At 41.8% G+C, this 144,179-nt stretch overlaps 1 protein-coding gene across 1 annotated transcript; it reads left to right on the forward strand.

The window, feature by feature from the left end:
* Nucleotides 1–14,413: 14,413 nt before the first annotated feature.
* On the forward strand, nucleotides 14,414–95,221 carry LOC136884177 (major centromere autoantigen B-like). Its single transcript, XM_068229872.1, has 3 exons — nucleotides 14,414–14,551; nucleotides 55,047–55,272; nucleotides 95,136–95,221. The coding sequence occupies exons 2-3, from the start codon at nucleotides 55,082–55,084 to the stop codon at nucleotides 95,200–95,202; spliced, it is 258 nt and encodes an 85-aa protein (XP_068085973.1). The 5' UTR covers nucleotides 14,414–14,551; nucleotides 55,047–55,081; the 3' UTR covers nucleotides 95,203–95,221.
* The last annotated feature ends 48,958 nt before the right edge of the window (nucleotides 95,222–144,179 follow it).

Consider the following 144,179-nt stretch of genomic DNA (forward strand, 5'->3'; position numbering starts at 1 on the left):
CCCGTGGTCGCCGAACCCACGCTCCAAAGTTTGGAGCCCCTGGGGCGACCCAGGGAGGTCGGATAGGATAGATGAAAGTGAGGAGCCTGACACAAGTAAGTGGAAGCCATGTCAGGACTCAGCTAAGGGCCCCGTGGTCGCCAACCCACGCTCCAAAGTTCAGAGCCCATGGGGCCCCTTTTAGTCGCCTCTTACGACAGGCAGGGGATACCGTGGGTGTTATTCTACCGCCCCCACCCACAGGGGGAAGGCGAAGCAGGAGCGCGAGCAGGAGCAGGAGTAGGAGGATGGTAAGAAAGGTACTGTGTGTAGTAAATAGCACTCTTGTACACGGCTGTAGGCCAAGCTTGTGGAACTCGTCCGCTCCCACGACTGGTGGTGGTGGTGATTATTGTTTTCAGAGGTGGTGGTGGTGATTATTGTTTTAAGAGGAAGTACGGTGGTGGTGGTGGTGATTATTGTTTTAAGAGGAAGTACAACTAGGCAACCATCCTCTATATAACACTAATCAGAGAGAAAATATGGAAGGGACCGACCCTTCGAAAAATGAAGATATCGGCCAAAGGAAGACAAGGGCCACGAAGGGCGTGAAAATGAAAGACTCCCTAGCCCTCGCAAACCTAATAGCGTCGGGGTCGGAAAAGAACAAGAGTTGATCAAGGAAGATCTGATAGGATAGATGAAAGTGAAGAGCCTGGCACAAGTAAGTGGAAGCAACGCCAGGACTCAGCTAAGGGCCCCGTGGTAGCCAACCCACGCTCCAAATTTCGGAGCCCCTAAGGCCCCTTTTTAGTCGCCTCTTACGACAGGCAGGGGTTACCGTGGGTGTTATTCTACCGCCCCCACCCACAGGGGGATATTGTTTTAAGAGGAAGTACAACTAGGCAACCATCCTCTATATAACACTAATCAGAGGGAAAATATGGAAGGGGTCCGACAGGTGGTGGTGGTGGTGATTATTGTTTTAAGAGGAAGTACAACTAGGCAACCATCCTCTATATAACACTAATCAGAGGGAAAATATGGAAGGGGTCCGACACTTCGAAAAATGAAGATATCGGCCAAAGGAAGACAAGGGCCACGAAGGGCGTGAAAATGAAAGACTCCCTAGCCCTCGCAAACCTAATAGCGTCGGGGTCGGAAAAGAACAAGAGTTGACCAAGAGAGGTCGGATAGGATAGATGAAAGTGAGGAGCCTGGCACAAGTAAGTGGAAGCAATGCCAGGACTCAGCTGAGGGCCCCGTGGTCGCTAACCCACGCTCCAAAGTTCAGAGCCCTTGGGGCCCCTTTTAGTCGCCTCTTACGACAGGCAGGGGATACCGTGGGTGTTATTCTACCGCCCCCACCCACAGGGGGAAGGGGTCAGACACTTCGAAAAATGAAGATATCGGCCAAAGGAAGACAAGGGCCACGAAGGGCGTGAAAATGAAAGACTCCCTAGCCCTCGCAAACCTAATAGCGTCGGGGTCGGAAAAGAACAAAAGTTGACCAAGGGAGGTCGGATAGGATAGATGAAAGTGAGGAGCCTGGCACAAGTAAGTGGAAGCAATGCCAGGACTCAGCTGAGGGCCCCGTGGTCGCCAACCCACGCTCCAAAGTTCAGAGCCCCTGGGTCGCAGTGAGCTGTGGGTCCCGGGAGGGGAGTGGAGTACGAGAGTGTGGAGTGTTGGATGGTCGCCGTGAAGTGGGCCGACAATGATTGGTATAGAACAGTACAGAGTGACGATAGGAAGATGGCAGAGGAAAATGAAGAAAGAAGAAAAGAAGCCAGGTGGGTGTAAAATAGATATGGAGAGGAAAGGAGAACTATTGTTACCGGCAGCAGTGATTATAATTTTACTATGTGTTGGGGGGGGTCGAGTTGAACCCAGGCCCGTCATCTAGTAGAAATGAGGAAAGGGAAAATATGGACGCTATTAAAAGAGCTGTAAGAGAGGTGTTGACAGAAGTTTGCCCTTTAGGGCAAATAAAAGAGATGATTGAAGAACAAACCAGTAAGATTGAAAAAATGGAAGTATGGATAAGAGAAAAAACGGACGACATGGATGCACGGGCGAGAAATAACACCGAGGAAGTGGTAGCATTAAGGGAAAAAGTAGGACGACTTGAAGAGGAGAATTGCAGGCTGAAAGCAGAAGTGGAAGCAAATACTTTATACTGAAGGAAGAAGTGCTTGTTTATTTATGGAGTGCCTGAGGAGTCGAGAGAAAACAAAGTACTTACTACGTATAAAGTAGTGGATCTAATACAGGGAAAAATGAAAATAAACTTTAGTGAAGTAGATATTGATGATGTGCAGAGAGTGGGTAGAACTAGAGGTGACAGGCCTATAAAGCTACAATTGTTTTCAACGTTGATGGCGGATGTTGTGTTAACAAATGCGGGAAATGTACAGAGGGAGAAAATATGGATAAGGAGAGACGTGGGAAGTGTCGCGATCAAAAACGAGAGGATACTCAGAAAACACAGGATACTGGCTGTAAAACAGGGGCTGAAGGCAACTATTAGAGGTCAAAATCTAGTGGTGTCAGACAGAAGCTGGAAGAGGATCTGGTCTGTGGATAGATTGATGGATCTAGAATTGAAGTTAAAACAAGATGAGGAAATAATAATAATAATAATCGTATGGCCTCAGCTACCGTGTGCAGACATTTCAATTTGACGCCATCTGGCTGTCTGCTCGTCAATTTCGACGTTCCGTTTTACTCTAGGTCCCCACTAGATAGCAGACCGAGTAAACCGAAACTCTCTTGGGCGTCTGTGGCTGAGATTTAATGAATTTTGTCGGGTAAACACCAAATGTGTCACCAGAGATCTTTTACATGCCGACATCGTACGACATGGAGTGTCGAATGGACTTTTTTCCGCCCTTCAAAAATCCGACTACCTCTGCCGGGTTTGAACCCGCTATCTTGGGATCCGGAGGCCGACACTCTACCGCTGATCCACAGAGGCAGCTAAGATGAGGAAAAGGAGAGTAGTACAATAAACTGTAGGCAAATGAGGAGAAATACAAATAACAGTGAGCTGAGGATGGACGTAGGGATGAAGTCAAAGCAGGCCGAAGAAAATGAGAGTAGTGCAGTGACTAGTGGAGATGAAGTATCAGTGTACCGTGTGAAGAGAGGCAGGGAGAAGTGACCAATAACAAGGTGCGGAGTGAAGAAGTGTTGGTAGAGAGGCAAAGTGAGAATATGGCTATTTGTGAGCAACAAGAAGCTGAGAGAGCGGAGTGTAGTGGTGTAGTAAGGCAAGATCAGGGTAAAAAAGTAACCCGTGAGAGCTTCGAGCAGAATCAGAGTAGGAGCAGAGGTGGTGGTGGTGATTTTTGTTTTAAGAGGAAGTACAACGAGGTAATCATCCTCTCTGAACAAATAAGTGGAAATGAAATTTAAAATATGAAACAAAATTATTTATTCAACAAAGGAATTTGGAAACGCAGTACAAAATAAAACAAAAAAATAATGATAAAACTAGGCCTAAGGATTACTAACGTATCAAAAGGGAACGTACGTTCCCTGAGTAACAGTACACTTGTAATTTACATAACCTTGATAAGTCCACTGTCGCACATAAAGCGGATGACGAGATCAGCAGTAGTCGCGTCATCGGCTAGTATGCGTTCGAGTGTTTCCTGCAGGCCGAGGCTCCGTCTTAGGCCAGAGAGATCGGCGCACTCTGTGAGGATGTGGGCCACGGTGAAGTCGGCACCACAAGAACACACTGGGGGGTCTTCCCTCTTTAGGAGATAAGAGTGCGTGGATCGTAAATGACCTATCCTCAGCCTGCACAGTACTATGGCCTCTCTCCGTGAAGGTCGGAAAGAGGACCGCCACACGGTAGTTGTCTTCTTAATTGCTCTCAGCTTGTTGGGAGTTCGGATATCTAGCCACTCCGATTCCCAGAACGCCAAGATGGTTCGACGTAGCTGAGAACAAATATCCTTAGCAGGTACATTGACGGGTCTTGGAGGTAAAAGTGCAGCTTCCTTTGCTGCTTCATCCGCAAGTTCGTTTCCCGCAATCCCAACGTGGCTTGGAAGCCACGCGAAAGTAATTCTGGTGCTAGCATCGCTTAACCTGGCTAGAAGGTCATGTATCTGCTGCACCAGTGGGTGTTGCGAGAAACAGGTTTCAATAGACTGCAGAGAGCTTAACGAATCGGTACACAACAGAAAGTGGCTTCTTTCGTCACGCAGTGCAAACTGCAGAGCCTCTAAGATGGCGTAAAGCCCTGCAGTATACACGCTACATACTTTAGGGAGCGAGATCTTCATACTCATATCATCAATGACAAAAGAGCAACCAACATTATCTCCGATTTTAGAACCATCCGTGAAGATATGTCTCGCGGCCGGATATTGGTGAACAAAGTCCTGGAAATACCTCCGATGAACGGAGGAATCCGTGTTCACCTTGGGTCCACGGAGCAGATCTAGACGTATATCCGGTCGCGGGACAAACCACGGAGGTACCTCGCTAAGAGTTCGTTCAAGACAACCACCGATATCAATATTCAAATCATGACACAAGCTATCAATCCGAAACCCAACCGGCCGTGTGGCATTCGGCCGGTCTTGGCACCGCTGGTGGTATTGGGTGCGATAGATGCATTGATAGCTTCGATGTAGCGGCATTTCACGAATTTTGGCAGCGTACGTTAGGAGTAACTGCTGCCTCCTTATCCGTAAAGGTGGAACTCCCGCTTCAGCGAGCAGGCTGGGAATGGGGCTAGTACGGAAAGCACCCGTTGCCAGCCTTACTCCACTATGGTGAATACTGTCTAAAAGGCTCAGCGTAGATTTTGATGCTGAGCCATAAGCCGCACTTCCATAGTCAATTCGGGAGAGGACCGTCGCCGTGTAAAATCGTAGCAGTACCGCACGGTCAGCCCCCCACGAAGTGCCGCTGAGAAACTTAAGCATGTTAAGTCTCTTCATGCAGGCAACCTTTAACTGACGGATGTGGGGCTGCCACGTAAGTCTCTTATCAAAATGGAGACCCAGGAATTTGCAGGTGTCAACCACTGGTAAGACACTGTTTAGCAAGCGGAGCTCTGGTTCGGGATGCACAGGCCGACGTCGACAGAAGTGTACAACTGAGGTTTTCGCTGCTGAAAATCGAAAACCATGTTGCAGGGCCCATCTGTCGACTCGGTTAATAGCTTGCTGTAGTTGTCTCTCTGCAAACGCCACCCTTCCGGAGCTGTAATGTAGAGCTAAGTCGTCTACATACAGCGATGGAACGACTGCGGGCCCAGCAGCGGCAACTATGCCGTTGATGGCGATTGAGAACAGCGTGACACTCAGTACCGATCCCTGAGGTACTCCATTTTCCTGAACGTAATATTGAGAAAATGCATCCCCTACTCGGACTCGAAAGAGACGGAGGGACATGAAGTTCTCAATAAACGTTGGCAAATTTCCCCGAAATCCCCACTGGTGTAGAGTGGAGAGAATCCCATATCGCCAGGTAGTATCGTAAGCTTTCTCCAGGTCAAAAAATACGGCGACTAGGTGTTCCTTCCGGAGAAAGGCCTCCTGAATGGCGCTCTCCAGTCTGACCAGATGATCAGTGGCAGACCGATGAGAGCGAAAACCACACTGGTAGTTAGACAGGAGGCCCTCTCTTTCCATGGCCCACACAAGACGCCGGTTAACCATCCTTTCAAATATCTTACAGAGGCCATTTGTAAGGCATATTGGCCTATAACTATCCAGAAGTTTTGGATCTTTACCTGGCTTGGGAATTGGTATTACAATTCCCTCACGCCATTGAGATGGAAACACTCCCTCACTCCATATTCTGTTGAATAGGGTGAGGATATCCTTGAGACATCTGTCACTAAAATGCTTAAGCATTTGATTATGGATTTTGTCCGGTCCAGGAGACGTATCTCTGCATAGCGCAAGTGCACTTCGCAACTCCCACTCCGTGAAGGCCACGTTGTAGGGATGCGAAGCACTAGAGGCAAAAGAGAGATGGTGGGCCTCTGCTTCGCGCTTAATTGGAAGAAATGCAGGGTCGTATCTCCTAGAGCTGGACGTATCTGCGAAATGTGACGCGATGTGGTCTGCAATGACTGAAGGAATCGTAACTATATCTCCATTCATGGAGATTCCGGGTACTGAGGGCACATTCTGTATTCCGACAATACGGCGGAGTTTTGTCCACACTTGTGATGACGGAGTATGTGCCGTGATGGATGACACATACTTTTCCCACGTAGCTTTCTTACTTTCTCGAATCAAAAAACGGGCCTTCCCGCGCAGACGCTTAAATGCGATATGATTGGCCATTGTAGGATTCCGACGATAATGCTTAAAAGCCCGTCGGCGATCACGTATGGCTGCTGCAATTTCGTCCGTCCACCATGGGACCTGTTTCCGGCGACGAATACCGGACGAGGAAGGAATTGTTTCCTCTGCAGCAGCCAAAATTCCAGTAGTAATGGAAGAGACGTGGTCGTCAACAGACTCCAGCATATCATCAGCCATCACTGCGCGTTTTGTAAATTCTGGCCAATTTGCCCGCCGAAGTAACCAGCGCTTGGGTACTTCAGACTGTCTTTGATTCAAGAGAGACAGAATTATCGGGAAGTGGTCACTATCACAGAGGTCGTCGTGTACTTGCCACCGTAGCAGGGGAACTAGCGCACGGCTACACAAAGTGACATCCAGGTGTGAGAATGTGCCATGCGCGCTACTGAAATGTGTCGGTTCCCCTGTATTGAGCACACAAAGATCAAATAGGTTGATCATCCGCTCGAGCTTCCTCCCCCTAGAACAGGAACACGGAGAACCCCACAGTGTGTTACGGGCGTTCACATCCCACAGTATGAGGAAAGGAGGAGGCAACTGAGCGATCAAATCTTGTAGTGCATGCATATCAAGGTTATAATCCGGTGGAAAGTACACGTTGCAAACCGTTGTCATTACTGGCAACGGAGTGCGAACTGCAACTGCATCTAGCTGAGTACGGAGCGGTACTTCTTCGCTGAAGATGTCGGAGCGAACTAGGGTACAAACGCCCCCAGTTGCCGCGCCATCCACAGCTAATCTGTCTTTGGAATAAAGACGATATCCTCTCATAGTCGTGTCGTGTCCAGGTCTCAAACGAGATTCCTGTAGACAGACTATGGAGGCCGCATAGACGGATATCAGTTGACGTAACTCAGCCAGGCGACAGTGGTAACTACTGCAGTTCCACTGCAATAGTGCCATTGGTGGTGGTGGTGATTATTGTTTTAAGAGGAAGTACAACTAGGCAACCATCCTCTATATATCACTAATCAGAGGGAAAAAATGGAAGGGATCCGACACTTCGAAAAATGAAGATATCGGCCAGAGGAAGACAAGGGCCACGAAGGGCGTGAAAATGAAAGACTCCCTAGCCCTCGCAAACCTAATAGCGTCGGGGTCGGAAAAGATCAAGAGTTGACCAAGGAAGGTCCTATAGGATAGATGAAAGTGAGGAGCCTGGCACAAGTAAGTGGAAGCAATACCAGGACTCAGCTGAGGGCCCCGTGGTCGCCAATCCACGCTCCAAAGTTCAGAGCCCCTGGGGCCCCTTTTAGTCGCCTCTTACGACAGGCAGGGGATACCGTGGGTGTTATTCTACCGCCCCCACCCACAGGGGGGTCGGAAAAGGACAAGAGTTGACTAAGGGAGGTCGGACAGGATAGATGAAAGTGAGGAGCCTGGCACAAGTACGTGGAAGCAATGCCAGGACTCAGCTGATGGTGGTGGTGGTGATTATTGTTTTAAGAGGAAGTACAACTAGGCAACCATCCTCTATATAACACTAATCAGAGGGAAAAAATGGAAGGGATCCGACACTTCGAAAAATGAAGATATCGGCCAAATAAAGAGAAGGGCCACGAAGGGCATGAAAATGAAAGACTCCCTAGCCCTCGCAAACCTAATAGCGTCGGGGTCGGAAAAGAACAAGAGTTGACCAAGAGAGGTGGTGGTGGTGGTGGTGGTGATTATTGTTTTAAGAGGAAGTACAACTGGGCAACCATCCTCTATATAACACTAATCAGAGAGAAAATATGGAAGGGGTCCGACACTTCGAAAAATGAAGATGTCGGCCAAAGGAAGACAAGGGCCACGAAGGGCGTGAAAATGAAAGACTCCCTAGCCCTCGCAAACCTAATAGCGTCGGGGTCGGAAAAAAACAAGCGTTGACCAAGGGAGGTCGGATAGGATAGATGAAGGTGAGGAGCCTGGCACAAGTAAGTGGAAGTAATGCCAGGACTCGGCTAAGGGCCCCGTGGTCGCCAACCCACGCTCCAAAGTTCAGAGCCCCTGAGGCCCCTTTTAGTCGCCTCTTACGACAGGCAGGGGATACCGTGGGTGTTATTCTACCGCCCCCACCCACAGGGGGATGACCAAGAGAGGTCGGATAAGATAGATGATAGTGAGGAGTTGGCACAAGTAATTGGAAGCAATGCCAGGACTCAGCTAAGGGCCCCGTGGTAGCCAACCCACGCTCCAATTTCTACCACCACCACTCATAAAACAATAATCACCACCACCTGATGACCGAAACAACAATAGGCTACAACAAGCCGCAGAACTCGCAACAATGGACATAAACAGAGAGAGTAACCAAGGATACTTGTCAATGAATATTGATTTTACAAAGTGCGCATATGGTGAGTGCTCCACGAATGATTGTACAATAAAGGAGTATAATAGCACAGTTTATATTTGTGAGCATTGTGTGGGGAGCAGTTAATGCAGAAAGAATGATGATGCTTGTTGTTTTAAGGGGCCTAACATCGAAGGTCATCGGCCCAAAGAAAGAATAGGGATCTCTAACAAAGGTCTCTCAGCTTCTAGTATTTGGTGGGTGAATGCGGGTTGTTTAGCTGATTCTCGCGTTGTTTCCTCGTATCCTACGTCCCTTGGTCAACTTGTGTTTTCTTCCTACCCTGATGGTACTATGTTTGCGAGGTGCAGGGAGCCTTTTAATGTAACACGCTTCGTACCCCTTGTCTTTAGAATGGTTCAGACTTGTCATTATTCCTCTGATTAGTGGTAGGTGAGGATGCACTCTCCCTTAAAATAGTCACGTTATAAGTAGTTCGTGTCTGGTACAGAACCTATTAGAGGTGCACTATGCTCTATCAGTACAGATCCTTCAAAACAAGGTCTTCGCCGGGTGGTGGTGGTGATTAATGTTTTAAGAGGAAGTACAACTAGGCAACCATCCTCTATATAACACTAATTAGAGGAAAAAAAAGGAAGGGATCCGACACTTCGAAAAATGAAGATATCGGTGAAAGAAAGACAAGGGCCACGAAGGGCGTGAAAATGAGACTCCCTAGCCCTCGCAAACCTAATAGCGTCGGGGTCGGAAAAGAACAAGAGTTGACCAAGAGAGGTCAGACAGGATAGATGAAAGTGAGGAGCCTGGCACAGGTAAGTGGAAGCAATGCCAGGACTTAGCTGAGGGCCCCGTGGTCGCCAATCCACGCTCCAAAGTTCAGAGCCCCTGGGGCCCCTTTTAGTCGCCTCTTACGACAGGCAGGGGATACCGTGGGTGTTATTCTACTGCCGCCACCCACAGGGGGACGTGTTACAGGATCAAGGAAGACGACGCCGGACCGTCATGCAGACGTGATGAAGGTTCAGAGTTTCTCTCTTCACAAGTAGAATATATTCTTAAATCTCTAAACTTTTCATACAACATATTTATATACGATTATTAATGTGTAGGGATTGTGGTGGATCAAGCTAGAACTACGAACATATCTCCTAAGGATATTTTATCTCACCCCTTCTGGGAACATCGGTGTGGGGCTTGTGTCAGGGTTACTCATGCTCAATTGGTCTCGGTGTGGGGACAGACTAACAAGGTGTCCCTATTCCCCTTCATTCCTGTTTCTTCGTTTTCTACCCTAACCTCCTGTCTAGCCAGTCTCTTCGTGGTTTTCCTCTTTTTGTGCATTGATTTTTCGAAGGCTTTCAGTACAAATCAGTGGTGTTGGGAAAAGTTGATCACAAGGTTCTGAAATTTGATATTTGAACATGTAAAGTACTGTACAAATCTGTGTTTACTTAAATAAAAGATCAGCTGACAGCGAGATGTGGCAGCCGTGTGGTGCTGACACTAGTTCTTCTCCTTGTTCTGGTTAAGGTGAATTGCCAACAGAGCGATGCGCCATTGCGAATTTACCCGGAATGACCTGTCCCTACGTACAATCCTAAATTATCAATGTTTGATATGTTTTTCTCAAACATTGTCCACGACAGACTTATAAAATGTTTATGTGCTCAGGATATGTATCTTCAATAGCCCCTGAAGCGAATATACTTGAAATTGTGCCTCAATTTTAAAAAATACTTGTTTTTAAAGGGTCAAAAAGAAAAAACACATAACATAATTTTCATTAGTGGCTAGAAATGTCATATCATGCAATTAAAAAACTTTGGTACATATAGAACACTGGAATAAACAAAACAACAAGTGGATGCAATGCCAGGAGTGGTGGTGGTGATTATTGTTTTAAGATGAAATACAACTGGGCAACCATTCTCTATATAACTCTAATGAGAGAGATGGGATCCGACACTTCGAAAAATGAAGGTATCGGCCAAAGGCAGACAAGAGCCACGAAGGGCTTGAAAATGAACGACTCCCTAGGCCTCCATACGTAATACCGTCGGGGTCGGAAAAGAACAAGAGATGACAAAGAGAGGTCGGATAGGATAGATAAAAGTGAGAAGCCTGGTACATGTATGTGGAAGCAATGCCAGGACTCAGTTGAATGGTGGTGGTGGTGATTATTGTTTTAAAAGGAAGTACAACTAGGCAACCATCCTCTATTTAACACTAATCAGAGGGAAAATATGGAAGGGGCCCAACACTTCGAAAAATGAAGGTATCGGCCAAAGAAAGCAAGGTGGTGGTGGTGGTGATTATTGTTTTAAGAGGAAGTACAACTAGGCAACCATCCTCTATATAACATTAATCAGAGAGAAAAAAATTGAAGGGATCCGACACTTCGAAAAATGAAGGTATCGGCCAAAGGAAGACGAAGGGCCACGAAGGGCGTGAAAATGAAAGACTCCCTAGCCCTCGCAAACCTAATAGCGTTGGGGTCGGAAAAGAACAAGAGTTGACCAAGGGAGGTCGGATAGGATAGATGAAAGTGAGGAGCCTGGCACAAGTAAGTGGAAGCAATGCCAGGACTCAGCTGATGGTGGTGGTGGTGATTATTGTTTTAAGAGGAAATACAACTAGGCAACCATCCTCTATATAACACTAATCAGAGGAAAAAAATGGAAGGGGTCCGACACTTCGAAAAATGAACGTATCGGCCAAAGGAAGACAAGGGCCGCGAAGGGCATGAAAATGAAAGACTCCCTAGCCCTCGCAAACCTAATAGCGTCGGGGTCGGAAAAGAACAAGAGTTGACCAAGAGAGGTCGGATAGGATAGATGAAAGTGAGGAGCGTGGCACAAGTAAGTGGAAGCAATGCCAGGACTCAGCTGAGGGCCCCGTGGTCGCCAAAACACCCTCGAAAGTTCTGAGCCCCTGGGGCCCCTTTTAGTCGCCTCTTACGACAGGCAGGGGATACCGTGGGTGTTATTCTACTGCCGCCACCCACAGGGGGACGTGTTACAGGATCAAGGAAGACGTCGCCGGACCGTCATGCAGACGTGATGAAGGTTCAGAGTTTCTCTCATCACAAGCAGAATATATTCTTATATCTCTAAACTTTTCCGACAACATATTTATATACGATTATTAATGTGTAGGGATTGTGGTGGATCAAGCTAGAACTACGAACGAATCTCCTAAGGATATTTTATCTCACCCCTTCTGGGAACATCGGTGTGGGGCTTGTGTCAGGGTTACTCATGCTCAATTGGTCTCGGTGTGGGGACAGACTAACAAGTTGTCCCTATTCCCCTTCATTCCTGTTTCTTCGTTTTCTACCCTAACCTCCTGTCTAGCCAGTCTCTTCGTGGTTTTCCTCTTTTTGTGCATTGATTTTTCGAAGGCTTTCAGTACAAATCAGTGGTGTTGGGAAAAGTTGATCACAAGGTTCTGAAATTTGATATTTGAACATGTAAAGTACTGTACAAATCTGTGTTTACTTAAATAAAAGATCAGCTGACAGCGAGATGTGGCAGCCGTGTGGTGCTGACACTAGTTCTTCTCCTTGTTCTGGTTAAGGTGAATTGCCAACAGAGCGATGCGCCATTGCGAATTTACCCGGAATGACCTGTCCCTACGTACAATCCTATATTATCAATGTTTGATATGTTTTTCTCAAACATTGTCCACGACAGACTTATAAAATGTTTATGTGCTCAGGATATGTATCTTCAATAGCTCCTGAAGCGAATATACTTGAAATTGTGCCTCAATTTTAAAAAAATACTTGTTTTTAAAGGGTCAAAAAGAAAAAACACATTACATAACATAATTTTCATTAGTGGCTAGAAATGTAATATCATGCAATTAAAAAACTTTGGTACATATAGAACACTGGAATAAACAAAACAACAAGTGGATGCAATGCCAGGAGTGGTGGTGGTGATTATTGTTTTAAGATGAAATACAACTGGGCAACCATTCTCTATATAACTCTAATGAGAGAGATGGGATCCGACACTTCGAAAAATGAAGGTATCGGCCAAAGGCAGACAAGAGCCACGAAGGGCTTGAAAATGAACGACTCCCTAGGCCTCCATACGTAATACCGTCGGGGTCGGAAAAGAACAAGAGATGACAAAGAGAGGTCGGATAGGATAGATGAAAGTGAGAAGCCTGGTACAAGTATGTGGAAGCAATGCCAGGACTCAGTTGAGGGCCCCGTTGCCGCCAACCCACGCTCCCATTCTACCACCCCCACGCACAGGGGGAGAGACCCTGGGGCCCCTTTTAGTCGCCTCTTAGGACAGGCAGGGGATACCGTGGGTGTTATTCCACCACCCGATCCCGCAGGGGGACTCTGTGCTGTCAGGTTGTGGTGGTGGTGGTGGTTATTGTTTTAAGAGGAAGTACAACTAGGCAACCATCCTCGGTAAAAGTTCAGCATTACTCACGCAAGTTTGTAACATAGTAATCATGGCTGACGGTTGGCGAATGGACACTGCCCTTGGTTGAAATATAGTCCAATGAAATGTCGTTCTCATAATTCAATACAGGCCAGAAGTTATGACCAACTTACGCGATGAAAAGACCTAAGAGTGAGGCAATGTAAAAGAATAACCATATGAAACAAATAAGAGTAACAATATCTGGCTATCTTGAAGTATGGCAGTGACATTTCATAGAGCAAATCTTCAGGCGATGGCAGAGTCCATTCGTGCCACCGCCAGCCACGATTATATAAGAACATGTTGAAATAGTTGAGACGTTTCAATGCAGTAATTACGATTCTAAACACTACAAACCATACAAAGAAAGTATTTTTTCTAGCACTGGCATACCAACCACATTCCCGATCCCCTTGTACTCGGCGACGACATGAAAAAACAACACGATTGAACTTCTCATTCACTAACAATTTAACGTCACGGCCACACCTTTCACATACTCTGCTATTTGAAATCAAATTGTGGAGTACATACAATTGAACTAAATAATTAAAGTTGTTCTTGTAATTAGATGAAAAACTTGTAACATTAATAACGCATCCATCGCACGATGCCATGTCAATAGAATTAGATGTGTTTTCTGTATCAACAATGGACAGATGCACTGCTGCCTAGATGTGGAGGCGCTATTTACTACGAAGAAAGACATAGTAGGCTTTGCTGCTATCAATCGTATCATTTCCTGACCAGTAACCCACATAAAATGCCGTGGTGTAGTAATGTGAAAAGGAAGGTAATTGTGGTCCAGTGCAAAGTACCGTAACATGTGAAAAGAAAGGTTATTGTGGTCCAGGGCAAAGTGCCGTAACATGTGAAAAGGAAGGTAATTGTGGTCCAGGGCAAAGTGCCGTAACATGTGAAAAGAAAGGTAATTGTGGTCCAGGGCTAAGTGCCGTAACATGTGAAAAGAAAGGTGATTGTGGTCCAGGGCTAAGTGCCGTAACATGTGAAAAGAAAGGTGATTGTGGTCCAGGGCTAAGTGCCGTAACATGTGAAAAGAAAGGTAATTGTGGTCCAGGGCTAAGTGCCGTAACATGTGAAAAGAAAGGTAATTATAGTCCGGCGCTCAGTACCATAACCAATCCAGACAAATGGTCTTATCCATGCCCTACCCTAACCAGTACAGACCAGGGGGCTTACGGTCCCAGACCCCCTTTGCTAACAGATGGACTAGTTCATGGCCGGACTTTACTAAGGCCGTGACATTGGAGATCCGACAACGTCGCTTGGAGTCAAGCATGTGACTTCTGTGTTCGTAATTTGTAAACAAGTATAACGTGGTGTATCATTGTATTTTGTGTTGTGTGTGAATTAACTTCATGACATTGTTTAAAATTCAGAGTATACTGAAGATATTTTATGTGTTATAGTTTAAAACATCAACCTACACGCTATTTGGTTTCCTGGAACGGCATTCATTTACGGCAAAGGTGAGCTTTCTCATTTTACAATATGTATAAGAGTGACCATCGTCCGACTCGTTGGCTGAACGGTCAGCGTACTGGCCTTCGGTTCAGAAGGTCCCGAGTTCGATTCCCGGCCGGGTCGGGGATTTTAACCTTACTTGGTTAATTCCAGTGGCACGGGGGCTGGGTGCATGTGTTGTCTTCATCATCATTTCATCCTCATCACGACGCGCAGGTCGCCTACAAGCGTCAAATAGAAAGACCTGCACCTGGCGAGCCGAACCCGTCCTGGGATATCCCGGCACTAAAAGCCATACAACATTTCATTTTAGAGTGACAATCCACATCGTTTTTAAAGCCATTCTGTGTTTGTATTTGTAAAATCGAGTAGTTTAAAAGAGCGGCATGATTGTGTTATTTTATTTTACGTTGCACAAGTATGACAACCACAACTAAAGCTAGGCTTAATTTCAGATGCCAAGGCATTGCTGTGTTCCTTCGTGCTCCAGCAACTATGATTCTAATCAAGAAGGATACATTTCAGTGTTCAGATTTCCTAAGGATGATGCAGTGAAAGCTTCTTGGTTGAAATGTATCCCCAGAGACAACTGGAACCCTACTTCATCTAGTGTAGTATGTGCGAAACACTTTGCTCCTGAAGATGTGGAAATATATGAGACTTACATTGATCACAATGGTGAAAGGAAAACAAGGAAAAAAGATAGGCCCACATTAAAGCCTGGTGCTCTCCCTAGGATTTTCCCAAACCTTCCTTATTATGTAACCAAACCCAGTCCACCAACAAGAAAAACTCCAGATGATAGGCGTAAAGAAATTCAGAAAAGAGAGGAGGAGGAATTTCAAAACTTGTTGAACAAGACAAAAATGTAGATTTTGTAGCCTTAAGAGATTGTAAAACCCTCCTTGATGACTGTTTAGGAAACAGATAGTTGACAGAAAGTAGTGAAAATGAATTTGTATTTTACACTATATCAATCAATGAGGTACCAAAAGTTGAGGTAGCAGTAAAAGTGGCAGTGTTGTTGGAGCTATCAGTGTTTGTGAAATGGAAAAATGTAGGTAAGGATGATCCCTTATTAAAGGGAAAGTTACCGAAGTGGTCACAACTCAGGGACATTCTGAACAATTATTGTGAATGCCATGCAAATAATGAGTTGGAACCTCAGGTGCATTACAAGAAAATGGTTAACCATATCAAAGGCCAGCTGTCAGATCTTGAGACTTTCATTGAATCTCACTCAGATGAAGAATTTTCAGACTCGAAACAAGCAGTGTTTTTAAGCCATCAGTTTCAGCTCCAGTGTGTGTCCAAGAAGTGATATTCCTGCCTTCTTTTTCAGTTTTCATTTCTAATTTACTATATACCTTCTTCTTGTTATGCTGCTATTCGCAGTCAAAATATTATGTTCCTTCCTCATTCTAGACATCCCAAACGTATAGCAAATGCATTACATGTGTCACCTGATAAAGAAAATGACAGTTTTCTGAAGAGTATAGCACGTGGTCTTTCTGTAAGACAGCGACATGTAAATCTCCTTTTGGATGAAATGTATGTTAACTCATATTGCCAGTATAAGTCAGGTGTTGTGCATGGCCATGCTCAGAATCAAACAGGAAAGTTAGCTAGAACCATTCAGGCCTTTATGATAAGTTCTGTTTTTGGGAGTGTTCCTGCTGTAGTTGTACTGGTGCCAGTAAAAAATTTAACAGGTGATGAATTAGCTATCTTGACAAAAAACCTATAAGTACTGTCCAAAATTGCGGTTTTACTGTGCTTAGCATTATTTCTGGTAATAATCGGATAAATCGCAACATGTTTTCTGTTCTAGGTGGAAGTTTAAATTATAAGATGCCCAACCCAAAGTGTGATTCTTATATTTACTTTTTATTTGATACTGTTCATCTCCTTAAATCTGTCAGAAATAATTGGTTAAATCTGTGTGATGAAGCTAAAACCTTCTTTTATCCCAAATTTGATCCAGTTGTTGGTCATGGTTGTTCAGTTTTCAAAGCCCAGTTTTCAGCGTTGAGAGAACTGTACAAGTTATTGAAGTGTGACTCTAGACTTAATTACAAGTCAGTGTTTCCATCAGTCATGGAGAGGCAGACGTAATATTTTTTGTAACGAGACAATTACAGCAGTGTCTACAAGGGGCTATTCTGGAGTAGAACATTTTCTTAACTTGATTAATAGATGGTGGACAGTTATGAACATTAAGAGCAAGTCAGTTGGAAGCAGAAAGAGAGAAGTGGATGTTTCTCCATTCACATCAAGAGACGATATCAGATTACAGTTTCTTGAAGAATTTGTGAATTGTTTAGGACATGTTTTAATATGACCTTGCAGTACGGTCGCCTTTCAGTAGACACTTTCAGGGCACTCATACAAACAACAAGTGCCATGAGCGAATTGATAAGCTTTTGTTTAGATCTACCTGAAGTCGAGTATGTGTTTCCAGGAAAGTTTCAAACCGATAAACTTGAGAAGAGATTTAATTCTTATAGACAGTTGTGTGGTGCCAATTATAATGTATCTGTTTTACAAGTTTTTGAAGCTAAGAAGAAGATAAGAGTGCAGTGTTTGCTAGGATTAAGGTCTGCAAAATATAAAGAAATATACTTAAGCAAGGATATGTTTGAATTAGATTCCGATTCATTGAACATAACTGACGAAACAGATGTATGCAGTGAATTTTCCAGTGTGCTAGTTAAAGTAAATGAAATAGAAGTAGACTTTGATAACATGTTTCCTGTCATTTACATTTCAGGTTATGTAGCTTTTAAGTTATCCAGTAAACTTAATTGCAGGTACTGTATCTCGAACATATCAAATGAAACAGTGGAAAATGACATGTTTAATAGCTTAAACAGAGGTGGATTATCGGTCCCATTAGAATTACTCTTAAATGTGTGTACAAATGTGTATAAGATCATGCAGATTTTAATCTCTGAGGAATATAAACTAGCATTCCTTCAGAGTAAGAATCAGAAATGTGTATTGATTCAGCTTGCTAGGCAAAGTGTAAGTGATACAAGGGAGTGCTGCTCATATTGTGAAAACCTCTACATGAACTTCTCTGCCTGCATTTGCCCTATTTTGCAAATATTTTGATCAACAACTACACGAAACATGTTAATGATGCTGATGCCATGGTTGAGAGTTCTGGCAAGAAAAGAAAAATGATGAACCTGGAGTGATTATGTTGTAAGTTGATTCCCAATGTTAGAAATGTATTTTGATGGACATAAGATTGTATTGTTTTTTCTAGTTGTAGCCATATGTTTGTTTATTCTCATATTTACATTGACGTATTCATTTCAATTTTCACCTTGTTTTATATGTATCCAATGAAAACTGCTCTTCCAGCAACGTTTTATTTGAGAAAACATCATTGAAGGTTAACTTCCCATATGTTACAAGTAAGACTCCAAAGAGTAGCAGTACAGTGTTGCCAAGTTTTAGTGTCACGGCCTTGAGTGTACTCTGGCCATGACTAGTTCCTAAGTACAGTGGTTGGCAGCTTTGTGCTTCGTCATCGGCGAGTCGTCTGCGAGAAGTAAACATAGGACAGTCATATCGCGCGTAGATATTGCCGATGCAAACGGTAACCATGGTACTAATGTTGTGTGAGATGTACTGAACTTTTAATAAAACATCTTTGATGCATCACATCTTATTTCGGAAACTTTATTAACAATGTCGTAATTTCCTTACAGCACTATTGTACACAACGGTATTCGCAATTAGCATCAGTAAACGAATTATGGCCACACTCATTGCTTTCTGATAACTGAGAAGTGCTGACGTCACATTACATTTCCGGACTTTATATCTAGGGGGCGTTGTTTTACACCACAAATTATGTGGAGTCCGTTCTAGATACAAACAGATAGAGAGAGCGCCCCCTATGTTTCTACCGGCCAAGCATGGCGCCAACATCGAGCCAGCTGATGTTCGGCAAAACAAGGTGGTCTTCCTTAAGAAGAGCATTACGGAGTGTTTTTAAATCCCGACTTCAACGTGTTCCTTATGATTAATTGATTTAAACTATTTCCTTTTAGCATGAAGAAATGTTAAGTGTCATTATACCATGTATGTGTGATATTTGGATGTGTTTACATATCAGTTAAAGATACGGAGGCATGGTTATGCCTTACGTAGTAAACCTATTCTAGATACTTGTCTTCTAATTTTATAAGTACCGGGCGAGTTGGCTGTGCGCGTAGAGGCGCGCGGCTGTGAGCTTGCATCCGGGAGATAGTAGGTTCGAATCCCACTATCGGCAGCCCTGAAAATGGTTTTCCGTGGTTTCCCATTTTCACACCAGGCAAATGCTGGGGCTGTACCTTAATTAAGGCCACGGCCGCTTCCTTCCAACTCCTAGGCCTTTCCTATCCCATCGTCGCCATAAGACCTATCTGTGTCGGTGCGACGTAAAGCCCCTAGCAAAAAAAAAAAAAATTATAAGTTGAATTTTCTCCGTAATATTTGCCTGAAATAGTTCTTTTTAAAATATTTTTACAGTTCTGGAAATAATGAACTCGACAAAACGTATCAATAACCTGCATTTCTAAAAATGCCGCTATTTAGTTGGTTATACATCGAGAAGCGTGGCCGATAATTACGCAATCGACCCCATTACACCTAGAATAATTTTGGTAAAATAATTGATAGTACTAGTAATGCAGCTGATAACCTCAAGGTTCTCCCATAAGAACAGCTATCACCACCACTATCACACTTATTCACGGACTTTCGCAATACAGTTACTAGGGATGGCAGTTTTTAAAAAATGCCGATATATCGATATTTCGATATATTGAAAACTTATTTTCGATAATCGATATTTATTGCACATAATATATCGGTATATTCAAACGATATCGATATATCGTTAATGATAACCTAAGAGTCCAAGACCAACAACAATGTCATCAGACCTCAATGCATATATATCAATATTGGTATTCTTCCTGTGCACGCGACTGGTTGGTTGAGTTTAGTGGAATTCGCGGTTTAATTATCCATGGGATATATCCATCAACGGCTGCTATAACACGGTGCTAGTGTTATACTTCCGAAACACAAATTTTCATTGACCCTCAGCCACAAGATATACTTATGTCAATAGGCGCCAGCAGTCGAGGCAGAGACCCTGAATTACGGAAGCTTTTGCAAGAACTAAGTACACCTGTGAAAGAGAGTGAAAATATTGTGTCAGTAATGCTTGATGAAGTCCGTATAAACCTCGTAGATTAGTAGGAATGGCCGAAAATAGTTAAGAATATATGCAGAATCTACCGTGCAAGTATTTATGGCTTTATCATTGCATTCTGGGAATAAAGGTATCATTGGTGTCTTTTCTGGTGAATAACAATAACTCAGACACTTAAAGTGTTAGAATTCATGGTTGAATTAGGTTTTGATGTTTTGTATTTTACTGCTGATACCATTTTCCACAAAATATTTTGGTCATTATATTTGATTCCCTTAATTATCTTGTTTTTCTTGGAACTGCCGTGGTCCCTCTTTTATAGAACTTCAATATAATTTCAAATCCTTGTATTATGAAAAAAAAATGATATCGAGAATATCGATATTTTGTTTTGATAGTAGGATAATATCTGCATGTCGATATCGAAGGACATATCGATATTTTAGTACGGTATTGAACCCGACAGGGGCATGATCCAAGGACCTTAGGTTGATATCGATCTCCGTAATTACGCACGCAATGCTATTAAAGGGAAAGAACGCTGAAAATGATTAATATTCATATCATTAATAGAGGTCATACCGAAACTAATTAATATTCATACCATTGAGATAGATAAATTGTGTATCTTAAAATTATTCTACGAGATTTCTTTGTCTGCGACTTATTGCGCAGTATTATCCTTTGTGTAGCGGGGGCCCCGGAGATGAAGCCAAGCCAACTTAGACCCGGGAGGGGTTATGAATGGGGATTCCCTGTGACATCACTCGAGAGAAGACATCCCTCCTCAAGACTCACAGAATGAGGGGGAACTGACTTTTTCGAAACGGAATATAGGAGCCATCTTGGAATCGGACTGGCCAACTTAATTACCTACGACCTAGAAAATTAATAAAACTCGAATTAGGGGCTCATCTCCCGATTTAAAAGGGATAAATGTTACTGGGACATTTATTTAGAGTGTTTAATGTCCTCTTCCGTGATAACTTTCAGCCGAAGAGAGAATACTGTGTTGTTTCTGCGTGGAACAGTACTGAGGCCATCTGGTTAGTCTCATGACACGTCCTCGACGGAGGGACTTCTCCCCGTGTGGTAGGGGAAGCAGAACATATTTTAATTAATTTAAAGAGATTCACCGAAGGATAATTGAGTGGTTATATCTCAATCGCACCAACTAGATATTGGTCACCGGTCACCCGTACTATTTTACCTCGAGTACGCCGGGAATAGGCGCTACGCAAATTAGTGGAAGGGGTATCGCTCCCTAGTAAAAACTACTGCAGGAAGGGACAAGAGTCAGTCGGGATTTGTGGCTTACAGACGGCGAAGCTATGTGCAGTCGAGCTTCCAGCGATCTTTTGTTTGAGTGAATTTAAATTTAATTTACAAGTGAAATCGCGTACTGTGCGTAAATATTGCAGAGATTGGATAGACGCGATGCTAGTGTCTAAACTTTAAAGATCAGGGACGTGTCGCGAACATTTAATATAATTTGTAATAATATTATTATTATTACTACGGCGCTACTGTGTCGAGTAGTAACAAAGGTACGCGGAATCCGATACTGAACCGCGGATTGCGGAGTGAGGGCCGATATCGCGGCTGGACGTTCACATTGAATGTAACTACACAAATCTTGGAATAAATAGTGACGTATTGTGTGCCTCAGGAATACTGCCAGCGGTTTCGTCAACCTAGAACAATGGACTCCCGGTTGGAAAGAAGAATGGTGCCTCCAGTAACTGCTTTGGTGCCTATGGGTCAGCACTAAAGCAGCAATGGACTTCCTGAGCTGACAACGGGTCATCCAGTGATGGAGATGAGTATTAATCATATTTAATATGACGTGATCAGATTGGGCGGGGAACAGTTATCATTACCTGACGCTATAATGTTAGAGATTGTAACTTCAGTAATGTAGATGTGCTACCATGATACACGTAGCTTCTATTTACTTTATTTAATTAGTAACACGTCTGAGCAATCAATTGTAAATAAAGGTGTAACACGATAAGTTTGCATGCAGTAGTAGATTGACTTAATCATTTTATTTGGGGAAACTTGTAATTATTGATGCGTCAGGAAACCAAATTTTAGTAATTCAGAGTAATTCAAGTTAGGCTGTAGTTAGTCCAGCGTTGATAATGCATGGCTGGTAAATAGTGTAATTTTATTTCGTGAGCACCCAGAACTACGAGATATGACTTCGGAACTGACACCACAGGCCTCCACTGACATATATTTAGATAGGAATTGTACAATTTTTTATTGGCAGGCTTATCATAATTTAAGTGCAAATTGAGGAATATTTAATTCATAATTGCATTACCGTGTGACGATTTTATCAGAAATCACAATTTAGATACGGATTAATTACACCGTTATTACGAGGAAGTTAATTATGACGCACGCAGTATGGTCTAATTTCCAGGTAAGTCATGTAGGGAGATAGTGTAATGATGAACCCAATAATAATAATAATAATAATAATAATAATAATAATAATAATAAATTGTAATTAAGGTAATCATGCAAGTATTGGTATCATAGAAACCGATGTCGCGTCGCGGGATCATGATATTGTAAACGAATGTGTGTGTTGAATTGAAGTGAGGTATTGAGAGCCGATGTAATTTTGCTTAATGAACAATGAAGCTCAGTTTATTAGTGAACGATCCCCGAGATGGGGTGTTTTGTTAAGAAAGGGCGTTATGCCTGTGAAGGCCGAGGCCATTGACCACCCGCCGTGCAAGGGTTGGGGCAGTTGACCTAGTGAGGAGAAGTGTTTTTTTTTTGTATGCTCGTCCGCTCGTATAAGGGGGAGCCTTGAGTTAAAGAGAACGTGGCCCGGAAGAATCGCCTAATAATGGAAGTATTCAACACGCCAGAATGATGTAGTCGCTAATAAATGACACGGCGATTGTTACCAGTACTTGTTAGTTTACTGTCATTACTCAGTTGAGGATAATGTAGCTTAGGGTTTTCAGAGTCCCACTTCCATCCCAAGGGGTGTCAGTTCAGTTCCCGACAGCGGCATTGGTACCCCAATGCTCAACCGAAGGCTGGATGTCTCACGTGTTTACTGTATATAATTTGTGTTCTCTAAGTGTTTATGTATCTTGTTGTGATTATAATTGAGTTGCCGATGGTGCTGACCATCGGGGTGGTGAATTGTATACAAGTGAGGGTCGGTTCAAACCCGGGCGTTTGTTCCACATTTTTATGAGTTCCTTCTTGGTACTTCGTTGGGGAATAGTTGTGTGTTTAGTATAGGGATTGCTCAGACTCGTTGCATGCATGTTAATCCTATTGGTCAATGATATCACATAGCCTCAGTGTCTATGATAAGTGTTTTTCCGTTCGAATCTCGTCATAATGGATCGCTCTGCGATAGATAATACTCGGATCCATCACATACGACTAAAAGTCGATAACAAACCACAACAATTGATAATAATCCATGTAATTCATTTGTATATAAATGCGTCATTACCATCATCATCATTAAGGCCTAATAAACCACTTGTATTAATCTAAACTTTAACCCGAATGTGTTCTCATTGTAATTAGGTATGATCCGTCTCCTACCCTGTATGCCTTTAAGCTAAGTCTAGTTAAGCGCCTATTTGTTTTATTCCAACCCGTTAACGCCCTGTAGATATCATGCCGGAGCCATTATGTGTAGGAACGGGTGCAGTATATCGGAACGTCCCTAGACAAGACCAACTACAATATATCAGACCAAGACCGACCAAGACCAACTACAATTCCATCAGACCGTAATGCAGAAAAAACATGGCGGACATCGGCGTGCGATATGAGAGGTTGAGGGAAAGGTTATGCATGTTTATTCCGAGTCACCTAAAGAAAATATCACAAGTCGAACCTCATGAAATGCAACTCACTAACTCAAAATATGAATAATTAAACACCATAAGTAGCTTTATCGCGCATTGTAAGTCTAAATGAAATTTCAGAGGGGAAAAAATGAAGGGAGAATTATTGTATAAACATCAGATTGAAACAGAGTATAAAAATATTTCACATATGAATCTCCGGTCAGCAAATACGATCTATAGATGTCAACTTCTTTTCTTTCTTTCTTTCTTTTTTTTCTACCGCTTATCCCACACCTGTGGGGTCGCGGGTGCGAACTGTGTCGCACATGTGGATGTGGCCCTGTTTTACGGCCGGATGTGTTGTGTGAATATGAAGAGGAAAGTGTTGGGACAAACACAAACACCCAGTCCCCGGGCTAGAAGAATTAATCAGAGACGATTAAAATCCCCGACCCGGCCGGGAATCGAACCCGGGACCCTCTGAACCGAAGGCCAGTACGCTGACCGTTCAGCCAACGAGTCGGACGATCTATAGATGTCAACAAAGTACATTATTAACCTTACATGAAATACAATGTAACACCACCATTAAACACACCCCATTATGTAAAACACGCAAACAAATTTCCCCAACAAAATTTCAACCCTCCAAAATCCACCTGTATTGTTGAGTAGGTACAAGCGATATTTGTATGATAAACTTGACCATCTAAAGCACTCGTCACCTTAAAACTCGTCAGAATTGATGGCATAATTGTATTTTATATAAAAAAAGAATATAGGCCTAATTCTCACGTTAACTCACGGGAAATGGGGTTAGGTTTAGTTTACGCATGTTCACTGTAAAACGCTGAAAATTAATTAAGTTACATCATTCTTGCACCACCGTTTAAGATTAATTTAGTCTCTAAATCATAAATCTTGGTCATGATTTTCCGGATCTTTCTGCGACTGATTTAATTTTCTTTGTAGTAAGGTACGTTGGCTGATAGGGTAAATGCTAGGATAGGCATCATTAGTTTTAACTTCGGAAGTTTGCGCGGCACTGGAATTAGATCACCACCTTCTATAGGTATATGTCTTCCCTCAGAATACATTTGATTTCAAAAATGATAAAATCATTAATGCACAGAACATTATTAGTCTTATGATTCGTTTCGAAGTTTTCCTTACGAATGCTCTTAACCCAATTTTGCCTTAATACTAGGTCTATTGGAAACGGGAACACTGAGCTCTTACTTACATCCAGGCACACAGCACATTGAACTATAAACATATTGCATAGGTAAATAAAAATAAAGAAAGTACTTTCGGAGAAGAACATGAGAATCAAAATTAACCTAATCACCACCGACATTGTTGGAATAAATAAGCTCTTTGAGAACAAACAGCTTCTTACGGCACTGGAAGAGGATCTATAATCTTCTTAAGACCATAAATAAATATCATGTACGATTAATAATATTCAAATTTCCATAAATATTTGGTAACAACACGGCTTACACAAATCAAAACAAACGCATGCTAGCACTCCAGCTGCCGCCATTATGAACAGTTTCGATAGGTCGGTTAAGGTCTGAGATATTGTAGTTGGTCTTGGACCGACTACAATATATCAGACCTTAATGTTACTATCGATTGGGAGGAAAATGGCGACTTCGTGGGCGAGCTTTTGAGACATGTTGTTGGTTCATATCTGTGTTTACATTCTGTTAAAGAGTGTTATTTTGATCGAGTTATTGAAGTATAAAGTATATGTTTGGTAAAATAGTAATCTATAACGGTTTATCAGTATGGTGTTTTGTTAGAAGTTTATGTGATGGTATTTTTAATGTATAATAGTGTTTATATTGCCGTGCTGTAACATAGCACAAAATGGGTCATTCCTGCTGCGTTCGCGGTTGTAGATCTAATTATACCGTTGCTGAAGCTTTTAAATTCCCTGAAGATAGATCTCTACAGCAGAAATGGATAAGGAATATTCACCGGGAAAATTTGGAAGTCAAAGACCAAACTATCGTAGGCTATGTGTGTAACCAAAATTTGTGGTTAGGGAAGATCTCTTTCCAACCGATAATGGTGAGCCTATTCGTTTTTGTTTTCTTATTCAGTCGGAGTAATTTCATATAAGTTGACGATAGGTATTAGTTTCTATGTAGAATATAAGTGTGTGAGTGTATTTATATGGGTCAGTGGTCACTAAGATCTGTAATTATACGCAGTCATGTGAGAATATGTTTGTTTTGATCGTGTTGTGAACCGGATTTAAATCGAACTATGGCAATACCTCTCATACATCTATTCTTAAGTTCGCTAAGGAATGAAACATTAAGAGAGAACAGTAGTGTGCATATGTCATCTGACAGTAAGTCTGAGATTAGGGAAAACTATTTTTCTAATTCTAAATAGTGGACCTATTTGTATTCTTCTACAAAAAAAATCATTTAGATAGTGATAATTGATATGGTGTCTATGTGCTTCAAAGTGTCGTGTGATTTAGATGCAATTGTATTTTGAAAGAATCTGTGCTTGCCTGCGGGAACATTTGGCTAGATCTTGGTGTATAACAAAACTTATAGTGTGACAGATGGAGCAATCTGTACACTGTTACACAGAAGAAATAGTGACTTGCAGGGATGGTGGTGGTGATTATTGTTTTAAGAGGAAGTACAACTAGGCAACCATCAGTTTATATAACACTAATCACAGAGAAAGAATGGAAGGGGTCCGACACTTCGAAAAATGAAGGTATCGGCCGCAGGAAGACAAGGGGCACGAAAGGCATGAAAATGAAAGACTCCCTAGGAATCCATACGTAATACCGTTGCGGTCTGAAAGGAACACGTGTTGACCAAGGGAGGTCGGATAGGATAGATGAAAGTGAGGAGCCTGGCACAAGTGGAAGCATGCCAGGACTCAGCTGAGGGACCCGTGATCGCCAACCCACGCTCCAAAGTTCAGAGCCCCTGGGGCCCCTTTTAGTCGCCTCTTACAACAGACAGGGGATACCGTGGGCGTTATTCTACCGCCCCCACCCACAGGGGGGACTTTCAGGGATTAGCTTTGTTTGTAACTCAGGGGTTTTATTGTACCACTACCTTCCGATTCATGCTGTTATCAAGCAGTCTACACCAAATTGTAGCTCGTCCATGTTGGTTAAAGGCATCATTGTTTAAGAGTCAATAGAGTTGTTTTACTCATGTTCTTCAATGGGGAAAATCCTAATATATCTTTAGTGTCTGAACGCTTCATTTCTAAGTTTACCATCATGGTTTGAAGTGCTACTATATCATATGTCAACATATGATTTAAGAGTTTCCAGTAAGGAAGGCTTAACATCACCGGGGCTGTTCATTGGGCTGGCATAATCATTTCGGGTGTACTTCATTTTCATCGAGTGCTGAACATTAGAAATTGTACACCACTTCGAAACTAAGGCAACACGTTATGTTTCATAGTTCTTATGAGAGTGAATAAATTGAGGAATTTCGAACCTTAAATTATTTTTAAACATTCCAAATGATGTTATAAATATTATTTTAACAGTTTTATAATGTATTTCCATCTATCCAGCGAAGTGTAATCTAAGAGAAAACGTTATTTGACTAAGTGAAATTTCGAAATAATCAGCTTGTTGTTCTCTTTTGCTGTGGGGTTGTCCATCTCTTCTAGCAGAATATGTCTGATTCTAGTTGTTTATATGTGATGAGTACTTGTTCGCGAAGCGTTTTCATCGGTGCAACAGTGATTTTCCCTATGATGTTACATTTATCATGTTAAATTACCTACCACAGTTTGCAAAATATGTACGTGATCTTTTCGTAATTTCTGGCTGATTGAACCAGATATTGTGTAGCTCTTTCAGTGGTATCAACACAATAATTTAATGTGACGCTGGGCTGAGTGGCTCAGACGGTTGAAGCTCTGGCCTTCTGACCCCAACTTGGCGGGTTTGATTCCGGCTCAGTTCGGTAGTATTTGAAGGTGCTCAAATACGTCAGCCTCGTGTCGGTAAATTTACTGGCAGGTAAAACAACTCCTGCGGCACTAAATTCCGACATCTCCGAAAATCGTGAGTTGGTTTATCGTCGAAATGAAGTTATTGCGTGCTACCCTAACCTTCATCAGTAAGCAGCTACTGCGCCCACGACGTCCACCATCTTGGTTTTGATATTACGGTCTGATATATTGTAGTCGGTCTTGATCAGACCTTAATGCAGCTATCGATATTAGCTAAAATGGCGGCCCGATCGGTTTGTTCAAACGTAAACATGAGCATGTGCAAAGCATCTGTTCATTTCTTTCTGTTGGTTTGGATTGATTAGGAAACGTTAGTGTAGTCATGTTTTTTTGAAATATGGTTTCAAAACTATTTTGATATATTAGGACGTGTCGATCGTATTCTATGCCTGGATGTAATTCATATTACAGGAGATGCACTCGCATTCAGATCAAGTGTACTTAATGCATCATGGCGATTTCGTAGTTACAAGTAATTTATTACGGTGCATTAAAACATTCGAGGATAAATTTGTCAATAGAGAGGATGTGTTCCGTGTACTTGATGAGCTGTTTTTTTTTTCGGATAAGACCAAAACTCTGTGTTGGTGCCAATCCTAGTACATTCCTCAAATACTATACCTTTTGAGGATTTTAAAAGTGATGTTATAAAAAGTGATAAAGCTATTTATTTATCTGCGAATGGAGATGATATTCTCCTCGTTAAATTAGAGGACAAGTTATCAATTGATATACTGTACCTTATAGTACGTATTTACGTTACCAAGGATGTGGGTGTTAAAGTGCTTTAAACGAAAATAAATATGCTACCAGTGAATTTCAAGTTCATTCTCCTATAGATTCTCTAAAGTGAATTCTCCTATAGATTCTCTAAAGTGAATTCTCCTATAGATTCTCTAAAGTGAACAGATGTAGCAGTTTGGTGGTTCATTAGGTCCTATCAGAATCATTGTTATGAGAGAATTGAAATTCGCGACAAGGTTATGTTTCTAAAAAATTTCTTGAACGAGGTCATTCAAATAAATGTATTTCTAAAACAAGTATTGATTTGTAGGAAGAAGAATTACAGTCTGGAATAATTTACCAAGGGTGCTATTTCCTTTACCATACTAGTTCAAAGAAAATATGTACCGTATATTTTGAATTATCCACATATTTCTTAGCTAAACAGAGGCTATTTCTAGATAGTGTTGGTCTATTACCCAAAGTAGAGTTTCTGTTCGTTATTATTGACAGCTTAGCAATTCAATACGATAATCAAAAGGTTATGTTTATGTATCACAGGCGTGTTTACATGGAACCGATGCGTCGGCCATGTTGTTTTTGTATTAAGGTCTGATATTATTGTAGATGGTCTTGCCCTAGATGTTATCGTTACCTACGAGATAAGTATAATAAAGGCCTCTGCATGCACAGTCTCTTCAAGTACCAAATTGACAGAGTAGCAGCAGTTCAAATAGCGCCGCTGGATGTCAGGTTTTTCCTCTATTCCTCAGCACGATTCCAATTGGCATGACGAGAATAACTTGCAGATGAAAGCACATTACAAATATAAAACGTTGCGTTTTGAGTAGGAAAGTGATATTTCTATGACGTTTAATGAAGAAAAATAAATGTATCACCCAGTAATTCAAGATGAGGTCATACAAATCAAGTAGTATCATTGCAACCGGAATGTTCACGTCCTAATAGAAATGAAAATACTCCATAGCATATTTCAAAACACTGCAGTATTCACATAGCGTACGTCGATGAATGCAGAGTGGGTCTCGGTCCGCAAGTGGCCACGGCTGGCCCGTGGTCCCACAGCTCTGCACTCCGACCAGCTAACCGAACAGAGGAGGGGTGGCCACGGCTCTACCGTAGCTCTTCACCTCTGTATTCGGAAGACGGGACAGGGCTGGACCTCACGGCTGGTCCCCACTGTCGACTGTCCTGAGAATGGTTTTCTGTGTTTTTTCATTCTCCAGTACTAAGGCGAATGCCGGAACAATTCCTAGTATGGGTCACGGCCACCAACCTCCTCACCTTCTCCAAGCATCAGACCTCACGGCTGGTCCCCACTGTCGACTGTCCTGAGAATGGTTTTCCGTGGTTTTTCATTCTCAAGCACTAAAGAGAATGCCGGAACAATTCCTAGTATAGGCCACGGCCACTAACTCCCTCACCTTCTCCGAGCATCTCCTTCAGCGTGACAAATCTCCCGGCCTGAGAGACGGCGTCACCGTCTAAGAGGTCCGCCTCCTCCTTCAGGTGAGTCATGAGAACATTTTAGTAGTACATAGCCTAGACTTGCCATGCAAATATGATGGATACCCTGAAAAAAGTGTTGGCATTGATTGCGGCTAGTTTTAGTAGAAATGCTAAAGCATGTGCTTTCAAAATGTTCACTACATACTACGGACTTCGAGGAAGGTTGCCACATGCTATTCTTCTCGTCACCCCGACATGATATAATTTTGACCCATTTTTCTCGTAGTTCTACATTTGCTCGCGGAAAGAAATGCCGCTACCTTTCTGAAGTTTACTTTGACAGAATGGTACACAGCAATAAACCATTATTTATCACGAGCATTAAACATCCTGTGAATATAATGTTTACAAAAAAACTCTCTCGGCTCTTGCATATTTATCAATATGTACAAAGCATTTTCTTAATGTAAATCCTCAGCTTGTTTAGTCATTTGATCGGGTCAGGAATGGAACGAATAAGGCCTAATCTAGCGGCGAGGATGGGAACTGTGTCGGCTGCCGAAGCCTGCCGCACTTCTTGGGGCAATGATTAATGGCTGACAGATGAAATGAAATGATAGTGAAGAGTGTTGCTGGAATGAAAGATGACAGGGAAAACCGGGGTACCTGGAGAATAACCTGTCCTGCCTCCGCTTTGTCCAGCACACATCTCACATGGAGTGACCGGGATTTGAACCCAGCGGTGAGAGGCCGGCGCGCTGCCACCTGAGTCACGGAGGCTTCTATTTTCTTAATCTTACGTTTAAATATAAACTATATAAGTTACTCACTCCAAGCTGAATACACAAATCAACGCCTCTTATAATTAATTTTAAGGCTTATCTCACCTAAAAACTCACTGACACCTTTTTGCTTCACAGTTTCCTTATACGTCTGTGTTGTTAAACAGTGGAGGGCTAACACGAAGTCTAGCGGCGACTCTGGAACTGAAACGTATTTCGCGCTGTGTAAACTGCCATGCGGAGGCCTTATTACTAATCACGTAGGCAACGGTGTTACATATTCCACCGTTTGTATTCGAATTATAGTCCAGCCTATCAGAGGCTCAGAGCAAGGTGTTGATGAAATTGGATATTTCCAGGTTGGAATTCCACTTTCACTAGCACCGTCTCTTGAAGAATTATCGGCGTTCTCTAGTGCGGATGTATTTATGAAAATAATAATTCAAAGAAAAACGATACATTTACGGAAAAACCGATATATTATTCGGTAAACTGAATCAAAATTTCGGTATCGATATACCGATAAATCGAAAGGAAAATATAGGTATTTCGTAAAAACCGATATATCGTTGCCATCCCTAACAATTACGCATGTTGGTAATTGTTGTTTTATAGGGCCTAACATCTGGGTTATCAGCCACTTTCATATATGTAAAACCACAGACACCGCAAGTCGTTCCACACTTCAAACTACAACTGAGTTAATGAAGCCTAATGAAATGTACCATTCACAAAACGATCCTAAAAAATGTAACGTAATTTACCATATGATGAAAGACAGGAAGCCATGTAGGCTATAACTCACCAAAACAACCAGTTGATAAATATATGATACAAAGCAGGGAACAAAGTCACACACCATTCTTCACTAGAAATGTTGTGAAAACCTGAGAACTGCATGTCTTGACAATATTGTCCCACAGGAGTTCTTTCGACACGAGGCTGACGCATTTGAGCACCTTCAAATACCACCGGACTGAGCCAGGGTCGAACCTGTCAAGTTGGGGTCAAATCGAGCCAATCAGCCCGGTCATCTCACATTAAATAAATGATGTTATTAATTCATTTGAGGGCTTGGGCCATCATCTAGGTGTTTGTTGAGGTTGTCTGATAACCTAGTGTGTGTACTGCACCCTTGAAAATTGGTTATTGGTTTGCATGGGAAGAATATTTTATTTCTAGTGTGGAACCATGCATAAATTTATCATCCAGGCAGGTGATTTCAACTCTGCACTATCTGATAGCCAGCAGGGGAAACAGGTTTTTCCAGTGCCGTGTATGCGAGTCAGGTTTTTTTTTTTGTGCCTTGTTGAAGACAGCAGAAGGGTGGCACGTGGATAGGAACCCGACCTGATTAAAAGCGATCAATACTTTGAGATTTTGACGTCATGACATTTAACCAATTGGACCGCAAGGTTAGCCTGATCGCGAAGTCTTAGCCAATAAAAATTAATTAACAGACACACCTACGTCTTGAAGAAATAAATACCCATGTACTTGGGGAAATCTCTCTCTTTGCTCAGTTGCATTCGGTTCGGCGCATTCCCTTTGCTCATTTGCATTCGCTCAGTTGCGCAGTTGCTCAGTTGTCTACGGGAGGAATTGTTCGAGCGCATGTGTTACTGGAAACGACGTATTCGACGTGGAATATTACCAGTATTCATTTAAGGAAAGACGAAAAATTTTCTGCTTCTGAGGAAATTTTGGGACATAAAAATATCGGAAACGCCGCAGTTCAGATTTCCTTAGTTTTATAAATCTGAAGAGAATTTATAAAGTAGGTAAAACTGTGCCATCTTGAAGAATCGAGTGTGTGTTAGGAATTATTTCTAAGACAGATCTTTTAGTTTCAGCTTCCACCAGAAGACGCAAGATCCCCAGCAACCCGAAAATAGTTTGGAAGAATGGAACTTCAGCGTTACGACGAAGTGTGTATTTGTCCTAAGTCCTCGCCTGCTGCAGCCATGTATCTTTAAAATGTGAGGCATAATTCAGCCCGGGAGAGAATAACATCGGAGATGGAGTTTGGTTAAATATTCATTGATCATCAACCGAGTCCAGAAGCCAAGTCTACTACAGCTAAGATTTTAAATTATACTTTCCTCTTTTCTCTGTTGTAATAATTATGTAGACGTAGTCCTTGCTTGAATATTTAAAGTCATTTCTAATAGTCTTTGTAGTTAGGATTTTCACTCTTCTTTCACTGGTGTTGGTAGATTTGATGTGTGTGAGAGTGTATTTGGGACCTATAGTTTGTTCTATGTGAGTGAGTGCTTCGTGACATGTTCTCACTGTCCCATGATAAGTCTAGGGAAATGTTAAAAATATTTTGACCCACGCGATAATAATTATTAATTTATAAATTAATGATGGAATAAATTTTGAATTATTTGGGACAGAATATCGACGTGTTCTGTGAATTTAGGATTTTTTTTCCTTGATGTTTTGTGGTTTACCATAGATTCGAAATAGAATAGAGTCATCTATGATTTCATTAAACCATAGCCTGCGATGACGCGACCGCGCGCGTATAATAATAATAATAATAATAATAATAATAATAATAATAATAATAATAATAATAATAATAATAATAAGTGACATTATTACGGTCTGATAGAATGTTTAAAGGTCATGAGTGTAATTATTGCTGTACTTATAAGTGATTAATGTGTGCTATATTGAAGTAGATGTTGACCTGGAATATTGGTCGTGGCTTGAATGTCCACAAATTTTGCATTTACTGTTATTGGTATTTTTGAGACTTGTAAATGGATCTTAAGATAGGTTTTTATTTGTGCGTCCATTACATGAGTCAATTAAGGAAGAGAGTGTGTTTTTGAACATAATTTCTTCTTGTGCAGCACATGTTGATCAATAATTTGTGATAATGAGAGATTAAAAATAACGTAGTCGTGACTCATAGACCGTATGCGCGAATGTTTATTTATCTGTGACTGTAGGCAGTTCTATGGAATTTTAGTGACGATTTCTACTACAAAATTATCCTGGAACATCGTTGTGGAATTTATTTCATTGGAAAAGTGATAATCCTGTCACAATCACACGTCAGACGATTGTAATGGTAGCCCTTGTCTGATATGGTCATCGAGAGAAGTTCTCATGTTTCAAATAAAATTTAAAAATAAAAATCAAAAGATAGGATTCGATAAATTTATTTAATAATATTACCGTGGACCAAAGCTTGAATGTGAGATGGATGAATGATTGATTTTGTTTATAATTGTGATTTCCATGGTTATATTTCGTCATGTTATGTGTACGCTGAGCGCGTAAAGTTTCGATTATTTTGTTGTTTTGTGGCGAGCATATTTGGCTCAATTATGAATCTTTAAGTGATTTTATGACGAAATAAGATAGATTAGGATCTTTGCTTCGAGAGAAAATACTTAAGCAAGGATCGCGTCAATGAAATAAGCTCACAAAATGTAAAATGTGTAACGCTATAATGCGAGAATTTTAAGCCTTTATTGTGAGTTGTGCACAACACTAGGTCAATTGACGTAAAAATAAGAATCAAATGAGTTAGATATTTGATTTCAAAATAATTTTGTTATATAATTTGAAGCTTAAATAATTAATTGAAATAATATTTAATTAATAGAAGGGAGTTATTGGATTTTTCGTGTGAAGTAGAAATTTGACTCACAATTTAAATGAACCGCCGAGTATTGTCAATTTAAATTATAATTCAAGAAAAGGAGAAATAATTCAATTTTGAGTTTTTGAGATAGGATTTTCTCAAATAATAATTTGTTTAATTTCTTAGGACGATTTATTAAGGCTTAATTTCGTCTGTTTACAGAATTCAAATTAGTGGAGAACTGCGGAAGAATTCCGGCAGGGAAGAATTAAATAATTTTATTTCAAGATTTTGAAAATATTTCTAGAATCTGGAAAGTGCTGGTATTTTATTTAATAAATGTTAAAACCCATTTCTTTTTTGTGTTTTCATTTGTCGTCAGTCCTTAGATTGTCCCTGACCCCTATAATTTAGCGTCGCCCGTAAGCGAACGTTCCACCCTTGGGAACTTTTGCTTACCGGCTGAGCTGCCCGGCAAAACGGGGGCAGTACCTAGTTTTGGGGATCTAGGATTGGGGTAGGTGCTCCAGGACTTCAAACAAGGTAGCATCCCGGCATGTTCCTGGAAGGAGTGTGGGAAAATCCGGGGAAAATGGTGGTGATTATTGTTTTAAGAGGAAGTACAACTAGGCAACCATCCTCTATATAACACTAATCAGAGAGAAAAATGGAAGGGACCGACACTTCGAAAAATGAAGATATCGGCCAAAGGAAGACAAGGGCCACGAAGGGCATGAAAATGAAAGACTCCCTAGCCCTCGCAAACCTAATAGCGTCGGGGTCGGAAAAGAACAAGAGTTGACCAAGGGAGGTCGGATAGGATAGATGAAAGTGAGGAGCCTGGCACGAGTAAGTGGAAGAAATGCCAGGACTCAGCTGTGGGCCCCGTGGTTGCCAACCCACGCTCCAATGTTCAGAGCCCTTGGGGCCCTTTTTAGTCGCCTCTTACGACAGGCAAGGGATACCGTGGGTGTTATTCTACCGCCCCCACCCACAGGGGGTAATCCGGGGAAAAGTACTCTTAGGATGGCCATTGTCAGGACCGGCACTCGAACCTTCTATCCTCGGACATAGCGACTTATGGCTATGCTGTGAGGTCCAGGAATATGTTTAGGACATGTTCAAAATAAGATAAGTCCACGATACGAGTCCTGGAAGGGATTTCGCTCTTTGGTTTAAGTAAGATAAGTCAGAACTAAACTATATGTACAATATTCCATAATGTCCCAATGGTGCAAGGAAAAATGTTAATACTCATATGAGTTCTCCGGGCAGCCTAGATACGGTACGTAATCATGTCAGTGTCTTCTCAGTTACAGATGTTAATTCTTACCTGTGAAAAGATGTATTACACCCCTTTCCCAATCTCTGATTGCAGTTGTAAGCAACGCAAGCCATTTTTGGTACATTCCTTCAAATTGGCGTACCTCACTTATCACATTTACGAAAATACGTGCCTTTATATGTTTGTAATATGTTACAGTTATATAGAAAAAGCCTCGTATATTGACAATGATTACTTGAAATTTCCCGCTTACGGCGACAGCCCGAGCATATTCACCATAGATCTTGACACCGTGTTCTGCCGGCAGCGCCCTCCCTGTCTATTTGTACGCTCAAGGGCGATGTGTGTCAGCAATTGAATGTACAATTAGCACCGTAAGAAGAATCAAGGGTTTCACCGATCATCATGAAAGTTGGCCAAATACAGTAGAGACAACACGCGACACTTACGGATTTAGCCTTGCTAAAATGGGAGACAATTCGACGGTGGCGCTCCTAGTGACTTGACCTGAACAAATCGCGCTAAATTCGAATATCAATGGAAATGTATATACGGAAGTGGATAAATAAATTACGTCTAGAAAGAAAGTGGTATTGAGATATTAACTTCGAAGTTGCTAAAGCAATTCTGGATAAATGAATGAATAATTATTTAAAAGGTAATTATTCAAAGACTGAAATTAGACACAAACAAGATATGAAATGTGCTGCTGTGATATGGCTTGATCTTTCATTTATACGTTACTTTTTTAGGTTTAGCATTCCTGCCTGAACTTTTACGGTTGAATTTGTCTTTTTTCTCATTTAAAAAACATTGTATGATCACATTAAGACACTTGTCAAAACAAAATATCGGCACATTCCTTACACACATGATGCAATGATTAACATTTAAAAGCTGAACAATTTTCCTCTTAACATGAAGCCTACTAACAGAAAGAAAAAATATAAATTTCCGGCTTTAATCATAGAAGATGGATTAAAGAAAGAAAAGTAAGAAAATGTTGTCGATAGTGATGCTTTGAGTAATATTTGCGTACAATTAGAGTAAAAATGTAACATACCCTTGGCTGTATAGTCGAGTACTTTTAAAGTCGCTGGCCTGGAAATGATCTGAACAGATCTTATAATTCTTATATAAGCGTAACGTCCCTTCTTTCTTGTACACCTTATCCAAATCACTTCTGTGACATTTCAAAACCCACAGATCACACCTACAACAACACATCGGTATTACATTTTATGCCAGTTAAAATATGGGTCGAGCAGGTCAGAAGATTATGAAGTACTATAAAAATCTCTGTCACTGGAAGAATATATATGCAAACACAATATTACTTACATGTTCTTGCCACGAGGGAACCTGAAGAACGGCCGCGCATTTTTCTCTACTTCGTAATTACTGCAGCCAAACACAGCACATACCTTTCCCCTCATGTTGAGAGGAGATATCAAGGAATTACACACGCTACTATTTAATTATGTCAGCTCACTGAAAACGCATAAATAACACCAAAAACTTCACACAAAAATACACGTGCTCTTATGAGAGAATCAGTACTGTTCAGGTCTATCCGCTAGAGTGAGCTCCAATAGCTGTCCCTCGATATCTCGCTCAGTGTCGCGTATTGTCTCTACTGTATTTGAGTGGGCACATTTGTATTTTTTCATTTGTTTTTTTGTTGTAACTCGCTACGCATCTTGCGCTCCGTATTGTTCATTCACGTGAATTATTATTTAAAAATAGATGTAGTTCATCATACATATTTCTACCAGTAAAAATAATGTCTCATCAGTATGAGGTAACTTACATTTTTCGACATTGTTCTCCAAGGAATTATAGATTCTACATTATATATAGGTAATCCATTTTTATATATACAAGGCGGGACGACGTCTTCCGAGTTTTGCTAGTAATAATAATATTCCAAAGATGAAACCAAATAGATTGGAACACAGGATACTTAGTTTACAAGAAAAGAGAAAGGCACTTAAGGAGGCCTCGTGGCTTAAGGAGGTTCACAAGGACTTGGAAAAAGTGGGAATCCAGGAGAGAGATATACAGGAAGAACAACCTTTAGGAAGTAAATTGCGAGAATGAGGGATGCACAGGAGAGACTCGTTAAGTCACGCAACAAGTCGGTTGAAGAGCGACAAATGAGAAGTCCAGGACATCTGGAAACAGTGCAAAGAAAAGGAACTGAGTTTGAGAGATAGAAGATCTGGTGGATTTTGTATACGTAATCTATAGATGACCTTAACGATTTAAATAAATAAATAAATAAATAAATAAATAAATAAATACATAAATAAATAAATAAATAAATAAATAAATAATACACTTTGTCACACATGCGGATTTGGCCCTTTTTTACGGTCGGATGCCCTTCGTGACGCCAACCCTAGCTGGAGGGATGTAATCACTATTGCGTGTTTCTGTGGTGGTTGGTAGTGTAGTGTGTTGTCTGAATATGACGAGGAAAGTGTTGGGACAAACACAAACGCCTAGTCCCCGGGCCAGAAGAATTAATCAGAGGTGATTAAATTTTCCGACCCTGCCGGAAATCGAACCTGGGACCCTCTAGACCGAATGACTCAACGCTGGCCATTCAGCTAATGAGTCGGACAATAATAATAATAATAATAATAATAATAATAATAATAATAATAATAATAATAATAATAATTCAGTACACATGGATGACAACGCTACCACCAGTAAGTACTCGTCAGACTTACGTGGCTATGAGGGACAGGGATATGGGAAAGAGTGGTGGTGGTGAATATTGTTTTAAGAGGAAGCACAACTAGGCAACCATCCTCTCTATAACACTAATCAGAGGGGAAAAAATGGAAGGGATCCGACACTTCGAAAAATGAAGATATCGGCCATAGGAAGACAAGGGCCACGAAGGGCGTGAAAATGGAAGACTCCCTAGCCCTCGCAAACCTAATAGCGTCGGGGTCAGAAATGAACAAGAGTTGACCAAGAGAAGTCGGATAGGATATATGAAAGTGAGGAGCCCGGCACAAGTAAGTGAAGCAATACCAGGACTCAGCTAAGGGTCCCGTGATCGCCAACCCACGCTCCAAAGTTCAGAGCCCCTGGGGCCTCTTTTAGTCGCCTTTTACGACAGGCAGAGGATACCGCCCACCCACAGGGGAACGATGACTGAAGATAGCGTAGTCCGCGGCACTGAACCCCCTGGCGGCCAGTTCTCGCTCTACTTCTTCAGAATGTCGCCTGCCACAACAAAAGCACAAAGTTAGTGTTAACCTCCCATTTCAGTTGTCACATTTTAATGTAAAATATTGTTTAAACATAAAAGATATAAAATTATCCAGGTTAATTTCCCTATACATTGACCAAAAAATGAAAGAGTTAACAAGAAAGAACACTTTGGTGCTATGTAGAACACTGAATATGGAAATGTGGATCCAAAAGCAATAAGAATCTCGCAGATTAACGCTAGTACACACCTGCCTGTATTCTAGAACCCTTGAGCTGACGTTGCTACGGCTACAGCCGGGGCAGTGTGGTGTCAATATCTCGAAAACGGTTGGTTTTAGGGCCTTAAACGTGCCTTACCGAGTTTAAGGTCCCGTCACGAGGCTTAAATGAGCTTTTCCTTTTTCCTTGTACGAAAATTAGACAGTTCACCTATATTACCCTATGCTAATGTGCCAAAGAGCCTAAATCACAGTTCTCATTGGGAAACCTTTCATATTCAAATAGTGAAAGAAATTTCAAAATCGGTGCAGTATTTTCTGAGACAGAAACTCAGAATTTGTCTTTATACCGGTACAAGAGTGGTAAGTTCTGCTGTGTATCTAAATGCTCTGGGCAATACAAGTGATTACCTACTATTCCTCAAAGTTAAGGAACCTCAGCTGAACTACTTTATCCCTCCGCAGTTTCATTGCAACGCATTATTTTGGCAAATGCCAACTAAAGTAGTTTTTTAGGATTAATCATTTTAACCACTATTAAGATATGTAACATTCTCCATAACTCTGAATTAAGATAAATCAGCAATCAAAGTCAATATCCTTTCCACGGAGGAGTATGCATTTCTACCACAAAACCTTAGGCCGCCAGCGCCACGTGTCGAGCTATGAAACTACTCCGATTACCGTGCGTGGACCTGATTGTCACGTCGCTTCAGGATGTACGTAGTTCCACATCATGCCGACAGATATAGCTGTGTAGGCTACCTACCGGTACGTCATCTTGACAATGAAACAATAACTTTGATAAATACGCATTTTTCTTTTCAAGAAGTACAAAAATGGAGGTCGTGAGAGGTTCATTGTGTTTTTCTTGCAAATTTTTATCCTTGTACGAAAATTCGACAGTTCACCTATATTGCCATATGCTAATGTGCCAAAGAGCCTAAATCATAGTTCTCATGCCCTCTGATATTCAAATAGTGAACGGAATTTCAATTAGTACCATTTTCAGCTGTTGAAACCTGCCCGTCTTCCCAATATCGCTGTGAATGTTAGACAGAATTAGGCACTGGTTGACCGGTTCACAGTTACAGATCCAGAACAACGAGGATGACTAATCGAAATATGAACAATTACATCAAACACGCTTGAAGAAGAGACGAGAATGAACATATTAAGAAACTGTTTACAGAACTAGAGGTACATGCGACCAAAAATCACAGCGCAGAACTTAACTATAAGGTGAAATGTTTAGCACGAGAATTTATGCCTAAGACGCAGATTATTAAAGACTACCAAGGGAATATCATCACAAATGCAGCTGGCATCGCCAAAGTATGGAGAGAATACGGCATCAAGCTGTTCAATGATGACCCACAACCAATGCTAGGTCACCATAACCCAACAGGCATCGAACCAACGATCCTTAGAGAAGAAGTGGAACGTGCAATAAAAAAGCTCCGGAACCGGAAACCGCCAGGCCAAGATTTAATCACTGCTGAAATCCTAAAGATCATGGGTGACCTACGTGTCGACATCCTCCACAAGTTATGTCAGAGGATATGGTCATCTGGAAATTTGCGAGACCAGTGGCGCCACTCCATCTTCTTACACTGTTCAAGAAAGGTTCTCCACTTGACTGTGCAAACTATCGAACGATAGCCTTCATCTCCCATGCCAGTAAAATCATGGTCACGGTGCTGAACGACAGGCTGAAGACCTTCTTACCTCCACAAATATCAGAGGGAAAAAACAGGTTTGTTCCAGTAAAAAGGAACTCGTGAGCAGATTCTAAGCATCCGACAGCTCACAGAGAAGACAAGGGAGTACAATATCAAGATGTTCCTGTGCTTCGTGGACTACAGGAAAGCCTTCGACCAGGTGAAATGGTCAAAGCTCAGGGCTATACTCACTGAGATGGGGCCGCCGAGACATTCAGTCTATCTGATTCAACAATTGTACTCTTCGAGCACTGCGGCAGTGAGTTCTCAGACATCTTTTCTGCTACCTGGAGTGCGACAAGGTTGCATACTCTCTCCCCTCCTATTCAGTGTATACAGTGAGGTTCTCAAGGACTGGTGTGACGGCATCACAGTTGGTGGCATATCTCAGATATGCGGATGTCACTGTGATAATTACAACAGATGATGAAGAACTACAAACCATCATGTGGAGCTTAGGCGAGCGAAGCAGAGAATATGGTCTTGAAATCAACAATATAAAGACCAAAGTGATGTCGTTGTAATAACAACAGACCTGCCATAACAGGAATCGCTGATTATGAGGTAGTCAGTCACTTCGAGTATCTGGGATCTATTGTCACAAATACCGGAGACTGTGAACCTGAGATCTTTAAGTGCTCTGCTATTGTGAAAAATGACTGAAATTACTATTTAGTCTGCTTGATGTCGTGTTGAAAAAGATCCTGAGAATTGAGGAAAACTACGTTTCCAACATGATCCCCGAGTTAATTTTCATCAGTAGCGATGTATTAATTTTTGCACATGTTCTGTGAACTGGCGAGTGACAATACGTACACGTCTCACACAACTTTTATAATTCCACACGTTCCACAGACTCCTGAGTTTCACGTCCCGACTAAGAGCAATGGAAAGTATCACAGGAAGGAATAATGATGCGGGTGTTTGGCGACCTTGCTTCCTCCAGACCGTAGACCTTCACTTCCACGCCACGTCCAGGAATTAATTTCGAGTTTAGATACCACTAGCAAGCGTTCTTTAATCCTCGATTTGTCAAGCAGTGCTTCGGTACTATTTTTACAGATGTCATTACACTTTTCACCATTAAAAACACGTCACAAACTAGAAGAACTCGTATCACTGCCTGCCGCTATCTTGCACTTATCACACTCGTGATACCGATTCCCAAGCCAGAAAAGGATCAAAAACTTCTGGGTAGTTAAGGGCCAAAATACCTTACAAATGGCCTTTGTAAGCTATTAGAAAGGGTGGTCAACCCTCCACTGCATGAATTATTTTTCGTTTTCGTTTGGTGAAAAAAATTACAAGCTTTAATGTTCAACATACGTTCAGTGTTTTATATACACCAGCAATTCTTAATTGGGGCTAATAGCTTAATACTCGTATGTGTTGTGGATTGCCATTATACACATACATACGTACGATTTTTCACGATTTTACATTGACGGGGTGAATGGAATACCTCTGGTTGAAAGAGACTCCAGAGTTTCACGTCTTGACTAAGAGCAATGGAAAGTATCGCAAGGAGGAACGATTTTGTGGGTGTTTTGACTTATGTTATGTAAAAAAACAAAACAAGGCATCACTGGTATAGGTGTGCCGTAACACTACCTCTGTCTACAATCTGTATCCATTTGTACAGGTGAATATGTACTGTATATGATGCCTAACGGCAACAGTATGCCGACGTCTCGTGTGGGCCATGGAAGAGTCGGTATCAGTGTGGTTTCCGCTCCTTTCGGGCTGCCACCGATCATCTGGTCAGACTGGAGAGCGCCGTTCTCCGAAAAGAACAACTAGTCGCCGAGTTTTTTGACCTAGAAAAGGTTTACGACAGTACCTGGCGATATGGGATTATCTTCAACTACACCAGTATTTACCAATGTTTAATGAGAACTTCATGTCCTCACCAGGCTGTGTGAAGTTGGCACCAGAATAACCTTCGTGTGGCTCCCAAGCTACGTTGGAGTTGCGCGAATAAGGAGAAGAAGAAGATACAGAAGCAGTAAGAGACCTGTGAATGTACCTCCTGGGAATCGCAGTGGCTAACTATTAGAACTCCCAACAAGGTGTTTAATTCCTGGATTGACTCGAGGTACCTGAAATCTTCGACCACTTTAAAAATGGATGGTACAAATTACGGAGTCAACCTCTACATTAGGGAGCAGAGTGCATTTGATCTCCACCGTTGGCTGTCCTGAGAATGGTTTTCCGTGGTTTCCCATTTTCACCTCTAGAGAAATGCCAGGACAGAAGCCACATCCGATACTTTCCACTGCCTTACCGAACTTCACTCACCATAATTCGTTTCATCTTCGTTACTTTCATGATTGAGATTGGAGTCAGGAAGGGCATCCGGTCGTAAAACATTCCATAACATTTCATCTCATTTCATTCTCGACCCTGTAGCAGGCAACGCGACTAACATCGTCAGTACAAGAATAATCAGGTGTGGAGCATTTTGAGTTCTACAAAAAGCTACCTTTGAGCTGAAGGAGTAGGAGTCTCCTCAGTATACACATGTTTGTGGAGTGTACGAGAACCAAAAGGTCACAATCCTACTTCGGAATATGAATGGCTGCGAGGTGCTTCGCTATGGAATTCTAGGTCAGCTAGTCTACACGTAAGATTGTTACCCTATAAACCCGACGGGGAAGTCACCAAACTTCTTTTCTCATATGAACATTGGATTAGGGGATTTTCATTGTAATGGTATGCCCGCTTGCCTACCTTCAGTCACAATCAGGTTGTGAAGTTTTCATTATAATGGCAGACACTCACTCTCCACCCGTCTTTTTAACATCCTCAGAAAGACTGTCTTAGTGGTTTTCGCAAATGAAATTAACAGAGGTTATAACAATAACGTCATCAGGAATGGCGTGGTTAAAAGCAACGCTATCATATGAAATACTCGATCAAATTTAAAACACACACATTTTCACACTTTTAACGAACTGTACTCGTTGCCGATCTAACAGTCCAAATTCCAGAGCTGGAATGACCAAGCCGCAGACAGCCATGATCCGTGAACACTCTTCGTCTTTCTTCGGTAGCGAAAAAATCTATCTGGCTTGGAAACAAATTTTTCCTCTAAGCCAGAAGAGAAACCCTATCTTCAGTGCTAATTTGGAATAAAATGAATGTAGAATTTAATAAAAGTGAAGAAGAGGAAGATTTTCTTAAGAAACGCCTCTTCTCAGGGCTGAATTTTGAGTTATTTATTGAATTGTTGTGCCATAATTTCGAATGGGCCTATATTGTAATTCTAGACCAGGTAATACTACTACTACTACTACTACTACTACTACTACTACTACTACTACTACTACTACCACTACTACTTCTACTACCAGTTGTGGTGATTATCGTTTTAAGTGGAAGTACAACTACCTAGCCATCCTCTGCATAACACTAAACAGAGAGAAAATATGGAAGGGGTCCGACAGTTCGGAAAATGAAGGTATCCGAAAAAGGAAGACAAGAGCAACGAAGGGCATGCAAACGAAAGACTTCCTAGGCCTCCATACGTAACAGCGTCGGGGTCGGAAAAGAACAAGAGTTGACCAAGAGAGGTCGTGGTGATTTTTGTTTTAAGAGGAAGTACTACGAGGTAATCACCCTCTTCGAATAAATTAGTGGAAAAGAAATTTAAAAAACAAAATTATTTATTCAAGAAAGGAATTTGGAAACACTGTACAAAATAAAACACAAACATTTTAGAATTAGGCCGAAAAAACTAAAAATGAATCAAAAGGGAACTTGCGTTCCCTGAGTAACAGTACACTTGTAATTTACATACCCTTGATAAGTCCACTGTCGCACATAAAGCGGATGACGAGATCAGCAGTAGTCGCGTCATCGGCTAGTATGCGTTCGAGTGTTTCCTGCAGGCCGAGGCTCCGTCTTAGGCCAGAGAGATCGGCGCACTCTGTGAGGATGTGGGCCACGGTGAAGTCGGCACCACAAGAACACACTGGGGGGTCTTCCCTCTTTAGGAGATAAGAGTGCGTGGATCGTAAATGACCTATCCTCAGCCTGCAGAATGCTATGGCCTCTCTCCGTGAAGGTCGGAAAGAGGACCGCCACTCGGTAGTTGTCTTTTAAATTGTTCTCAGCTTGTTAGAAGTTCGAATAGCTACCCACTCCGATTCCCAGGACGCCAAGATGGTTCGACGCAGCTGAGAACAAATATCCTTAGCAGGTACATTGACAGGTCTTGGAGGTAAAAGTGCAGCTTCTTTTGCAGCTTCATCCGCAAGTTCGTTTCCCGCAATCCCAACGTGGCTTGGAAGCCACGCGAAAGTGATTCTGGTGCCAACATCCCCTAACCTGGCTAGAAGGTCATGTATTCGGTGTACCAGTGGGTGTTGCGAGAAACAGGTTTCAATAGACTGCAGAGAGCTTAACGAATCGGTACACAACAGAAAGTGGCTTCTTTCGTCATGCAGTGCAAACTGCAGAGCCTCTAAGATGGCGTAAAGCTCTGCAATATACACGCTACTTTAGGGAGCGAGATCTTCGTGCTGATATCATCAATGACGAAAGAGCAACCAACATAGTCTCCGATTTTAGAACCATCCGCGAAGATATGTCTCGCAGCCGATTATTGGTGAAAAAAGTCCTGGAAATACCTCCGATGAACGGAGGAATCCGTGTTCACCTTGGGTCCACGGAGCAGATCTAGACGTATATCCGGTCGCGGAACCAACCACGGAGGTACCTCGCTAAGAGTTCGTACAAGACAACCACCGATATCAATATTCAAATCATGACACAAGCTATCAATCCGAAAACCAACCGGCCGTGTGGCATTCGGCCGGTCTTGGTACCGCTGGTGGTATAGGGTACGATAGATGCATGGATAGCTTGGATATAGTGGCATTTTACGAATTTTGGCAGCGTACGTGAGGAGTAACTGCTGCCTACTTATCCGTAAAGATGGAACTCGCGCTTCAGCGAGTAGGCTGGGAATGGGGCTAGTACGAAAAGCACCCGTTGCCAGCCTTACTCCACTATGGTGGATAGCTGCAGTCGCTTATGTGCGGCCAGTATCCAGTATTCGGGAGATAGTAGGTTCGAACCCCACTGTCGGCAGCCCTGAAAATGGTTTTCCGTGGTTTCCCATTTTCACACCAGGCAAATGCTGGGGCTGTACCTTAATTAAGGCCACGGCCGCTTCCTTCCTACTCCTAGCCCTTTCCTGTCCCATCGTCGCCGTAAGACCTATCTGTGTCGGTGCGACGTAAAACAACTAGCAAATTAAAAAAAAGGCTCAGCGTACATTTTAATGCTGAGCCATAAGCCGCACTTCCATAGCCATTCCGGGAGAGGACCGTCGCCGTGTAAAATCGTAGCAGCACCGCACGGTCAGCCCCCCACGAAGTGCCGCTGAGAAACTCAAGCATGTTAAGTCTCTTGAAGCAGGCAACCTTCAACTGACGGATGTGGGGCTGCCACGTAAGTCTCTTATCAAAATGGAGACCCAGGAATTTGCAGGTGTCAACCACTGGTAGGACACTGTTTCGCAAGCGGAGCTCTGGTTCGGGATGCACAGGCCGACGTCGACAGAAGTGAACAACTGACGTTTTCTCTGCTGAAAATCGAAAACCGTGTTGCCGGGCCCATCTGTCGACTCGGTTAATAGCTTGCTGTAGCTGTCTCTCAGCAAACGCCACCCTTCCGGAGCTGTAATGTAGAGCTAAGTCGTCTACATACTCGAAGGAACGACTGTGGGGCCAGCAGCGGCAAATATGCCGTTGATGGCGATTGCGAACAGCGTGACACTCAGTACCGATCCCTGAGGTACTCCATTTTCCTGAACGTAATATTGAGAAAATGCATTCACTACTCTGACTCGAAAGAGCCGGAGGGATATGAAGTTCTCAATAAACGTTGGCAAATTTCCCCGAAATCCCCACTGGTTTAGAGTGGAGAGAATTCCATATCGCCGAGTAGTGTCGTAAGCTTCCTCCAGGTCAAGAAACACGGCGACTAGGTGTTCCTTCCGGAGAAAGGCCTCCTGAATGGCGCTCTCCAGTTTGACCAGATTCAGTGGCAGACCGATGAGAGCGAAAACCACATCTGGTAGTTAGACAAGAGACCCTCTTTCTCCATGGCCCACACAAGACGCCGGTTAACCACCCTTTCAAATAGCTTACAGAGGCCATTCGTAAGGCATATTGGCCTATAACTATTCCGAAATTTTGTATATTTACCTGGCTTGGGAATTGGTATAAAAATTCCCTCGCGTCATTGAGATGGAAACACTCCCTCACTCCATATTCTGTTGAATAGGGTGAGGATATCCTTGAGACATCTGCCACTCAAATGCTTTCACTCAAATGCTTAAGCATTTGATTATGGATTTTGTCCGATCCAGGAACCGTATCTCTGCATAGCGCGAGTGCACTCCGCAACTCCCACTCCTTGAAGGGCACGTTGTAGTGATGCGAAGCACTAGAGGCAAAAGAGAGAAGGTATGAATCTGCTTCAAGCTTTATTGGAAGAAATTCAGGGTCGTATCTCCTAGAGCTGGACGTATCTGCGAAATGTGACGCAATGTGGTCGTTTATGACTGAAGGAATCGTAACAATATCTCCATTAATGGGCATTCCGTGTACTGAGGGCACATTCTGTACTCCGACAATACGGCGGAGTTTTGTCACACTTGTGATGACGGAGTATGAGCCGTGATGGATGACACATACTTTTCCCACGTAGCTATCTTACTTTCTCGAATCAAAAAACGGGCCTTCGCGCGAAGACACTTAAAAGAGATTTGATTGGCCATCGTAGGATTCCGCCGATAATGCTTAAAAGCCCGTCGGGGATCACGTATGGCCGCTGCAATTTCATCCGTCCACCGGAGAGGTACTTCTTCGCATCCTCCCGCTAGAACAGGAAGACGGAGAACCCCGTAGTATGTTACAGGCGTTCACATTTCCCAGTTTAAGGAAAGGAGGAGGCAACTGGGTAATCAAATCTTGTAGTGCACGAATTTCAAGTTCGTAATCCGGTGGAATCTACACGTTGCCAACCGTTGTCATTACTGGCAACAGAGTGCGAACTGCAACTGCATCTAGTTGAGTACGAAGCGGTATTTTTTCGCTGAATATGTTGGAGCGAACTAGGGTACAGACACCCCTAGTTGCCGCGCCATCCACAGCTTTGGAATAAAGACGATATCCTCTCATAGTCGTGTCGTGTCCAGGTCACAAACGAGATTCCTGTAGACAGAACATGGAGGCCGCATAGACGGATATCAATTGACGTAACTCAGCTAGGCGACAGTGATAACTACTGCAGTTCAACTGCAGTAGTGCCATTGTGTGGATAGGTAAAGCCTCGAATTCAAAGCAATTTCTTGCCCTTCGTTCGGTCTATTACCTGCCAGGTTCCACCGTCTTTGTCGGTATCGTTTTTGTCACTATCATCATCCACGACAATGAGTGGTTCAGTCTCCATTGTCTCCTCAGAAGAAGGAGGCGCGGTGACTGGACCCTCCGCGGACGGTTATCTCATTGATCGGGAACAGTTTGCCTTCTGCCTGGGAGAAATAGTTTCTCCAGAATGTGATCGAACAAGAGGGCGTCGGGGCCTCTAGCTCTTGCCCACCGTTTCTCTCTTTTTTGGACTAGAGCCGGCAAATGGCTTGCCGGATTTCTTCTTGGAACCTGTGACCCCCGATTGAGTTGGAGAAGGCTTCTTCTCTAATTTCTGAAGGTAGCTCGGTGGCTTCACCTTCTCCTCCTTTGTAAGCTGGGCATTGGAAGGAGGGCTGGAATGTCCAGCCCTATTTGGGAAGGTCTTTCCCTCCACCCTGTAGGGGGAGGACTTCCCAGCCGAGCGTTCCTGGTAAACAGCCTTCCCAGGCGACGTCGGCAATAACGCACTTTACGGTCCTTGTTCTGTTAAACCTCCAGTTTCTTTAGCGATTACTTTTGTTTCTGGCTTTGAGTTATCGATGCGTTTTCAATATTGGTGTTCTGTACAAAACTCTGTGGAGTGACCCGCACGTTTGCGACCTTTTCAGCGAAGGAGATGGAGAACTCTGGAGCAGCCATGGTCTTAAACTTCCTCCGGGCGTCTGGATAAGATAGCTTTTCCAGCGTTTTATCTTCTGGATCTTCTTCTCCTGCTTGAATTTGGGGCACTCCTTGGAGATTGGAGCATGCGTACCCGGGCAGTTGACGCACACAGGTGGTGGTCTGCATTCAACCCCAGCATGCTCGCACTTCTCACACAATTTGCAGGTCGTCGAACCTGTACACCGCAATGAGATGTGACCAAACTTTTGACAGTTATACCCCTCATTGGTGCCGGAATATATGGACGAACAGTCAGACGATACATTGCCACTTTTATCCGTTCAGGTACGGTCTCGGGGTCGAAGGTAAGATGAAAGCACCAGTATCGAATAGCTCATCACCCACACGCATCTTCAACCTCTTCACGTCGGTTACACCCCGACGTGCTAGGTACCGGATTATAGTATCATCGGAAGACTTAACCAAGTCTCTGTGAAATATAACTCCCTTGCAGGAGTTAAGTGTTTGGTGCTTCTCAATTTTCACCTCTACCTTTCCGAATAACTTGGCTTTAAGTAGCCGTCTGGACTGTTCAATCGTAGATGTCTTTATAACTACGGATCGATCGCGGAGTTTGCGCATCTTGTCGACTTCACCAGCAACAATTTCTTCGATGGAATTGCTTATCATAAAAAGACGTTCATGAAGAAAACTCTTACCATTGACCCTGGAAGCAACCAGGAATCGAGGAAGACGTTCGTCACTCATGTAGTCTACAGGAACTGGAGTATACCGCTTTCGTTTTTCCCCAATCGGAGACGCAGTTTTTTGAAGGGTGCCACCCTTTGGATCAGAAGAAATAGAAGAGAGAGATTCCGTTTTTGGTCCCACGAGTACTCCGGAAATATGAGGTCGACCTTCGGCAGAGACAAGGAGATGTACCAAAGGCAAGGCTATATACTCCAGAGGGCGCCCGGTATCTGGAGCGGGGTCGATTGGAACTACTCTCCCAGTAGACATGCATCAACCTCGCCACGACCCGAAACTTGTGATTGGGGGAGGATAAAACCTCCGTACAACCTAATCTACCCGAGGCAGAGAGTGTGGCCAGACAGGAAGAGGAATGAATTTTTAGAAGGAGAGAATGGAAGGGTAGAAATAGTGATGAAGAATAAAGAGCACAGACACCTCTCAAGCAACTCGGGAGACACCTTGTTAGTCTGGCACTACACCGAGTCCAATCCAGCATGGGTAACCCTGAGCTGGCACAGCCCTCGGGATCAGCAAACACAGAAGCCCAACATCGACGTCAAGGTCACGGTGTCCCTAGACGTGCTGCTAAAATGACAGTCGTTTGCCTTCTGAATCGATATCGCTTCAAAATAAGTGGAATGAATATCATCAATTTTGGCACAAGAATTTTCCTACGGTTTAAGACTAAGTATGTTTTATTTGACCTATAAATATATAATTTGCAAATACCACATAATAGATTAAAACGAGATCATGTATGCTTTATTTCACTTGAAGAAAACTCGTGTATATATGTCCAAGATATTTAGCTGGTTTGGTGTTTCAACAATCAGGCGTTTTAAATGTGTGCATTGAACTATTGCAGTTATTCTGTATATATTGTGACGAGTTGGTGAAGTAATTAAATGAGTACATAGCGTCCTAGTTCTAAAATATATTAGCTAAGCACTGAACTACACATAACTTTCGCTCAGAAGCACTCTCTTAGTTCCTCTTTTGTTTTCACACTACAGATTGTTCATACAAGGTAAACAGTTATGTCACACGTCACACGTACTCTCCTTCGCCATCAGCTCGCACTGTAGCACGCTAATCCGACAATCTCGGCAGTTCACACACTTCCCAGTACTAGCAGTCACTCGCTGACTGAGCTCACGACTGAACTACACCAACTCCGACCCAGGCAAGTCACATCTCTCTTAAATATCTGCGCTAGTCCTTCCAGAACAGTCCAGGAACCTCGCGAGAAGGAAGACTCCAAATTGAACATCTCGTAATTTCCTTAGCTCTATGCCGCACTACCACGGACGGATGCGAGTGGGGGCCGGTCTAGCACTTATGCCTTGTTCGTGATTGGCGCGTTCGAAGCTTAAGCGGCTGGGCCGATACGGCGACGCCCCCGGCCCGTAGCAAGTTGTCTTGGAAGACGCTATAACCATTATACTGCCCCCACCTTAAAGCAGTTCGTCCCGGGCTGCCCCACAGTACGGTTCCAGGCGATCCAGGTAAACAACAAACATCTTCACTTTGGGAGGCCACCGGATCCAGTAGACAACGTCGTTGATGCTGGTGACGATTTTATATGGGCCTTCCCATTGTGGCTGCAGTTTCTGTGACTTCCCTTTTGCCCGCACCGGACGGTACAGCCAAACTGTCACCTTTCTGGAATCGCGCAGAGTTTGCCAGCATGTCGTAGCGAGCTTTCATCCGGTCGCTGGCTACTCATAGCTGATGTCGGGCATAATCGCGGATGTCATTGTGCCGATCTACATGGCAGGCGTAGCTCTCTTCTGAAGACCGTATTGGTAGGGGTCATGCCCCCTCGTCTCATGGGTTGACGCTCGATAAGCAATCAGGAAGAATTGGACCCTCTCGTCCCAGTCCCTCTGGTGTGCCGAAACCACCTTCCTGAGGTGGCGGTGGTGATTATTGTTATAGGAGAAAGTACAACTGGGCAACCATCCCCCACATAATACTAATCGGAGAGAAAAAATGGAAGGGATCCGACACTTCGAAAAAGGAAGACCTCGACCAAAGATAGACAAGGGCCACGAAGGGCGTGATAATGAAAGACTCCCTAGTCATCGGTGTCGGAAAGATCAAGAGCCGACCGAGGAAGGTCGGATATGATAGATGAAAGTGAGGAGCCTGGTACAAGTTATCGGAAGCAATGCCAGGACTCAGCTGAGGGCCCCGTAGTCGCCAACCCACGTTCCCAAGTTAAGAGCCCCTGGGGCACCTTCTTGAGGTGCTCCTCGACGGTTTTCACAAAGCGCTCCACCATGTCATCTGACTAAGTGTGGAGAGGCGTCGTACGGGTCTTCCACACTCCTAAGCGCTGCAGAACCTCTTGCATCAGACTAGATTCAAAGTTTCTGCCTTGGTCGCTATGAAGTACCCTCAGGACACAGAATCAGCAGAAGTAGTTCTTGACAAAGAAGTCGGCCACTGTCGATGCTTCTTGGTTAGGAATGGCGTAGACCTTCAGCCACTTTGTGAAGTAGTCCATGGCCAGGAGTAGGTAACGGGTCCCGGCTTCAGATTCGGGGAATGGTCCAGCGACATCAATGGCGATCCTTTAGAAAAGGTGCTTCCACGTTGTAGTGCATCATCTGGCCCCTACTCCTGGTACGTGGGCCAGCTGGCACATCCTCTCAATATCACTCCTCAGGTGCACACAGTAGTAACGTTTTCGGGCACGATCTCGGGTCGTATTCACTCACAAGTAGTGCCCGCATACAACTCAGTCAGTACTTCTTCTCTCATGCTCCTGGGAATTAGCAGGTGGGCAATGTGCTTCTTTCCATCGATCGATTTCCACACGAGGCTTAGTACCCCGTCAATAACCATGAGAGACAGTCACTGGGCCCAGTACGCTTTATAAGTTGGACTGCGTTCGGCGATGTCTTTCCATTCCGGTCTCTGCCCCTACTCTACTTCCCATAAGATCAGCCTGATGTCGCCGTCCTTCAGCGGTGGTGGCCCTCACGTCCCGAACGTCCACGATGTCCGGCTTTCTCTCCACATTCTGGCAGTGTGCACAGTTCTCAAGACACGGTCTTCTGCATAGAGCGTCGGTGTTGCAGTGCTTCCTTCCTTATCGGTGAGTCGTACTCTTGAAGGGGTTGTACCCACCAAGCTGTCTGTCCTAGGTTTCTGAAGATTTGGAGCCAGGTCAATGCGGAGTGGTCAGTGCGCAGACGGAAAGGCTGCCTGAACAGATACTTGTGGAAGCGCTCCAAGGTCTTCAGAGTGGCCAGCAATTCCCGACGCGTCACGCAGTAATTTCTCTCAGCTTTTGACAACGTCTTCCTGAAATAGGCGATCACCTCCTCCTGGCTGTCTTTTACATGTGACGTCGTTGGCGTCGGTGTCGACGATGAACTTTCCCCCAGGCTCGGGGTATCCTAGGATGGGTGCTGCACACAGGGACCCCTTCAGCGTCCGCAAGGCAGCCTCCGCCTCACCTGACCATTGGAAAGGCCTCATCACCTCGGTCAGCCGCGTTAGAGTCTTTGAGGTGTCTGCGTAGCCATCTATAAATCTGCGGTAGTATGTGCAGAGGCCAAAGAAGCTCCTCACTTCTCGCCTGTTCTTCGGCACCGGCCAGTCCCTGACAGCTCCTAACTTCTCCGGATCCGTGGCTACTCCCTCCGATGACACGATGTGGCCCAGGAAGCGCACGTCCTTCTGGAACAGCTGACAATTTCCGGGATTTAACTTTAGGTGAGCCCCACGTAGTCTCTGAAACGCTCTCCGCAGGTTCTCAATGTGCTCTCTGAAAGTGCGTCCCACATTAATTATATCATTCAGATACACGAGGCAGGCGTCATGAGTTAGCTCCCATCAATACAGATTCCATCGGTCGCTCGAAGGTCGCCGGCGCGTTTGCAGAGGCCGAAGGGCATCACGGTGAACTGGTAGAGCCCTTGCCCGGTTGAGAACACCGTCTTCCCTTTGTCTTCCGGATGTAGTGCCACTGGCCAGTACCCAGACTTCAGATCGAAAGGCGAAAACCACTAGGCGCCAGATAACGTGTCCAGGTTGTCATCTATCCGAGGTAGCGGGGAACAGTCCTTCTTCGTGACGTCGTTCAACTTGCGGTAATGGACGCAGAAGCGGAACTCACCGTTCTTTTTTTCACCAGGACCACTGGCGATGACCATGGGCTGTTCGACTTCTCCATGACTCCGTGCTGCTTCATGTCATCCAGCATCTGGTCGATTTCCGCCCTTTTTTGCCAGGGGTACCGTACGAGGTGGCTGCCGGATTGGAGTGGCGTCGCCGGTGTTATTGCGATGATACACTCTGTCCGCATTGCCGTAGTCCCTACACTCATGGATTAGTTCCCTGAAACTGTTTGACATACGGCGTGGAAAGTTCACATGATGCTGAGTGACAAAAATATTAATTTCACTCACGGAGATGATGCTTCCTCCTCTATGCCCTAGACTTCAGCCAATACATCCCTAAGCTGACTCTAAGAGTCACAATATTCATTCTTCCGAAACAGCTTCACGTAAGAAACACGGAGGTTGCTCTTCTTTGTCCAAGATGTTAAACATGCCACACATCAAACACTGTTCGACGTATAAGGCAACATTTCCACAAATTGATCGCCTCTGCGTTCTAGATGAAAAGTAATATAGGAGTTTAAACATTGACATTTGTTTGAAGTCTGAAAACAATAACCATTATAATAAAAACCTTCCGGGCTATTATGCCATGGTCCACTCCTCTCATTTCGTCCAGACTTTTCGACTACTGCTGCGGTAGTCATCTTCTGTGGCGTCGTGTAGGTACTCTCTCCTGTATCCCGCTGGCGCCAGCCCGGAAGATTTTTATTATATTGACATGCGCAGTGAAAACCTTTATTCTTCAACAATAATCATTGCTCCAAAACCCTTTTATGGATGAACTGAATGTGTATTTCATGGTCTCTGCCCACAGCGGACTTTCCAAAAGGAAAAAAACATTCAATTATAACTTACAGTTGAAAACCGTAACGAAGAATGGGCATCTTAGCAGTATGTAAAAAAATATCCAACTAATTGGCCCACTCCTTAGTGCTGTCAGATAAAATGAAAATTTTCACAAATGAGGTACGCATTTACCTTGTAACTTTAATGAATCTCCAGCAAATTACGTGCATGCGTTCCAGAGCAGTTAAAATAATCCACAATAGTAATAGTGACTGTTGTTGTCTGTAGATGTTATTATTACTGTGTGGTGTATAATATCTCCTTGTGTTTCCTTACAGGAGGAGCCGACCTGGAGACATTTTCAAGGTTAGTATCCTCTTTCTTACAGGGCCTGGAAACATCTTCAAGGTTATACCTCTCTCTTTCCCTGCAGACAACCAGCGGCTCTTGGCTGAGTCAGGCTCCTCACTTTGACCTCTCTTGGTCAACTTTAGTCCTCTTCCGTCCTGGACGATATTAGCTTTCCCAGACCCAAGCAGTCTTTCACTTTTACAACCTTCGTGGCCCTTCTCTCTATATTACCGATACCTTCATTCTTGTTCCATTTTCCTTTTGATTAGTGTCAAGGGACGATGGTTACCACTCCACCACCACCTCAAGTCTGTAATGTGTCTTTTCTTACTGCAGAGCAAGAAGGCGGGGAAGCAGGAGAAGCTCACGATATGCAAGAAGAAGAAGAAGTGAAAGGGAGAAAAGAAGATGAAGCAGGAATCGGAGGAGAAAATGGAGAAGTTAATAATGATGAAGATGATGGTGATGATGATGAGGACGAGCAGGAGGAAGCAGTGGGAAGAATGGCAACCAACAAGAGAAAGATAAACGAGGATGTTATTCAGGGCCCAGCAAATAAGAGGTAAGTTCTAACCCTAGTTCCATCTCATTCTTTGTACTCATTGTCATCATCCTCTTTTCCAATTAACTGGAGTAGATTAGCACCAGGATTCCCTTCCTGAGGCCGAACTAATTTATTATCTTTGTGAATGAAGGTGTCCTCGAGCTAAAGGAATACCTGGCCCGGCCCAGACTCAAACCCGGGGCCCTCTGACCACGCACACAAGGATCTGGACAATCACTGTCACCATCATAAGTACGGTACTTCTGTCAGTTCTGATGACTGCCTCTTACATAGGCTTACTTTATTTATTTAATCGTGTCAGAAACATTCAATATAACTTACAATAATATCAGGACAATAACAAATCTGCTACAATAACCATTAATTATTTTTATGATCGCAAGTAACGATGTGATTAAGATCTAAATAAATACAAATTTAATTAAATGTGGTGCGACCAATACGCGGCTAATTCACATGCTTCCTTGGGAGCGTCGATCACATTCTGGAGGGAGCAATTAGTTGAGCACAAGTTACAAACAAGAACCACATTCACATAAAGTGGAGTCACAAACAAAACCCCACTTTCTAAGTTTGGTCTTTGTTCTTCCAACTCCTGAACGCAACCTGTTGAGCGTCTTCCGTGTTGACCAGCTTTCCTCGTAGCCTCAAGGAAGTCTTTCGGAAGGCGTCATCCATCCTGCAAGATGGCTGGATCTGGAACGCCATAAATTCACTCTGAAGTTCGATAGTAGTTCAGTGAAGCTGTATGGAGAAAGCTTTTCCTTGGTACCCATATAAAGCATGAGACGTCCGGTTCAGTGCTTTAGATTATTCCAGTCTGGATGCACACTCACGTTGAATATCTGGAGGTGGGATACCTGCTAGACAATAAACTTTATAAAATGGTGTAGATCTCAAACATACTGCAATGAGTTTACAGGTCTCATTTAAGGCGACATCCACTTGATTAGCATGACTAGATCTACAGCAGACAGGACAGGCGTATTCTGCTGCTGAATAACACAGGGCTATAGCTGTTATTAAAAGGAGAGGATGTGTCTCCCGATATTTTCCGGATAATATTGTTCCTTGCAGAGACCTTCCTCTTGGTGTTCAGACAGTGTGTTCTATAGGTTAGTGCTCGCTCAATAGTTACTCCTAGATATTTGGGAGTGAAGCAGTGTTCCAATATTTTACCTTCCCAAAACATTTGCAATTTTCTCACTGTCTGTCGATTTTTTAGTTGGAAGGCACAGACTTGTGTTTTGGATGGATTTGGGTTTAGTTGGTTCTCTTGGTAATACCCACTTAGAATTTGTAGAGCAAGGGAGAGCTTCTTTTCAGCTAGTTCAAACGTTTCCTCTTGAGCTGCCAAAGCGACATCATCTGCATATATAAAGCTCTTTGTCCCTTGTGGGCGAGGCTGATCATTGGTGTAGATGTTCAAAAGTGTAGGAGCTAGCACACTCCCTTGTGGAAGGCCGTTCTTTAAGTCCGACCATCTACTCCTCTGGCCTTGGAATTCAACGAAAAATCTTCTGTTCTGTAGAAAGCACTCAATCATTTGGGTGAGTTTATAGTCCTTAGTTATACTGTGGACTTTACGAAGCAGTATATTGTGATTAACTGTATCGTAGGCTGATGTCAGTCAACAAAAACTACTCCAGTGACTTTTGTTGTTTCCATAGCCGTCTTCTATATATTGTGTGAGGTGCAGTACTTGGGAAGTACAACTTCTCCCTGGTCGAAAGCCAGCTTGTTCTGTTTTGAGTAATGGGTCTATCACTTCAGATAGTCTGTCCAGAATCATTCTTTCTAAGATTTTGTATAAATGGCACAACAAAGTTATTGATCGGTAGTTCTTCGGATCGCTTGCGTTCTTGCCAGCTTTAAGTATTGCTATAACTCTTGCTTTTCTCCACAGTTTAGGAATTTTACAACATTTGATGCACCTGTTGAATAAGTCCAAGAGACATTGCTTACTGACAGGACCAAATCTTTTGAGTTGCTCAAAACAAATGTCATCAATACCTACTGCCTTACCATTTTTGCATTTATTCAGCGCTCTATGTTGGTCTTCCATAGCAAACCGGTTAGAGAGAATGGTGCTTTCCCGATTAGTCGGCTTTTCTTCTTTTTGTTTTGATCCTCTGCCAGCTTTACTTGATTTGCCGCTCTCCATGAACTGACAACCTATTTGATTTGCAGAGACGTTACAATGTACTAAGGTCTTAGTTGTATCATTACTGAGGTGGTTAAGTAACCTCCAAGCGTTGTAACTGTTCCGTCCCATACGCAGCTCTTACATTAATTTAATCCATTGGTTACGTTTGGAGTCTGAAATGGAGTTGTACCCTGTGGAAAGTTTTGTCACTGAAAATATCTTTTTTTTAAAGGTCTTGATATTCTTTCAGCTAAGTGGATGTTTCAGAGGTAAGAACTTGAATGTAACAAGTCCTACATCATCTAGGAATAGGTTTTCTGGAACAATACTGGACGACTTCCAAGAACTCTTCATATGCCTCTGGAACTGTATCAATTGTTATAATCCTCTCATCAAGCATTGTGGTGAATTTTTGCCAGTCTGCCTTCTTGAAATTGTACCTCCACCTCAAGTGCACTATGTGTGGGCGGATTACTGGTACAAACTGACACATAATTGGGCGGTATTGTGTGTGAGAAATCGGTCTACAGATTGACTTCATGCTTTGAATAGCTAATTTCTCGCTCACAAAAATAAGATCAGGGTTGTATCCTCGTTGCCATCTACCACTATTAAAAGATGGAGGAAGTTTATTATCATGGATCAAGGATAGTCGATGCAGGTCTGCCCACTAGTATGCCGTCTCCACTTGAATCATCCTGAGAATAGACCAAAACAGTGCTATAACTATTGAAATCACCAACAATAACAGATGGTTTCCGACTGCTGAAATTAGGAGGAGAATTAAATGACAATACCTTATTGGGAGGCTTGTAGACCGCGGAAGTTACAAGGTTACTAACTTCTACAGTAATTATTTCAAAGTTAATTTCTTCTGTGATGGAAGTCGTAAGAATCTTAAGATCTGGTTTGGTAAAGATGGCACTACCATACTGGTCGTAGGGTCTTTCAACCACTAATTTCATTCCTCGAATCTTAGGGCGCCGTTGATGAATGTCCCTATGTGTTTCCTGAACACATAATAAATCACACTTGTGGGTGTAACAAAGTTGTGTAATAGATCTTTACACATTGATAATCCTTCTATGTTTACAGAAATAATTGTAGTGATCGGCTCTGATACGAGCCTTTCCCGATTGTTGGAAAATATCTTAGTCATCTTAAATGAATTGTATTGTTTCTGGAATGCTGACGTTCGGTTAGGTAACGGAAATTGAATTCGGCTACCTATGCAGAGGCACCACGAACAGGAATCAGCTCCACTCCCTACAGTAACAGACAGAGAGCGAGTAAGATGGCTACGTGGTTCGAGGCGTGCAGATGCTGGCTTTCATTTAATCATTCGTGAGGTAACGCGTTCGAACGTCACTGTCAGCAGCCCAGAAAAGAGATTTACATCGTTTCCCCTTTTCACAACAGGCCTCAACCCTAGCACTGCACTATGTCCTTGGGGTAAAATTCTTCTGTGAGTCACGTCGGTCCGACATAAAGCAAATATAATAAAATGGAAAAGGGACATGTTTCGGAAAGTCCACATGAGAAAATGGCTTCTTTCGTCACCAAGTGCAATCTGCAGAGCTTCTAAGATGACGTAAAGCTCCGCAGTACACACGCTACATATAATGGTGGTGGTGGTGGTGATTATTGTTTTAAGAGGAAGTACAACTAGGCAATCATCCTCTATATAACACTAATCAGAGAGAAAAATGGAAGGGATCCGACACTTCGAAAAATGAAAGTATCGGCCAAAGAAAGACAAGGGCCACGAAGGGCGTGAAAATGAAAGACTCCCTATCCCTCGCAAACTTAATAGCGTCGGGGTCGGAAAAGAACAAGAGTTGACCAAGAGAGATCGGATAGGATAGATGAAAGTGAGAAGCCTGGCACAAGTAAGTGGAAGCAATGCCAGGACTCAGCTAAGGGCCCCGTGGTCACCAACCCACGCTCCAAAGTTCAGAGCCCCTGGGGCCTACATATAATGTCAAGCGAGATATTCATATTTAAAGTATCGGCTACAAATGAGCAACCATCCGTGATGATATGTCCCGCAGCCGGATACTGGTGAACGAAGGCATCTGTGTTCGCCTTGAGAATACGGAGTAGATCTAGCCGTATATCTGGTCGCGCGACTAACCGCGAAGGTTCCTCGCTAGAAGTCCGCTCAGGACAACCACAGAAAGCCACATCAATCTTATTACAAAATCTATCAATCTGAAACATACCGGCCGTGTGGCATTCCACCGTTCTTGCTGCCTGTGGTGATATTGGGTGTTCATGATGCGCAATAGCTTGGATGTAGCGACATTTCACAAATTTTGGCATCGTACATGAGGAGGAAATGGTGTCGCCTAACTCCACTGTGGTGAATGCTGTCCAAAAGGCTCAGCGTACATTTTGATACTGAGCCATAAGCCGTACTCCCATAGTCAATTCGGGAGAGGACCGTCGCCGTGTAAAATCGTAGCAGTACCGCACGGTCACCCCCCCACGAAGCGCCACTGAGAAAATTGAGCATGTTAGGTCTTTTCATGCAGGCAACCTTCAACTGACGGATGTGGGTCTGCCGCGTTATTCTGTTATAAAAATGGATACTAAGGAATCTGCAAGTGTATACCACTGGTAAGACACTGTTTCGGAGGCGGAGTTCCGGTTCAGGATACACAAGTCGCCGTCAACAGAACACCCTCTAGGGACACCATGTGTTATATTTTGTTCCACGCGAGTAACGACCGTTTATAAGCTATAAACAAATCCCTGTATTATTGTTAGTACAAACTCTCTGGTTTAACAGGTAGACAACTCTCTGCTAGTCTCTGTCACAACATGATACACTGATATAGGGCATAAATGGCGTCTCAATCCCTGACATCCTCCCCACTCTGGTCTATCTCCAGGGGGATGACCAGCTGCACTGGACGAGTTAACACAGTCCCCTTTGAATTCTTAAGAATCGCGGTTCTGGTCACTCCGTCTCTTCCAGCTCGGATCTCCGCTATGCCGGCCTTCTTCCACGTGTGTCGGTGTTGGTTGTCTTTTTGAAGGAGTGCTACGTCTCCAACTCTCAGTTGTGATCTGTTACCTCGAGGTCGTCGAATTTTCTGAAAGCTCCTCAGCTCCATGAGGTATTCCTTACTCCAGTGATTCCAGAAGTCGTTTGAGATCTTTGGCCGTACTGCTAACTCCTTTGTCAAGTTCGACCTTAATGCTGGTTCTGGTCCAGTTGGTGTGGCCATTAACCTTTGTCCGCTCAAAAAATGGGGGGCAGTCAGAGCTTCTGTTTCATTCTGAGAGATGGGTCGTGAGTTGATGGTGGCTTCAATATTTACTAGAATGGTGTTAAGCCTAACACCTTCCTCAGGCATCGTTTTGTAGCGCCTACCATCCTCCCCACTAAGCCGCCCGTGGAGGAATGAACCACCATTTCATAGAATGATATGCTAGGTACTAGTGGACAGATGATGTGGTGAGGTATTGCCAGAGTGAAGACAATTCTGTGTTTGTAGCATGGAAAGTCTTAGCGTTGTCCGTTTAGATTACATGCGGCAACCCTCGTCCTCCTGCAAATCTTTGTAATGCGAGAATATATATTTCAGTCATCATGTCTGAACATAATTCCAGGTGTAAGGCCCTCGTTGATGCACACGTGAAGAGAGCAATGTAACATTTCTTCGACTCATTCCCCACCTTGATATATCAGGGGCCTGCAAAGTCAATGCCAGTCACTTCGAATGGTCGTAAGGGCTTTACAGGGTCAGGTGGCAAGGGTGCTTCAGTAGGTGGTGATTATTGTTTTGTTATTCTTAACACTAATCTGAGGAAAAAATTGAAGGGAAACGACAGTTTGAAAAATGAAGATATCGGCAAAGGAAGACAAAGGTCACGAAGGGCGTGAAAATGAAAGACTCCGTAGGTCCCGGGAACCTAATACCGTCGGGGTCGGAAAAGGACAAGAGTTGAGCAAGAGAGGTCGGATAGGATAGATGAATGTGAGGAGCCTGGCACAAGTAAGTGGAAGCAATTGCAGGACTGAGCTAAAGGCCCGTGGTCGAAACCCACACTCCAATGTTCAGAGCCTCTGGGGCCTCTCTTAGTTGCCTCTTACGACAGCCAGGACATAGAGTGAGTGTTATTCTACCACCTTCACCAAATTTGTTGTGCGTCAATTTACAGGCAGACAAGTGCGCAGAACTTTCTTTATGGCTTGCCTGGCGCGGAGAATCCAATATTCTGATCGTTGCTCTGACAGCACTATCCGTACACCTAAGTGGTGAAGCCTGATGTGCGTCTGCCTTATCAGAAGTCTGCTGAAAGTGTGGGATTCATCCAAAAGTATTGGTGCCTTTCTATATGCGTCGGGTCTGTGTATTGAGGTCTACTACCAAGTCGAATGATGTCGTCTTGGATGTATGGATTGAATCATGAAATTTTGGACTTACTTGGAAGCGGAATGTTTCCCTTCAAGGCTGCGAGTTCCATACCGAAACATTCTTCTTGAGTCTGACGTATCCAGTAAAGTCGAGTATTATTTATTTATATCGATTTATGCGAGATACTTGGGGGTATTCTACTCTTTCCTTCATCACTCTGATAAAACGTAGAACCCAGCAAGTAACATGTATCAATTTCCAGTATGAACTGAATTGCGATGTGTCTAGCAGTGATTCATGCGGAAAGATTCGTAGAATTTGCTTAGTTGGTTTCTTCGCGTCTGGTAGAGATGTTACGTCTGACGGGTTTTCCAATGGCCATGACGCGTGTTCACCAACGAGCCAAGAAGGACAATTCCACCAAGTATAATTTCAGCGTAAGTCACTTGTCGAGAGTCCTCGCGAGAGGTAGTCTGCGGGATTAGTGTCGCCATTGACTAGGGGCTTTGTAGCTTAGATTTTCATTAACCCTGTTAGCAACGAAAGGCTTCCACCTGTTTGGGTCACTGCGAATCCAACCGTGTATTAACTTACTGTCGCTCCATAGCGTGGCCTTGTTTGTGCTGAGATCGGTCTCCGTACAGAAGTTGTAGAGGAGGCGTGTACCAATTAGAGCAGCAAGCAATTCTAATCTGGGAATCATTACTTTCCGCACAGGAGCTAGCCGTGCTTTGCTGCAAACAAGGCATACGGAACATAACATAGCAGACTCTGACCTCAAATATAGTGCACCACCAAATGCCTTCTCACTTGCGTCACAAAATACATGATCTCAGTGTTCCTTTTGGTTTTGGAAATGGCAATCCATCGGAGAACCTATATTGGTGATAAATGAATTAGTTCTGACAACCAACGCTGCCATTTTTGCGCCAGATCTGGTGGGAGAATTTCTTCCCATGCGAGTCCCCGACGCCAAGTGTCTTGAAAGATGATCTTCGCCGTGATGAGTACCGGTGCAAGTAAACCTAAGGGATCATAGAATTTAGCTGTTCCCTTTAAAACGCTACGTTTGGCTCCAGGCTCTTCTGTCAGATGTTCTAGGATGGGCTTGAAATCGAATGTCATGGAATCTATGCCTGTATCCCAACTAACTCCAAGTACACTAGTTTCGTTTTTTGTTTCCATGCCCTCTGCCTCCTATATCTCCTTAGGTGGCATTGAGTTCGTAGCCCATTTTGAAAGAGGGAGTTTTATTAGTTTCAGAAGACTGTTCAGCTCGTAGTAAGTTGTGATCACTTCGTTGTTATCTTCTAGGCTGATTGTGAAATCATCCATGAAGGTTGATTTGTCCAAAAGAGCTGTCACTAATGGGTACGTTTCCTTATGAAGTTCCATTAAAGTGGCGGATTATAGGATCGGTCTGCTTTTTTTTTTTTTTTTTTTTTTTGCTATTTGCTTTACGTCGCACCGACACAGATATGTCTTATGGCGACCATGGGATAGGAAAGGCCTAGGAATTGGAAGGAAGCGGTCGTGGCCTTAATTAAGGTACAGCCCCGGCATTTGCCTGGTGAGAAAATGGGAAACCACGGAAAACCATCTTCAGGGCTACCGACAGTGGGGATCGAACCCACTATCTCCCGATTACTGGATACTGGCCGCACTTAAGTGACTGCAGCTATCGAGCTCGGTGGGTCTGCTTTAGAGACCGAAGGGAAGGCGTGTAAAGCGATATGTAATGATCTCTTCCGCCACCTGATAGTCTCCAGGGCCATCTGAATTTATGCGATACCACAGAAATTTAATTATGTTGCGGTCTTTCTCATTTAGATAAAGTTGGAGAAATGCTTGGCTTCCACCTGAAACGATTGCATTACGATACTGTCGAACACGTAATAGGGTAGCAAGAATTTCGGGCAGTAAGTTTGGTCCAGTTTCTAGGGCATCATGTAAGGACGGTGACCCCTTTTCATGCGATGACGCATCAAATACAATCATGAACTTGGTAACATTTCCAGCTTTCTTCTTCACGGCATGATGTGGCAAGTAGAACACATTTTCAGATGAATCGTTTGCAGGCAAGCTCTCTATCTGGTCTATAGCAAAGTAGTCTAGCATATGCTTCTGATATATGTCGCGAAAATCTCCATCTGTCTAGGGCTTGAAGCCTTTTTCTTGCTGTGGGGAGATTACTTAAAAGATTACTTAATAACTGAACATCCTTCTTCCTAGGGAGTGACACTATTTTCCTTCCATCTTTAATGCAGTAACTGTCATGAAACTCCTGAAGGATAAGCTTATTTTTCGCCAGGGGCGTTCTGGTGGCCTTCTCTTGTATCCTGATAGACTGTAACTCCCAGAAATGTCTAAAGACGTTGTCCAATACCACCTCTTCGTGCACTGAAATGTGATGTATTGTGGATTGTTTGACTATAGTACTTGATCTGTTCCCACTAAGTATGTGTCGGAAAATTGTGGAGAACAGGACCAGTGAAGGTGACACTCTAATTGGCTGTTTTCAAGTCACGATCTTCCAATAGTCATCCGCACCTATGATAACTTCTATAGATAGGTCTTCTTTAGATTCGTCTCGTGGATCAGCTAGTTTTACCTTCCTGACCGAAGCCAGAACTCCGATGTCTTGCGGCGGTGTTGGTTGCGCTGAATATGTATCATTACTTTGGAAAACGGTAACGGTAATGAAGGTCTTTGTTGAGTATCCCATGATGCCAAAGCGGAGTTCTCTCTTTTTCTCTGTAGTGCTAGAGAGCGCTTCAAGTGCAGTGATTTCTAGACTCGTGTTACCGGTGACATTAAGTTCCAGTGAATGTATTAGGGAATTGTGAATGAAGCTCGACTGGCTTCCCGAATCCAGTAAGCAGCGCGTTAGTTTGTTTCTCCCTGTTGGGCCTTTGATCCATATGCGGGCTGTTTGGAGTCGTAACTGAAATCTTGCCAACTGAAGTCTGCAAGCTGTCGTTTCTATTGCAGATAGAGACATGGTGTTGCTCTTTACATTTAGTGCAAAATGCCTCCCCGCGTTTGAAACATTGACCTTTGTTGTGGCCCCGCCTGAAGCATAGAAAACAACGATTCGTAGCTCTCGTTTTTTCGGTTCTTGACTGGATATCTTTCATTTGTTGAAAGTCTTGTTCCCAATGCCCGGAATTCTTCTCACAATACACGCAGAATGGCTATAGTTTTGAATTGACCTCTTTCTTGCACTTCCTAGGCTTTGTATTCACTTGAAGAGCGGCTCCCGTTCGCATGCAGTTCAGTGGTTGAATAGCATCACCACGTATCTTTCGAGCGGCTAGAGCTCCTTGAATGTCTTCACTTAGAAATTCCATCAAACGGGGAAGGTTGCCTTCCTGTAAACCATTTTGTTTGCATGAATTAGCTAGCGGCGGCAAAGGTCTTCTGGGAATGCTCTCACCTGTTCAGGTGCTAATATCCGTCCGAACGCGTCTATGTTTTTCCCTAGTGCTCTTAGTGATTATAATCGTCGATGACACTCAATGTAAGCAGTGTTTAAGATCGCTGATTTATCCGAGGTGGCGGGTTCAAAATTTTCCAAGAAATCTAGGTGGCTTTGTATGATGCGGTCCGTGTCGTCGTATCTTGAATGAAGTATCCTCTTCGTTCGGTCGTAGTTATCTGCCGTGACCGCTCTTCCGTCCACCAGGAGTTTAGGTTCACCCTCTAGGTAACCTCGGAGAAACACGTGTTTATTTATGGTGAAAGATGTGCGTTGATGTCCACAGAAGACTGGAATTGTTCCCAGAACCTGGGCCATGTCTCGATATCGCCTGTGAAAGGTTCAAGTCTGATGGAAGGTAGTTTAACGTCTTGAGTGATTGGAGGTTGTGTAATTGAATCAGCGGTGACTTGAGTGGTGTTCTCACGCTTCTCTTTAATGAGATTAGTGTCCTTCCGTATTGCGCGCTTGGAGCGGTCAAAATATTGCTCGCAATCCTGTGCGCCCGTCTCGTACTCATCATCATTCAACAAATAGTGTACTTGTTCGTCTAGGATTAATACTTCTTGTAGATTGTCTTGTAAGCGATCAAGAGCGTGAGCTATTTCATCCTCTTCCGTCGAGTCGTTAACTTCATTCAGGTACGTGGAGAAACGTGTAACATTCGACCGATGGGTCTTTCGTGTCCTTTTAAGTTGTTTAAGAAGCCTGTTCATTCTCCGTCATCGTGAAACTCAAGGGAAAGTTGACCTGAGGTGGGCTACCACGGCAGTGATGGAGAAGTTTGTGAGTGTGCGCTGACAGATGTTTATGAATATTATGTAACTGTATTGCTTGCCGACAGATGGCAGCACTTGTACCTTACTGATTCGTAGATGACCTTCGTATATCACCAGATTACGTATGTTCACGATGCCTGCTCTCGGCTTCTAAGATATCATGCATTTATAAACTTCTGTTGCGATGTAAGCTTGAACATTTCTCAGTAGGCATGCTTTCCTTTACTACAACCCTCTTCAAGATTCTTTCTTTAACAACAACTTTCCTAATTAACTATTACAGAATAAATAGAATGTGATCTATTCATCTGCCGTTTGTCGTGATGTTGATACTCTTGTGATGTGAATACTCGCGGCTTGAAGAAAAGGAAAACTTCTTGCATATATCCGCTCAGTGTAATCTTCTTTAATGGTAGTGCTGATGGTTCTTCTTTCTGGGGTGTTCGGCCCCAGTACTCTATTTTGTTCCACGCGAGTAACGGACGTTTACAAGCTATAAAAATCCCTTTATTATTATTATTAGTACAAACTCTCTGGTTTAACAGATAGACAACTCTTTGCTAGTATCTGTCACATTATGTATACCGATAGAGGGCATAGAGGGCGTCTCAGTCCCTGTCACCATTACCTTCACGTCGGTGTGGGGGCTTGTGCTCTTGTTGATCCCGAGGGCTGTGCCAGCTCAGGGTTACACATGCTGGATTGGCCTCGGTGTAGGGCCAGACTAATAAGGTGTCCCCCGAGTTGCTTGAGAGGTGTCTGTGCTCTTTATTCTTCATCACTATTTCTACCCTCCTATTCTCACCTTTTAAAATTTCATTCTTCTTTCTGTCTGGCCACCCTCTCTGCATCGGGTATTAAAGTTCTATGGAGGTTTTACTCTCCCCAAGGGCAAGTTTCGGGTCGTTGCGAGGTGAGGCATGGCTACTGGGAGAGTAGTTCTTAGCGAGTGGTGGTGATTATTGTTTTAAGTACAACCAGGAAATCATTCTCAATATAACAATAATCAGGGAGGAAAAATGGAAGGGATCTGGCACTTCCAAAAATGAAGGTATCGGCCATAGAAAGACAAGGGCCACGAAGGGCGTGAAAATGAAAGACTCCCTAGCCGTCGTAAAGCTAAAGGCGTTGGGGTCGGAAGTGAACAAGCGTTGACCGAGGGAGGTCGGATAGGATAGTTGAAAGTGAGAAGCCTGGCACAAGTAAGTAGAAGCAATGCCAGGACTCAGTTAAGTGCCCCGTGGTCACCTACTCATGCTCCAAAGTTCAGAGCCCCTGGGGCCCCTTTTATTCGCCTCTTACAACAGTCAGGGGATACCGTGGGTGTTATTCTACCGCCCCCACCCACACGAGGAAGTCAAGAATTCAATTTATTCTCTCTGATTAGTGTTATATAGAGGATGGTTCCCTACTTGTACTTCCTCTTAAAACAATAATCACCACCACCCACTTCATCGCTAAAGATGTCGGAGGGAACTAGGGTACAAACGCACCCAGTTGCCGCGCCATCCACAGCTAACCTGTCTTTAGTCGTGTTGTGTCCAGGTCTCAAACAAGTCTCCCGTAGACAGGCTATGGCGGCCCCAGACACGGATATCTGTTACCGTAACTGAGATAGGCGACGATAATAAATATTGTATTTCCACTGCAATAGTGTCATTTTGTGGATAGGTAGCGATACAATATGAGGACATTTGCTTGTCCCTCATTCGGTTCATTACCTGCCAGTTTCCACCATGCTTTTCGCCATATTTTACAATCATCGCCATCTACTATAATAATTGCTTCAGCCTCTATTGTTTGCTCAGTAGACACACATACAGTAGAGACAATACGCGACACTCCTGGATTTAGCCTTGTTAAAATGGGACACAATTCGCAAGTAGCGCTCCTAGTGGCGTGACCTAGAATTTAGCGTAAAATTCAAATAGCAATGGAAATGCATATACGGAAATGGATAAATACATTACGTGTAGAAGGAAAGTGTTATTGAGTTATTAACTTCAAAATTAGTAAAGCAATTCTGGATAAGTAAATGAAGAATTATACAACAGGTTATTATTTAAAGACTGAAATTAGACATATCATCAAGATATGAAATAGACTGCTGTGAAAGGGGCTTGATCTTTCATTTAAGCATTACCTCTTTAGCTTTAGCATTCCTGTCACGGCTAGTTTTGTCCTTTTTCTCATTCAATAAATATTATATCATCACATTAATGCACTTGTCAATAAACATATCGGCACATCCCTTACACACATGACTCAATGAATTAACATTTAAGAGCTGGACAATTTTCCTCTTAACTTGAAGCCTACTAACAGAAAGAAAATCTCTATAAATTTAGCCTCAAAAACATTCAAAATTTCCCTATAAGCAATATTTGCCATTACATTAGGGCAAAGCAAATTTGCATCACAACATTGTTTCAACAAAATATGCACATTTCTTAGGTCACTCATATTTTCTTCAATACTTGACAACGCATTACGGCATTCCAAACGGGGTAATTTGGAACACAACTAGCCACACACATATGCATAAACATTTTCCTGAATTGAATCAAAACCCACAGATCACACCTACAACAACACATCGGTACTTAAGGTTAACTGCTGCACTATACAATAAACTAAGCTTAGGGCTATTATATTTTAGGCCAGTTAAAATATGGGTCGCGCAGGTCAGAAGTTTAGGAAGTACTATAAAAATATTTTTGTAACTGGAGGAATATATATGCAAAAACAATATTTACTTACAGTTTCTTCTCACGACGGAAACGAAAGAAAGACCGCGAATCCTTCTGCACTTAATAGTTATTGCAGCCAAACACAGCACATATCCTTCCACTCATACTGAGAGCAGATATAAAGGAATGACACGCTACTATATACTTATGTCGACTTAATGCAAACGCATAAATAACACCAAAAACTTCACAAACAAATACACGTGCTCTTATGACAGAATCAGTAACTCCAGGTCACTCCGCTAGACAGAGCTCTGATCGCTGTCACTCGATATCTCGCAGACTGTCGCGTATTGTCTCTACTGTATTAATTTGGTAGAGGGTGACTTCGAAAGCAAGGCCTCCGTAGATGGTGACCTCTATGACTTAGAACGGTTCACCCTTTTTCTAGGAGAATTGGGTTCTACGGAAAGTGATCTAAGTGGAGGCCGTTGGGGCCTCTCTCTGTCTCCCACCGTTTCGTTGGCCTTTGAAGGAGACGGTTTGCCAGTCTTGTTCGGGGATTCCGTAACCTCCAATCGGATTGGAGAAGGCTTCATCGCCAAATTATTAGGGGAGTGCTGGAGATAAACCTTCTCCTCCTTTTTTGTCAAGACATTGGAAGGAGGGCTACACTCTCGAGCCCTAGTTGGGGAAGTTTTTCTCCCCGCCCTGGCGGACGGCGACATCCCAGCCGAAAGTTCCTGGAAAATGCCCTTCCCAGATAACTTCAGCAATGACACAGAAGGTACCATATTTAAACATCTCTATTTGCCGTGGTAAAACTTTCTTCGTGGCTGGTTGATGGAGATAGTCTTTATAAACCAGTTATTGTGGGATTGGAGCTTTGTGGTGTGATCCGTACATTCGCGACCTTGACAATGAAGGGCACGGAGAACTCCGGAGAAACCACAGTTTTAAACATTCTCCGGGCATCTGGATAGGAAAACTTATTCTTTGTTTTTATCTCCTGTATCTTCTTCTCCTCCCTAAACGTTCTTTGGATATGAACATGCATGCCCGTGCCAATGACGCACACTGGCGTTGGTGTAAACTCGACACCTGCATGCTCACACATCGCACAACGCAATGAGGTGTGGCCAATCTTTTGATAGTTATAACACGTCATTGGAGGTGGAATATATGGACGTGCGGTTAATACGTTCAGGCCGTGAGTCAAAGGTCAAGAGCAGCTTACCACCGACACCCTCTTTAATCTCCGCATGGTAGTAACACCACCAAGTGCTAAATTTCAAGTCATAACATCATCGGAAGCGTTGATCGAATCCCTGCAGCAGATCAGACAGCCACACTGCTGAACATTTTAGCCTCAAGTAACCTATGGGTATGTTCACTCGTTGATGTCTTTATTATAACGGAGCAATCACGAAACTTACGCATTTTGTCGACTTCACACCGAATAATATCTTTAGTTTCATTACTTATCATGAATGGACATTCTTCTAAGAAGCTCTGATCATAGATCCTGGAGGCGAGCCGACTGATATTCATTTACATTTAGGGGATTATAACAGATTGTCCCGTTTCTTGGGAAATCAAAGACCATTTACCTGTATTTTGTTTGGCGACAATAAAGGTTATGTAGGTTCTAAATAGGCTTTAGCAGCAGTAAATTCTACTTATCAATTGGAACCACAGCCAATTATTTAAATATTCAGTTATTTTCAGATCAGTCTAGAGTCAGTTTGTGATGTGTTCTCTCTCTGTGGCTGAGAACACACACGGTATCCCCTGCCGGTCGTAAGAGGCGACTTAAAGCGGGCTCAGGGGCTCAACTTGAAAGCGAGGGTTGGTGACCACTGGGTCATGAGATGAGTCCTGGATTTGCTTCCAATTACTTGTGCGAGGCTTTTAATTTTCACCTCCCTTGAGGGAAGATCTTTTGCAGACTCATAAAATAACACCAGCATCGGTAAATCTCAGAGTTTTGCTTTCCTCTCCATGTATTGTGATTCCCTTTCCAAATGTCTCTTTGAATGCCTTTTCCTGCTTGCTTTATGTAATCACAGAAAAGGAGAGGAGCGAACTACAGTCTTGCCTCACTCCTTTCTGGGTTGCTGCTTCATTTTCAAAGCCCTCGATTCTTATAACTGCAGACAGATTGTGTACAGATTGTAGATAATTAATCATTCTCGGTAGCTGATCCACATCATCATCAAAATCTCAAATAACTTGGTCCAATCAACATTATCGAATGCCTAATTTAAGTTCCTTATTTTCCTTATTCTCGCATATACAATTTTTAATGTTTATCAATTAATAAATGTTCTTGTAAAGTAGATATTTTCTTCCTCACGTAGTAACCAATCCCACCTGAGATCTACAAAGCTAGTAAGTATCAATCTCCCCGACGGAACAGCGAGGCTACTAGCAAGTTTGAGCTCAAGCACTGAAATCTGTACTTTCACTTCAAGAGCACACATGAACAATTCTAACTTCTCATGTCTTAGTGGGAAGCGAAACCTCGGAGGAGATTAAGGTTTAGTTCATTTCGTTGTACAGGTTTTGTTTCAGTGATCCATTTTTGTTTAATCCGGCTCCATGGCTAAATGGTTAGCGTAGTGGCCACAGGGTCCCGGGAGGGTCGGATATTTTAACCAAAATCGGTTTAATTTCGTTGGCACTAGGGCTCGGTGTATGTATCGCCGTCATCATCATTTCATTCTCATCAAGACGCGCAGGTAGCCTACGGGCCGAACTTGTCCTCGTACACTCCCGCACTAAAAGCCACATGTCATTTCATTTCATTGTCATTTCTACCCATATTCTGGTTTACACCACAAATGTTGACAGTCAAATAACTCGTGTACTTTTTCTTCTGTTTCAGGAGCAGGAGAAGTGTTAATTGCGCTGATATTTTTGTCATTTTCATCATATTGTGCAATGTTTTTCTTTTTTTACTGGCATGTTATTATTCGATTCGGCGTCACAGTCAAAATTCTTAATAAAAGTTTCTGGTAATATTGTGTTCGTTAAATTTCTTCGGATTATCAACATTATAAGGATTTATCTGGAAGGTGAGTTACAACCGAAATAAGTGAGTTGGTGGTGGTGGTGATTATTGTTTTAAGAAGAAGTACAACTAGGCAACCATCCTCTATATAACACTAATCAGAGAGAAAATGGAAGGGGTCCGACACTTCGAAAAATGAACGTATCGGCCAAAGGAAGACAAGGGCCACGAAGGGCGTGAAAATGAAAGACTCCCTAGGCCTCCATACGTAATACCGCCTGGTTCGGAAAGGAACAAGAGTTGACGGAGAGAGGCTGGATAATATAGATGAAAGTGAGGAGCCTGGCACAAGTAAGTGGAAGCAATGCCAGGACTCAGCTGAGGTCCCCATGGTCGCCAACCCACGCTCCAAACTTCAGAGAACATGGGGTACCTTTTAGCCTCTTACGACAGTCAGAGGATTTTTATTCTCATACGGTAATTCTTCTGTTTGCGTCATAAAATTATGTTATATTCGCGAAATAAGGAGAGACAGAAGTAGTCTTATTCCGTGCAATCATCATCTGCCTGCGTGACAATTTTCCTTGTTTTTTATCAACAAGGTACCGCACCCTCCTCATATCATATATTTATTATCAAGGTAACGTTTTTTCTATTCAGAACACGATGGGAAAGTATGCTGACTATTCAAATCTTTACTGTCAGATAACAACAGGCTATATATGTACTAAACACAAAAAATTGTTGCTCTTAGTAGAGGGCAGGGAACAAAGCATTTTTTCCGATCCTCTGTAACAAGATTGATTAACAACATGTTTTGTCTTATTCAAGATGGGAGGTCACGCGTTGGATGGAGACGTAAAGCTTTTCTTATGTATCAATCAATTCCTTGTTTTTCGTGTGTGTGTTTGGTTTTGCGATAGAGTGTGTTGTGTGTGTGTATAACATCAAAGAAAGTGAGCATGCGAAAATAAGAAGTGTGCTTGTTATCATGCATAGTATGTTGTCATCTTACACATCAGAGAGTTTCAGTGTTTGATTCCATGCATGATAATCTAGGTATTTTTTGTGTTTAGAACACCATGGGAATGTTTGCTGAATATTTAAATATTTACTGTAAGATAGCAACAGACTATATACGTTCCAAAACACGAGAAAATGGATGCACTTAGTAGAGGGCACAGCATAATGCATTTTTCCGATCCACTGTGACAATATTGAACCTGTACAGATGAACATGTTTCATCCTGTTCAGGCGGGGAAGTCAGGCGTCGGATGGAGACGTAAAGCCTTAGTGACGGTGTAGATAAGCTTCCATCTAGTGCAGGAGGGCATCTATCCGTAAAACTGTATCAGATAACGGTAAAACTGTAAGGAGGAGGAGGGAGGAGGAGGAGAAGGTGGAGGAGGGAGGAGGAGGAGGAACGTGGCTTATTCTTGTTATTATTGTTATCGTTCGTTCGGGGGCATGTCAAGAAGTGCACCTAGCCATAAAACTAGGGTTCTTAGGCACCTTCATGATGGTAACGGGGAGGGGACATGTCGAGAAGGGCAGCTAGCCTTTAAACTAGTGTCCTTCCAAGACATGTGGCTAAGCCCCGTCAAGATGACAGCTGTGAGGTTTGCCACGCACAGTTTTTCAAAATCCGCGCCAAACCAGTACACGTGGTGAGGACCTGTCAAGATGGCGGCTGTCAGGTTAGCCACGTTCACTTGTTCAGAATTTCACTCCAAAAGCACGTGGCTAAGTCCCGTTAAGATGACAACAGTAAGGATAGTGTCGTTCACATATTCAAAATTCCTAATAAAAGCATTAGATGTACGGCTAAGTCCCGTCAAGTTGCGCGCGCATCGACATTCAAAAAATGACGAGATGAGCTTACATTCTCTTTTACCACAGAGCGCAACTATTACCAGCTGATGCACGCGCATCGACAATCGAAAAAATATCGAGATTAGTTTATATTTTCTTTTACCAGAATGCGCCACTATCGCCAGTCGATGTGCACACACCGACAATTGAAAACATTTCGAGATGAGTTTATATTTTCTTTTACCAGAGTGCGCAACAATCGCCTCTCAATGCGCTCGCACAGCATGCAGATCTGCGCACCCCCATCCGCTCAACGATGGTATAAATACGAATGCTATTCGGAGTTACACTCGTCACCTCGAGAGGAGGCCGTGCCCTTGCATCTTAGCCGGGGCAATATTTTTGTAGAGGACTCATCGCCTCTAGGGAGAAAGAGAGAGAGAGAGAGAGAGAGAGAACACATCTGTCGCCCCCCCCCATCGCCCATTTTTGTAAGGGGAGCTGAATTCAACAAAGCAAAAAAGTTCTCTGAGGTTAGCTGCACACTTGCGCGCCTCAGCTCGCGATAAGTCCCGTCTGTGAGGTTAGCATCGCTCACTTTTTGAAATTCCGCGACTCACACCTGTCAAAGGCACGTGGTTAGGTCCTGACAAGATGGCAGCAGAAAGGTTAACCATGAATACTAATTCAAAATTCCGCGCCGAATTAAGTGCACGTGGTTGAGACCTGTCAAGATGGCAGCAGTGAGGTTAGACACGTTCACTTGTTCACAAAAATTAAGGTTCGGTCCTGTCAAGATGGCAGCAGTGAGGTGAGCGACGTTATCTTGTTCTAAAAGTGAGGTTAGGGTGTGTCACGAGTACGTGCTTTTGTTTACACACAAGACCACGTGGCCGTGAAGTGATGTGGTCAATGACCTCGGATGCTAACTCAGCACAAAAATGCTGACGACGTGTTTTAGAACCCGCCCAGCCCCTCTACTTGTGTGCTAGCAAGAATGCGGCTTCTGGACAGCTATTGTCAAAAATAATAATTCAGGTCATAATTCAACTGGAACAAACTGGGGTAAAAGTAATTGGTTTTACGTGTGATTGAAGGCATTATAATAAAAAGGCGTGGATTAATTTGGGAATTTCAGGGAAGAATGATAAAATAAAATGCTCCATTGACAATCCAGCAGAACAAAGGCGAGTGTAGGCATTTTCTGATTCCGTGAATATCTTGAAGTGCATAGGTAATTATTTCCATGATAACGTTGTTTTGCTGTATAAAGGCGAAGAGGTGAATTACAACTTTTATACACACAGAAGAGATATGCCAAGTATCGCAAGCCATTCTTCGTGCCATAAATTTAATGAAGGTAAATGTTGCCAGTGGAAGCTCAGGTGGCTGTTCACCACGAAGGGTGCGAGCACAATCTAAGCAGTCAACATATTTGTTTGTTTTGTTTATTGCCACGCCCGGTCATTGTATTAACGCGAATAGCGTGGTTCATCCATAGACACACTAGCGCAGTCTATTGACTACGAGAGAGCACTCACTTCCTGTTTCCATATGCTATGTTATTACTTAATATTAATGTTCGTTATTCTGGTTATCATTTGCTAACGATCGTCAACACTTCAATATAATAGTCATGATCACTGGTAATCAATATTTAACATTATTATTATTACTGTACCGGGAGGTACACCCCAACGCCGCGCATTCAAATTCAGCGTTTAAATGAACTCCTCTATTAGTAAAACAGTGAAACTGAAACTACTTCTTCTTCCTGAGGCGCCTTCTCCACATACACCATCACTACGTCACGCCCCACTATTTTTTCGGCTGGGTGGCCCTCTTCTCGACGCTGTCTCAGCCGGCCCAAGAACAAGCAAATTGGCAGACGCCTCGTTGGCTGTCGCCTTTCCCACAATGCATACCTGTCTCATCAAGGGCGTGGATACTTCCTACTCTCCATCTGCCATTCGAGACGAAATCCGCAGTCAAGGATCCTTCGTCGATGCGGTTCTCCGTCTTCAAGATGGCTTCTCCGGGCAACCCTCTCCGGATGTGGTGGCCTTCTTCCGCTGTCCCGGCCCACCGGCTGGCATTATTGCCAACGGTGTCTCTCTCGGCGGTGTCACACACGTGGCGGTTCCTACCCCGGATCATCTTTTGCAACAAATGGCCTCCCTCCCTGATTTTTCTCTTGCCTCTCATTTTAATCCGCCCCGCACACACCTTCCTACCTCCTGTACGACCACTTCTACAGTTACTACTTCTACCACTACAGTCAATACCTCCTTGACCTCCCTCACACTCACTTCCACCGCTAGTCACTCCTCCCCTCTCATGTCAACGACCTCCTCCACCTTCGTCACCACCGCTCCCTGTCCCCAGACATCTTCTTCTCCCTTCACGGCCGCCACTGACACGCCTCGTGAAGACCAGACTGCTGCTGCTTCCCCGGCCCAACGTCCTCTTCTCTCGCCGAGTTGTGTCGTCAGAGGTGTTGATCCTGCCATTCCTGAAGACGACATCCTGCAAGATCTTCACATGGCGGGCGTTCCTGCCCGCCGAGTGTATCGTATCTACAATGATCGTGGTCCAACGTTTATGGTGCGTCTCCACCTTCCCTGTGATGCGGATGTCCATCACCTGGTCTCCTCCGGAGTTCGGCTTCGTCGTCGCCACCATCGGGTTGAACACTCTCACTCCCCGCCTCGCTTGGTCCCCCCCACTTCTACCGAGGCTCCGCCTCGTCCGCCAATTGCTCCGCCACCCACCCCCATTCCGCAGGCTGCCTATCCATCCGTTCCCACATACTCGTTTCCTCTTTCGCCGCTCCCGATATTGGATCTTTTACGTCTTCTCTCCACCTCTATCATTAATGTTTCTACCACCCTTCATTACTTGTTGTCCCAACACTATACTCCTTTCCCTACCTTTCCTCCGAACCCATACCCTCCCACTGCTCACTATATGTAACAATTTTCTTGTCTGATGTACTCTGATTTCTCATGTATTCTGTTCTTTTCTGTTATTGCGCGCCCGAGATATACCAACTCCTCCCTCAATAAACATGTCTCCACTTGGGGTCCGCCCCGGTGTGTGCGGTGTGGGTCCGCCCTGTGGGCCCCTTTGCGGTTCACGGCCCCCTGCGCCACAGCTATAACCCGCTCCTTCACGTATGTACGATACATACACTCTTTATTATGTTTTTCTATTCCATTTCCTTGAATTCACATGGCCGAAGAGCTGCTTTGTTCAGCTGATGGCCCGCCTCCCCTTCGGGAGGAATGAAATGACGTCATGGATGATGATGGATGATGCGCCTTCTCCTAGCGGAGGTTGGCGGTCCACATAGCCAGCTCTGGACGTGATGTTGCAGCATGGAAAGCATCTTCTGAAGTGCAGTTGTGCCATCTTTGGATGTCCTTCAGCCATGAATTCCTCCTCCTGCCAACAGACCTTTTCCCCTGCATTTTACCTTCAATGATGAGTTGTAATAGCTGGTACTTCTCGCCTCTCATAATGTGCCCTAGATATTGGGTTTTTCTTTTTTTAACAGTAAGTAATAGTTATTTTTTGTTTCTTCATGCGATGAAGGACTTCGTCATTTGAAATTTTCAGCACCCAAGGTATTCGGAGTAGGCGGCGATATAGATACATTTCAAAAGCATCAATTCTTTTTTCTAGATTTTGGTCAAGGTCCAGCTTTCACATCCAAAGAGAAACATGGAAAATACATAGCACCGAATCATTCGCATTCTTAATTGCACACTTAGATCCGATTTTGTAAATAGCTGTTTCATGCTAAAAAATGCCTCCTGGCCTGTTCTATTCTAGATTTTATCTCTCTCTTGGAATCACATTCCTCATCTAGCACGGTACCCAAGTATTTGAAGGAGGATACTTGTTCAATTTTACTACCGTTTATTGACAGGGTTGCTGGAATTTTTCTTTTAGAAAAGACTACAACTTTGGTCTTGGAAGCGTTGACAAACAGGCCAAAATCATCACCGCGCTGGACTAATTTGTCCATCATGCGTTGGAGCACAGGTAATTCATTTGCTATTACAACAGTATCATCTGCGTACCTGATATTATTAATTGCCTGTCCATTTATAACTATCCCGTTGTTATCCTCCAACAACACCTCCCTAAATATTGCCTCAGAATAAATGTTGAATAAGAGAGGTGATAGCACACAACCCTGACGAACACCTTTTCTTATTGTAGTCGTTTCTGATGTTCTTTGGTCGATTTTGACATCTGCGGTTTGATTCCAGCACAGTGCGCTGATAATGCGTAAATCGTCAATACCAGTCGATCTTAACATCTCTACCATCTTTTCATGTTTCACACAGTCGAAGGCTCTTTTGTAGTCAATAAAACAAGTATACCGGTATACATCGACATTCATGTCCCTGCACCTCTGTACTAGTACATTTAAGGAGAAGAGTGCTTCACGTGTGCCGACCCCATTTCGGAAGCCAAACTGGGTCTGATCCATATAAGATTCACATTTCTTGTAAATCCGGGTGTGTATGATTCGCAGAAATATTTTGAGGACATGGGACATCAAACTAATCATACGGTAATCATCACACTGGGAGGAGTTCTGCTTCTTCGGTATTGGTATGAAAGTTGATCTCAGCCAGTCAGAAGGTATCTTTCCTGATGTATAGATGATGTTGAACAACGATGTTAGTAGACTGAGGCCGGTTGAGTCCTGTTCAGCTATAACTTTAACAACTTCGGCGTAAATTCTGTCTGGACCAGTGGCTTTACCATTCTTCTGAACTTTAATGGCATTCAATACTTCACTCTTTGTTATTTCAGGACTGGCTTCATTGATTCTTTCGTCAGGTGGTGGAGGATCATCTCTGTCATCATTGAAGAGATGTTCGACGTATTCCTTCCATCTTTTAAGTTTTCTTCAACTCCTAAAATAATCTCATTGTTTGCGTTCCTTAATGTTTGTCCGCATCGCTTCTTTTGTAGACCACTCAGCTCTTTCACCTTTTTATATAGGTTAAAGTGATCATGCTTCTCCTGCAGTTCTTCGATTTCCTTGCATTTGTCAGACATCCAGGATTACTTTCCTTCTCTGCATTTTCTACGTATCTCTTTGTGTAGATTTTTGTATTTAACGGGGTCTTTATCTTTATATTTCCTTCTTTCATTCATAAGCTCCAGTATTTCATCAGTCATCCAGTTTTGCTTTTTGCTGCTGTTTACGTATCCTATGTTATTTTCCTGGACTTGAGTTATGCTATCTCTTATGGAGTTCCATGTGGATTCTACTTCTATATGTTGAGACGCTTTTATTGCTTCCATCTTTTCTTCCAGAGCAGCACCAACACTAGTTCTGACATCAAAACTGGCCAATTTTCTTATGTCGATGCGTCTTGATATTTTAGCACACACCCTGTAGCGTTACTAAAGCGTTGCATTTTAAAGTCCATTACTACTGGGTCGTGGCCACTGTTAATGTCGGCACCAGGATAGGTTTTCACTGATTTCACGAATTTCTTCAGCTCTTGTTTCACTATAATAAAACCGATCTGATTTCTGACAGTCTTTTCTACATTATCGGCAGGTGAAGTCCAAGTGTATAGCCTCCTAGGGTGAAGTTTGAAAAAGGTATTAGAAACGAAAACTTCATGTTCTGTGCAAAACTGCACCAATATGTCTCCCCTTGTGTTTCGTTCACCAAGACCATAGCTCCCTACAATATCACCTTCAGCACCGAGGCTAATCTTCGAGTTGAAATCACCCATGACCAGTGTTATCTCTCCTTTCTTTGTAAGTTTCAGTGCTTCATTCAATATATCATAGAATGATTCTATCTCTTCATCATCTTTGTCAGAAGTTGGTGCATGAACCTGGATGATATTCATAGGTCGGTGTGTCGTTTGCAACCTTACTAACAATACTCGATCACTAATTGGTACGAAATCTAAAACTGATTTTGCAATCATTGATGACACAATAACGCCAACTCCATACCTGTGGTTAATATCATCTCCCCCTGAAAAGTATAAGGATCCTTTCTTCATAATCTGAATCCCTGATCCAGGCCATCTTACTTCACTTAACCCAAGAATGTCAGTTTTCAGCCTGCAACTTTCTGCTTCCACGTTTGCAAGCTTCCCGGTCATATATAAGCTATGTAGCAATTCGAACTTTGTTGTAATAGACTTTGATCTTTCCAAAATTGTCGGGCTTTCTAATCATAGCAGCGTTCAAAATATTCCCCCCTGGAGATCCGAATGGGGAATAGAAACTCCGGATAATAGTTTTACATTAAGCAGAGCCATGCCATATGAACTCAAAGGGATATCCTGCAAGATCTTTAATGCAGTGATTTCCCGTTGCCTTCTGCATCCTAATGCCGTTGACCAGTTGTAGTTTCATCCGCCTTTTGGGACCATTTCCTGCCCCAAGGACAATAGAATGCCCTAACCTCTACCCGCTCATCCACCCTCTAGGAGACTGTTGGCACTTGGTAGAGGGTATCTTCTTATACCGGAAGATACTCGGTCGTTTTCACACTACCCTATACAATTTCCTTCTCGTTCTCTTGCGGCTGGTATCATTTAGGTACCACAAGCTCAATTTTCTTAGTTAATTTCCTAATTTAGTTATTCATGCTAAGACTGAACAGAGGAACTTCGTTAGCTTAAAGTACACGAGTATAATTTCAGCTACACAGTAGTATTCTAAATAATTCGAGAAGGCAATAGCTTAATTTTAAAGATAATCATTGTTATTCTGAGAGCATATATTGGTAATGAATAACTGCAAACTTATCAACTTACATTCACAGATGTAAGATTTTTTGACTACACCAACTTGGAACTTTAATCAGAAGAGGTCACCACTAAAATATTGAGTAATTTTGTTATTGTGCTGTTTCCTAACCTGAATTTCTACTTGTTTTGTTTGCCATTCATAAAGAAATTTGGACATTCTCCCATAGATGACACTACTAAAAAACTATGATCACGCACCCTGGTGCAAAGTGTAAGAAGTTATAATTTAAAGAGGTTTTGTATTTATAGGTTGTTGTAACTGAATATTCCTTTATTTTTGTGTTGGCAATATTTCCTTTTTAATTTCCGCCAGTTTTGAATTTAGCCAAACCGCAATTCCTGTAATTAATTTTCCACCTATCACCGGCTTCTTCTTCAATTCTGAGTGTAACTTTGAAGTTAACCAATAAACTTGAGAGGGTGTGGCTAGTTTAATCTTGAATGGTCTCGAACCTTCCCTGAGGGTTTATAAACTGTGGATTTTCACGTTTCTTGGCCAATTGATCGTCATCTTATTGAGTGTGTGTGTCAAAGCCGGAGGCGGGCGGTCTCTTTCATCGGTCAGCAGTACATCTTCAAGGTAATGGCCACATAACATCTTTCTTTCTTTCTTGCTAACTCCGCAGTTTAACCCGAGGGAAAGGTCCGAATCATTAACTATGTAACCTGCTCTTCTAAAAATGTAACTTTCTGCCGGCTAATGTAAAAATGTCATAAAATCTTTAACTGGAAATCGGGGATAGAGAGTGATGTACCCTCTCGAGTTCCCCTTCATCTTGGTTTGAGGTACCAACGTTTCTGCTATGTATTAAAGTTATTTCCATCCGTGCAACCTCAGTAGTTTGGGATTAGCCCCTGTTTCATTGGCCTAGTGCCCTAGCGTTATTTTTTTGGGGGGGGGAGCACAGTCGCTCCTCCAGTCAGATTGTACTCGGGCCGTTTATTTAACCTGTTCTTTTTCACTAAGGCCCTGTAGGTTGGGTACTAGATACCTCTGTGTAATAATATTGCTATTTGCGCCTTGTAAGGCCAGTTGGTGGCCAGATTTTCATGCAATGTTGCCTTGAGAAACTGAGAGCCTGTTAGCTCTTTTGCAAGTTTTGTAAGTGTAAAGTGTGCCTCTGGAAGGCTAGATATTTGATTTTGGGAGCAAGTGCTCTTTAATTAGGGGATTTCTGCCCCTCATTAAGTAATTCTTCTTCCTTGTAAAATTGTAAAACTAGGGAAAATCAACAGCAAAAGAGGTCCTGGAGGAAGAAGAATATCTTGGCTTGACAATCTTAGAGGCTGGTGCAATATGTCATCAGTTGAACTGTTCCGCTCTGCCACAAACAAGACGAAAATAGCCATCATGATCGCCAACATCCGAAACGGATAGGCACCGAAAGAAGAAGAAGAAGGGGCTTAAAGCCCAAAGTGTTAATGTTCTGAATCTTGGACTTTTTCCAATTTTGTTTTACGATTGCTACTTGTACCTGTAATATTGCCACGAAATTTTTTTTAAGTTTTATGCTCTGAAAATTTAACCTTCAGTTTAAGTTTTAAATTCTATTCTTTACATTGTAGTTGGACCCATTCACCCCGGCACCTTCTTTAACCTCTTTCTGCTCCACGCGTATCCCCGTAACAATTACGATCGTCAAATCAACAACATTTCGATTACTACTACAGGTGTTAGATATTATTCTTAGGTTTAACAGTAACCTGTTTATCATGTCGAAGTTCAGTATGGCCAATATTACTGGTAAACAATATTTATTATTGTTATTATAGGTCCCATTTACTTTCGTATCATCTGTCATGATTTATCATTCCGCCATACATTTATTTGTGTGGGCATCAAACTTTCTGATCTCTAGTAGGGTCGTAAAACTTCAATTAGCTAACATGCAGATTGTCCTTCTCGTACGTATTGTAACGGTGTGCGATCCCTGCACTCTCCGTAACTCAGTCTTAATCTTCCTACGTCCCACGGGCTGTTAATTGCATTTTCCATTGCCCGGACACTAACAATCTCTGCGTTTCTCGTAGATTAACTATATATTTAATCGTAGATTCCTATTATTATTTTATCTTCGTTCTGTTACAGTATATCTCATCGTAGCTCCATTACATATATTTCCTCGCAGATTCTTCGTTAATATCCCTGATACAGACATCTCTCTAGCCTCATACATCAGGGTAATATTACTCAATTAGCATTCCCACAGTTAACGACTGATTGTCGACGACGTGGTATGAACCCATTTATTCATAAACTGATCGTTATTCCTGATTTCCCTATTTACGCTTGATTAGTTCTCCGAGGTTAGTCTCCACAAATGAATATCGGGGTGTAAATTTATATCTTCCTAATTTTAATAATTATAGATACGTAAATATTACTTGGTCCCAAACCACTATTAGCACAATATAACTTAGACAATTATTTAATTCATTAGAACCGCGATTTTTAAAAATTTAGACCATTATTTAGCATTCATTAATTAATTCGAATTTAATTAACACATTATTTGGAACCCATTCAAAAACATAGTATATCATTTGTGACTCATAGTCTTCTTAGTAATTTATCCCTTTAAGGTTCAAAAATATTAATGTCGTATTTTAATATCGATAATTTAATCCATTTAAAACAACCGGCAAAATGTCGGCTTATTGTACTATTATCATACGCAAATCACATATTTAAATACATCGGATCTTTCATATCTCGGGATTTATCATAACAACATGCCTAATTCCTAATATTAAAGTATAACAATGACCAAGATGGTCGAGAAATTCATTCAAAATACAGTAAACTGGGATAGCATCGCGCTCTCCGAAACAAACAATAACAAATTAAATGAACACAAACCAATATTATGCACAACAAGCAAGCATTAATTAATTGGTATAACCCATAATAACTTTATGTACATCAAAAACCATTACTTAATTAATTTAACCCATATTAACATTTTATCTAATTATGCTCCTCCGTCTTTTCTTAAATAAATCATGGAACCGAGATACGGTGCGTGTGTTACGTTAGGTAACCATTATTGATATACTTATTTCCCCATTTTATCGCGATAACATTCCCACATAATTACTCAAATCATGGTAGTCGTCACTGAGTAGAATTCATGCGTTGGACGAATTAAGGGCAACAGGCCCTCATCCGCCCTATAACTTACTGCCATAGTGTCGGCCGTCAATAAATGGAGCTCAATTAATCCTGTAAACACATCATAACTGAATTTTCTGCTAGAAGTTATACATCATTTTGATTCATAGATGCCTAAGACCATCTACCCTTTCACTAACACTTCCCTAGTTTCTGCCCGCACTAGGAACTATTGATACTAACGATGAAGTATCTTATCATGCGACCTGGCACGATTGTCAAATACGGCACTCACGGAAATGTTACTTAGGCCGTCTGGTGTTCGTTACGCTGACTCGGGTTCCTCCACACGTGACGAAGTCTCCCGCCTCATCTTAAATATTACAAGTGCATGTTAGGCACAACCATAGAATTAGTAAATTATACACTAGAGGTAGCATTGGCGCCACCGTCTACGAGAGATTCACTGTAACGAGCGGAGCATGTTGAAATCGCAGCTGTTTGGCAAAAAGCTCACTCCGCTGTACTCATCAATGCAAATAGGGGGGATTTTAAAACTGTGTGGATATAGAAAAGGTTTAAAATTCTTACATGTAAATATCCTCAGATACTACAGTATACTTGCGATGCTTCTCTCCAGTAAAAAAGAAAGCTCAAAAAGTATGAATACAGGACTAAATGCGTGATAAAAGTGGACGGTGTTCTGGTGCAGTTAAGTAAAAGAAAATAAATTTACTGTTCATATTAAGTCTTCTAACAACATATGTTTAGAAGGAGGGCAGGTATATTTAGCTGTTTTTGTGTGTAAATGTCCAGGAATTTGGTATTATTCTGCCCAACGACCGAAAATGTCCTCTCTCGTACGAAGCGGATGAGCGAGTTTTTAGGCCTAAAAACGTTGGCGAGATTCCTGGGATAAAGTAGACAAAATATTATCATCGCTGGTTTAGACCCTAGCTTTCTGAGCCCAAGTTGGCAGGTTCGAGCCTGGCTCAGTCCGGTGATACTTGAAAGTGCTCAAATATGCCAGCCTCTTGTAGATAGATTTAGCGGCACATGAAAGAACTCCTGTGGGGAGAAAATTTCGACACATCATCGTCTCCGAAAACCATGTAAGTACTTAGTGGGACGTAAAGCCATTATTTTATTATTATTATTATTATTATTATTATTATTATTATTATTATTATTATTATTATTATTATTGTCGGTGCTTTATAAAAGTGATTACAAGTGGAAATATGGCACTCGGTTGTGGTTTCAGCCTATTATGGAGTTTTATTTACCGTTGCTTTTCTTGAAATGTATGATTTGCTTTAAGCTTTTAACTTGTAAAATGATTTGCGTTAATGGAAAGGGAGTGTGGTAAATTATATGATCGAAGAGAACTGAAAAAATGCAATATTTTTTTACAATTTGCTTTACATCGCACCGACACAGATTGGCCTTATGACGATGATTGGATAGGAAAGGTCTAGCAGTGGGAAGGAAGCGCCCGTGGGCTTAATTAAGTTACAGCCCCAGCATTTGCCTAGTGCGAAAATGGAAAACAACGGAAAACCATATTCGGGGCTGCCGACAGTGGAGTTTGAACCTACTATTTCCCGAAAGCAAGCTTACAGCTGCACGGCCAACTCGCTCGGTCAATAATTTATTATACTTGTATATAGTCCTATATGACATTCAAAGGAATAATAATATTGACGAAGGTAACGGACTCAGATGTTCACACGGTGTTGCACATCTAGGCTCTAAATTGTAAAATCTGGTAAGGTGTGAATGGGGACTGGTATACGTATTGTACGAAGGGAAAGCAACAAACTGTATATAGCTGTTAATAGGCCTACTATAAGTACACACAATTCCAGGATATCGTGCACATCTTATCTTATTTATTTTTTGTACCAATCCGCTTTACGTCGCACAGACACACATAGGTCTTACGATGATTATGGGACAGTGGGAAGGAAACTACTGTGGCCTGGTGTAAAAATTGGAAACCATCTTCAGGACTGCCGACAGTGGGATTCAAACCCATTATCTCCTGAATGCAAGCTGACAGCTACGTGCCCTAAAGTCTGCAGCCAATCTCTCGGCATCATGCTCATGATTTTTCTGGATATTCGCTTTCAAAGGCATGACCATCAGAGGAAAATGTCATCCCTTACATTTCGTAAAACATTAATTTCAGTCTTAAAGGTGAGATCCAAAGAATCTCATTCACACCGACAGGGGAATCAGTTGCAAAGTCAGCCCAAGCAGGCCGAATCACATGACAATAAGTATCACGCAAAGTATTATTTTTTAAGCAAGGAAATGAATTTCAAGGAAAATACCTGTTAAATGATACGCTATTTGCCCTTTATGAACCTGTCTATGCAGCCATAAGCTGCACAGGAGACTAGCATTTTCCTTCAGAGTAGTATATACGTCAATTTATCGGGTAGCTCCAGTAGTGACAGTGTCAAACAATCCAGTTTTTGCCAAACAGCGCGCTCGTTCAACTTCGCACGCGACTGCAACGCCAATGCTACCTCTAGTGCATTATTTACTAACTCTATGGGCACACGCCTTCTTGAAACTGCTACCGGCAACTGCTGATAATCGATATTATTCTCACTGACTTCCTACGATATAAGAAACATCGTAAAGTTAAACTGAACTAAACACTGTCTATATCACCAATATGACCGATCATAATTGAGTTTACTATAACCAGCTTTAGTTCGGCGAAGATAAATTTGCACGGAGTGGCAGCGGTTCACCTTCGACTCTGTCCACCTGTTGTGTCTCTACTCGCGTAAGTCACTCGTATTTATACTCGTCGGCCCTCTTCTTCCGGTTCATCAGGGGTCAACCCAGAGAGAGAGGGGGTGGTTTTCTAAAATCGGTATTTGGAAGCCGACATGGATGTTCTAAATTTTACCAAAGAACGGTCTGAAAATATACTCTCACTCGCCGTAATATTATACAACTTAGATCATAGATTAATAAGATATCAATTTAGTTCCGGCCTCCACATTTGGCGCGTTTATTGGCATCGCAACTGGCGTGGTGTAGTTCTGACCAATAGTAGTCCAGCTGGGGTCAATTCCTAGAAATTGATTCCTTAATTTATCGAATTTATTGTCAATCATCATGGGGACGGTCTTATAAATTTCCTACATTTGAATGTCTGCGGTTTGAATACTTTATTTATTATTACATGGAAAGAGAGCCGGATTTCGTATTTACTGAGTCAAAGCTGGCACACCTAGGGAAGATAAAAATGTTACCAGAATGTTGTTATTGGCCATAAATTAAAGCGGGTCTTTTAAATGTTCCCATCGCCAACCTGACAACTACATACCCGTAGGCTATGGGAAGTTTGTTTAAACATTTCTGAGAGCCTGTGTCGTAGTGCGAACTCGCCTTGTTGAAGAATAACAGTCTTTTCTTCCTGGTAACTATTAGCGTCTGTGTTAATGCTCTCCCCTTTCCATTATCGTAAATAAGGGAGCAGACACTTCGTATACTTTCTGTCAAGATAACCATCTTAACTAGCCAGGCTTTGCGCCATGGACATTCCCCACGGCTATTGAACGTTTAATCTCCCTGGCTCCACGTCTACCTGAATATTCTAGCAGGTGTGGTAATATTTCACCAGCAAGCACCAGATTCCCCATATGTATTTCAGTATCCTATCAATTCATATCAATTGCGTCAAATCATGATGATATGGTCCTTTCCACACGGTTAAAGTCTACTTGCTGGAGCAGATAGTTTCCCCTAGTTTGCTACAGTCAGTCATCATGTATTTATGTCTTACCATCTCCATTACTGCGCTGTTGATGTGCATGGGGCTTAACGTAAGGTGTTGTCCTTTCGATGTGTATTCCTGGGACCTGGGAGTCTCAGGGTATGAGAGATGAGTTACGTTGTTACCGAGAATCATTTGTATCCTTTTCTTTTTCCGCATCTCTTGGTTATGGGTTAAGTTTGGCGTATACCTTTAGTTCATGTGAGTTGGGTTATGTAACTCAAGGCGAGTTCATTTGTGAATTCTGAATGGTTCCTAGCACCGTAATCTGTACAAATCAGAGTGAGGTAATGTTCTATTCTATTGAACACCTGTTGCGGCTGACGTCTTGTTAGGTTGTTTGATCATTACATTTTGCTGCTCTGTATTAATGTAGACTGAATGAGCCTTGGAATTATTGGCTGATAGCACTTCTGCTATTTCAGCTCGTTATTGTGTTGTCGACTAAAAATCCTGAACATTTCAAGCTCTATGTTTTCTTATTTCCGTTGTCGGTGTACAGCGCAGTTGAGTAGTAGTTGTATTACATCTTAGTTGGAAATGATGGACTGTTCTGATTTCATTTGGTCTAACAAAAACTTTCTTTTCAGGCATTGTTATGGTGCATGTTGATAGCTATAACATTTATTTCAGTTCGCTCGTTAGATGCCAATGATCATGATGTAACTGCTTACCTGATTTTGTTCCCATTACTGTAGAGGGATCACATTTTATCGTGTTATAGAATTATTTGTATTGCAGTACTGTGATGGATAAGCACTCCCAAGAAAAAAAAGGAAATCATAACATAAAATGAGCAACAAAAAATAGACTTGCCTTGGTCACAGCAACTAGAATAAAATGGAGGACGTGGAACAGGCCCGTTAAATAAAGGTAACAGTAGTGTCCACACTACACTTGACAAGTCATGGTTAGTCAGTAAAGCATTAAGTAAACAAGACCAATGACTGATTAAAGGAAAATATTTAATGAAATAAAAAGAAAAGTATACAACAATCTCCAAGATAGTAACCATAAGGAGGGAATGCAGATCATAATTATATCAGTAGTTTATTTAGAACCATCAAATTGTTTTTCAGTCGACTCATGAATTGATTAATAAATGGTTTGGGGGGTACCCGTGGAGCAGAAAGAGGTGAAAGCTGTGGGCTTGAATGGGTCTAACTACGATATCAGAAATTGAATTAAAACTTTAAATAAGGTTATATTTCTTTCAGAATTTCAAACTTAACAAATTTTTCACTCAGTGAAATAATGAGGTTACATGTACAATGGCAATTTCAAAAATTGGAAAATTCAAGATTAAGAACTTTAACAATTCTGGGCTTCAAACCCCTCGTTTATCAATTTACAATTTCACAGTGGTATTATTTAGGCAAGGGCAGAAATCCCCCAATTCAAGAGCACATAGTTCCAATAAATATACAGTCTTCCAGAGGCACTCCTCAATATTACAGTACACTAGAAAAGAGTTTACGTGCTCTCCAACATTCATCCAATTTTAACCGCCCGCTTAAGGCAACATTACACAAAACTGGCCTCTCAAGGCACAATTTACAACATTTGTTTTACACAGGAGTATCAATTACCCAACCTACTGGGCCTTTGTGGAAAAAGAACAGGTTAAATAAATGGCCCGAACACAAACTGAATGGAGTCGTACACTTTCGCTCCTAGATAATGAAGTATTAAAACCCTAACAGGGCTCTCGGCCCGATGATACAGGGGCTAATCCCAAGCTACTGAGGTGACTCGAATGAAAGTCAATTTAATACTTTACAGGACAGAAAAACAGTTACAAAATCGTAGTCACCTCAAACCAAGTTCATGGGGAACTCGAGACGGTAACGCACTCCCTATCCCCGATTTACAGTTTTAAGAACTTATGAAATTTTACATGAAAAGCAAGAAGTTTTACGTCGAACGGTTATATAGTTAGAAACTCGGACCTTCCCCTCAGATACGTCGGCTGAGGTAGCTACAGAGAGATAAAACCGATGGCCATTACCTGGGCCGGTGAACTGCCTGGCGAAGAATGAGGCGCCCCGCCTCCTGCCTTAACACACACTCTTAGAAATTCGGCGATCTAATGACAAGATAGCCAGAAAATCCGCAGCTTATATACCCGAAGGGAAGGTTCGAGAGGATTCTGGACTAGTCCGGACACACTCTCTCAATCGTATTGGTCAATTCAAAAAGTTACACTTAAAACCAAAAAGAAGCCTGTGATAGGCTGAAAAATAATTACAGAATTTTCTCATTAGCCAGATTTAAAACTGGCGAAAGAAGTGTTGCAAACTTTGAAATATATAAGTAAAACAAATGAAAGTTGATTTACGAGAGAAAACCCATGAATACAAAATGTATTTCAATAACAACTTCTTTTACCTAGTATTAGAGTGCATAACCATAGTTTTTGGTAGTGACATCTATGGAAAAATGTCCAAACTTCTTGAAGTAAACAGTCACAAAGCAAATAAATTCTGTCAGTTTAGGCAACTTCACAATAACAGAATTACTTAATACTTCAGTAGTGACATCTTCTGATTAAAGTCCCAACTTTATGAAGTAGCAGTTTCACGTTTTGTTGGATAGTGTTCATTAACGCGCTTCTTTCGAATGTGCGGAGTTGAGGTGTACCTTCCGGTACAATTATTATTAAACAAATCTGTAATAAACTGAGAACAATCATGATCTTGGTCAAATGTAACTTCAACTATTCTTAACCGCTGAAGTAAATAAGGTTCATTTGCTTAAGTAAGAAGGTTGAATATAATTCTCAACTCCTTGTCCCAAATTTAATGAAATTAATACTTAAGAGTGCAAAGAGTTAAGTGTACACCATCACACAAACTTAATACAGATGAGAAGATCCAAATAGTCGATTAAATCATGAATAAAATGTAACCAAAATGAGCAGGAGATGCTACAGATTCAAAAGCCACCTCAACAACCCACAAAAGAAACAAAAAGTAAGATAATGGGTTTGATAAACCAAACAAAAACCAAGAAACAATCAGACAAAGTACCTGAAATAGAAGGAGAACAAATGAGTAAGGATGTAACATTCAACCCTATTTTATGGCCTCGAATAATCATAAAATGGTCGAAAATACATAAAAATAATGTCTGATGATGTCAGAATACATTAGAAAGTTGACATCATTTAAATAGGCTAGGAATTCTATAAACCATAGGGTATATATGGAGTGTCTCTCTCAAAAGAGGCTCACAGAAATTCATTAGGTGAGCTAAAATACAGACAATAAGGTGGCATAGTCCAAAGAAAGGAAATAAGAAAATTCAAACAAAAGAAGAAGGCAGAGAGAAAGAAGTACAGGAAAGAAAACAAAAATAGGAAGAATGAAACAACATCAACAGCAGGTAGGATAGAAAGGAAACAAGAACATACAGAGGAAGATAAAAACAACAGAAGAAAGAAAGGAAGAAAGAAAGAAAGAAAGAAGAACAACCTAACAATCAAAGAAGTAACCCAGCAGAACCCAGAAATAAAACAGAAACAAAGGCAATAATATGTATACATGAAAATAAAAGTTACACTGGAACAGGAAACAGGACACCATCCCAAGATCACAAAAACAGTTCATAAAATAACAATCACATGCAAGAAATAATATATTCACATCACCATCATAAATTCCCTCAAAGCTTGTTTCAAGAGACATCTCACTTCAGTAAGAATATGTTTTTTCACTTCTCTACTTAGTTAAAATACAAAGAACATAGAGGGGATTAATTGAAAGAAAATAAGACAAATTAAATGAAGAATGGAATAAACTTACATGGATAATATATTAATAAAATAAGAAATGGGCCAAATAAGATTAATAAACAAGAAGCACAAACAACTGAAGTATTTCAAAACGGAACTGAACATATAATTTGGAAACAGATACACAATTCAGGGTGAATTGGTTTGTGAATCAACTTAAGATTATAAATTACTCAACATAGCATTTCACAATGTTTACCATTAAAACTTTACGAGTTTAACTTTGTTAATGTGAGTATTTCTTCAGGTGTTTATACAATAGTAATCTGGAGTGTGAATTATCTTCCAGTAGAAATTGTGCCGATGCACAATAGGTTCTGAGATGTAATTTTAATTGTATAAGTTATGCATAAGCCATCACACCAATGTAGCTTGTAAACAAACTCCATTACCGCCATTAAGTAATTTATGTATGACGAACTTGAAAATTAATTTGAAGGTACAAGAACTTCACAAGCCAGCAGAATAAGTCCAGGTGAAACTGAAAATGAATACGGACTAGTGATACCCACTGTTCGTACGCCAAACTTTAATGAGATTGATTTGCGCTCACACATAGATCAGAAGTATACGCGTATGGCCCAGTTCCATATTTACTTTGTTATCCGTGTAGAAGATAAATATTTAAGCTAATCTCATATAGGACACATGACTAGGGTTACCAGACGTTACCAGGACATGCCCTTATTTTTAGCGTCTGTCCTGGCATCCGTATTTATTTTTTAATTATTTGCTGATTGTCCGTATTTTCGTCTAATAATGTTAACATGAACTTTTTCCAATTGGAAACCCATTTTCGTAAACTTAGACTTACTTATTCCATAACCTTTGACTTCAGCTGCAGCTTGAACTTTTTAAATTCCTGTAATCTTTGACTAGTATATTATCGCTGGTCGAAGTCGATAGTCGAAGTTGGCGATAGCATACGGAAATGGAAGCCAAAGACAAATATTTTTCGTCCATATTGCTGCTTAGTTGTGCCACAGTCTTTGTGATCTACTCTACAATATCTGTTGTGATCTGTTGGTACGTTAAATGTATTATGGGGAAAAGAAAGTGTAAGTTCACTGCTAAATTGGAGAAAAGATATAAATCCTTCAAAAAGGGCCGCACCGACGAAGAAGCCATGTGTCTAGTATGTAAACCAGGAACATGCGTTTCTGCGGCTCATCGTGGAGCTATGGATTTAGAAAGTCACATTACAACAGGCAAACAAAGCTAATGTTCAAAGTGCATCAACTTCAAGTAATGTGTTGACATTTTTCAAAAAGAACACATCACTGAACGAAAATGTGATTGCTTAAGAGGGAGTTCTTGTGTACCACAATGCTGTTCATCATGGGAGCTACAAAACTATGGATTGTATGTCTAAGTTTCCATCTAAATTATTTCCTGATTCTGAAATAGGGAAAATATTTACTGTGCTCGTACAAAGTCCGAGGCCATTGTCAATAATGGACCTCACTGTGTAGGAAGTGCCATTAAACAAGTCAAAGACATATCATACATTGGTGTTTGTACAGATGGCAGCAATCACTGGAATACAAAAATGCTTCCTGTGCTCATGCAGTATTTTGACTACAGGAATCGAGGGCTGCAAGCAAAGTTAATTGACCTGCACAGTGTTAGTAACGAAAAAGCTGCAACAATGTCTTCAGTGGTGTTAAATGTCCTGCAACAAAATGGAATTTTGGATAAGTGCATTGCTTTTGGAGGAGATAACTGCAATACAAATTTTGATGGCCTGAAAAGAAGAGGAGATAGTAATATTTTTTCTAACCTCAAATCTCAGCTTAATGAAACCTTGATTGGAGTAGGCTTCCCAGCACACGCGTTGCATAATTGTGTTCAACATGGAGTTGATTTATTGTCGATTGACGTTGAAAGCATTGTGTTAAAAGTGTTCAACTACTTTTCTATATTCACCATAAGGAATGAAAAGCTAAACATTTTGTGAATTTGTTGTTGTGAATTACAAATCCCTATTGAAACATACAAAGACTCGTTGGTTGTCACTTTTTCCAGCTATTGAAAGGATGCTTGAACTGTATCCAGCACTTCGGTCTTATGTTCTATCTGTGGATAACCCACCAATAATTTTGAACAAGTCTTTCACCAATAAGTTAAGTGAAATGTATTTAATATTTTGCCAGTCTTTAATGTTAGTCTTTCAAGAGAACATTCTTCATATTGAAAAGGAGAATAATTCCATTATTGAAGTGAAACAGGCACTTGAAGAAACTGTTGGCATTTTACAAACTCCTTTTAAAAATAATTTTGTTCCTATGAAAGTGAAAGAAAATGATGAAAAGTTTGAAGGAGGAAGGGTTGCAGGAAGACTGTGATTCCTTCATGAAGGAAGTCCATGATGTATATAATGCATGCCTGGAGTACCTTGGAAAATGGTTACAACCACTTGAAGAATTCAGTACTTTTAAATGGATGACCTTAAGTTCAGATTTCAACTGGACTGACCTTGAAGATACTGTTAAATATCTTGGTGCTAAAGGTGTACATATTGATGATATTAGATTGTTTGACTAATTTGTAAATCTTCAAAAGTATGTTGAAGTGCAAAAGCAGAATGAAAATATCTTGAAGGAACCAGTCCATAAAAAATGGGCTGGTTTACTTAAATAGTGTCAATATTACATGTTCTTCCAAGCTACTGAAATTGGCAGAAGTGTATTTTGCACTTCCTGCACATAATGCCAACATAGAAATAATTTTTTATTTAACAAATGCAAAGTGGACCAAAGAAAGAAATAGGTTAAGTGCTGACTCTGTGAAATGGTTGGTGTCAGTGAAATTTAACATGAAAGACTTCAGTTGGCAGTTTTATGATGATTTAAAAGACAATAAGGAGTTGCTCAATAAAATAAGCAGCTCTGATAAGTACAATCAACATAAATAAGGTGTCAGTGAAATTTCTGCTTTCGAGACTTCACTTGTGGCCAAGCAATATGAATAAGGTACGCTAAATAAATTGTTTTAACAAAACATTTAAGCAATTTTAATGCTGCCCTGATTTTGTCCTGCTGTTTGAACTCAAAAGTCCTGCTTTCGAGCCATTGTCATCTGGTAACCTTACACATGACTAGGCAGTTACTCTGGACTGGTGTTGCATACAAGTACTCGCATGATGTTCTTTCCAACACTCATTTAATATAATAACAAGCAGCAACTTTCCATGGTGACTGAGACTCCAAGTCAACTAACCTGGCTACATACAATGCGAGGCAGCAGCTAGCGATCCGGGCATGCGCTGTACAACAAAACACCCCAACATAATCAATGAGTCCCAAAGTGAATAATAATTGGTATTTCACACAGCAGTGTTAAATATTGTGAATGGAATATTTTCCGCAGTTAATAATAATAAAAGTTACAGAAGCAGATGAACGGTAACAGAAATCTCGACGTACAAATGGAGTACAGTTCTAAAGGCATTATAGAGTTGGTACCCCAATTTTAACTACTTTATCTTTACTTCTGAGGGTTTATTCATACTGGCAATACTGTGGTGTCAATCATCTAAATTGAACTTGGACATTTTAAGCAAAGTATGGGATCAGTTTACTTGTGCCTTCCCTGGTGGATATTCTCATGCTTTGTATGTTAGATTTTGGGGTCTACCTGTTGGAGTAGATGGTTTACCCTAGCTTGCTATGGTCAGTCTTCATACGTTTATGTCTTACTGTCTCTACTACTGTGCTGCTGATGTATATGGGGCTTAACACATGGTGTTGTCCTTCTGATGTGTACATTCCTGGGCCCTAAACATTTCATTGCATGGAGTGTATTGAACACCTGGTGTGGCTGATGTCTTGTTGGGTTGTTTTGTCATTAAATGTCATTGCACTGTATTGATGTAAACACTATGCATACTGGAATAGTTACCAGGTAATATTTCCGCTAGTTAAGCTACCAGGTAATATTTCCGCTAGGTAAGCTACCAGGTAATATTTCCGCTAGATAAGCTCGTTATTGTTTTGTTTTTGTACTGTGATAGATCAGTTGTGTGGTAATGCATGAAAGACTCACTTAATTCTTCTGTTTTCCAGAATGGCCTTGAAGTGTACGTCTCACATGATCTTGTGCCGGTTATTTGTTGCGGACTGGAAAACCTAAAAATTCCAAGCTCCAACGTTGCTTGCTTATTCTCATTGTGGATGTATGAAACACATCAGTGATAGCTGTATTAAATCTTATTTAGAAATGTTTAATTCTTTTGGTTTTGTTTGTTTAATCAAAAACATTTTCACGCACTGTGAGTATACGTGTTGGCCCGTTGGATGTCAATGAACAACAAGGGACTATTTACCCGTTTTTCCCCTATTAGTGCAGAGTGATCGCATTATCTTGCATTATGGCATTAATGTGTACTGTGATAGATCTGCTCAGTGTTTATGCATGAAAAACTCATTTAATTTTTCTGTCTTCAAAACTTACCTTTTAGAGTCTGCCTCTCAGCATCTTGTGCCTTGTTCCTGTGTATGGCCCCTCAAATTACTTATTTGCTGTAATGTTATGATTAAAGACTATCATACTGTTTCTGGAAAGGAACACTGTTAGTTATGCAAGGGGGATTTTCTCATACTACCTATGCTTCTCTACTGGAACTGGTAGTGGTCTTCTCATGACGGGCTTCTGTATAGTGACTTCAGTATTTTCCCCAACATCCAGTCTGATGAAGTGTGAGAATGTAAGTGCTGTTGACATTCATCATGAGTTATAGGTATATACAATCAAATTTTGAATATTGTAATTAGATTTAAACTTATTTTGATGTTATGCTTGTTGCAAACATCATCATAATCCTGATGAAGTTCGTGAAGTGTGCGACCGAGCTGGGGCTAAATTAGTTCTTTCTAATGAAATACGTTTTCTGCCATATTGGAGGCTGGATATTGCGGTCCCTACACTACTTTGGAATTTCTGACACCTGTGTCATTATTAATTAATAATTATTACTTGGATCGTAAAATAACTAACAATGGCAGAAGGAGGACGTAAAACGAAGACTAGCACAAGCAAGGAAGAGCTTTCTTAAGAAAAGGAATTTGCTCACTTCAAACATTGATATAGGAATTAGAAAGATGTTTTTAAAGACTTTCGTGTGGAGTGTGGCATTGTATGGAAGTGAAACATGGACGATAACTAGCTCAGAAAGAAAGAGAATAGAAGCTTTTGAAATGTGGTGTTACAGAAGAATGCTGAAGGTGAGATGGATAGATCGAATCACGAATGAAGAGATACTGAATCGAATTTGTGAGGGGAGATCGATTTGGCTAAATTTGACGAGAAGAAGAGATGATAGGAGACATCTTAAGACACACAGGAATTGTTCAATTGGGTTTTGAACAAAGTGTAGGTGGTAAGAATGGTAGGGGGAGGCCGAGGTATGTATAATCTGCAGATTAGAGCAGATGTAGGATGCAATACTTAGATAGAAATGAAAAGGTCAGCACAGGATAGGGTGGCATGGAAGCTGCAACAAACCAGTCTATGGACTGATGACTCAAACAACAACAACAACAACAAGAATTAAGTAATTAGCAATTGACGTGTAAATTTGAGGCAAAGCAAACCTACACTATCACTGTAAAATTAATAGTGAACCCGGAAAATTTTATTCATATTCAACCAATAAGTAGATCACTGTAAATTCCATCAAATTGTTTTATCCATTTATCTTGATTATGAGATCTTACATGTTTTTTGACACCACCCTTACTGGAAAACGTACGGCAGCACAGTGTACAATTTCGCGGCCAATCATCACTGTGAATTTTCTTATGTTGCCGTAGATAATGCACACATCCAAACGACTTACGACAAATATGAGAGGAATGAGACGTTATTCCGGAGTGAGAAGACATGTGACTTCTTAGGCTGAAAACATAGTGAAGCGGCGAGCAAAGCAGAGAGCAGAGAGCAGAGCAGCGAGCAAAGCATTTTATTATCAACGCGCCGATGAAGGAGGTTGGTGGTCATAGTGAAGCGGGGAGCAAAGCAGAGAGCAGAGCAGCGAGCAAAGCATTTTATTATCAACGCGCCGATGAAGGAGGTTGGTGGTCATAGTGAAGCGGGGAGCAAAGCAGAGAGCAGAGCAGCGAGCAAAGCATTTTATTATCAACGCGCCGATGAAGGAGGTTGGTGGTCATAGTGAAGCAGCGAGCAGTGCGCGCCAACAGACTTCGCAGTCAGGTAGTGAATGATGGACGAGTTGTTTATGCTGAAAATTCTGCATTAAAATCTGGCATGTGATGCAAAACGCAGATACCAGTACCAGCAGAAGTTGTAATGTGCACCCAATAACCCAGTGACGAAAGAGCCTGGTGAGAAATATTAGATTAGCTGTCCTAGATTTTTTCGGAATGAGTTGATTTTAGTCTTCAGTTGTTTAGGGCAAGTCAGAGTATTAAATTACGAAATACATTCCTACGTTTCCTCGTGCATATATAAGTCAGTAACGAAACATTCTGGTGAGAAATATTATCCGGGAAGCCTGAATGTGTCTCCACACACGCAGCGTCTCAATATAAAACTATTACCGGTACCGAAAAAGGCAAACGTAGGCTAAATACCATTTAAATGTTATTCTAAAATATATTATTAAGCCTTTACTACAGGCCACGTCCGTAGCTGCCGCCCTCGAAAGCCCGGATTATTCTCATAAGCCAAAAATGTAAGATGGCAAGAGGGCCGGTATGTGTTTTAAAACAGTACATGCATCTCATCTCCTTTGACGGTGTACCTGATGAGAGCTGCACAACTTCGGAATGAGGACAACGAACGATTTAACTACAGCAGTGACCAAGATGTTAAGCCCCTTTAAACACCAAGCAGCAATCGGTATTTTCCCCGTCCGGAAAGCCAGCTACTGCTACGGTCAACCGGCTTACGAGAAGTCCCGTAGAAATGCCGCTCCGCAACGCGATAGTTTAAACATTAGCATAGTTAGGGACCTGCTCTAACAAAACTCACCTCATCTCCTATAGGCGCAAAATGTCAATACACTTTACACTGATATCTCAAAAAGCAGTTACGGTAATACAGTACATACTATGTAATGGGAACAAAGATTCCACAACCTCGCTCTCGGATGAAAAAAAAGAAAACTACCAGTTATTACCGCACGATTTGAGATGTTACGAATTTTTAACTAACATATCTAGTAGAACAAGTAATAAAAGCTTATCATATTGGAATTAGTCAAGTTTGCCCAGATTCCTTAAATTTATGGCACGTGTAAAGTCATCTAAAAACTACTACAGTGATTTAGTATATCTACATACTTGTTTTCATGTCTGCAGCTACTTCATCCCAAAGCTTATCTAAAACAAAGCGATTGTGGTGTTGTGCGCCCTTTTAACCCCACAGAGCATTACGAATATAAACAGCACTAATTAATTGATCGATATCCATTTTGGATCCAAGGTAAGAGCAGCGAGCAAAGCAGCGAAATCAAATTATTTTGAACGCTCCGCTTTGCTCTCTCCTCGTGATAAAAGTGACGCTCTGCTCTCCGCTGCACTATGCAAGCTCCCACTTGCAAACATGTGTTTGATTTCGCTGCTTTGCTCGCTGCTCTGCTCTCTGCTTTGCTCCCCGCTCCACTATGTTTTCAGCCTTAGATGACCCTTATGAGTATACGTCTTCTTGCACGTATAACATTCGAACCGTTTAATACCAGACTGGTTCAAAATATGGGCTAAAAGATCTATTCTATTAGCGCACTTCTTCTCACATACGTTACAAGAATGCGGTATTTCCCCGAGTGAACTAACAGATGCTGCGTCAGTGAAAATCTTCGAGTATATGCATTATCGCATATCGCACATACAAAAGGTTTATCCGTATTGTGAGTGAAGCTGTGTTTTACAAGATTAGATTCACGAGCGAATGATGTCCCTTAGGGGACGAAACATGTCCTAGATATTAATAAATTATATATTGTATTCAATAGGCGGACCGCTCAATTATAATATTGTGACAGTTTCAATAGGCCGGATGGCTTGAATATGTGGATGGAGTGGCATATCTTCGAACTAGTACTCTTTGGAGTCTCAATGAATAAAACTGTATTTTGATGTCAACGACTAGGAGTAACTAACCGTCCAAGAAAGAAAAGAAAAGAAGAAAAGAAAGAAAAACAGAGCGCGCATCGCTAGCATTCGAGAAGCTTACAGTTTCACACCGGTCATAACCAACCATTTGAACGATTTGTGATACTATCAGAATAGCATGATAGAAAATTAATGTGTATGTCAAAAATAACGATTATAATAATAATGATAACAACGCTCCTGAACATTATTTTACAAATGAAACCAGTGTGGAAAATTATTACTGTTGCTAACTTGACTAGAGTTCCGGCTCGAACGCGCGTGCGTGGATTATCAAGGATTCCAACTGGTCAGCTGAGAAGAGAAGTGGGTTATTGGGTTAGTGTGTCTGCCAGTCGCCAGACTTCAGTGGAACTCGACACGCTGTTGAAATAAGTCCTTGGTTCGAGAGCGGACGGCGATAATTAAAGATTGAATTGTGGAAGCTGGACTGTATTAACTTAGTTGGACCATTCAAATATACTACTTAGAATATTATTCTTGTCAACGTACGTAACATAGCGGACGTCAAGTTAAGTTGAGCTGCCTACCGTGTGTAATATTTGAATGATATCTACAGGAAGTGTTGTGTGGCAAATTTACTAATCTTTCTTGTACTAGTTTCAGCCTGAAATTCAAGAGGATAGTGATGAATATCATCATGGTGTTGTCACATACTACTATATGTGTTGGTGCTGAAATTGAAGCTTAAACTCATGTGACCAGCTGACAGGCAACAGGATGAGAGGAAGGCACCTATGACTATATTATGCCTGAGGACGACCAGTCATTCGACATCGTGAAGACGCCTTAAAGCTAAGTCGACACAATTGTCTAATATAATCTGTTTGGTAGAAGTGTAGTTACGTAGTAGTAATTAGTAAATGGTCTGGCAGTATATTTTAGTTATGTAGTTGTAGTACTTGGCCATATTATAAAGACAGTAGAAGATCTTCACATATTTATTATTGTTAGATAATAAAGTGATATTGGAACGGCGTACACGGCTTATGCGTTATACTAAGTGTGTCAGGTAGTGACAATTCTCGGAGTGTGTCTTACAGCTTTATTATAGCCACGATTGGTGGGAATAATGTTAGAGCATTCGTTTATGTAGAATAGATGTTTCTGGATGTACAGTCATCGTACAGAGGCGAGACATAACCGTGCATGGTATCTATTGGGTGTATAATCGTAAAATATTGGAACTTAAAGTCTTAAAAGAGAAATGATTCCGTCATTTTGGATCAGAACCCGTGTAGATAAGCGCGGAATAGAGATAGTTGAATCCAAATATGAGAACCGGTAGGTGGATTGAATCTTCGAGAATTATACACGCGTAGGACTTGTTATGTGATGTTAGATTGAGTTTGTGATATCCCGGGGTGGATCACAAATGTGTAATTGTATAGTAGGAATCGTTATTGGAGATTTCGCTACGGTTAATGTCATAATTTACTCTTCGAGAGAAGTGATATTATAATGAATAAGCGAAGTAATTCTTCGAGAGTAGAATCACGCCATATAGTTATTGAGGCAAGTGATAAGTTGATAGTGGATTATGATAGATATTTGCGTGATTTAGGATATGGAACCTACGTATGTTTGAATTTGAGTACGTTTTCGAAGATGTAATCTTAATTAGATTTATCACGAGTTCTCTATAATTCATGGCTTTAATGTTCACGATAATTTACAATGGTTCTAGAACACCATTCGAGACTTTGCCTGAATTCGAGATTTTCCAGAATATTCGAGGATTTTCATCCAGGTCATCGGATTGAACTCTAGAAATTTCACGATATCTTCAGCTATGATAAACTTATGCAATGGTACTCCTACAATATGATCAAATTATTCAATAATATTCCGACTATATGATCGTCTTTATGTAGCCACATGTGTAGATAGTGTAAAATAGGGTGTAAATAGTAGTGTATTTTTGTATTATTGTATGGTTATGGTGTTTTGGAGTTGATTTTCTTTTGTCTCAGATATTGTTACACGATGCGGATGATGTTAATTTCTTCGTTATTGGCATTTAGAAGTTGTGATATGGCATTGAAGAAATTGAATTTTGAGTTAGGCAGGCCATTTTAAATGTGTATTACATTTCCAGACTTTAGTAATTTATCTATTTAATTTTGTTGATCCAATAAGCGACTGGTAATGGAACAGATTATTATTTCATTGAGCCGACTCAGTTTTAAACAGAAATTGAAGCATCAAATTATGTAATTGCAAAGAATCGTAAATTTTTGAATCGATAAGTGGAAATTTAATGGGATTTTGAGCAAAAGTTAATTCAAATTTTTTCTTTTAATATTTCAGAGCTGATCGTCTGAATCCAGACATTTCAATAAATCAAACGGAATCTGTTTATCTGATCAAAATATTAAATGAATATGTAATTATGATTTGCTAGGACAAGATAGGGCGTGAAATCATGTACCACCCCATTTGATTATTTCTTTTGTACTTCAAGAGATACATTTTTAATTCATTAACGATCATTCACATCATCCCAAGTTAGGGGGATGACAATTTGAGAGTATTTTTGTTATTAATAAACCATGCCATATATTAATTTTATTCTGTATTTTATTTGTTATATGCCACAATTCAGTCATATTTCCTATGCATGCCACATCCTTCGATTTGTTACATGTGCGTCTAATTTATGAACTGAGCACACCTGAGGTGTCTCGGTGTTCTCCGACTGTAGCTTACGGTTGCAATATTTAAGTTTAACTTGAATATTCATTGATTGATTATAGTCAATACGGGATTAGTATTACTTGAAATGAAGCTGTTAAAGCTGACCACTTGCAATATTTACGAGTGTTGAGGAACTCTGAATTCTTCTAAGTCTTTATAAATGGGACTTGTAATATTTACGAGTGTTGAGGAACGAATTCTTCTAAGTCTTTATAAATGGGACTTGTAATATTTACGAGTGTTGAGGACTCTAAATTTTCTACAGTGATTATTCAAAGACTTGTAATATTTACCAGTGATGGGCTTTAAATTTTCACCAGTGATTTTTTGAAGACTTGTAATATTTACTAGTGATGGACTTTAAATTTTCGCCAGTAATTATTCAAAGACTTGTAATATTCACGACTGATGAACTTTAAATTTATTCGAAGTTTTCATGAGCATAGACTTGTGATTTTTGACAGTGATTACTTAAAGACTTGTAATTTTTGCCATTGTAGAACTATAACATTATTGAAAGTCTTCATGAACATGGACTTGTCATTTCCAAGAGTGTTAAAGAGTGAATTCTTGAAAGTCTTTGTGAACGTTGACTAGTGATTTTACTAGCGTTGAGAAACTAATTATTCAAGGTTTTCATGAACTTTGACTTATAAATTCTGCGAGCGACGAAGAACACATTTTCGGAGTCTTGTGGGCATCAACCTCGTTGTACTTGGGTAATGTGATTACCTGCAACATCGTCAGGAACCATCGGAGGTCATCCCGAGCATCGGGAATTTGAGGCGTATTCCATGCAACCAACCTGGATGGTCCGTCCGCATCTTGACGAAGTACTTGGGCATCTTCTGGAACGTGTTCCAGCCGGTGCGGCCTGGTGAGCTGGAGACCCGAGCCATTTAAAGGACAATGTGGAAGACAACCCCTATCTACCACGAGGTGATGTGCAATTTAATATGCATTACATGAATAAACTCTTATCAAATCACATTCAAACTTTTCTTGTAGATAGGGCCCTGCCTCCTGCACCAAGCCCTAGCTAATATTCATCCAGTTTAGCCCTGAGAACTATTCCATGCTTACGTTGAAAATAAATCTTAAAGTCGGGCTCTTTTACTGGTACAATATGCTGATAGTCTTAATATAATAGTGGTTGTTTCACTAAAATTCTTCATCCGTTACGTGGAAGTTGAAGACCTATTAGAGTATTCTTTACATTCTGTTGCATATATACTCGTGTGGAACAACTTATGACTAAGTGTTTGTTTACTTCTTTTAGCATGTCAAACATGGCTATAACGCCTCCTTAAAAATGAACCAGACTGTTCAACAGATAAAAATGCGACGGATCAAAAGCTGATAATTATATTTTACTATAAATATATAGTGCATAAACCGATTTTTCTTTTAACATGTCACTTTTTAAATATAATTACAAAGGTGTACACCTTATAAAAATGACCACTATTATATTAATGACTATAAGCTTATGTAAATATTATTTTAGTTTTAACATGTATATTTCCTAAATTACTATGACGATATTACTATAAGAGTCACGATCAATACATTTTATTGTCTTTGTATAATTTGTCCTAGGCTGATGATGACATATAGTTTTGTCGAAACCGGTACCAAAGTTCATGAACGCGATGATTTAACAGAAATGTAGAAATTTACACGTAACATATAGTATTGAAAAGGTGGATCTTATCATTTTCTTTGTTTATTTTGAATGTACGTTTATGAAATCGCCCAGGGGACAGGATAATTTCCTAAAATTTTGTTTTCTTAAGATGCAAAAATGTTTTCTGATTAACTGCAAATACTGTTAAGTATGCAATGGCCAGCGGGTGAGGTCATAAGGTGTGTACGTTTTTTAAAAGACAAGCGGGTTCATTTGATTATATTTAGTTACTCAAATTTGCTCTTTCCTATTTTTACTTTAATTTCTTTTGGACATGCTTAGTTTTCTCGGGACTTAAAGTAAATATTATGGAAATAAATTCAAGTAAAGTGAAAATATTAAAGTCAGTAAAATAAAGATGAAAAATCAGAGCGGCAGAACATGTTGTCAGATCTGGACAGATCTTGTTTTTGATGCCAGAACTGGGTCATTGAAATTTATGTAAATAGTTATGTTTGGAAGTGCATGTTTATTTTGTGGAGAACTTAGGCTCTGCAGACTAATAGTGTCTTTGCCCAATTGCTGTGTAAATATGTTTTTGTAGAGTTGAGTTGTCAGTGTTTTCATAATTTCGAATGAAGAATTATTTTGTAAATCAGCTGGATCTCTATTTCGAAACTGCAAATAATTAATGTCTTAATTTGACTTCAAGTCATCATTTAAATATTATTATCTGGAAATGCTCAGTAACGTGAGTGTCGAGCCTCAGTAACATTCTTAATTTATTACATCACACTGAATTAATAGAGGCTAATTTTCAGTCTTCAAGATTTAATTAAATCAAGGTAAATTTAACTGACCCCATCATGTAATTATTGTACACGTAAGTATGATCTTCATGATACATTCAAAGATATTGCTGGGCGAATATGAGTTATCAATGATCATATAAACAAATTTCGGGACGTGTGGATTATTTGATCCGATGATTATGGAGAAGCTTGGTCTTCGGTTAGAAATGATGATGGTAATGACTACATCCCACTAACTAATCTTACTCTTTTGGAGACGCTGAGGTGACAGAATTTAGTCCTGCAGGAGACCTGTAAACACCAGTAAATTGACCAACATGAGGTTTACATATTAGAAAACTTCAAATACCACCGGACTGAGTAAGGATGGAACCTCCCAAGTTGGGGTCAGAAGGCCAGCAGCTCAAACGTCTGAGCCAGCGTAATGAGCACGTATATTTTGTGCCTTGGGTAGTAAATTAATTTGAGCCAGGACCCGGGCAGGCCAGTGTGTGTGGGGACTGGAATCCCAGGATTATTTAACTGCATAAGGAGCATTGATCTGTGTTGTTCATTTCGGCGAGGTGATACCAAGGAGAGTTTTTGTTGATATTTCACCCACATTCCTAGATGCCGTTTAATACAATGATTCATTAGTGTGTTCTTTATGTTTTTATTCATTCCAACTCAGTTATAATTCAAGTATAAGACTGAGTTACCAGCCTCATGGCAGTTATTTCGGGAAACAACATTGAAATTGTGATTGAATTCAAGTCAACAGCATGTTTATTTTATTTAGAGAGTCATGCAACTTATTTCAGGAAACAATCTTGACAATGTTTGAATATTAATCAATTTCCTTTCATAGGAAGTTGAGATCTTTGTTGGTGTGTAAGTTGCATGTTTATGTGTCTGAAAAATTAGACATGTGTGCATATTTTTCATGTTTATGTTTCACTGATGTGTATTTGATGTTTGTGGTTTCAGTCCACCAGTGATTTATATTTGTTTTATTATTATTATTGCTTGCATCCGGGAGATAGTAGGTTCGAATCCCACTATCGGCAGCCCTGAAGATGGTTTTCCGTGGTTTCCCATTTTCACACCAGGCAAATGCTGGGGCTGTACCTTAATTAAGGCCACGGCCGCTTCCTTCCAACTCCTAGGCCTTTCCTATCCCATCGTCGCCATAAGACCTATCTGTGTCGGTGCGACGTAAAGCCCCTAGCAAAAAAAAATTATTATTATTATTTATTGATTTTATTTATTATATTATTTATAGTTATATTTATTATGATATTTTGTTATATATATAAAGCTCCAATCATACTGCCCTGTGAGAGACCATCTTAATCATTACATGATCAGTTAACATTTCCCCTACTCCAATTCTCTCAGTTCTATTTTCAATGAACTTAGCCATCAGTTCAGTATACCTGTGCAGGTTGTTGTGTAGAGTTATTTTTAGGATTTCCCCCAAGGCGATTACCTAGGTTTAAGGCTAACAATGTACCACCATGTTATGGACAGATACGGAACCTGAGTATTCATTCCGAATGCTTAAATAAAATAAATAAGTACAGGAATAACAGTGGCATATAATAATTTAAGCCCAATTAATTAATGATTAAATTCATGTGTCAGCGTACAGAGCTTGCATTAAGATGAACTCTATCAGGAGATACACTATGTGATCAAAAGTATCCAGACACCTGGCTGAACATGATGTACAAGTTCGTGGCGCCGTCCATCGCTAATGCTGGAATTGAATAGGGCGTTGGCCCACCCTTAGCCTTGACGATAGCTTCCACTCTCGCAGGCATACATTCAGTCAGGTGCTAGAAGTGTGCTTGGGAAATGGCAGCCCATTTTTCATGGAGTGCTGCACTGACGAGAGGTAGCGATGTCGATCTGTGAGGCCTGGCACGAAGTCGGCGTTCCGAAACATCCCAAAAGTGTTCTATAGGATTCAGCTCGGGACTCTGTGCAGGCCAGTTCATTACAAGGATGTTATTGTCGTGTAACCACTCCGCCACAGGCCATGCATTATGAACAGGTGCTAGATCGTGTTGAAAGATGCAATTCCCATCCCCAAAGTGCTCTTGAACAGTGGGAGGCAAGAACGTGCTTAAAACATCAATGTTGTGTTGTGATAGTGCCACGCAAAACAACAAGGGGTGCAAGACCCTTGAATGGAAAGCACGACCAAACCATAACACCACCGCCTCCGAATTTTACTGTTGGCACTACACACGCTGGTAGATGACGTTCACCGGGCATTCGCATACCCACACCCTGCCATCGGATCGCCACATTGTGTACCGGGATTCGTCACTCCACACAACATTTTTCCACTGTTCAGTTGTCCAATGTTTTCGCTCCTTACACAAAGCGAGGCGTCATTTGGCATTGATCTGTGTGATATGTGTCTTATGGGCTGCCGCTCGACCATGAAATCCAAGTTTTATCATCTCCCACCGAACTGCCATAGTACATGGAATGGATCCTGATGCAGTTTGGAATTCCTGTGTGATGGTCTGGATAGTTGCCTGCCTATTGCACTTGAAGACCGTCTTCTTAACTGTCGGCGGTCTCTGTCAGTCAACAGACGAGGTCGGTCTGTATGCTTTCGTGCTGTATGTGTCCCTTCAAGTTTCCACTTCACTATCACATCAGAAACAGTGGACCTAGGGATGTTTAGGAGTGTGGAAATCTTCTGAGACAAGTGACACCCAATCACCTAATCACGTTCCAAGTCCGTGAGTTCCGCGGAGCGCATCATTCTGCTCTCTCACGATATCGAATGGCTACTGAGGTCGCTGCTATGGAGTTCCTGGCAGTAGGTGGCAGCACAATGCACCTAAGATGAAAAACATATGTTTTGGGGGTGTCCGGATACTTTTGATCATATAGTGTATAATTTGAGTGTCAATGTTTTCATGTTATTTTGTTTGATCTGATCAGTTGTTAGTTCATTTCTTAGATTAGTAAACATTTTCTATCAATCTCACATCATGGTCACCCTATCATCAAGGTGTAATTTATTTAGGTGTATTTTTAGCCATGGACTGAGCATGTCTTGGGATCTGCTCAGTAGCTTGGGGCATTGTCAATGTGTACATTTCAGGGGACAGTGCACTGATCCAAATAAAGCAGTAAAACACCATTAACGTCATAATTAAAATTAAATGAACAATTTGACATGGCAAAACTTACAACCTTAATCCCGTTTACCATCATACAACTGTCTGCTGTCCGAATGATCAGTTAACATTTCCCCTACCCCAATTCTCTCAGTTCTATTTCCTACACCCTTAGCCATCACTTCAACCACATTTTTGTCTAACCAGTAGCCGCGATTTTTGTGAGTAATATCCTATGATCCACCCTGTCAATTTTGTCATCATATTAACCTGTTACTTTTTTTTGCAATTTGCTTTACGTCGCACTGACACAGATAGGTCTTATGGCGACGATGGGACAGGAAAGGGCTAGGAGTGGGAAGGAAGCATCCGTGGCCTCAATTAAGGTACAGCCCCAGCATTTGCCTGGTGTGAAAGTGGGAAATCACGGAAAACCATCTTCAGGGCTGCCGACAGTGGGGTTCGAACCCACTATCTCCCGAATACTGGATACTGGCCGCACTTAAGCAACTGCAGCTATCGAGCTCAGTCCTGTTATTTTTGCTAAATTTAATTTCTTAGTAAGTTGCTGCAATCTCTCCTTACTTCCACAATAATTCCTCGCACAATTTCCTTCTAATTTGCACCTCCTTCTTAGTCTCCTTATTTCCCTGTTATAATATAATGGGTCCTTAATTTTCCTTGCCATATTTGAAGGTACTAACCTTTATCCATACTCGTCAGCAATTGCTTGGAACACATCCCATAGGCTGCTTACACTTTCATTCATAATTTTCCATTGATAATAATTACATTTGCAAAATTTCCCCATGCCTCTCTTATTAACCATATCATATTGCCAAACGGTCCTACTTTTACAATCTTCCCTTCAATCATGTTTATTTTTAACTCTGACAAAAAGAGCTTCATGAACACTTATACCATCTACCACATCAGTTTCTCTATAGAGCTCATCTGGTTTCATCAGCATTACAACTAGAATATCTTTCCCTCTAGTTGATTCCATCACTTTCTGAATCCCATATTACCTTATTCATCATCAGTTGTTCATGTTTTCTGTCATTCACATTCCCTTCCCAGTTAATATTTTGTAAACTGAGATCACCATGATGATCTTCAAGAACCATACTTGCGGACCTCAAATAAATGTTTGACAAGCCTCACTCGATTGCCTACACTTAACATCATACAATCACATTATCAACTGTATTCAAATCCATTATTGTTGTTAAGGTACTCTTTGTCTCTGGGCAACCTGCAGCTGTTGCAGGAAGACTACATAATAATAATTAAACAACTATTTAAAATTGTTTTACATGAGTCTGCCTTGTCACCTTATAATGATAGAAAACTACTTATTTTACCATACATGTTTTGGGAAAATCATCCAGTCCCTTCATCAGTGATGTCAGCTCAAAGAATAAAACAATATAACATTATCTTTTGTTTTTTACAATTTAAAGAAGTACTGTGTCCTAATTCACCACATCAATGATACATAGTTTGGATATCAAAGATATGTACTCAAACATTCCTATTGAGGATACTATAAAAATAGTAAGAAAGAATTTAATGCAACATAGCAAATTAAGTAAGGGTGAAATTGAAGAATTTTTAACATTACTAGAATTTACTTTGGAATACTAGAATTTACTTTGGAAAATAATTATGTTGTTTTTGACAAAAAAATTGACAAACAGTCTAAAGGCCTTGCAATGGGGTCACCGGCTTCAGGTATTTTAGCAAACATATTCATAGATGACATGGAATATAATAAAACAGTGGATAAAATAGATGGATTGTTTAAATGGTTAAGATATATCATCGATGTATTTGTTATTAAAAAACATATCAGATCTGATATGTTTTTGACATGCTCTATTGGTGAAAAATATCTAATTCCCTCTGTACCGGGCGGTACACCTCCACACCGTTTATTTAAAAGTTGCGCCAGTTAAAACTCCTCTTCTGGAGGAAGTCTGAACTTTATCTACGGTCTTAATTTCCAAATTTCTCAGAAGATGTCACTACCTGGAAATTTTTGAGTTTGTGAACTGTGTCATTTTCGACGTACTTTTGTTTTGCTTGTATTAAGAAGTGTGAACTTTCTCTTCTAGAGGACACTACTGAAGATCAACAATAGTGCAACCTAGTGCGGAGTCAAAGAACTATTTTGTTGGAGAAAATTTAATTTCAGGAGTTTGTTCTTTGTTAAATTTCTTTCTGTCATTGTTTAAGTTGGCAATATTTACCCCTTTCTTCCCCTTGTTTTGAATGTGTCCAATCATGAATTTCTTCAATGAATTTCTGACCAATCTGGTGTATCTTTCCCCAACTTGAATCTGTTGCGGGGTCCTACCCAATAAAATCTTTGTGGGAGGGTGTTTTTTTTTCCCTAACGCCTAGAATTTTCTGCGAGAGTATTTAAACTGCTGATTTTAGGGTCTCCGGGCCACTTCTGTCCCATCTTTCAGTGTATTAAGTACATAGCAGGAGGCGGGAAGCGCCTCTTTCCTCGGCAGCGATCTACTACCAGGTAATGGCCTATTTATAACTTCTTTTCTGGCTAGGTCGGCAGTTTAACTCTCGCGGCGGGTTCGAAGCGTTTTCCATCATGTAACCTTTTCCTAAAATGTAACTACTCTTTTCTTCTATTCTCTTGTAAAGCTACATAATGGGATAGAGAGTGCTAACCCTCTCGAGCTCCCACTCATATTGTTTTGAGGTGAACTTATTTTTCACAACCTATTCTTCGATAACATATAACTATTGTTCCTTTCTTAAGTCACCTCTGTAGTATGGGATTAGCCCTTGCATCAGTGGCCTAAGAGCCAAAATAGGTCTTAAAACAAAGTGTATTAGGAGTGCAAGTTCGCCTCCTCTCAAATTGTTATTTTAGAGGTCATTTAATTAACATTCTTTTCGTTTAATAGACCTCAGTAGATTGGGTATTTTACCCCTGTGTTATGTCCGTTGAGGACAGCTTGAAGGTGGAGTTTAGTGTGGCCTGGGAGAGGTTTAAAGTGGAGAGCGTGTGGCTCTTTTAAAATTGTATGTTGTATGCCTCGAGGAGGTTTTTCAGTGTAATTTGGAGCAAGGGCTCCTAGGTATGAATGGGGTTTTCTGCCCCTCTGTTAAAATTGTGTTTGGGATAAAACTGAGCTGATTGCCCAAGCATTGTGTTTTCAGGGCTCGAAGCCCAAATTCTGTAATCCCTGTAATTGTACATTTCAAATTGTGTTTCGGCTACTAAGTACCTGTTCTATTTGTTGTTACCTAATTTTGAAAAGAAAATATAACCTTGTTAAATTTTAAAATTTAATTTCACTTTAGTAGTTTGAGACCCGTTCACGCCCGCACCTTCTTTCACCTCTACCTACCGCCAAAACACGGTAACAAGTGGTAGCAGAGCGTGGTTGAATGGGTCTCAATTTTGCCCCTCTTGACGGTTAAACATTGCTTTAATTCAAACTCTAACCATTTTCTCAGTTGCTGGCATTTGTGAGTTTTTCAAAATCGTTCTGTCATCATGCCTGGCCCTCGCGATGTTCTCCTCCTTAACTATTTGCGCAAAGAGGAGTTGATATACGAGTTAACTATCAGAAACGTTCAATCTGGAGGCACGGTTGCAATAGACACTAACAAGCTTAGAGAGTCCCTTGATTTGCCCATTTCCATCCCCAATTTGGGAGAGAAAGAAATTGATGACTCTCTTTCCACGATCGTCGAGAATATTACTGGGCTAGCATCTGTAGTTAGTTTTTTTGATGAAAATGATCCGTCTCCTAATCAAATTAAGCGTGTGCAAGGCAGACTATATCACTTTTCAAATAGAGTTAATGATCTGTTGTCTCTAAAAGTGAATGACGTTCAGAGGAAGGAAGCTAATACGCTCCTTGAAACTATTTCTGAATTGTCTAGTAAAGTCACTCTATTGTTAACTGGGGAAATTCCTCCCAAATCTGATCTACCCACCATAGTGAATGTAGGTAGCGAGGAAGAGTCTCCTAAGGGAGAAGTAAATAGGAAAACCCCCACTGCTCAAACTATCTCTGCCCCATTGGACAACGAGTCTGAACGCCGTGCATCGTTGGGTAACATCCGTTCTGAATTAACTTCTTTGCCATTGAAACCTTTACCTACTATGTCACCCGGGTTTAGTAGCTTGCCTCATCCATTGGCAATGTTGCTAAGAGGTATCTCTAAGTTTTCTGTCAACACCACCAGTGAAGTTATTTCATTTTTAAGATTTTTAGTTGAATTTCAGGATCACGCCCTTGTGTTTTCTCTTTCCCCTTGTCAGATTTTGCAAATTATCTATCCGTATGCTATTGGTGTTCTCTCAGATAAAATAGTAAGAGCCATTGCTGAACAGTCATCTATTGAAGATTTTCACGCACACTTGCTTGCAAATTTCATTCCTGCCCGCGCGAGGTCATCCCTGATTCAGAAATACTATTATCGAGTACAGAGGTTGGATGAAAACTTGGCTGATTTCATACAGGACATTAAGTTTTATACTAGGGTGTTTGCCCTTCATTTTCCTGAAGATCAGATTGTACAGGCTATTGTAGAGGGAATTTCACCATCTTATAGGTCATATTTGTGTTTCGCGGCGTGCCCGCAAAGTTTCTCTGAACTTGAAGCATTGGCCGTCTCAGCGGAAGGAGTTAGGTACGCCGATTCCTTGCGTGTGGCAAAAGAACCCCCTCCTTCGTTTAGTAATACCCGGCCTCCACCTCGCCGACCAGTCATACCCCGTAAATGTTATGCTTGTGGGTCAACTGACCATCTGCGCAATAAGTGTCCACTGATCAAGTCTAGTAGGGCAAATAATGGAGCTGGTTCAGCACAAGGCTGTTTTAAATGTGGGGCCTTCTCACATATCGCCAAGAATTGCCCAAACTCGAATAGCACCCCCTCCTGCTCAACTTCTGGTGCAAATTCCGCCTATGCTAATAACAAAAAGTGACTAGTGGCTTCGGCTGAGTCGACTAATCCATCTTCCCGAGACTCAGCCCCTGGTACACAGGTTGTAAATGCAGAGAACGATCAGCCTTCAAATTCATCTTTTGAATGCCCTAAAGAATGTCTTAGGATTGCGGCGGATACCCCCGCACCTGTTCCTTTTCTTAAGATTGAGTTAAATAACGAGCCTATAACAGCTCTATTAGATTCAGGCAGTGTTTGTTCCATTATTTCGGCTGAATGGTACTCGAAATTGAAATCTGTTTGTAAACTACCTGTCTATGATTCTTCTCCTATTCAATATGTTTCGGCTAATTCATCTCCATTAGAAATTCTAGGTTCCGTACTGGTCAAAATTCGTATTTTTAAATTTACATGGAAAATTAAACTGTTTGTGGCTAAGCACTTGTCTTGCCCCATCATACTGGGAGCGGACTTTATATCTCACACTGGTCTTGTGCTCGATCTCCAGTCTAGGTCGTGCACATTCAAATTTGCGTCCAATTGTAATATTCCCTTGTTAAAGTGTAATTCTGTATCATGTTCATCTATTTCGCCTACCCAGGATGAGATGTTGTTAGACCTTAGACATCTACCTGAGGAGCAGGCTGATAGTATTCGTAAATTGTGTCAGTCGTTTCCCGAGGTGTTCTCTGATACTCTTGGTGTTACTGACCTTATTGAATACAAAATTGAGGTCACGGATTCGATTCCTGTCCGTTTTCCACCTTATAGGCTATCTCCACCTAAAATGAAGGCTCTGAAAGAAATTATCGATCAGATGTTGAAGGATGGTATTATTAGGCCCTCTAAATCGGCGTATTCATCGCCTATTTTTCTAGTCCCGAAACCCCAAGGAGGCTTCAGGCCTGTCATTGATTACAGGGCTCTCAATCGGAAGGTGGTGTTGCAATCTGTGCCCCTTCCCGACCTTCATTCTTGCTTTTCATGGTTTCGTAAGGCCAAGTTCTTCACTATCTTGGACTTGAATCAGGCCTATAATCAAATTCCCCTTGCCGAAGAGTCTAAACACCTTACAGCGTTTGCCACGGACTGGAATTTATACGAATACAACCGCGTGCCTTTCGGGCTCCCCACGGGGGCAGCTGTGCTCACTAGGCTACTAGATAGGGTCTTCTCCGACATCAAATTTGAGTACTTATATCACTACTTGGATGATGTCGTCGTATTTTCAGAGACTTTTGAAGAACATCTAGATCATCTGCGAGAAGTTCTCGATCGCCTTCGTAAGGCTGGGTTAACTGTTAAGTTGTCCAAGGTTGCCTTTGCTAAGCCCTCTATGTCATTCCTAGGGCATATTGTGTCACCCGATGGTGTATCAGTCGATCATTCTAGAACACAGGCCATCCGTGATTTTAAACCTCCCAAGGACATTAAAGGTATCGCCAGGTTCATTGGTATGGTGAATTTCTTCAGAAAGTTCATTCCTAACTTTGCTAATAGAGCGGCGCCCTTAAACCTTCTTCGTAGGAAAGGCATCAAATTCGAGTGGGGACCTTCTCAACAAGCCGCTTTCGAAGATCTTAAATTAGCTCTCTGTAATGCCCCTGTACTTGCTATGCCTGATTTCTCGAAGAAATTCATCGTCCAAACGGACGCGTCGTCGTCAGCTGTAGCTGCAGTCCTTCTTCAAGAGACTGAACTAGGGAGGCGACCCATCGCCTATGCATCTAGGACATTGTCAGCTCAAGAAGCTAAGTATTCCATCTATGAGCTCGAAGGTTTGGCAGTTTTATTTGCCTTAGAAAAGTTCCGTCTCTATCTGGAACATGTCAAATTCGACCTGGAGACAGATAACCAAGCCTTAAGCTGGGTCTTAGGTAGGCCGCGTCGTATTGGTCGTATAGCCCGTTGGGCCATCCGTATTTCTGCCTTCCAATTTGACGTCAGGCATATCAGAGGTACCGAAAATGTTGTCGCTGATGGACTCAGCCGTATGTTTTCAGACGACGTTGAGAACCATGAACAGGTCGACAGTTCATCACCTCCCGAGTCCATGCTATCTGAGGTTAATGCCATCCTAACAGATGCTCCCATGCTCTTTAGAGATATCGAGAAATACCAACGTGAAGATCCTACGCTGGCTCCGATAATGGAAACCCTTTCTTCTGGGGAACATGTCGTCCCTTATGTTCTGAGGAATGGTGTTTTATGTTGCCCTTCGAGGCATGACAAGATGATGAAAGTTGTCGTTCCAGCTGTTCTCGTGTCTATGATCTTCAAATACTATCATGAGACCCCATTGGGGGGGCATCTTGGAATCTTTAAAACCCGTGAAAAGATTCGTGAAAGGTTCATCTGGAAAGGTATGGACGGTGAAATTCGTGAACTTGTAAAAGCCTGTAAATCTTGTTTGCTTAGTAAACCAACCATGTCCACTAAGGTAGGCCTTTTGTCTTCTCATCAAGCGTCGCGCCCCATGGAACGCCTGTATATTGATTATGTGGGACCCTTCCCCCAGTCAAAGGGGAATGCCAACAAGTTCATCTTTGTATGTGTAGATGGTTTTACTAGATTTTCCTGGTTATTTCCGACTAAGCTGGCTACCGCTCAGTCCACCATTACCTGCTTAAATTCTATTTTTGCTTCTTTTGGTCCGTGTCAATATATTGTATCTGATAACGCTAAGGCTTTTACATCTAATTTATTTCGTAAATTCTGTTTTGACTTATCAATATCTCATGTAACTACTTCTGCTTATTACCCGCAACCATCTCTGGCTGAACGGGTTAACCGTAATCTCAGGTCCGCTCTCATTGCTTATCATCATGAAGATCCTTCCAGGTGGGACACGTCCCTGCATTGGTTAGCTTTTGCTTTGAATTCGGCGGTTCATGAATCTCACAAGTTTACTCCAGCTTCTTTGATGTTCAAGTTTGTTCCCAACTCGCCGCTCTCTAACCTCTGGTCTCTGAGTGACATTCTGCCCGAGACAATAGATCCGGACAACATTAAAGATCTTTGGAAGAAGGCTAAAGCCAATCTTAAAGTGTCTCATGAAAAGGTTAGGGAAAGGTATGATCGTGGACGGAGACCCACCCCTTTGAAGGTAGGTGACCAGGTTATGGTCAAAAAATTTGTTCCCGCGGGCAAGCTTGCCCCCAGATTTCATGGGCCTTGTATCATTCTCGATTTTCTTACGCCGGTTACCTTATTGTTAAGTAATCCAGCCACCGAGAGGATATTTAGAGTTCACCTGTCCCAGGTGAAACCGGTGTAATTTCTGTGTTAACTTGCTTCATATAATTTGGAAGGAATATAAAGGTTATATTTTTTTTTTTTTTGAGTTCAACTTTTAAGGCATTCTGCACGACCTATAATATTTTGTTTCAGATGTAAGCATTTTTGTAAAACCTGTCCCGACCCGTTAAACTGCCATTCTGTCCTTGCCACGGCCATTACCACGCTCCCGTCTCCTGCTCCACCTTACACTGTGGCTTCATAATATTTAATGCCATGGATATCTACACGCCGCTGGCCCCTCAACCTCTCCATAATGCCTGTCCCCTCAATGAAGACGATGGTCCAACACAATTCTGCCGCCGAGCTTTAATGTTTCAGTGCCCCCGCAGCCGCGCAGCGCCGTGCAGCAACTGGGGAGGGGGATGGGCCCCCTCCTCTCCAGCGAGGCCGACATGTGCACGGCGAGCCGGAGCTCTCCTCCCGGCCAAGGCGGATGTGCGGCGCACGACCTGCTACTGGCCCGCAGCCTGTATATGTTCACCGCGGGCGCGGCGTGTTTCAACACCTCTGCTCCCCTCATAGTGCGGGCGAGCGGTATCTCAGGGTACTTAAGGGGTCCGAGTGGCCTCCTTTGGACGCAAGCTGCAACGGCCGGTCTGGCCATCCAACTTCATCAACATCAACTACATGGACAGTTACTATAAGAGATAACTACTCTTGGGAATTCAACAGCAATAATTGGTGGACATTGCAAATTTTTCCTTCACTTTTAAGTATTAAAAGCTTATCTTCAGAAATTCAACTTCTATAAACATAAAGACTTTACTTCACCTGCAACAACAAAATTTTGGAACCGAATTAAGAAATTTCTCAAATACTTCTGCAAGTTATCTTAATATCAACATCAAAACTTGGAACTTATTTTCAAACAAAAGTTTATGTTCTTCTGTGTTACCCCTTGGAGGAACTTTTGGGGGGGGAGGTCTGTACCGGGCGGTACACCTCCACACCGTTTATTTAAAAGTTGCGCCAGTTAAAACTCCTCTTCTGGAGGAAGTCTGAACTTTATCTACGGTCTTAATTTCCAAATTTCTCAGAAGATGTCACTACCTGGAAATTTTTGAGTTTGTGAACTGTGTCATTTTCGACGTACTTTTGTTTTGCTTGTATTAAGAAGTGTGAACTTTCTCTTCTAGAGGACACTACTGAAGATCAACAATAGTGCAACCTAGTGCGGAGTCAAAGAACTATTTTGTTGGAGAAAATTTAATTTCAGGAGTTTGTTCTTTGTTAAATTTCTTTCTGTCATTGTTTAAGTTGGCAATATTTACCCCTTTCTTCCCCTTGTTTTGAATGTGTCCAATCACGAATTTCTTCAATGAATTTCTGACCAATCTGGTGTATCTTTCCCCAACTTGAATCTGTTGCGGGGTCCTACCCAATAAAATCTTTGTGGGAGGGTGTTTTTTTTCCCCTAACGCCTAGAATTTTCTGCGAGAGTATTTAAACTGCTGATTTTAGGGTCTCCGGGCCACTTCTGTCCCATCTTTCAGTGTATTAAGTACATAGCAGGAGGCGGGAAGCGCCTCTTATCTCGGCAGCGATCTACTACCAGGTAATGGCCTATTTATAACTTCTTTTCTGGCTAGGTCGGCAGTTTAACTCTCGCGGCGGGTTCGAAGCGTTTTCCATTATGTAACCTTTTCCTAAAATGTAACTACTCTTTTCTTCTATTCTCTTGTAAAGCTACATAATGGGATAGAGAGTGCTAACCCTCTCGAGCTCCCACTCATATTGTTTTGAGGTGAACTTATTTTTCACAACCTATTCTTCGATAACGTATAACTATTGTTCCTTTCTTAAGTCACCTCTGTAGTATGGGATTAGCCCTTGCATCAGTGGCCTAAGAGCCAAAATAGGTCTTAAAACAAAGTGTATTAGGAGTGCAAGTTCGCCTCCTCTCAAATTGTTATTTTAGAGGTCATTTAATTAACATTCTTTTCGTTTAATAGACCTCAGTAGATTGGGTATTTTACCCCTGTGTTATGTCCGTTGAGGACAGCTTGAAGGTGGAGTTTAGTGTGGCCTGGGAGAGGTTTAAAGTGGAGAGCGTGTGGCTCTTTTAAAAATTGTATGTTGTATGCCTCGAGGAGGTTTTTCAGTGTAATTTGGAGCAAGGGCTCCTAGGTATGAATGGGGTTTTCTGCCCCTCTGTTAAAATTGTGTTTGGGATAAAACTGAGCTGATTGCCCAAGCATTGTGTTTTCAGGGCTCGAAGCCCAAATTCTGTAATCCCTGTAATTGTACATTTCAAATTGTGTTTCGGCTACTAAGTACCTGTTCTATTTGTTGTTACCTAATTTTGAAAAGAAAATATAACCTTGTTAAATTTTAAAATTTAATTTCACTTTAGTAGTTTGAGACCCGTTCACGCCCGCACCTTCTTTCACCTCTACCTACCGCCAAAACACGGTAACACCCTCCATGGGAATTTAGAATTTTTCCATTAGTATTTGTTATTATCGATTAACAAAAGATTAACCTGATGGTATATTAGAGTACCGGTATTTAAATACTTTGAATAAACAAGTCCATTTTATGATGGAATCGGAAAATGATAGAACTTCAAATTATTTAGATTTAACAATTACTAAAAATTCCAGTCATTTCGATTTTCAAATGTTCAGAAAAGCTACTCAGAGAGACACTCTTATCAGAAACGACTCCAATCATCCAGGTCAACAAAAAAGGCAACATTTTACAGTTTAATTAATAGAGCTATGAACATACCTATGTCTACGGAGAATTAAAATAGAGAGATAACATGATCCACCAAATTGCTTGTAGCAATGTATATTCCAGAAAATTTATTAATGAAATGAAAAATGAACAAAAAACAGGCACTCTTGTCCTTTCTGGTTTGCCAGATATGCCACGCCTTCTTCCTCATATCAAATAGTCTATCACACTTTTCGTTCCACCATTTGTGCTTCTTTGTCGTGGTAACAGGCGCAAGCTGCTCTGCCTTGGTTATAAGACTCTTCTCCATTTGCTTCCACTCCTGACCTCCTAGGTCGCTGGTTAACTTGCCCCAGTCCTCCTTGTTCTCCTTTATTTTTTCCGGATCATATCTCCGTGCAAGGTTTTTCCTTTGAAAGTTACTCTTGGGGGATGATCTTCGGTTTCACTTTAGATAAGTAGTGGTCCGTGTCGAGGTTGGCCCCTCTGAGAACCCTAACATTTTGGATTTCCTTATGAAATTTCCGCTTTATCGCAACAGGATCTAACTGGAATTCTCCCAGGAGAGGGTTAGGTGATACCCACGCCTTCTGATTTCTTGGCAATTTCTTAAAGCTAGTTAACTTCAGGATCAAATTGTGTGCCTGGCATAAATCGATGTGCCTGACACCACTCCCTCCGCACTGAGCTCGGCAAGAATCATCTCTTCTGAAAGTGAAGGATCCACACCATGGATGACGCAACTTAGTAGATTATAACGTGATGGTGGAGGTGGTGGTGGAGTGAGTGGTGGTGAGAGGAGTTGAAGAGGGATAGTTGATCCGAACGGAGTTGATCCTATTGTGGTGGCGAGTTGGTGTGCTGCTACTTCGCTGTTGATTTGAATGATGATTCCTTTTGAAGTCTTCCTGATATCAGCGATGTCCTCTCGGCGCATGTTGTAGCGAAGAAGCGTGCAGAAGATGGCTTGAGGTGTCCGAAATTCTGGAGAAGGGTTAAGGAGGAGAAATGCATGTGTGCCGAAAGGGGTTTGCTGGAGAAATCGGAGATGGTTGATGGGTCGTCTAGTGCCAGACGTGGAGGAATATTCAAGTCGAGAGGAGGTGGGTGTAGTGATGGTAGTAGATGGGGATATATGCTGTATGGTGGTGTCCATTGGAAGAGATGTAGCAGCTGCTGTAGGTGCCGAGTCCACTGCCAGGTAAAGTGGAGCACGCGCTCCCTCGGGGGCCGATTGATGCGTCATCCTCTGGTAATGAGTCCGTGGGTTGTCCGCGGGTTGTCCGGGTGCGTAGCTGGATTTGCTGGCAGAAAGCGTGCGGCGTGATTCGGAGTTGCATAACTGGACAGGAGAGTCGTGTGGAAGGCTACGGCGGCGGTGTCTACGGCGAATGGTCGGAAGCTGGAGGTGGTGGTGCAGGTGGCAGCTGTGGTATTAGCAGGAGAATATGGCTTGTAGGGGTACATGGTTGTGATTTGCTTCAGACCCCGGAGCGGCGTAAATAAGTAAGCCTTGGTAGACTCGGATCAGGGCTAAGCTGCTGACGATTCTCCTATTGTGCAGTGCTACCGATGGGCACGTCCTGAGGTGAGACCTCACTGGTTTGCGTTCGTCCACCTGGCTAGTCCACAATTTTTATGAAGCAATAAACCCCCGTGGCTGCTTTCGGTGTTGCAAACAGTCGGACGGCGAAGGATGTGATGCAGGTGAACTTATAAGAAGCCTATTTGAGGCACAATCTGATAACTGCATACAGGAGACAAAACTCCACAATGGAATTAATGCCCGCCTAGCAATTCTGAATGGAAATTCTAAGTTCCCATGGAGAGAATTAGATATTTTTCCACCAATAGAGCATATGATATGACTCCACAATGGAATTAATGCCCGCCTAGCAATTCTGAATGGAAAATCTAAGTTCCCATGGAGGGAATTAGATATTTTTCCACCAATAGAGCATATGATATGACTCCACAATGGAATTAATGCCCGCCTAGCAATTCTGAATGGAAAATCTAAGTTCCCATGGCGGGAATTAGATATTTTTCCACCAATAGAGCATATCAAAAATTAGATCAACAATTATAAGTATGGCTTTTCAGGCGTTTGCTCTATTAACCAGCGTTTCGTCTTTGTGAAACTCACAACCTGACTTTTATCCCCATTTATCATCGTACCATTGCCTACTGTCCATCTCACAACATTATCGAGGTCATTTTGCAGTTGCTCACAATCTTGTAACTTATTTATTACTCTGTACAGAATAACATCATCTGCAAAAAGCCTTATCTCTGATTCCACTTCTTTACACATATCATTGATATATATAAGAAAACATAAAGGTCCAATAATACTGCTTTGAGGAATTCCCCTCTTAAGTTTTACAGGGACAGATAAAGCTTCACCTACTTCTAGAAACACCCATTCAGTCACTCTTTTGTCAAGTCCAATTGCACTCATTTTGGCCAGTAGATTCCCATGATCTACCCTATCAAATGCCTTAGATAAGTCAATCGCAATACAGTCCAACTGACCTCCTGAATCCAGGATATCTGCTATATCTTGCTGCAATCCTACAAGTTGGGCTTCAGTGGAATAACCTTTCCTAAACCCAAACTGCCTTTTGTCAAACCAATTATTAATTTTGCAAACATGTCTTATATAATCAGAAAGAATGTTTTCACAAAGTTTACATACAATGCATGTCAAACTGACTGGCCTGTAATTTTCAGCTTTATGCCTATCACCCTTTCCTTTATATACAGGGGCTACTATAGCAAATCTCCATTCAATTGGTAAAGTTCTTTCATGCAAACAAAAATCAAACAAGTACTTCAGATTTGGTACTATATCCCAACCCATTGTCTTTAGTATATCCCCCGAAACCTTATCAATTCCAGCAGCTTTTCTAGTTTTCAACTTTTGTATCTTACTGTAAATGTCATTGCTGTCATAGGTAAATTTTAATACTTCTTTAGTATTAGTCACCTCCTCTACCCTTTCCTGGTCTGTACACTCCAAAGTCATCTAGTTGCCTATTATCTTTAGAAATGAGCCTTACCCCTAGAATTTCGTGCTTGTCATCTTTAACTTTTTTCGTAGCTTACAAACTCTTCTTTCACGAGAATGATTACTCCCCCTCCTACCTTTCCTATCCTATCTCTGCGATACACCCTCCAGTTCCGTGAGAAAATTTCTGCATCCATTATATCATTTCTCAGCCATGATTCAACTCCTATTACAATATCTGGTAAGTATATATCTATTAAATTACTTAATTCTATTCCTTTCTTTACAATACTTCTACAGTTGAGCACTAACAGTTTTATGTCATCCCTACTTGATTTCCAGTTCGCTGTTCCTTTAACACCACTGCCTAGCGCACCCTGTTCCCCATATAACCCTTCTAAACAAATTTCCTAACTTATATGTACCACTGCGGTTTAAGTGAAGGCCATCTGAGCGCAGATCCCTATCTCGTACCCACCCATTAGGATCTAGAAATTTCATTCCCAGTTTCCCACATACCCACTCCATAGTCTCATTTAAATCCCCAATCACCTTCCAGTCAGTATCCCTCCTACACAGTATTCCACTGATAACAATTTCCGCTTCCTTAAACTTTATCCGTGCTGCATTTACCAGATCCCACATATCCCCAACTATGTTGGTACTTATTCCTACTTATCTTACGTTGTTAGTACCAACATGAAACACTACCACTTTCTCCTTTCCCTCCTCCTTCTCTTCTACTCAAGATCTGTCTTAACCTAATTCCTGGATAATACTCTATCCTGGTACCCTTTCCTCCACACACTTTCCCGACATGTCTAACGATAGAATCCCCCATGACCAGAGCCTCAACCCTACCCACCTCATTTGATCCCCTCCCCTCCTGGTCAGTCCTATCTTTCCTGACAGCTGCAGAAGCTACTTCCTCCTCCTTTTTCTCCATCCCATGACCCTGTTCCACCTGTCTTTTCCTATCCACTACTTCACATTTCCCTTTCCTACCTCTTCCCTTTCTCCTACTTCCAAACTTCTCGGCAACAGTTCCCTGTTCCTCATCTTCCCTCGGTTGTTCTACCTGCAGTGACTCGTACTGATTTCTCACCGACACCTGTCCTGAATTTTGATCCTGAATGGAGCCCTTAGCCTGCAATCTCCTTCCCCTTAAAACATTAGACCACCTGTCTTCCACAATTCCCCTATTTCCTTCCAGTCCCAGTAAGTTATTTAATATAGGCTACTACTACACTACAATACTACTTAATTGTACTATTTTTATTCCTACAACACGCTAACATGATGAAAATTGCTGTTAATTACTGGAAACAGAGAATAATACACAAGAATTACACAATTCTTAACTGCAGTTAAATCTACCCTAATTACAACAACAGAATTTTAGTAAGAGAGTTACTACAGATACCACAGAAATGGTACTATACTATACAAATATTTCACAGTAATAGAATAAACACACTACTTTCTAATAAGATGCTATAATACACTATGATAGTTTTAAACTATGTTCAGATGTATTCTAATTACAACAGGTTATTACCAAGAAAAAAAAAACAGAAAAACACCCATTTCTATAAAGGAGATAGTAAAACCTGTGCTTTTTTAGTACAGAACTCCTTGTACTGCAGGTACACCCGCCCTGTGCATTTAAAATAAGCACCCTTTGGAAGGCTATATATAACAAACTCTGAAACTGCTAGTGGAAGAAATATGAACATTTTTCAACAGAGGTCTCTAATGCAGAAAATTAAGGTTTTATGGGTCCACCTATTCAATACAATAATATTTTATTGTGAGTCAATCACATGTCATAAGTGTACTAGTTTCAGCATCATCAGCCCTAGATGTAAATTGAAAAATTCCATATACATACCTAAAGCAACCTAAAACACATTTTAAAATGCATTATAAAATACATTACTAGCAACTACAATGATACATGAAATGAGTTAAAATTATGCTACAATTGAAATCCTGTGGTATAAAATTCATAACATTTTGACAATTCCGTTGTAAAGTTATTATGTAATTCCAACCTGTGTAATCTATACTATTTTTATGTCGTCTATATGAGTTGGCACTTGTTCACTTGAATTAGGTGGTTCCAAAGAAGTTTGATTGGTCATATGAAGGTTGTAGTATGACTTGAGCTTGAGATTCCCACTTCAATTTGAAACCTGAGGAAGAAAGCCAAATTGGGTGGGGAAGATAGTGGAAGCAATGTACGGAAATGACTAGAACCATTAAATGTTGACAATTAACTAACCTTGAGCAGCATGTTGAACGTATATACTGGACTGACGGAAGGATAATACCAATATAAATGGTCCGTTATTGGACATTATAAATTTTCCAGCTAACTCATTCCCGATTGCCAGCGTTTCGCCCTCGTGTGCTAGGCTGGGCTCATCAGTTGGTACCTAGCACACCTACCAAGACGCTGGCTAGTGCATACCGTGGAGGCCACTGCGTAGGCTAATTGTAGCCACCGGCAGTGCCAATGCACTATGAGACACTTTGTCCCATTATCAAAAATTGATGCCTGCCTGGCCATCAGATGATATAGATGTTGATTCCCTAGGGAATCTGAAATATTTGTTCCGAATGAGTAAATTTATAATACCAATATAAATGGTCCGTTATTGGACATTATAAATTTTCCAGCTAACTCATTCCCGATTGCCAGCGTTTCGCCCTCGTGTGCTAGGCTGGGCTCATCAGTTGGTACCTAGCACACCTACCAAGACGCTGGCTAGTGCATACCGTGGAGGCCACTGCGTAGGCTAATTGTAGCCACCGGCAGTGCCAATGCACTATGAGACACTTTGTCCCATTATCAAAAATTGATGCCTGCCTGGCCATCAGATGATATAGATGTTGATGTCCAATAACGGACCATTTATATTGGTATTATAAATTTACTCATTCGGAACAAATATTTCAGATTCCCTAGGGAATCAACATCTATATCATCTGATGGCCAGGCAGGCATCAATTTTTGATAATGGGACAAAGTGTCTCATAGTGCATTGGCACTGCCGGTGGCTACAATTAGCCTACGCAGTGGCCTCCACGGTATGCACTAGCCAGCGTCTTGGTAGGTGTGCTAGGTACCAACTGATGAGCCCAGCCTAGCACACGAGGGCGAAACGCTGGCAATCGGGAATGAGTTAGCTGGAAAATTTATAATGTCCAATAACGGACCATTTATATTGGTATTATAAATTTACTCATTCGGAACAAATATTTCAGATTCCCTAGGGAATCAACATCTATATCATCTGACGGAAGGAGCCGGACAATGTGTGTAGTGGCTGTGGTGGGTAGTGGGAAGAGGCAAGGAAGCAAGGTGAAGGAAGGAGGTAGAGCACCTGCGGGGTAATGGAACTATGGCAGGGCGGAAGGGTGGGGTAGCGGGGGTAACTGATGGGAATTTGTATTACGGATGACTTAGAAAATCAAGTTGTTTTTCGATAGTTTATTTTTAAGCCAGTTGATTAAAAGATCAAAAAGAATTTTGGGTTTCTCATAGTTTTCATTTAAGTTGTAATCAGGATTGAAATACTGATCACAATTAATGTAACAACTTCTGATAATATTCATGATGGGTCCCTTATTTACTGTTTGAAAAATTTCCATGTCTTGTTCGATGTTGGTGAATTTATTATTAGTGTCAAGCATATGTTAACCTATGGCGGAGAATTTGTTGTACCTAATTGCGTTGAAGTGTTCTGAATATCTAATCGTAAGGCTACGTCCTGTTTGACCCATGTACGAGCTGCTGCATTCATTACATTTGTCTGTATGTAACAGATTTGGGGTAAATGTTGGGGTATTAATTGATGCAGAGTTGTGTAAAATTTCAGAGGTTCTGTTGTTAGTTCTGAATAAAATTCACACATTGTGTTTCCGGAAAAGTATTGTGATTTTATAGGCGTTGTTATTAGTAAAAGTAGACAAAATAGGAGCTTTTGATTTTTCTTTCACGAGAGTGATCTTGGGCCGGTACCTGTATTTGTTGATTATTTGTTCTACCCATTGAACTTGGCAATTGCCCTTATGATATTAAGGTCTTCCTTTGTCATGGGTATCGCGAAGGCACGTTAGACCATACTATTATATGCTGCACATTTATGCACTATGGGATGCTCCAAGTCATCCATAACACAAATTCAATAACTCTGTATTCATCGTACCATAGCCCATCTGAACTCACGTAAAACTACACTACCGTTACATTCGAACCCTGAGATCATGCTAGCTGGAGAATTTATATACCGATTTACTGAATGCGGTAAGGGGTATTATATACACTGACTGAGCAAATGTCATGGGATAGCGGAGCACTGATGCGCATGTGTGTGGTCTGCGCACCACACGCCCCCTGTGCCAGCGGCAGTTGTATAGGAGACCTTGTGAGCAGTGGCTGTGCATATGACAGGTTTAACATGGAACGTCATCGTGAGATGACACCGTTTGAACGGGGTGGCCGGTGCTCGACGGATGGGAAGTGCGATTTCGGAAGTGGTGCGGGAATTCGGCTTCACACGACCAACCGTGTCCAGGGAGTATCGTGAATGGTTGAATGCAGGTGTCACCGTCCAAAACAGATGAACGACTGACCATCCATCCACCCTCAATGACCGTGACCAGCAACATCTGAGACGGATAGTCAATAGTGACAGACGGGCAACCATGAAATAAATCACGGCTCAATTCAACACAAGCCGTGCTAGACACGTCTCCCAGTGGACAATCCGTAGGAACATGGGTTCTATGGGGTATGGGAGCTGGCGCAGCACACGGTTGCCACTGTTAACCCAACATCATCGGGCACAACGACGCGCATTTGTCGCCAGTCACTAGGGATGGACACTGGAACAATGGCGTAACGTGATATGGTCGAACGAATCACTATTTCAACTGCACCATGCCGATGGGAGGCACGGTGTATGGCACAGACCACATGAAGCAATGGATCCCGCCTGCCTCAAAGGTGTGGTCCAGGGCGCTGATGTCTCTGTTATGGTCTGGGGTGCATTTTCCTGGTATGGAATGGGCCCGCTAGTTGTTCTGGAAGTGACTTTGAATGGTACGCGGTATGTTGAGCTGCTCAGACAGGGACCATCTCCACCCATTTTTTGCCTTCCTGCGTCCAGACGGTTCTGCGGTGTTTCAAGATAACGCGCTGCCACATCGCTCCCACGTCGCCCGGGAATGGTTCCACGAACAAGCAGCAGAGGTCCAACAACTGCCATGGCCACCCAGGAGCCCCGATATGAACCCTATTGAGCATATCTGGGATGTCCTGAAACGCAAGCTCCGTGCCATGTATCCTGCACCCACGAACAGACCAGCATTGGCGCCCGCTCTGCAAACGATTTGGTGTCAGCTGCGTCCAGAGGACTACCAGGGACTTGTCGACTCACTTCCACGGCGTCTCACTGCAGTTCGCAGAGCCAGAGGAGGCCCCACACGCTATTAGGTGACTATCCCATGACATTTGCTAATATATATATACATATATATACATTTTAAATATAAATAAATATGTTTAGTCATCAGCCTGAAGGCGGGTTTGATCCTCAACAGCTCTGCCATCAGCTGTCATAAATGGCCTAGGCATCACTGAAGAGGAGTACTGGGGAAATGAGGAGTGAGGTATTTCCCATTGTTTTCCTCATCAAGCCAGAACATATCAGTCAGCCAAGCCCACTGAAATGCATGCACCAACTGACCCTATGACCAACAGTTTTATACCATTCATAGCAGGGACTGGCTGCATAAGGAAGGGCATTACTAGCATCACTCATACCTCGGTCACTTTCATCTTGTCAAAAGCCAATTATAAGACAGAGACAGACAGATCAATGAAAGTAACAAAATTGCTCTAGCCTATACCAGAAGACACAGAGCACTGTAAACACTAGGTCCCACCAGCAAAGGCACTATGTACAGTATTAATTAGATAGGAATATCCAATTTTATTGTTGACTACTCATGATGGACAAAGATATTGAGAATTCACAGACACAGCACACCCATTCATTGGTGCTCAAAAAGGAAACAAACATGATGAAGCAGACCACACAATACTTGGTGATTTTTAAGTACCTTGGCAGTCACCGAGATGTAAGATTTAGAGCCCCATAACCACATTAACATGAATATATTCCTTAGTTCTGAATAGCACTCCCATTTGTCGGTGCTAGCCCTAGACCTCAGGAAGGAAACAAAAGATAGCGCAATGAAGAGGAGTGCCATAGAATAGACTCGTGCCTAAAATGAAAGAGTCCCTGTAGGTACATATGCATATTTCTCTAGTAATAATGGTATTTACTAATTTACAACTAATTTTACTGTTGATTTGTGTGAAAGCAAGTGATATCCTCCATTTAGGACAAAAATTGCGACCAGGCAAGTTGGCCGTGCAGTAAGAGGCGCGCGGCTGTGTGCTTGCATCCGGGAGATAGTGGGTTCAAATCCCACTGTCGGCAGCCCAGAAGATGGTTTCCTGTGGTTTCCCATTTTCATACCAGGCTGTAACTTAATTAAGAAAACGGCCGCTTCCTTCCAACTCCTAAGTCTTTCCTATCCCATCATCGTGCAACGTAAAGTCACTAGCAAAAAAGCAAAATTACAATGAAAATTCATGAATATGATTTGTCCACATAAGCAATAAACTACCAAGAGCACTTCATTTACATTTTGTGTCAATACTTTGCCCAGTGATAGCAAGTAACCTGTAAGTTGACCAAATGTTTGCCAATTTCGAGCTCCATCAGTCAAGCAGGCATCAAATGTTTCAACTTTGATATTTATTATTGCTGTCATTTTTTCCTTAAAGTACGGCTCTTGAGAAAACCTTTTGTAATTCCACGATGATACGTAGCCTATGTTACCCGGAATTATTTTATCTTTCAAATCGTGAAACTGGTCCCGTGGTTTCTGACGTTACCTGTTACATACAAACAAACTCACATTCTCTCTTCATATATTCAATCAATCAATCAATCAATCAATCAATCAATCAATCAATCAATCAATCAATCAATCAATCAACCGATCAATCAATCAATCAATTCATTCAATCAATCAATCAATACTCATCTCCATATACAGCAGTCACCCAGGTGGCAGATACCCTATCTGTTCTTAATGTAGCCTTTTCTTATGTGATTGCAAAGAAATTTGAAATTTATTGAACAACTCCCTTGGTAAATTATTCCAATCCCTAACTCCCCTTCCTATAAATGAATATTTTCCCCAATTTGTCCTCTTGAATTCCAACTTTATCTTCATACTGTGATCTTTCCTACTTTTAAAGACACCAGCTAAACTTATTTGTCTACTGAAGTCATTCCACACAATCTCTCGACTGACAGCTTGAAACGTACCGCTTACTGCAAGAAATTAGCTTCATTTCCCGTATCAGAACTTATTTACACTAAATCAATAAAAGTAAATATTCACCTTTTTGATACATTTATTTGCTTCGAGCAAATTAGTTATGCTCCCTTCATTGTGAACATCTTCTGCTATGATACAATACATAGGCAAAATTACAAAGCATACTTTTCCTTCTCAAGAACATCATAAAAGTAACTTGCTATGCTTAAAAACGATATGAATTTAAAAAAATGAAAATAATTAAAATCAATGTCACAGGTTAAATGGGGCAATGAAAGGGGAAGGGAAATGGATCTACTTTGTTCTAACATATTTTAAAACAATGTCTATTCACTTGAACAGATGTTAAAAATTTTTTGGTTTCCAACACTTTTGTTCACTGTGATGTGTATGTTTCTTAATTGTTTATTATTTAAAAAGTTTTGTATGTTAAAGAACAGTCTAAGGTGATGCCAAGGTACTTGGGGTTGAAACTATGTTTAAATCTTTGTTGGCAGAACACAACGTTGAGCTTTTGGTGAGCTATTCGATTACACAGATGGAATGAGCATACCTCTGTCTTAGCTGGATATGGGAGAAGTCTCCACTTCGTGTACTATGCATTCAAGGCTTCCAAGTCATTGGAGAGAATGCTTTCCCCCTCTTCTAATGCGACAGTTTGTACAGCGATGGCTAAGTCGTCAGCATAGCAGAATTTCTTGCTGATGGTGTCAGGCATGTCACTGGTGTACAAGTTGAAAAGTAGTGAGGCTAATACAGACCCTTGAGGTAGTCCATTTTTTACTTAAAAGACTTGCTAGTCTTTTGCCCTATGATGACCTTGAAGTAACGATTTGTCAGCATGTTCTTCAGAAGGGCTATAAGTTTTTGGCAGCATGTATGCTTTTCAATTTTGAATAGTAGTGCATCCAGCCACACTGTGTCATATGCCGCTGTCAGGCAAGAGCAACAGATATCTTTAGCTTCTTCTGGAATCCTGCCTCAACATATGATGTTAATGCTAATACTTGTTCATAGCAGCTTCGTTTGGCTCTGAAACCCGCCTGGTATGTTGGTGTTCCTCCTCCGCAAACCATGTGACCTTGCTGCGGTGGGGAGGCTTGTGTGTCCCAATGAAGCAGATAGCAGAGCTACAGGTGGAACCATATCGGATGGGTATCTGTTGAGAGGTCAGACTAAGGAATGGTTCACCAAAAGGGGGGTAGCAGCCTTTTGGAAGTTGCAAAGGCGGCAGTCTAGATGATTGACTGATACAGCCTTGTAATAATACTCAACACGGCTTAGCTGTGTTGATGCTGCTACACGGCTGAAAGCAACGGGAAACTACAGCCGTAACTAACTCCCGAGGACATGCAGCTCCCTCTGTATGAATGATGTACTGATGATGGCTTCCACCCGGGTAAAATATTTCGGAGGTAAACTAGTCCCCCATTCGGATCTCCGGGTGGAGACTACACGAGAGGGGGCGATCATCAGGAAGATGGATACTGACATTCTGTGAGTCGGAGCGTGGAATGTTAGAAGTTTGAATCGTAGTGGTAGATTAGAGAACCTGAAAAGGGAGATGGATAGACTAAAGTTAGACGTAGATGGTATAAGTGAAGTACGTTGGCAGGAAGAACAGGATTTTTTGGTCAGGCAACTACCGAATTATCAACACAAAATCCTCCTGTGGGTACGGGCAGTAGAATAACACGCATGGTATCCCCTGCCTGTCGTAAGATGCGACTAAAAGGTGCCTCAGGGGTTCTGAACTTTGGAGCGTGGGTTGGCAACCACGGGGCCCTCAGCTGAGTCCTGACATGGCTTCCACTTACTTGTGCCAGGCTTCTCACTTTCATCTATCCTATCCGACCTCCCTTGGTCAACTCTTGTTCTTTTCTGACCCCGACGGTATTACGTATTGAGGCCTAGGGAGTCTTTCATTTTCACGTCCTTCGTGATACCTTTGGCTGATACCTTCATTTTTCGAAGTGTCGGACCCCTCCCATTTTTCTCTCAGATTAGTGTTTAATAGAGGATGGTTGCCTAGTTGTACTTCCTCTTGAAACAATAATCACCACCACTCAACACAAAATCAAACAGGGGAAATGCAGGAGTTGGTTTAATAATGAATAAGAAAATAGGGCAGCGGGTAAGCTACTACGACCAGCATAGTGTCATGGTAGCGTTTGAATGACTGATATTTGTGCTTCTAGTGTTACATCGATGTGAGATTGGGGGGTGGGGGCAGGGTGTGGAGGTGGGAGGGGTTGGGAGGGGCATTAAGTTTATGTGCTATTGAATGCAGTTGGCTAGTGGGGGCAGATGGGGAGGGAGTTGTGTTTCTTAAAGTGGGAGGGGTTTGGAAGATGATAATTTAAGATTGTTTATTACGTTATTATGTTTATGGTTCAGTGATTCTAACAATTTCGGTAAAATCTAATATAATGAGTTTTTGACTTCAATAATAGCATTAAGGTTTAAATTTTTGTTGTAATATTGGTCTACAAATATACAGATGTTTTCCAGTTCGTTCATTAATTTCTCTTTATCTACTTTTTAATAATAGTGAGGTCTTGATCAATAGTAATGAAATGATGACCTGCTTCTTTCAAGTGAGAGCTCATAGCTGAAAATTTGTTGTGTTTGGAGGCATTGTAATGTTGTAAGTATCTAGTGTGAACGCTGCAGCCGAGACGCCACATTTGGTGCAAGTGAGTCTGTAAAAGCCTGAACCTGAGTAAATGTTATTGTCTGATTTGACTGTGTATTGACTGAAAAATAATTCTTGGTTGGCGTTATTTGTTCTAAAGGCTATGCAAATGTTTTGTTTTTTTAGGGGGTTTGAAACCTGGTAAATGTCTGGGTTGTTGTAAGTGAAAGTAATAAAATTTGATTTTATGGGTCTGTCAGGGATGAGGTTTGTTGTTAATTTGAGTTTTATCTTGTTGACTAAATGGTTAATTGTTCCTGTTTTATACTCATTAATTTCTGCCAAATCTTTTATATAATTGAGTTCATCTTTTAGGTTCTTTAAGAACCTAATCATTTCTCCAATCAAGTAATCCTGGTGAGGGTCCCATGCACAGGAACCATACTCTAGTTGGGGTCTTACCAGAGACTTGTATGCCCTCTCCTTTACACAATCACAACAACTCCCTAAACACACTCATAACCATGTGCAGAGATCTGGACCCTTTCTTTAAAATCCCATTTATTGTGATTACCCCAATGAAAACCTTTCCTTATATTAACACCTAGGTAAGTACTTACAGTCAGAAAATTTCACAGCATAGACCTCTATACAGAATTATGTCATCTGCAAAAACCTTACCTGATTCCACTTCTTTTCACATATCATTGATATATATAAGACAACATAAATGTCCAATAACACTGCCTTGAGTACAACTTCATCCACTGTGTTCATTCTTAAATTAGCCCTTATCTCTTCATTCCGAGTACCTTCCTGCCATTGTTCCCACCTGTGTGTACTCGCAATCATTCTCGCTACTTTCATGTCTGTTACTTCTAAATAATGAATAAGATATCCTCAGTCCACCCAGCTTTCGCTCCCATAAAGCAATGTTGGTCTGAAAACAGACCAATGTAAAGATAGTTTCATCTGAGAGCTGACTTCCTTCTTACAGAATACTGTTGATCGCAACTGCAAGCTCACTGCATTCGCTTTACTACAATTTGATTCAATCTCACTTACTATATTACCAACCTGGGAGAATACACAACCTAAATACCAGAAATTATCGACCTGTTCTAGCTTTGTACAACCAATCTGACATTCAGTTCTGTTGAATTTCTTACCTACAGATGTCAATTTAATCTTCAAAAGGCTAATTTTCATACCATACTCATTGCACCTATTTTCGAGTTCCAATATATTTGACTGCAGGCTTTCGGCACAGTCTGCCATTAAGACCAAGTCGTCAGCATAAGCCAGATGCTTACTAAATTTCCACCGAACTGAATCCCTCCCTGCCATTTTATACCTTTCAGCAGAGATCCATGTAAACTATGAACAGCAAAGGTGAAAGATTACAGCCTTGTCTAATCCCTGTAGGTACCCTCAACCAAGAACTCATTCTACCATCAATTCTCACTGAAGCCCAATTGTCAACATAAATGCTTTTGATTGATTTTAATAATCTACCTTTATTTCCATAGTCCTCCAGTATGGCGAACATCTTTTCCCTCGGTACCCTGTCATATGCTTTCTCTAGATCTACGAAACATAAACACAACTGCCTATTCCTCCCGTAGCATTTTTCAATTACCTGGCGCATACTGAAAATCTGATCCTGACAGCCCCTCTGTCGTCTGAAACCACTCTGGTTTTCATCCAACTTCCCCTTAACGACTACTCGCAACCTCCCTTCCCATATGCCAGTGAATACTTTGCCTGGTATACTAATCAATGAGATACCTCGATAGTTGTTGCAATCCGTCCTGTTCCCTTGCTTATACAGAGGTGCAATTACTGCTTTTGTCCAATCTGAAGGTACCTTACCAATACTCCATGCTAATCTTACTACTCTATGAAGCCATTTCATCCCTGCCTTCCCACTATACTTCACTATTTCAGGTCTAATTTTATCTATTCCTTCTGCTTTATGAAAATGGAGTTTATTTACCATCCTTTCCACTTGCTCGAGCGTAATTTCACCAATATCATTTTCCTCCTCCCCATGAGCTTGGCTGTTCACAACACCACCAGGATGATTTCCTTTTACATTGAGAAGATGTTCAAAATATTCCCTCCACCTCTCCAGTGATTCCCTGGGATCTATTATGAGTTCACCTGAATTACTCAAAACACTGTTCATTTCCTTTTTCCCTCCCTTCCTAAGATTTTTTTATTACTGTCCAGAAAGATTTCCCTGCTGCTTGACGTAGCCTTTCCAAGTTATTACCAAAATCTTCCCACAACTTCTTTTTGGATTCAACAATTATTTATTTCATTCTGTTTCTTTCATCTAGGTATAAATGTCTGCCTCGGCCCTTGTTTGGAGCCATTTCTGATAAGCCTTCTTTTTACATTTACAAGCTGCTCTCACTTCATCATTCCACCAAGACTTTCACCTTTTCCCATCTTTACAAACAGTTGTTCTTAGACATTCCCTTGCTGTTTCTATTACAGCATCCGTGTATGCCACCCATTCACTTTCTATATCCTGAACCTGCTTATTGTCTACTGTTCGTAACTTCTCACTAATCATATCCATGTACTTCCGTCTAATTTCCTCGTCCTAGAGATTTTCTACCCTTATTCGTTTGCAGACAGATTTCACTTTCTCTACCCTAGGCCTAGACATAGTTAACTACACATCAGTGATCTGTAACATTGAAAAATCCCCGGAAAACTCGTACATTCCTAACAGATTTCCTGAATTCGAAGTCGATTAAGATATAATTTTATTATGGATCTGGTACCCCTAACCTCCCACATGTAGCGGTGAATAGCCTTATGCTTGAAGAATGTATTCATAGCTGTTAAACCCATACTACCACAAAAGTCCAGCAAACACTTCCCATTTCCATTAGCTTCCATATGTTCCCCATATTTAGCAATCACCCTTTCGTATCCTTGAGTTCTATTTCCAACTCTCGCATTGATTTTTTTTGCTATTTGCTTTACGTCGCAACGACACAGATAGGTCTTATGGCGACGATGGGACAGGGAAGGGCTAGGAGTGGGAAGGAAGTGGCCGTGGCCTTAATTAAGGTACAGCCCCAGCATTTGCCTGGTGTGAAAATGGGAAACCACGGAAAACCATTTTCAGGGCTGCCGACGGTGGGGTTCGAACCTACTATCTCCCGAATACTGGATACTGGCTGCACTTAAGCAACTACAGCTATCGAGCTCGGTCTCTCGCATTGAAATCGCTCATTAGCACTATTCTATGCTTGCTGTTGACCCTGACCACGATGTCACTCAATGCTTCATAAAACTTGTCAACTTCATCCTCATCTGCATCCTCACATGGTGAATACCCTGAGGCAATTCTCATCCTAATTCCTCGAATTGCCAAATCTACCCACATCATTCGCTCATTTACATGCCTAACAGAAACTATGTTGTGTGCAATGGTATTCCTGATAAACAGACCTACCCCATACTCTGCCTTTCCCTATCTAATATCTGTCAAGTACACTTTATAATCTCCTATCTCTTCCCCGTTATCTCCCCTTACCCGAATATCACTTACTCCTAGCACATCCAGTCGCATCCTCTTTGCTGACTCAGCCAGTTCTACTTTCTTTCTTTCTTCCATAAGACCCATTAATATTGATAGCTCCCCATCGAATTCCATTCAGTTCGCCAAGTTGTTTCCAAGGAGTCCCTCGCCTGTCAAATGGGAGTGGGACTCCGTTACTCCCATAGGTCCGAGGCTTGCTTAAAATGTTCTGAACTCGGTAAATTCATGAAGCAGGATGCCACATTACTTACATATAGTCCAAGTGAGGATCACTCCTCTAACAGGTTATGGACCACCAGTGGATTGTATAGTCCTAGCCGCCTGATCACAAGCAGGACCATGACTGAGAATATGTCCGAGATGCCCACCCTCATTCCATAGCAACTGGTATCCTGACTCTCAGGACCACTTTTTGGGCCACTCAGCCGTTACCCATGGTTCACAAACTAGGACGTGACTACAGTAACCCACAGCAAGAACCATTTACTACAGTGTCAGGTAAAGCTTCGCCTACTCTAATTCACAGAGTTCCATTTTCTAGAAATATAAGAACCCATTCAGTCACTCATTTGTCTAGTCCAATTGCACTCATTTATCCCAGTAGTCTCCCGTGATCCACCCTATCAAATGCTTTAGACAAGTCAGTCGTGATACAGTCCATTTGACCTCCTGAATCCAGGATATGTGCTGTATCTTGCTGGAATCCTACACATTGAGCTTCAGTGGAATAACCTTACATAAACCCGAACTGCCTTCTATCGAACAAAACATGTCTAATATAATCAGAAAGAATGCTTTCCCAAAGCAGTATAAATAATAATTTCGTGTGGCTATTTCTAGCCGAGTGCAGCCCTTGTAAGGCAGATCCTCCGATGAGGGTGGGCGGCATCTGCCATGTGTCGGTAGCTGCGTGTTTTTGTGGTGGAGGATAGTGTTGTGTGTGGTGTGTGAGTTGCAGGGATGTTAGGGACAGAACAAACACCCAGCCCCCGAGCCACTGGAATTAACCAATGAAGGTTAAAATCCCTGACCCGGCCGGGAATCGAACCCGGGATCTTCTGAACCAAAGGCCAGTACGCTCACCATTCAGCCAACGAGTCGGATCCCAAAGCAGTAGTATAGATAAAAATTGCCTGACGATTACTCAAGTTCTGTTTGTAAACAAGAAACTCGCCTGATTTCAAAAGTACCTATGGTACCACCGTACGATGTTAAATTCTTTTTTGAGATCTAGAAGAAAGTTACTTGAAGGAAATCAAAGAGAAATGCACAATCTGCGAAATGAAACGGGGAAAGCGTTTACGATATATATAATTCTCACCGTTCGAAACAATTGAATTTGAACATTAAACAACAACCCAACCTGAAATAGTGAATAGCTCTTCTCACTACAAATTAAATCTCACAAAGATTTTTTTCTTTTTCCAGTATTTTCTCTATTTTATTCAATCAGAAATTACTTTCCAGAGTTGAAGATTATAATTTTTCTTTCCTTAGCCCAGCACTCGCTACATTCAGCATTTCTCTTACATGATCCTTGGTCTGGACAGTTAGCATTCTTGCCGTAGACAAGACAAATAGTCTAGACGGTTACAAGCCGCGAACTGGCCTTAGGCCTCCAGTTTCCTGTGGAAATACGATTGGTCTGGACATGCGGACGGTTAGGATAGAACCTGGACAAGACCATTTAAAGTAAGTATTAAATTAAATTACTTCTGTTGTGCATTTCACATTGTTTCCTTTACATGGTGTTTTCTTCTTTGTGCCTTTATTCAGCCGGTGTTGGCCACGCAATGTATATATTTATCAGCATTGATGGCAATGACGTCACATTCTGTTCATGTTCACCAAGCAAGACCCATTTCTTTCGTCGGCTTAGTATCGTGAGAAACTAAGTCGCGAGCGTTGTGGCCTGTGAACCTGTATTGGTTTTGAGAGCCTTATCATAACAGTGCTTTCCCCTACATTAATGATTGGTAGAATGTTTGGGTTAGGGAAAATTTGTGGTCGTTTACTGGCCAGAGAATGGCCTGGCGCGAGTGCGCAGTGAGTGCTTTTTAGCAATATTAGGTGCGCAAGGCGCTTTTGGATTAAATCAGCGGTACGGTTGTCAGTCACTCAACCAGTGAGTGACCACGCCCGATGTTGCTTAACTATCATGATGTGATGCCTAGTTTTTGAGATGAGTTGAGAGGAGAAGAAGAAGCATTAGGTATACTTGGAGAGTATTAGTTATCAGGGCGAAGCATGTTGGGAGGGGCTGCATGGGGGGAATTGTTCTGGTTTGGACTGTGTTATTGTGAGGTGAGTGGGGCTGGGGCTGGCCAATTCTGGGTGGTGAGGAGGCTTAGTAGTATGAGGAGTAGATTGTTGTGGTTCTGGGTTAGGTTGGGAGGGGGTGGTATAGTGGGTGCTGGGTTCTCAGGGTGTGTGCTGTGGGTGATGTGGCGCTGATGACGGTAATGCCTTCGGATAGCCTTTTTTATGTAGGGGCATCTAGGAAACGAGGTCGCATGGTTGCCTAGGCAGTTTGCGCACTTTGGCTGCTCCTTTGCTACCTTACAGACAGAGTGGTGGTGAGGGCCACCACATCTGTTGCATCGTCTCGATTCTGGGCAATATTCTGCAGAGTGGTAGAGTTTTAGGCACTTGTAGCATTGCATTACAAGGGTAGGATGGGAGGTTGAGTGGGTTGGTTTTGCCAGCGATTTGGGGGGAGGGTTTTTATGCCTCCTCGTAGTGTGGGTGTATGAATCGTCGGCAGTCGGAGATTGGGCTGTTTGCTGAGTTGGTTGGGCTTCGGTTATGGATTCTGTTACAGTAGGGCTGGTGGGTTGCGGGGTGGAGGGGAGGGGATCGAGTCCCTGTGGGGTTGGGGTGGTGGTGTGGTGGTAGATGAGGGTGGGTTGGTTTGAACTGCTGCGGATACGGTACATGGAGTGATTTGGAAAGTTTTTTCCCGGGTATTAGCTTTGGTTTGGGTGGATCTGGTTGTGTTGGGTTACTGGAATTAGCTTTGGTTTGGGTGAATCTGGTTGTGTTTGGGTTATTGGTTTTGGGGGTTGTTTGGGAGCCGGTTTCAGTGGTTTGTGGGGTTGTTTGGGAGCCGGTTTCTGCGGTTAGGTGCGCGGGAGAGGATTCAGGTGATGGTTCTCTTTGGTTGGAAGAGTTAGTGACAGGGTTGATTTTGATTGGGGTGGGAGTACCAGAGTGCAGGAGTGCATTGAGTATGCTAGATATAGACCTGTTTGCTGTAGGGGTGACAATTAGGTGGTGGTTATGGGTTTCTTCAATGATGGCAATATGGTGGCTGATTATTGGCTGGATTGCTTCTATCACAATTTTGCGGGTGCAAGGTACTGGTCCTGGGTTCGAGAGTGGGATGATGAGGAAACTGCATGTCTGGGATATGGGATGTTTGAAGTTCTTCCTGATGTAGTGGAATGGTTGCTCAAGGTCCTCTTCCAAGTGTTCTTCAACAGCTTCTTTTGCTGCTGCAGTGGGGTAGCTGTTACTGTCTTCTGTTGCAACTTCGCTTGTAGCTAATGTAGTGGGGTGTACTTCTTCGTCTTCTTTTTCCACTTCGCTTGTTGTAGTCAGCTGGGTATGGAATGGTGGGGTGGAGGGGTAGCTGGGTGAGGCTTGCATAAGCAAGTGAGATATTCTGTTTTCATGTAGGGTTAAGAGGATTGATTGGTTGTCGGAGGGGTTATTGGGTATAATATAGATACAGTGATTAGGTGTTTCCACTACACTGTGTAGTAGGTGACAAATCGGGTGCAGGATTGAGGCTATATATCGTCTATGGTGCTTGAGTGAGGCTGGGTGGGGTACGAATGGCATAGGGATGCGGATGTAGTTGTGTTCGTTGTATGGATCAGTCCTGTTAAAGGTGACATTAAGGGGAGAGTTGAAGGTTTTGGAATATGGCGCCCCAGCTAGTCGGTCCACTAGGGTTGGCCATATTCCAGGGTGGAAGGTCTGACATGGTGAGGTCGTGTGTCTGGATCCGGTTAGGGGAGAGCACTGGATCGGTCAAACTCCTAGGAGGACCGGCTCGTTACTTGGCGCAGATCAGAGAGTACCGTCCGTTCAGGTATAGGTATCGTATCTCAACGTGACAAGAACCGAGCGAGTAACTACACTGAGTACTACTGACAAATTGCTGTGTGGCCGCACAATGGCAGCTGGCTGGACTATGGCTGGTTGAAGAGCTGGTGGGAATATGGCTGTGTGACTGGCGGCGACCACAGAAAGTCCTGCTTGAGTGTATCAAACAGGACGGACCGCGCAGTGAATAGCAAGATGGCTGCTGGCTTCGTGCTGCCCGCTGATTGGCGGGCAGGGCTGTGCGGGAGCTCGAGGTGTCTCTTGGCGGCAGCGAGCTGGCTTCTGGCGGGATGCTGGCTCGCTCTATGTTCGGTGCTTGGTTCTGCCCTCTGGTTGGCTGGCAGACTGTGCGGGGCTTGGGATGTTACTTGGCGGCTGGTGAGCTGTCTGTTGCAGGGTGTTAGCTCGGTGGCCGTGCTGGGCTCTCTATGATGTGCTCCAGGTGAGCGCCTCCAGTGTGAATGAGCTCAGTGAATGGCCGTTCACCAATCAGAATGCAAGTACATAGTTACTTTAGCCAAGTGCAGTAGAGACACAAGCGTCTCGGTATAACACTGCGATAATACGACCTGGCCAATCACAATGCATTCTCGCAGAGTCTGTGGCCCTGGCTGCTTTTTATTCCCATAATTCCCTTGCTTTGGTGATGGCAACTTTGCGATTAGATTGTTTACGATGATCAGCTGATAAGGAGGGCATCAGTGATCGAATCCAGCCTATTTATGCCACTATATACGTTTGTCTGATAACCTAAAACAGAAGAATTAAATTTAACACAGTAATAATTAAACTCGAATACGAAAGGATATGATTCTTTTTTCGATTTACTATGAATGATTTCAGGTTGAGTTGCTCAGAAAACCGATGCAGTGTTTTTATAGTCCTTGTTAATAATTATGGAATTATTTCAGGTTGTTACACAGCAATCCAAGTTTAGATTTACGTAACCGATAGTTTTGCATAAGGTATTCAATATTTCAAGCTATGTTAGCAGAAAAAAACGAGGTTAGGGGAGTTTCTTATACATGATAATAAAACTGATGAATTATGAAGGGTTGTATGAAATCAATCATCATTGATCTTGCTTTTGGGACTGTCTATACTTCGAGGAATTCATGTCGGTGCTTTCATTATTCATATTTACAACTACATAACCTGTATTTTTGTACAATTTATTAGAACATTCAAGTTTGGTTAGCAGAAATTTTACGTGTTATAATTTCATTGATGAATTATCAACGATTCTATTAAGCCCATGATCAATGATCTGCAGTTAGAGCTGTAGCCCAATTGGAAGATTCCCTATCATTTTACTTAGTATTTTCTTCAATGATTTCAAAGAACTTGGAAATCTATCAAACATTTCCCATGGTAAATTGATCCAATCCTTAACTCGTCTTCTTATAAATTATTTGCCCTAATTTGTCCTCTTGAATTCCAACGTTATCCTCATATTGTGATCAATCCTACCTTTAAAAGCTCCTCTCCAAGCTTATTTGTCTACTAATGCCATTACACGCCATTAGCAGATCAACTTATGGGAGGGGGCTTAAAGTTGCAAAATTATGATAGAACATAATTAAGGTGCTTGTGCATGCTTGAGTGTCATCATAGAGACATAAATACAAATGAATTACATTGATATTCAGATTGCAGTACACTACAGAATCTTACATTAAAATACAGAAAAAACAATACGATCAAACTCAGCAGTTTTACAGCGAATGGTATGTTCAGTTTACAATCTAAAATCCAACTTTCAAGGCTTCTTAGAAGACATATTCAAGATATCTGTTGGTTTTACAATTATGTCTCTATGAATGTTAAAAAGAGCCACCCCATTGAGTCGACTTTCACGTGTTTATAGTCAGTTTCCGTTTATTTTCATTTATAAAATTTCCATGGGGTTTCTAACCACCAGTAAACCTGCCCCTTATGGCTACGCCCGTCAGGTGGTGATTATTGTTTTAAGAGGAAGTACAACTAGGCAACCATCCTCAATATAACACTAATCAGAGAGAAAAATGGAAGGGAACCGACACTTCGAAAAATGAAGATATCGGACAAAGAAAGGCAAGGGCCACGAAGGGCGTGAAAATGAAAGACTCCCTAGCCCTCGCAAACCTAATAGCGTCGGGGTCGGAAAAGAACAAGAGTTGACCAAGAGAGGTCGGATAGGACAGATGAAAGTGAGGAGCCCGGCACAAGTAAGTGGAAGCAATGCCAGGACTCAGCTGAGGGCCCCGTGGTCGCCAACCCACGCTCCAAAGTTCAGAGCCCCTGGGGCCTACGCCCGTCACACGCCATCTCTCCGCTGACAGCTCAGAGCATCCCGCTTAGTCGAGCATCTCGTATCCTTACTCCCAGGTCTTTTCTTTCCAACAAATTCAAAAACTACTCCTTTGTCGGAAGATTCAAGATGGCGACTACTGTGTGTGAGTCTGTGATATCCTTGGTGGATAATGGTGTAAGATGCAGTGAAAAATGTGGCAAATGCAGAAGAGTAGTTAAAAAGCATAATGGTGGCCACACTAATTTTAGTGAAAAATGGAAGAGTATGTATAGGTACTTTAAGACACAAACAGGTTCCAAGAAGCACATTCCAGGAATAATTAATGAACAAGGGGAGTGTGTATGCGAGGATCTTCAAAAGGCAGAAGTATTCAGTCAGCAGTATGTAAAGATTGTTGGATACAAGGATAATGTCCAGATAGATGAGGTGACTAATACTAAAGAAGTATTAAAATTTACCTATGACAGCAATGACATTTACAGTAAGATACAAAAGTTGAAAACTAGAAAAGCTGCTGGAATTGATAAGGTTTCGGGGGATATACTAAAGACAATGGGTTGGGATATAGTACCATATCTGAAGTACTTGTTTGATTTTTGTTTGCATGAAGGAACTTTACCAAATGAATGGAGAGTTGCTATAGTAGCCCCTATATATAAAGGAAAGGGTGATAGGCATAAAGCTGAAAATTACAGGCCAGTTAGTTTGACATGCATTGTATGTAAGCTTTGGGAAAACATTCTTTCTGGTTATATAAGACATTTTTGCAAAATTAATAATTGGTTTGACAAAAGGCAGTTTGGGTTTAGGAAAGGTTATTCCACTGAAGCCCAACTTGTAGGATTGCAGTAAGATATAGCAGATATCCTGGATTCAGGAGGTCAGTTGGACTGTATTGCGATTGACTTATCTAAGGCATTTGATAGGGTAGATCATGGGAATCTACTGGCCAAAATGAGTGCAATTGGACTTGACAAAAGAGTGACTGAATGGGTGGCTCTGTTTCTAGAAAATAGAACTCAGAGAATTAGAGTAGGTGAAACTTTATCTGTCCCTGTAAAAATTAAGAGGGGAATTCCTCAAGGCAGTATTATTGGACCTTTATGTTTTCTTATATATATATCAATGATATGTGTAAAGAAGTGGAATCAGAGATAAGGCTTTTCACAGATGATGTTATTCTGTACAGAGTAATAAATAAGTTACAAGATTGTGAGCAACTGCAAAATGACCTCGATAATGTTGTGAGATGGACAGTAGGCAATGGTATGATGATAAATGGGGATAAAAGTCAGGTTGTGAGTTTCACAAATAGGAAAAGTCCTCTCAGTTTTAATTACTGCGTTGATGGGGTGAAAGTTCCCTTTGGGGATCATTGTAAATACCTAGGTATAAATATAAGGAAAGATCTTCATTGGGGTAATCACATAAATATGATTGTAAATAAAGGGTACAGATCTCTGCACATGGTTATGAGAGTATTTAGGGGTTGTAGTAAGGATGTAAAGGAGAGAGCATATTTGTCTCTGGTGAGGCCTCAACTTGAGTATGGTTCCAGTGTATGGGACCCTTACCAGGATTACTTGATTCAGGAACTGGAAAAAATCCAAAGAAAAGCAGCTCGATTTGTTCTGGGCGATTTCCGACAAAAGAGTAGCGTCACAAAAATGTTGCAAAGTTTGGGCTGGGAAGACTTGGCAGAAAGGAGACGAGCTGCTCGACTAAGTGGTATGTTACAAGTAACTATTCTCATTTTGGTTCCGTATTGAAGTTGACGCATGTCTCAAATATTATTACAATATTATAAGTCCACCTGTTCAATACAATACAATAATGTATACAAAACAATACAATACAATACAAGCTGTCAGTGGAGAGATGGCGTGGGAGGACATCAGTAAACGAATAAGTTTGGATGGTGTCTTTAAAAGTAGGAAAGATCACAATATGAAGATAAAGTTGGAAGTCAAGAGGACAAATTGGGGCTAATAATTTGTTTATAGGAAGGGAAGTTAGGGATTGGAATAACCTACCAAGGGAGATGTTCAATAAATTTCCAATTTCTTTGCAATCATTTAAGAAAAGGCTAGGAAAACAACAGATAGGGAATCTGCCACCTGGGCGACTGCCCTAAATGCAGATCAGTAGTGATAGTGATAGTGATAGATAGAATGGGATTCTGTGTCGTAAGTGTGATGAATTTTACCATTTTCGTTGTGCAAACATTGTAAATAGGCCTGATATTGAAGAAAGTGTGTGGCTGTGTCCCGAGTGTAAACAAACTGATAGTGAGGTAGAACAACAAGAAAGAGAGACTTACGAATCTATGCTTAAGATTTTGGGAGTGCTACAAGAAGATTTATGTGCTCTGAAACTTGAAAATGAAAGCTTAAAGGACAGAATAAAGAAACTGGAAGATAAAGAAGACAGTGGAGAAGGAAGATCGCCGTGGACGGAAGTGATGCGTAGCCATTTTAGGCCTAATGTTAAACATATAGGAGAAACTACGTACAACTTAAAACCGGGAAAAAACTCTTTGCAGTGCCAAAATAGATTTCAGTCATTGCAACAAGTTCCAGAAGAAGACACATCAAGTTTTCCGAATAATTTTAAACCCAGTGGAGGTAACCTACAGAAGAAGAAAACCAACCGGAAGTCAAGATCGCCAAAAATTCATCTCTACGCAGACAGTCAAGGGCGGGGTATGGCAGAAGGCATCAAGGATGAGCTGCATAATCCAGAAACTGAGGTTTTAGGACTAATAAAACC

The sequence above is a fragment of the Anabrus simplex genome, chromosome 12, assembly GCF_040414725.1.
Source record: "Anabrus simplex isolate iqAnaSimp1 chromosome 12, ASM4041472v1, whole genome shotgun sequence".
NCBI classification, from domain to species: domain Eukaryota; kingdom Metazoa; phylum Arthropoda; class Insecta; order Orthoptera; family Tettigoniidae; genus Anabrus; species Anabrus simplex.

Coding starts and splice junctions, on each gene's coding strand:
- LOC136884177 (XM_068229872.1), top strand. CDS start 55,082: ATGCAAGAAGAAGAAGAAGTGAAAGGGAGAAAAGAAGATGAAGCAGGA. Junction 55,273..95,135: donor CAGGGCCCAGCAAATAAGAG/GTAAGTTCTAAC, acceptor TCTGTTTTCCAG/AATGGCCTTGAAGTGTACGT.